At 40.0% G+C, this 144,179-nt stretch overlaps 1 protein-coding gene across 2 annotated transcripts; it reads left to right on the top strand.

Annotated features, from left to right (window-relative positions):
- Window positions 1-25,344: 25,344 nt before the first annotated feature.
- Window positions 25,345-140,145, top strand: LOC100913544 (transcription elongation regulator 1-like protein). Of its 2 annotated transcripts, none has more exons than XM_031957042.1 (9): window positions 25,345-25,503; window positions 55,133-55,224; window positions 58,829-58,914; window positions 86,845-86,999; window positions 99,465-99,534; window positions 123,980-124,127; window positions 133,891-133,980; window positions 137,730-137,848; window positions 139,210-140,145. In XM_031957042.1, exons 1-9 carry the CDS (start codon window positions 25,392-25,394, stop codon window positions 139,364-139,366), a joined length of 1,029 nt encoding a protein of 342 aa, XP_031812902.1. In that variant the 5' UTR covers window positions 25,345-25,391; the 3' UTR covers window positions 139,367-140,145. The 2 variants fall into 2 exon arrangements, with proteins under 2 accessions (XP_031812902.1, XP_031812903.1); XM_031957043.1 differs by lacking the exon at window positions 25,345-25,503 and adding an exon at window positions 36,539-36,797.
- The last annotated feature ends 4,034 nt before the right edge of the window (window positions 140,146-144,179 follow it).

The raw sequence follows: 144,179 nt of genomic DNA, 5'->3' as shown, positions 1-144,179 counted from the left end.
AACCATCTCAGTAGTGGCTGGGATTTCTTTCAGTATCTTAAAAAATGATATATGGGTAGTATTAAAAAGCAACTGATGACCAGGCTCAACTGGTAGTTGAGTGAATGAAAAAGTCAAGGAATAAGAAATGAAAGGAATGACAGAATGAGAGAGTAGGAGAAGTTAAAAAAAAAAAAAAAGCTTTGCTTTGGTTCCTTGTTGAGTCTGTGTTAAGAGATGCTTTGGGTGCTTCCAGTCTTGTGCCTGTAAACTTTGAGGAAGAAAATTATATATGAATGATCCTTTTCTTTTCCAGCAACAGAAGAAAACCACAACTTTTTACAGAGAAATAATAAAATTCTGAAAAGATTTTTATTTATTTCTATGGTCTTCTGTTTTATGGTTGCTCATATAATCCTTTCAAGGAAATAAAATCTGATGGCTTGTAGGCAGTACAATGCCTCTTGTTAGTGGAATGCTTGGATAGGTCTGACTTCATTATCATGGATTGTAAAATAATGGGGCCAGGAAATTTATTTGGGCCAACTATGAGTTTCTTTCCATGATACTTTACACAACCCCAGCATCTCAGAGCTTGAAGGAAATTAGGAAAATATCCACTTGAACCCATAATTGCAAGCAGATCACTTTGACATCATACTCATTCAGCCTTTGTTTCAAAAACTCAAGAGGAGAGAAAATGGTAGCCATAAGAGTTAGCCCCTGGTCCCTTTGGAAAGTTTCATTTGTCAGTAAGGTAGTCTGGATAGTAAATTTCTACCTGTCCATCTGTTGCTTCTACCCATTATTTCTATAGCTGTTCTCTGGGCAACACATAGAACAAGGTTAATTCTTCTGCTCTGTAATAATTCTGCAAGTCCTTCAAGACAGATTTTGCAATCCCCCCTGCCCCAAGTTTCACGTCTTCTCTTTTCCAAGATCAACACTCTTATCCTTCTACCAAATCTTACATTCTAAATCACAGGAAGTTGGAAAGGATCTCAGTTTCCATTTAGTACACAGCTCATATAGCTCTAGGGGAAACCAATTTCCTCCAGAGACAACCTTGATCACTTGGCAACATTTGTCATTTTTAGAAAAAAATATTTTGATATCCAAGTATGTCCTTTATTCTTTATTTGGCTTTATTCTCCTCCCTTCTTCTATGGCCAAGTAGTACAATTTCTATGACAGCCCCTCAAATAATTGAAGAAAGTTATGTCTCCCTTGAGTCAAGTTTTTTTTTTTTTTTTCCCCTCAAATTGAAAATGACCATAATATGAGGTTTCCACCATTTTTGTTCTCCTCCTCTGGATGTTTTCTACATTATCAATGCTAATTAATCACTAAATAAGTAACTATATACAAAACACCTTCTCTGTTCCAAGTTGTGTTACTAGATTTTAGGTATAGTAAACAGTGGAAATAAAACAGTCCCTTGCATCAAGGAGTTTACATACTATCAGAGAAGACCAGATGTTCATGAATAATTTTGTACAGAAAATATAGAATTTAAATCAAACTTATTCAGAGTTGCAGGCACTAGCAGCTGAGGGAATCAGGGAAAGCTTTACATAAAAGTTGGTACTTGAACTGAAGCTTAAAGAAAATAGGGGGTTATAAAACGAGATAAGAAAAGAATGGATTTCATAACTGAAAAATAACCTTTACAAAAATGTGCATAGAGATGGGAAATTGAATATCAGGTAACCCAGTATAGACAGCATGTGGAATGTATTTAAAAGGGTATATATTCTACATCTTGAATTCATCATTGACATCCTTGGTTCTCTGGAGTGAGGGATGGTCATTGAATTGATCATTTATTAAATTTTTCAAAGTTATCTCTTTTTACAATATTGTTATTATATAAATTTTCCCCTGGTTCTGATGACTTCCTCATGTATCAGTTTATGTAAGTCTTCCATGAGCTCTCTGATTCCAACTTTTTCATTATTTCTTTCATTATAATAGTATTCTTTTAGATTTATACATCAGATTTTATTCTATCATTTTTCCAATCAGGGGATACTTCTTTAGTTTACAATTCTCTGTGATTACTAAAAGATCTTCCACAAATATATCTATATATCATCACTATTCCAATTTCTATTTCTAGCTGCCTATTTTTTTCCCTCTTTGATCTCTCTGGGGTATAGGCTTAGCAATGATATTTCTGAGTCAAAGGTATATACAAGTTTATTGAGTTTAGGAGGTTTGAATAGCTCCTATGAATTTCACTGGAAAGATCCATCTCCATTTGAACTTCTTATCAATTTCAGGAAGGGGAAAATACAAGTATAGTTCTTCTCAATTTGCAGATGAGGAAAATAAACTTTTGAGAGATTCATTGACATAGGAGGTATAGCAGGGTTGGAGCTTGAACAAACTGGTGCTTTTCACTGTATCCCACTGACTATATTACACACATTTATATATGCTGCACTCAATGTTCTAGCAAGACTCTCTTTCCTGAATTTTCTGCACTCATAAATTTTCTTTACTTGGCATACTGACAGAGGAGCCCTTTGGTACCTAAATTTCCCTTGTTGAAAGAAATGTCTAATGAAGATTAAGTCTTGTCCATGTTAGGGATTAAGGGTTTTTCAGTCTGATTGAAGTTCTAGGGATTTCTTCCAGACTTCCAAGTATGAACACTTGCTGTATCAATAACTAGCTGAACTTGGAAAAGTGCTACTAAACTTCAGTTTCCTACAGAACCTGTTTACTCTTGAAGTGCTTAAATTTATTTTTATGTATTTCATCTATACTTGTTTTTAAATGTTGATCCTAGTATTTACTCCAAAATTTTCATTCTGTATGATTTCCTTGGTCCTAATTCCCATTACTTCATGAAGTCTTCTCTTATAAGAAACTCAATAGAAAAGATGATTACTAAAAAGCTCCAAATTTGAATGACTAGAATGATGGAAATGAACTCTATTATACAGGGAAGTTAGGAAGAAAGAATATATGAATTCATTTTGAAAAAGCTTATTTTCATTGAAAAGAAGTTAAAATCTACTGGTCATCCTGCCATCTAGGGGAGGGGGTGGGGGGGTAAGAGGTGAAAAATTGGAACAAGAGGTTTGGCAATTGTTAATGCTGTAAAGTTACCCATGTATATATATCCTGTAAATAAAAGGCTATTAAATAAAAAAAAATAAATAAAAAGAAAAGAAGTTAAATTAGCATGGATCATACCGTCAATGGGACAGATCAGAGTGTCTACATTTTCTCATAAGTGTAACTTGTATTTTTAATTGACTTAAAATTTGGGGAGAAAGAGGAGGGGGGTAGGGAAGGATGGACAGATGGAGGGAGGAAGGAAGAAGGACAAGGAAAACTGCTGTAACAAGAGTGCAAAGTCAAGAAATAAGAAAAATTTTCAGTCACCATATTGAAAATATTTGTCACATTTTACATGGAATCCATCTTCTTTCTATCAAGTTGAGGGTAGGATACTTTCCCTACAGACTAAAGATCAAAGTGATCTTTAAAAAGATCAGAATTTTACCTGTTTCATGGCTATCTGTGTCAAAAACATTATTATTTTATCATTTGTTCTAGTCTTGCTCATTTCACTTTCCAACAGTTCATTCAGGTTTTTTCAGGTTGTTTTTTTTTTTTTTTTTTTTTTTGGTTTGTTTCTCTGAAACTGTGTATCATTTCTTACAGCCTACTAATATTCCATAACATTCTTGTAATCTTAATCTCTTTCATTACTCCCCAATTGAGGGGCACTTCTTAATTTCCTTTTTTTTTTTGCCATAAAACAAAACAAAGCAACAAGATTAGTACCTTCACTTCCAGTTTCTCCATGTCTGGATTCAACTCTCCTTGTCTCAGCTTCTTTATGTGTGGTCTTGCCCTACTTCTCACATAAAAATGCTTAGAAATAACATGTTGGAAGGAAAAAGGTAAAAACTGTTCTAAATACTGATTGGGGAGAAACGTACTCTTTGCCCTTGTATCCCTACTCTGAATTTTAAAAGTTCTCAAATCAGTTTAATAAGTATTTATTTAGTATTTACTACTTGCCACACACTGTGCTAGACCCTAAAAAGAGATTAAAACCCTTACACAAGTAAATCCCAACCCCAGTGGATCATGAGCTTCCTGAGTAAGATTATTTCACTTGGGCTTTTACATTCTTCCCTAGTAATTTTTTGCATGATGCAAAATCTATATAAAGCACCTAATAAATACTTAGTGGTTAATCAATTGATTGTTTGTTCAGTTTGATTTAGTGGTAAATTTAAGCTAATCAGACTCTCTCCGTCTTCCCAATTAAATAAACAATACACATCAATACTGATTGAAGGAAATGAAGGGTCATGACAGCTGTTTTCATGTATTTAAATGGTTGGGATTTGTAAGATTGTTTAAACTTGGCCTGCCTTGACCTTGAGGGAAGAACTGGAAACAGTGAAAGTTACAAAGGAAATATTTTAGTTTAATAGAAGAAAAAGCATCTGAACAATTAAAAATGTCCTTAGATGGGGAAATCTGTCTCTGAAGCTCTTGAAGAAAAGACTATTTGAACATTTTTCCCATATGACATAGAGTCAGATAGTATAGTTAATAGAATGCTGCCCTTGACCCAGGATGCTCTTTGTTCATATTCCACTGCAGATAAGAGCTTTATGAAGGGTGGGAACAGGGGCAAATCGTAAAACTGAACTGAATACCAATTTTCTTTTTTGTAATGTGGGGATAATAATGCCTGCAATACCTATTTCATAGGGTTACCATGAGGCTCTTATATCTATCTATCCATCTATCTATCTATTTATTACAAATAGATAGATTATATATTATATAGACATAGATAGATTGATAAATAAAGCTAATATATACCCATTATTGTTAATTGGAAAGGGGACTCATCATCAGATAAGAGTTGAATTAGATCCTCTCTGAAGTCTTTTTTGACTGAAGTTCACCGATCCAGTTTAATTTTATGAATAGTAAGGGTCTCTTTTGTCTATTTGCCTTTCACAGTTCTTGATGGCCTTAATCAGAAAAGAACAATTCAAATAGTTCTTGTCAAAGAAAAAAGATCTCACCACTCCACCCATTCAGAAACCTTGGTATTCTGACTTTCATTTTTTTTTTCCAAATAAAAGTTGGGTATGTTAACAAACCTTTACAGCATTAGATATAAATGCCAAGTGAACTCATTGCATGGGATGAAATCTCTGAGAATAAGTCAAACTTTCCATCAATTTCATGGATGAGGCCATGTGTGTTCCTAGAGCATAATATTCGCTCTCTCCAACACTTTTTAGTTTTATGGCCATTTTTTGACATTAGGAGAAATTGAATACCTGTTTAGCTTCAGCAATTCCACATTTTTGTAATAAGCGATGCTGGCAATAGGCCTGGTGCTTGTAAATCATGCTTCAAGAGGAGACAGTCACTTTGCTTCTTAATTGGATATGCTTCCTGAGAGAGGTTCTCCAGAGATGAGATCAGTCGGCTCAAATTAAAATTGGCTTCTATTGGTTTAAGATAACTCATTTTCAAGTAGGAAGGGAAACAGAACCAGATTTGATAGGGCGAGATGAAAAAAAAAAAGAACTTTTCAGAGGAAGAGAAGGGCTATTCAGCTGCAAGTCAGGGGCAGGAGAAGGAGCCCTGGTGTCTCATTCATGATTAGCCACTTGTTTGAAATATGAAAGTTGTGCTTGTGCTCTGGGCTTTTATTTCTCTATCTGAAAAAAGAAGAGTTGGGGTTTCATAATACTAGAGGGTGCTTGTCTTAGATCTGGTAGCAAGTGGGAAGAAAGAGGATGTTGGATTTCATTCATTCTTTCTTCCTTTCTTTCATTCATTCATTTATTGTAGTAATACTTTTTCCTTTCATAGCTATCAAATTCATTTTTGTAAGATTTTGAGTTTTAAATGTTTTTCCTTCCCAAACTCCCTCACCAAGACAGCAAGCAACCTGATATTGGAGGTCCATGCATAATCTTTTAAACATACTTCTACATTAGTCATGTTGTGGAAAACATCAGAACAAAAGGAAAAAAAGTATAAGAAAGGAAAAAAAAGTGAAAAATAGTCTACTTTGATCTGTTTTCAGACTCCATAGATTTTTCTCTGAATGCCGACAGCATTTTCCATCATGAGTGTTTTGGAATTGTCTTGGATCACTTGTATTGCTGAGAATATCGAAGTCTGCCATAGTTGGTCATCTGACAAGGTTGCTATTACTGTATATAATATTTTCCTGGTTCTGCCCTCTTTCCTCGGCATCTGTTCATATAAGTCTTTCTAACTTTTTCTGAAATCTGCTTTCTCGTTATTTCATATAACAATACTGTAATATTCCATTCCATTCATATGTGATATACATTTACATACATCCATATACCCTATACCTGTTCAGCCATTTCCCAGTTCATGGCATTCCCTTAATTGAGGAAGTGATATTTTATGAGACATTTTTCAAGAGTAGAGAGCTTCAGTTTTGTGCAGACATCAGCATCTATAGTCCATAGAACCATGATTCCATATGTTAGCTTTAAATGGGAAGGCGGCTTACAGAAACTAGGCTTCAGCATCTTACTTTTGGTGGACATACCAAGGAGGGCATAAAAGTTAATGACTTAATGAACTCATCTGCCTCCTTCAAGTTCACTTTTTCCAGGGGCTAAAGCTCTGTGATCTAGTAGCCAAGCTATATGACCGTAGAGAAAACCTGATTTATGGTATAGAAGAACTGTGCTCAAACTCTTCCTCCAACCATGGGGGAATCCTTGGAAACACACTCAAACTCTCTGACTTTCATCTCATTACCAATATAGACATCAATGTTCATTTGTTTTTGTTGCTATTGTGACTGGATATTAACTGGCTGGTATGAGAGGAAAAAGAACACTCTGAGACTCAGTTCCCTCATCTATAGAATGTCGGTAATTATTTATTGCTGTTATTGTTTTGGTAATTGTTAGACAATCGTTAGCTATTTTATCTTAGTCAACACATAACACTTTGAGTCCCTGTGCCCTAGAAAAAAGAGGTAATGGGAACTTCTCCCTATGAAAGTTGTTATGATGATGAAAGGAGATCTTACCTGTAGGATCCTGTTCCCTGTAACTTTACCTGTAAAGTTCTTTGCAAACTGTAAAGAATGCTATGGTTTTCTGCTACCTTGACTGAAATTTGGTTATATTCCACTGAAGGCTCTAGAGTTCCACTGGGAACTTTGCAAGAAGTCACTCAGGCATTACTGCAAATAATTATATTTAACAAAATTTTCACCTCAAGTTTAATATTTAGCAAAATTTGAATAGACTTCTGCTGTGTACGGGAGCACGTATTGAGCCCTGGGAGAGAAGCAGGTGCTAAGAATGTCATGAGTCAGGGCAGGTTTCCCAGTGAGATCCGTTGTGATTGGGGGAGCCTTCAGGTAAGAGGAAAGCTGGATTAATTTTTCTTTTTTGAAATTCACGCATAAAGTTCTCCATGCCATAGTAAGATCTCTGCTTGCTTGTTTTCATTCTGACTCCTTTTTACCCCGATCCGGGCCACTGCCCAACATGAGCACAGGTGGGAGGTTGGGGGACTTTGCTGATATGTAGCATCTTTATTGCTCTAGGTCTAAAGACTTTTTCAACCTCTTTCAACAGCTTAGTAATTGGCTTTTTCAAAATAAGTTGTTTCATTATTTTAAGTCACAAGATGAATACAGTTAATAGAGAGATAGAGTCAGATAAAATTTTCTTTATAAATGCTAACAGCAAAAAATATCAAAGTTTTATTGATTTATGTGATTTACTGGAAATAGCTCCTTGTGTATGTCTGCCTTTAGGCCTAATGAGGAAACTAAAATGAAGATAATCAAGAGATTCCAATGATGTTTTCTTGGTAAAATATAAGAAAATCTGGATTATTGTTTTGAAATTAATGACTCAGCTGAGTTATCTTGGACAAGTCACATGCCCTCTCCAGGTTTTGATCTGCTCATTGATAAAATAAGGGGAATGGATATGATGCTCTCCAGGATCCTTTTTATTCAAGCCATCTCTGATTTAACTCAATCGAATCATTATTAGTTAAGCACCCATGGGATGCCAAGTCCTCAGTGTTGTAAGCTGATCAGGAGATGGTCTTTGAAAATGGCAACATATAAGGCAGAAAAGAAATATTGGGACCAGAACAGGCACTCTAAGGCCCATATCTTTGAATTCTATTTTGTAGCAAATATAACGGCATCGATAGCCTTTATTGAAAGGGAGCAAAGGCACAAACTGATGATGATGATAATGATGTGATAGTGAAGATGCAATGGATTAATTTTAAGTAGGATACCCCCCCCACTGCATATCCCCCAAAGTCAAGAGGTCAATCTGAGAATAATGGATTGGGGAAGGCCATACCAAAGGCAATCTGATCAGCTCCCATCATGGTGCTGGAAAGCTCACTTAAGTATAACATGTATTTGATAAATACAGCTCCAAAGATAATTCTAATTGAAACAAAAATGTTGGAGATATATGCATAGGTATATGAGTGCTGTGTCAAGAACCATTTATGGTAGGATCCTTATATCCCTGGGCTTCCAACAGAGTCTCCTTTGCCATTAAGCTTGAGGAACGGTCCATACTTTCCAACAGAGAGTGAGCAGTGTGCTCTTTCATAGAACTCTCAGAAGCCAACAGCTATTGAGGCAGTGACAGGTTGGTGATATTAGAACCATCACTCACTTAACAACCAGTTTTAGTGTATTTACTTCATAGCCCAGGGAGTTTTTAAAGGTTTCTAAGTGCAATCTTGAAATGTTATAGGTACTCAAAGCAAAAGCATTAAAGAGAAAACCCTTAAATGTGTGTAATTGTGGTTTTCCTCATGGTTCTTGTGTTTATTGGTGGAACAACTAGATTATGTCGGTACCTTGGATTTTTATATTTGTAGCCTCATCTCACATGATGCTCATACTGGAGACCTTTTTAAGAGAATATGTAAACATTGTAGTATAATAACAGTAATAACTATAAATATTATTTACATAATGTTTTACATAGTATAGCCTTCTTTACAATATCTCATTTTATTTTTGCAATTCTAAGGTGATGTGATTATATCAATGAATAGATGAAGAAACTGAGGTAGGCAGCAGTTAAGTGACATGCCCAAGGGTACAAGGCTAATAAATATCTTGAGTCCAGAGGGACATCTAACTCCTACTGTCACCCTCTGGGCTCCAGGCCTCCAGGAAGGAACACGATGAATACATTTACATGGTGGTGGACATTGTCAGGCAGAATGGCCTTCTGTAATTAGGCTGCTCCTTTCAGTTTGTCTCCGAATTGAATTTCTGCATGTGAGATTGAAAATATCTTGAAAACAGGCAACATTTGACTGGAACTAGATGAGACATGAAGAGTCTTCCTTTTGTTCCAAACTCTCCATTCTCTCTGGATGCTGTCTTTTCAAAAGCTTGGCTCTTTTGTGTCATGATGCCCCACTTGGAACTAGTTTACTCAAGAGTGAGGGGGCCTGATGAATGGGAGCTGGAACCAAGGCCAAAAGTCCCCAAAGGGAGGGCTCAGGAGGACACACCTTTCATGGACATATGGCTCTGTCCCAGACAGGCTGTCTTCAACAGGTCTCGACTTTGCCTCCTTAACTATTGTGTTTCTGGATTCAAACCAATCAGTTCCTCCTTACCCAGTCCACACATCCAAACCATCACCAGCAGCACATTCACTGCCAAGGCTGTTCATGGCCTTTTTCAAGGCTCCATGTCCTAAAGACTGGTATTTTCTGCTTCATTTCACTATCTTTTAGTGATGCTTTTTTGATCTGAAGAGATTTTGCCTAAATTAAGATTAAAAATTAATTATCTTTGTTCTTTCATAAAGAATGAGGCATATTATGAATTGTGTATGTGTGTATGTATATATGTATATATGATAGATATAAATCTGTATCTATATTTAGATCTATATAAACTTTTAGTCTTTGTCACAAAGTGTTTCACAATTATCTCATTTGATTCCCTTCTAAATCTTCAGGATTTAGGGGGGACTTGTAACCTCTAAAATCTCCATATCCCTGACATGACACAGAGGTGACAACAGCTCTTCTGAATATGTTGCCAGGATTGGAAAAGTCAGAACGCCTTAGAGTGTGAACCCCTAAACAGGCCAAATGTCTGTGATCTGAGGGGTGTCTGAGCTCAAGAATACCAACACCCACACGTATGATTAGCCACCAGTCTCCCTTTGGTCCTAGCAAGGCAAGGGCTAAAGCATTGGCAGAATGAAATTCAGTTTTGTAAGAGACCCAGAGGGATAAAATTACAGGTCCTTGAAGCTTTTTCCATTTACTTACATTTTTCTCACTAACTTTATTGTGTACTATTGAGTGGGCACATTTTATGACTTGTATAGAATTATTAGGGGAAATTAGCATGCATCCAAGCTTAGATTTTAAAGTAAATCTTAAAGAAATGAAAAAAGAAAAAAGGTGAAAAGAAAGAGAATGGAGAGTGGATAAATAGAAAAGGGGAGGCAGAAAAACAGAGAATTGAGAGAGTATAAGGGGGAGGGAAGAGGGAGAACAAATATTATTTTTTATGAACTTTTAAAAAATCTAAGCTGTATATCCATCCCCAGAGAAGAAAGTTAGGGAATCTGAATACAGATAGAAGCATATATTAAAAATTCTTTATTATTTACTGGGTTTTTATTTTAGTCTGTGTTTTCTTTTCCAACGTGACTAATATGGAAAATATGTTTTGCATGATTACACTTGTATGACCTATATCAAATTGCTTGTCTTCTCAGTGAGGGGAGTGCGTAGGTTGGGAGAGAATTTGGAACTCAATTTTTAAAATGAATATTGAAAATTGTTTTAACATGTAATTGGAGAAAAAATAAAATACTAAATAAGAAAAACCATCTAAGCTATAACCACTGGAAATGGTGGCATTGCATCCGAATTTTTTTTGTTGGATGCTGTGGATGCCATGGAGTAATGAGGTCCATTTCAAATGAGTGTAGCATGGTGCCCATTAAGAAGGAAGTTTTGTTGATTTGGCTAAATTTTAATCAGTTTCATAAAACTAGTCCCCTCAGCCCAGCTTCTATCTATTTTCTGTGAGTATATTCCTGAATTGGTTGCTGGGAGTCCAAAGAACGCTCTGCCATAGAACTGTGACTGGATCTTAGCATGTTCTCCCACTCCTTTGCAGCCCATGTACCTATGTTGCCGTGATCTCAGGTCTCCGACGTGATAGATCTTGCCTGGTCCCGAAATATTTTCTATTCTAAGTTTAGCTCTGAAACCCCCAACATTCCCTATGTTGAATTGATCATTAATTTGTATAATTATGAAATGGGGCAGCTATACCCAATTCGTTAGGGATGGAAAAGATCATGATGACAGTGGAGAGAAAGATAATGATTATAATTTTAAAAGGCACAGAAGGTGTAGGGGAGAATGGACACAGAGAATAGGGAGACAAGTGGGTAAATATGGGAGGGGATGAGGAATAGGCTGGTGAAGGCAGACAGAGTATGAGGAAGAGGCACTTCTGCAGACACGGGAGCCCACACGAGCAGAGCCAGCTACTGGTCAGTCTGCTAAGTAGAGCAGTGGGCATGCAAGGTGGCCGGCAGCAATGACAAGGCTCACATTTTATCCCCTCTGTGACTCAGCACGTGGCTCAGCTCAGCTCCTACCCTCCCACCTGATGGACCCTCCTGACTGGACATCCCAACCTAGAGCACGGAGTGACATTTTAGTTGTCTCCCTTTGCCCAAAGGTTCTTAATGCCAGTTCTCAACTCAGGCTCTCTACAAGGCATGAAACCAGAGAATTGCAACCTTAGAACTGGAAGCAATCTTAGAAATGTTTTCATATTGAGGATATTGAGGCAAGAGAAATGAAGGATTTTCCTAGGGGAATACTTGCAATAAGAGGAATGTTCAGATTTGAACCCAGAGCATCTGGCTCTTGAGCCAATGCTTTCCCCTCACTAAACCACACCGCTCCCACTTCTATTTAATTATTAAGAGCTAGACAGGCAAAGTGTCTTGGTGCTGGGGTTTCCAATATGGACAGGAAAGCATTCCCATCTCTCTGGGCCTTTGTGGTCTAATACTGAGTGGGAGACACAACCAGTGTCTGAATCAGGGTCCCGGGCCAAAGGGACACCCAGACCACAGACAGGGCTGGAAAAAGGAGGGGAGAGAATTTTCAGGTAAGCCCTGAGTGCCAATGAGGTAGGGAAGGGGAAATGTAGGAGACAAAGTGACATCCAGGAAGATGCAGCCAACGGGAATGGGGAACCAATCAGGAAGCTTCAATAAGGCTCTGAGAGCCATGCAAGGACAACTGTCTGGACTTGAGAGTCTCCCATTTCATCCGAGGAGAGAGTGGTCCTTGCATGAGAACATCCACAGCAGAGACTTGGCAGAAGACGAACTCCAAAGTGCAGGACCAAGAATCCAGCAGCTGGAGCAAAGTCTTGCAAAGACAAAGAAAACAGGACGATTAGGGGGATGGCTGGTAAGAACTTCACATTCTAAGGTGGAGACATCATGTCAATCCAAGCTGATGAAAGAAGAAGGAAGGAGAGCTTGGGGTGATGGCTCTGGAAGCAGGAAGGAAGCACTCTACAGGAGCTTCTTGTATCCTTTGGGGAACTCCTGCCCTGCTTTAGCAACTTGGACTGAATGAAATTTTCACTTAAAGACTGAAGCTTTTTAGTACCCTCAGGTAATTCTCCAAAAGGACATAACTTGTCACTTTAATTGACAATAATTTTTGACCAATGACCATTAAAATTACCCACAGGTAGGGTACATCCTGTAATTACATGTTCTTCTAATAATTATCCAAATTGCTGGAGGTTATATTACAAAAATATGAGTAATTGATAAAGCTTTTTTTTTTAAAGAATGACTAGTTACTATGCTTTAAATGAAACATTTGAAATTATAAGCTGGCTGTTAAAAATATGTTATTGATTTGTTAGCTTTGTTAAATCTTGAACAAGGTAACTTGTTCCCTAAATTTATTCATGTGAGGCCTTTTTCTTTCTAAAATTAATAGATTGCAGGGTATGGCTCTTCTCTTTTCAATTCAGATAAAGCAGTGACATGGCCAAAGAAGAGTTGTTTCTGGTGTTTGCAAAAATATATCACAAAGCTTTGAAATCACCACCCGCACCCTTTGGGAGGGAAGGTCTCCCACTTCACTGTGTTCTGTGGGCTCTGCTTATACAACCTGCTATTTTCTCTCACAAACCTTAGCTTTCAGGAAATTAAACGTATCAACAAGGAGCCTAAAACTTGATCAGCATTCTCAGCAGAGGAATAATTGCCCCAATTAGTTCCTGACACTGCAACCTCCTTTTTTTCCCTTTAAAAGGTCTAGGTGCTGTGATTAATTGAGCCTAGGGTTAGGACTGACAAGATCACCTCTTTCACATGGGCGCCATGACAGGAGGTCCATTTCTGTGGAAGAATCCAGGGAGGGGATGGTCATCCCAGGTCAGACTGGTGCTGGCCTGCTGCCCAACCAGCCGCTGTATTCTTTCGCAGGTTATCCCACCGGGCAGCGCCAACGGCAGGCAAAGTGCAAAGAGTTTTTGTTTCTGTTTGCTTGTTTTCTGTTATGCACTTAGACTAATTAGCTCAAACTCAGTAAGTTTTAGAGAGTTTTGTGACGCTCAGACTTGGCCAAAATTACTTTGTGAGCAACTGAGCTATATTTGAACCTAGGATTTCATGTCAGATTCAACACTTCTCTCCTATTGTGAGAAGATGAAGAATTTCACACTAAATCAATAATAAAATGTGTCCAGTGATTTCTGAGGAACTAGAATATCCCCAGCCTGGGATGTTTCTTTATACACAAAAATACCGGGATCTTGGGAAGGTGACAATCACTTACCAGGACCACAAAGGCAGGGAGTGTCAGGGGCCATTGGAGCATCCCCTTTTCTCGGGTTTGGATTGGGGGCCAGCTCTCCTTTCACTCATCTATCCTTCAGCAGACACAGGAAACACTAAAATCTTCTTCCCAATTGGTGGCCAGGGATCTAGGTTGAGTTCAAATGTGGGCTCCTTTACAGGCTGTCTTATTAGCCTTCTCCTTTCCATTTACATGAGTGATCAAAGAATATGAACCCAGAAGGATTTTCAATAACTCTATGAGAGGATGATCCAAATTACTAAGAAGGAAGGGAATGGGAAGGATAGAATAAGCATTTCTTAAGTGCCTACTATGCGCCAAACTTTATGCTGAGTGTTTTTAAAAGATATTTCTTATATCAATATTTCTTATGATTTTTACAATATCCTAAGGAAGTGGCTGGTGTTGTTATGTCCATTTTGCACGTGTGGAGACTGAAGTGAACAAAGGTTAATCTACCAAGAGTCCACAAATAGAAGCATCTAAGACCTTCCTGCCTCTGGCCTGGGGGCCGGGGCCCCATTTGCCCCTCAGAGAACAAGAATACGAAAATAAGGGCAAGAGAAAAGCTAATCGACCCTGAGGCTTATTCTCAAACCACGAACCTGGCAAAGGCGGCAGCTGCAAATGGCTGATGCTGGGAAGGCTGTGGAAAGACATGCATGAGGTGCATGGAGTTTCACATTGGCACAATCACTTTGGAATGAGCTAGAGCAACTGAAGTGCTCCTGGGAGAGGATCCAGATTCCCCTCCTGGGTATAGGCTACCAAGGGAGCCAATGATCAAGAAGAGAAAGATAGATGATATGTCGGTAGATAAAATAGCTGCAGCAGGGGAAGATCCCTCTCTGTCTCTGTAGCTCTCGGTCTCTGTCTTTCTATGTGTTTTTCTCTGTGTCTCTCTGTGCATTTCTCTCTCTTCCTCTCTGTGTGTCTCTCTGTCTCTTTGTGTCTCTCTCCATCTCTCTCTCTGTCTCTTTGTGTCTGTGTCTCTGTATACACACACACACACATATAAATAAATATATACATATAAAATGTAGATAATCAATGGATAAGAATTATGTAAAATTTATATACTTTTTGATGTAGCAAAAACTCAAAGTAAGTTAGAAACTCTCTGAGTGAGAAATGACTAAATGAGTCACGCGCCAGGTAATGAAACATCACTGGGACAGGAGAAATGACAGAGTGGGAGGACAGAGAAGCCGGGGAAAACATATACAAGTGAATTGGTTGTCAAGTCAGATAAGGGGAGACATAGAAACCCCTGATCCAACAACTGCGAGCATGCAAACGGAAAGAAGAACTCAACAATAAAAATTGACCATTGTGAAATTAGAAAGGAGACAATGGCTATTCCCAAAAAGAGATCTGAGCAAATCCCTTCCTGACTTCTTTGAAGAGAATGGAAACTGTGGAGGCACCGGGAAGGGTGGATTATGTTTATAACAACAAATTTTTCCCAGAGAACCATCTTTTAGCAATGATCTAGGTCCCCCACTTCTCGCCTCTTCCCTGCAAGGACTTCCTGCACTCGCCCTGGATCTTGACCATTTATCCTTCCCCCCTTTCCAGCCTCCCTTCCCGGGGAGTTCTGATTCTCCAACTGCTGCCCTCATGGGAGGGGACTTTAACATACTTATTGAGACCCTCTAAAATACCCTAATTTCCCTAGTTACAAAGTCTGCTTACTTCCCATGACCTATTTCTCCACCCCACCAGAACTATACAATACAATTCTATAAACATTAATCAAGGGCCTACTACATAACAGATAATGTGCTAAATAATGGGGATACAAATAAGAAAAAGAAAAAGTCTCTGTTCTTGAGAAGCTTGTAATGTCCAAAAGAAAGTTGTAAAGGGAGGGAGTCCACCAGTGAGGACCCAGAGAGGGAAATAGTGTTCAATGAACCTGAAGCAACAGAATATGGAATTACTCAGAAGGCTGTAAGTTTTCTATAGACATATTTTACCCTGCAGTTCTCCAATCAAAAAGGAGAGTTAAGTGAGGATGAATAAGAAAACATCAAGTCTCTCAAACCTGAAATAATCTGCATGAAAGTTCATGTCTTGCCATCACTCCCAAGTGTTTAATGATCATGTTCATGTTCTCTAAAATTCCTTTGTTGATCCTGACTTTGCTCTCATTTTCACGATGCTAAAGATAGCTGGAGAAACTCGTGGAACTATCAAGACCTAGGTCACTAATGTTTATACTCTATAATATCAAAGGGCTAACACAGCAGCAAAGCAATTGTTTTAAACTCTCTAATTGACTTAGTCCTCCATTCACCACAGCAACTTGTTCTAATTTTTTTCTTCCCTCATCCAATCCCCTATACCTACTTCTATCCCTAAGCTCAGCATCTTGGCTCATTTTCCATTAAAAAAATTAAAATTTAACCCTACTGACTTCCAAAATCAGAAAAGATTAGGTATATTCAAGCCATACACTCCTTTAATATATCCTTCCTTTAATTTCCCCTCTACCCTTCTTCTTTTCCCTTAACATTTCTCTATTGAATGAAATGTAGTATTGTAAGAAGGATGTGTGCACATATTCTTCCTACTTTTGACCACGTTGCTTCTTCCCTACACCCATGCTTTTATTTTACAGATGTCTACTTTTGCACCCTAATTATGTGCAATAGTTTTTGCTAAACCCGTTCCCCCCAATGTATTTATCTTTTCCATTCTTTCCATTCTTCCCTTATGATAAGTAAAACATAACAGAAAGTTCCCAGGCTTTGTCTAACTTTTCTTCCTCTATGTCCGCTGATGATATGATTCAAAGGAGCTATCTGTGGCTCCTCCCATATTAGGATGGAAGCAATTTATCCTTGTTTAGACCTATATCATTATTCATTCACATTTACCTTTTTATATTTTTCTTTACTTCTGTGTTGGAACTTCAAAGTTCCTCCACAGCTCAGTTCTTTTCCTCAGGAATGTTTAGAAGCCCCTTATTTCATTAAACATTTGTTTCCCCCATGACATATATTCATTTTTGCAGAGTTAACAACCAAAAATAATTTCCTCAGAAAACTGAGATCACTTTTAATGTTCTCTGCTCCTTTTTAGTGAGAGCTGCCAAACTTTACGTGAATCTAACTGTAGCTCTTCAGTACTGGGATTCTTCTGGATGTTTTTCTTTGACCTGGAGATTCTAGATTTTTCCTGTAATGTTTATAAGAGCTTTCATTTTGGGATATTTTCTGGAGAATCCAGTGGATTCTTTTTCATTTCATTTTGCCCTCTGGTTCTAAGAGACCTAGATAGTTATTTTTAAGACAATTGTCTAAATTTTTTTTAATTTCTTTCTTTTCAATCTACTTTTCAAATAAATTTACTTTTGTCCCAGGACATCTATTATATAATTCTGGTCTCCAGATTCTCTTTCAACAAGACCTTTGTTTCAATGGAATCATTCTATACTTCATGGAGTCATTGGCTTCCTTTTTAGTCCATTTAAACTTTCAGAGAGTTTGTTATCTAGGAAAAAATTTGTGTTTCTTATGCCAAAATGTTAATTCCTTTCCCATTTTTTAAAATTCCACAAAGCTCATTTCAGTTCTATTTGATTTTTTTTAAATCTGACTCTTAAAAATATTCTTCCTTTTTTTCTTCCATGAATTCTAATTGACTTTGTATTCATTCTGCTCTCCCCACCACACACACCCTAACTGATGCTCTGCTTCTACAGAAATCATCTTCTTCTTCTGTGTTTAAGTCTTAAGCATCTCTACTACTACAATGCTTCTCTATAGTTCACTTCCCTTTTTTTTGTCTGATCATTCTTCAAGCCAACTTTGGCTTTCTTGCTATGACTGAATTTTCAGAATTTTGGGTGGCGATATTTGGACTGATCCTTTTGCTCCTTTCTTGAAGCACTGAGCATTTTATTATTTCATGCTCTCGGAGGCAGACTTTCAGTACTCCCAGAGTGATCTGATCCAGGCCAGGTCAGATTGCTATCCCCTTGTTCTGAACTCTACAATTCCAGACATAAATTTGGGGTCTGAGGAAGAGTAGACCACTGCTGGAATCAGAGTCCATCAGTCAACTGGAAATCTCTGTTGAATCAGGCTATGCTTTAGACTGAGATTTCTGGCTTAGTTATCTCGTTGCAGGTTAGACCATTTCCTAGAATCACTCTGCTCTTAGAGATGGGACTACACTATTGCTGTAGACTTCTGAACTTCTTTTTTTCTTAAATGGCTCATGTTCTCCTCATCTGGGATCTCCACCATCATGTACAGGTCCTATTCCACATCTGCCTCCTAGAACTCAGTAATAGTCAGAGGTCTCCATTAGATCCCATTGAATTCTGGTCTCCAGGTTCTTTGTCTGCCAACAAGACCTGTGTTTCACTTGAATCATTATGAATGTACAAGACAATGTGTCTCAAGATTTGAACCTCTTGTATGAAATCAAATTAATCCATGTGAATTTCCATGATCATTCAAGGAAGATAGCTCAGGGGAGAGATTATAGAACAAGTAGACAAGGGGGATTATAATTTTGTAAAAGAAAGGACAAATGAAGTATCTTATAAAAAAGAAAATAAGTGCTTAAGCTGCAATCAGAGCTCTTAATGCTAAGTAGCTGTCAGAGGGGTAAGAGCGGGAAGATTACAAATTATTTAGCCCCATTCGTTCATTTTACATTTGGAGATACTGAAACTAAGAGAATCTCAATGATCAGCCCAGGGTCCTGCAGATGACTCCTGAGTGGAATTTTGAGATCAGATCCCTGGTGGTAAATATGACATTCGTTTTAATCTTCCTTGCTACTTCAACTCATCGATGCCCCATTTAGAAGGAATAGAAAGAATCCAACAAAAAAGTCTTCTTATTAGACTCAGATAAAAGGTCTATTCTCTCCATCCTTCTCTCCATAATCAGATGCTCTCTTTGGTACTCAGAGGATTTTCTTTTAATTTTTGATTTCTTAAAAGAGAAAAATACATTAAACTGCACTCAAAGATGGAAGAAATGTCTTTCATGTAACTTGCAAATGAACTTATCTGACTTAGATAAAACCAAAGAGCAGAATAACCCGGCTTTCAGTTTCTCTGCCTCCTCCCCATGATTCAGAACATGCTGTCCCTAGTTCTGAAATACCCATTCCTTTACCTTTGTGGGAGGCTGTATATCATACTTCTCCTTCCTAATTACCCCTCATGTAATTGGTCAACGTTTATAAAGTGCTTACTATGTGCCATGAATTGTACTAAATTCTAGAGATAAATAGAAAGGCAGTATTCTAGGAATAAAGAGATCAGGGCCTGACCCATGGTGTTACCTCATAAATGGAAAAAAAAAGGATGCATAAGACAGCTATGGTGATATGAAGGGAGAAATAAAGAAATAACAAGACTTGATGGACTGGATAGTCTTTTACTTTGTACTTAAATCCAAAATCCAATAGGTGATAATGTAGTCTGGTATCCCAAGGAAAGTACTGTTTGTTCATTTGGATTTAATTAATTTTTGTTGCATTTTAAATTCTGAACCATCCCCCTTTCTCCTTCACCCCTTTCACTATAAAAGACTTTTTTTTTTTAAATCAAGGGTATATAAGGATCAATAGATCCTTAGGGATCAGATTTGCCTTAAATTAATTTGTATCATATGTATCTATTTGTATCATATGACAAGAACAGCTTGCTTCCTGAAAATAAAGATAATGCCCCACAGATTTCCAGATTTAAATAAAAAAAAGACAAAACTTTCCATTAATTTCATCTTTCAGGAAGAGAATCCTCCTATTCATTTTATTAGATTTAAATAGGAAAATGAATCCATTAAATAAGGGCTGCCTTTCCCTATGGAGATTTCCTTTGCTAACACAAAAGATAAAAGTGTGGGTGTGCATGAGTCATGATATTAGCTGTCAATTAATAGGAAGAGGTACTCAGGGGATTTTTTTTCCTCCTCTAAGTCAATCCTTCCTTTTTCTTATAAAGCTACATCTAGTTAAGGCTAATGTAGCTGCTTCCCTGGGTGCTCGCTTCTCTCTATTCCAATGTCCATAATCCTCAGTACCTGGACTATTCTAATACCCCTCAAAGTGGGCTGGCTTCCTCAAGTTTCCCCCTCTCCAATCCATCAGCCAGACAGCTTAGTTGGGAACAGCAACAATTTCAATTTTCTTTTCTCTATACAAAATGCTCCTCACATAATTATTCCCTGATAAGACACTGGGGAGGGTGTTCTCCCATTTAAAAAAATAGGCAAACTGGCATTTGGAGTGGTCCAGTAACTTACCCAGAGGCACACAGCTCATCAGTGTCACAGTAAGGACTTTGGCTAGCTAGGTGTGTAGTGGATAGAGTTCTGGGCGAGGAGTTTGGAGGACCAGGGTTCCAATCCAGCCCAAGATGCTTCCTAGCTGTATAATCTTGTGCAAATTGCATCATCTCTGACTGTGTCCATTTCCTCATTTACAAAGTTAAGTTCTAAACTATAGCTTGTCCAGTTGTTGTGAGAATCAACAAGATGTTGTGCAATGCTTAGCGGAATCCCTCTGGGTCTTTGCCTCATAGTCTGTGCATTTCTTTCTCGCTCTCTGTGATCTAATAAACTCCCTTTGATTCAACCGACATATCTATGCTGCTGGCTCCCAGATCAACATATATAGTGGCCATTTGTCCTAGAGCCTTAACATTTATACCTGGAAGTTCCTCAACAGGTCCAAAAAAGCCCCCAAAACTGCTTTCCCTTTCTACTCAATCCTAACTTCTCTGTTTCTGTTGATAGGACCAACATCCTTTTAGTCATCAGTTTTCAACCTTGGTATCTTTTCCCATGATTCTCTCTCCCTTAGCCCATCTCCTTGACACAATAGCAACAATAACTATGATAACTAGCATTAATATATTTCTTTAACACATACAAATCACTTTACATAAGCTATCTCCTCTCATTTCCAAATTAACCGTGTGAGGTAAGTGCTATTATTATTCACATTTAGGAAGATTAAGTAGCTTGCTCAGGATCACATAGTTAGTGACTGAGACTGGATTTGAACTGAGCCCAAGTTCAGGATATATCTAATTGGCCACTAGCCACAAGCTACACATCCCTTCACTTCTACTAAAAGAAGTATTAAAGAAATACCCCTGTGGGAGAGTGGTTTACAATGTGACAAACTCACAGGAGACATTTATCATTGCCATAAAGGATGCCATTTGTTATGTGAAACGGCTCATGAGTACAATCGGATATGACTAAGCAAGAGTGAATCATATGAGATTAAGCAAGATGCTTGTAGAAAATCTGAGGGAAGGGAGGAAGGAAGGAAAGACAGGGTCTAGGGATTAAAGGGAAGAATTAGGAAGGAGTTGGAGAAGGTAAAAGAGGGGACTGGTAGAGAACAAATTTGCATTTTCTTCAACATTTCCTTCAACATTTGAACTCACATATGGCTAACAACATGGTTAAGTCTTTCTTATGAAATGTTAATCAAACCAATCTGAGGAGCTGACTTTGTGACAATGGAAACAGGATGGATGGATTAAAGTTCTGATAATGAATTACTACTGCATATCACTACCCCACCCACATTTCTCCTGTGAAGTCCCTTTCCTCCACTCACTTAGCTTCCAGGATATCCCACCACCTTAAGACTCTTCACTTGGAAAATTAGTCTACTTATGAGTACCCTTACCTCATGGTCCATTCTCCATTCAGTGATTTCCTAAATGACAGGTTTGATTATGTCACTCCCCTATTCAATAAACTCTAGAGATTCCCTATCACTTTGAGAAACAAGTACAAAATGCTGTTGGACATCAAAGCCCCTTAAAATTTGCCATCTCACATCTTTCCAGTCTCCTAACTCCTGGCACATATTGAACCAGTGACATTGGCCTCCTAACTGTTCCACAAATAAGACTCTCCATTTCTTGACTCCCAATGTTCTCTTTGGCTATCACAAAGACTTGGAAAGCTCTGCCTCCTCCACTCAGACTACTGACTTTCCTGGCTTCTTTTAAGTTCCAACTAAAATCCTGTTTTCTACAACAGTAAATCTTCCCCAACCCCTCTTAATTCTAGCACCTTGTTGTTGTTGTCATGTCCAACTCTTCATGACCCCATTTGGTGTTTTCTTGGCAAAGATCCTTGAGGAGTTTCCTTCTCTAGTTTATTTTACAGATGAAGAAACTGAGGCAAACCACATTAAATGACTTGCCCGAGTTCATGTAGTTAGTAACTGCCTTCAACTGGATTTCACCTGTGACTTCCTGATCCAGGGCTCTATCCACTGTGCCATCTAGCAATTCTGGCACCTTCCTTTTGTTAATTAGTGGGGGTGTGAGGGCTGCTCTCTAATCCAGTCTCAGACAATTGACTGTGTGAGTCAATTAACCCAACTGCCAGGGGCAGGGGATGGGAGGACCAGCATGTCTCTCGGGAGGGATTGCCAACCTTCTTTCAGAACTGCTCACCTCCTTTGGTATCTGCTTGGCACTCAACTCTCACTTGTGGCTCCAAGAAGCTGTGGCATTCACATCCACATAGCAGTAAACCATCTTGGACTAAATCAGCTTGAAGCTAACCAGTGGTGGACAATAACTAAATAAACCCGTCAATGAGTTGGAGGAGTTGTCCACTCCAACTATGAGAAGACAACCCCAGGAGGAACAAGTAGATGAGAACAGTTTGTTCCAATGGCCATGAAAGTGGATGTAGCCAGCCCTGTGTAGTGCTTAGAGCTTGGTCGGACATCAAAGCCATCAAAACCATCCCTTCCATCCCAGGCCATTGACAGACATCTTGACCTTTGTCTTGCCACTGGACTTTGATGACTCTGGAGTAGAGAGTGAGGTGGACAACTTCGCTCAGCAACTTGTCTCATTTCAATCCAATTTTTGCATGAGTCAAGATGGGATGTTATTTATCCTCTTTGAAAGTGAAGGACAAACAATGACTTCCTCTCTATCCTATACATAGATTGTTTGTATTTGTATAGAAAATAGAATATATTTAGAATACATTAGAATAGAATAGAATATATTTATATAGAGAATGTTTCCTTGCTTGTTTTCTCCCCCATTAGATTGTAAGCTCTTTGAGGGCAGGTACTATCTTTTGCCATTATTTATATCACTAGCTCTTAGCAGTGCATATAATACCTGGAACACAGTAGGTAATTGATTCATGTTAATTGATTGATTAATAAATGCTCATTGATTTAAGCTAAGCTGTCAGAAGATTAATGAAGTAAATTCTCAAGGGCCTCCAGATTGACTGCAGGGGAGTAGGATAAGTAGAAGACAGCATAGTAAGTTTTAAGGTCTTTGCATTTCCCTGAGTGGAAGAGCTGTCTACATTGAAGAAGTCCAGGCCCTTGGAAGGAAGGAAGGGATGAACCCCACTCTGAAGCAGTAAGTCTTCTTTGCTTCCACTGCTGATATGAGTCTGAAAAAATGAAGTTCACAATGGTCCATTGCCCTCTTCACAAAATTACCCTGTAAATGTTGTATATGTATGTTGTGCATAATATATTTGTATATTTTCATGTTGGGTCCCTCAGGAGAACCCAAGCTCCTTAAGGGCTGTGCTGTTTTTTCTTATAATCTCCATATCTCCACTACCTGGCAAAGATCCAGCCATACAATATTGTATTAATATGCTTATTGATGAAAGGATTAAACAAATACATGTGATTGAAAAGTTGTTTGTTCAGTTGTTCAAGGCTCTCTCATGTGAGTGGAGGCAAGTTTCCTTTCCCTATATAGAGAGCAGCCCTTCCACAGACGAGCAGAAGTCATCTCAGGGTGGTGGCCAGATCACATGCAGCTCACTGTGTATCGGCCTTTTCTGGAGAGGTTCTGGGAAAACACACGATTGGAGTCAAAAAGACCTGAGTTTAGATCCTTCCTCCAACACTTGCTAGCTTCTCTCAGCCTCAGTTTCTTCATTTGTGAAATGGGAGTAATTATCTCACTTACCATGTGGTGAGTCTCCAATAAGAAACCACGTGGAGTGCTTTGAGAACTTTATAATTCTCTGTAAATGTGAGCCATTATTATGTGTGGGAGTCCGGGATGGGAGCAGCGGTGGGTGTTTGTGCTGGATGAGTAGAAGTCCTCTGAGCCCAGGCCCAGCTGCCTGACTCTAAGGAGAGGCCCCAAAGTTAAAAACAAAACGCATGGCCAGGTTGGCTTTGGGCACGGATGTGGCAGATGAAGGCAGATGACCTTGAGATGGGCCCGAGCCGGACACTGCCTGTCTCCTTTCTCCTGAGCCGCTCTTGGAGGCTGTGGCCACCGGTACTGACCCCATCGTTCTCCCACGTTTTGTTTCTAGCCCGGTTAGCCCCAGCCCCGTGTCAGAAGTCTCGCTCACATATTTTGAGATTTATTCAGTTATTTATTACTTTTGAAGGAAGATCATAAAGATTCTGGGAACTGCTTCTAGCACTTGTGTCCTACCATCCTCCCTGCATTTCATCAGCAGGAGAAAATCCCCCTTAATCTCTTGTTAATATAATTAGTTTAATCATCCAGTTTCAAATGCATAATCCCATTACAGTAAAATGGGCCTGTTCCTCTTAGCTCCTTAAAGCCTTTTCTTGGTGTTACCCTGTGGGACCTGTGGCTGAGACCCTATGGAGGAGCAGCTTAGTTTCCAAGGACAGTTTTCAAGCATCTGGGTTTCTTAATCCTGCCAGCAGAGCCAATGAGGCAGAGATGGGGGTCTCAGGGCCCGAAGCCTGATGCCTTTGTCCTTCCTGGAGACAGCGTTAGGCAGCAGGAGAGGGAGAAAATTTAGAGGGTCCACGGTGGAGAGAGAGAGACAGAGAGACAGAGAGAGACAGAAAAAGAGAGAGAGAGAGAGAGAGAAATGAGAGTGACAGAAAGTGAGAGACACAGACACACAGAAAGAAAATTAATAGATTTGTTCACACCCATGGAGGATTATACCTTTTTTCTAGACAAGAGAACAAGAGAGTTTGAAATTCAGCATGAAGGATTTTTGAGCTTTACTGGGAGGGAATGTTGGAATATAAAGGGCACAAAGGCAGGTGTATATACTGTTGTATATGTGTGTGTGTGTGTGTGTGTGTGTGCACAAACGTGTGTATCTGTTCACAAGTTCTGTGGGACCTCTCCTGGGTCTATGGTAGGGAAAAATGAGAAAGTCCAAGGTTCCTTGGAGTGGAGATGATGCTGAATTGTTATTTCAACTTGACATTAAATGAGAGAGAACCTTAGAGGGAAGTGATATTTGGGGTGTGGCAAGAAGGGCCACTTGTAGGATGTGGGATATGAGCTGAGACTGAGGAAGTCCAGGAAAATCAGGAGGTGAAGGAAGCAGGTCTAGATGGTGCATCCTGTTCAGTCTCTGAGACCCTAATGCTGTGCTTGAGTGAGCACAGCCTTGGGCACTCACATGGAGTCCCTATTCTCTGGGTGCTGAAAACCTTTACCGTGTTGTTTCTCTACAGGATCCTCATCTCAGATGGAGGGCCACCTCATGCCTCTGCTACCTGCTCAGGTCACAAGAGTCACTGCTGTGTCTACACCTGCGGTGACATTCATGACTGCCAATCTAATGGAACAGACGTCACCAGGTAGGTGGACATGCCTTATATTTTTAATTCTTTGTAACACAAAAAGAGCTGTTCTAAATATTTTTAAGATAATACGTCCTTTTCCCTTTTCTTTCATTTCTTTGGGATGTACACCTATTAGTGCCATTGCTTTGTCAAATGATATGCTCAATTTTATAGTCTTTTAGTCATGTTTCCAAATTGTTCTTCAGAAAGATTGAACTAGTTCACAACTCTACTTTTCCACATTTCTCTCCATTTGTCTTTTTTTTTAAGCAATCTAATAGGTTGTGCATTTCTCTAATAAGTAGTTATTTAGAAGATTTTTATGTGACTACTGGCAGCTTTGAGTTCTTCTGAGAACTACCTGTTTATATCCTTTGATTATTTATCAACTGGGAAATGGCTTTTATTCTATAAATTATGCTCAGTTCATTATATATTTGAAAAATGAAGCTTTTATCAAAGAAATTTGGTTTTTTTTTTGTCTTCTTTTAATCTAATGTTGTATTAGTTTCATGGAATCAAAATTATCTACTTTACATGCTATAATTCTCTCCCTTCCTCTCTTAATCTCTCTCCCCTTCTCTCTCCTTCGCTCCATTTCCCTTTATCTCTTGTTAGGTCATTAATAGATCTGACAGGTAAATTTTCTGTGTTCCCCTAACTCACTTATGGTGGTACCCTTTATGTCTAATTCTTCCATTTTTGAACTCACTTTGATTTATGGTATGTGATGTTTCTGCAAAAATGCTTTACAATTTTTTATCAGCTTTTGTCAAATATTGAATTTTTGACCCAAAAGCTTAGCTCTTTGAGTTCATTAAACACTGAATTAGTGTGATCATGTAGTACTGTGAATTGTATATCTATTCTATTCCACTGATTTACCACTTTATTTTTAAGTCAGTATCAAATTGGTCCGATGATTACCACTTTTAATATAGTTTGAAATCTAGAACTGCTAGACAGCTTTCCTCAACATTTTTTCCCAATAACTGTCTTGAAATTCTTGACATTTTCTTCTTCCAGGTGCATTTGGTTACTGTTCTATTCTATATATCTATCTATATCTATCTTTATCTATCTATATGCTATACTATTACTATTCTAACTCTAAAAATAGGTCTTCAGCAGTTTGATCATAGATGATTTCTAAAGTCTTCAAGATCCATCCCCCTCCAAGGAATCCTCTGACACAATCCCCTGGCATCAGCCCTAGACAAAAATAGGTCTTGGTTTTCCTTGTCCTACTTTCCACCTTCTTTATATAGTCTCCTTAAACACTTTCATATTTAAATTGTTGTTCGGTCATGTTCCAGTCATACTCAACTCTTTGGGACTCCATCTGGGGTTATGTTGGCAAAGATACTGGAAGACTTTGCCATTTCCTTCCTCCAGCTCACTTTATAGAATAGGAAAATTGCACAAAGAGTCAGACACTTAGTGTCTGAGGCCAAATCTGAACTCAGGACAATGAGTCTTTCTGACTGTAAGCCTGGCATTCGATTCATTGAGTCACCTATTAGTCCCTATTTATAAAGTCACAATCCATTTTTATGCTAATCCCAGAGGAAGTACTTCCTAGAGGACAGTAATACTATTTAAAATAAATATTGATACTAATTTTAAGGTAGGAGAAAAGATTAAATGAGAAAGCTGTGTATACAAGTGAAATAAATCTCATTTGACTTATTTAGAAGTTAGTAACTCTCGTCAAAAATACATAGGCAGCCAGAGTAAAATAACAGCCATCAACAAAAACTATAATTTTTTATGAAAATTTAAGTAACAGAAATGAAGAAAGTCAAGAGAAAAACTCAAATTGTTGATCAAAAATCTGTTCTTGATTCCATGTAGAGAGATTCAGAAGTCAAAAATGACATTAGTCTAGAATAGTGTTGGCTGACCTTAGTTCTCAAAGAGGATAATGACCTTGGAGATGGTTTGGTGACATGAAAGTGATTGGATTATAGTGAGGGGAAGCTGTGTGAGGTCCTCACTTTCTTCTCTTCCCTTGGCTTTTTTAAACTAAGGTCTTCAACAGGCCTCAGTTTGACCGAGATAACACCCTTTCAGTGATTTAGATGAGAGAAAAAATGAGGCAGAGAATGGTTTCTTTTACCTAGTCAAATATGTGTGTGTGTGTGTGTGTGTGTTTAATAGAGATATAAATATAAATCTGGGAGTGGAAAATCCTCAAGGGTTTCTGGTCAAAATAAAAACAATTGCTATTTATATTCACTCTGAGCAAATCAGGGACCAAACAATGAAACTTCCCTGGACTATCTTCTATAATAGTCAAAAGTGAAAGGAATGAGATCACCGAACAGCTCTGATATGAGAGACACTAAAACAAATACTATTGTGAGTGTTCAACAAAGTTACTTGAAGATTATAATCTCCACAGATAACAGCATCAGCACTACATTTGGCTTCCAATACCATATTCCAGAAACTGTGTAGGGAGTAGAGGTAGACTCAAGGAAACAGTTTAGAAAAAAAACAACAAGTAGCAATAATAGGAGTTGGTCTAAATCACATGTAGACAAAGGAATAATTTTGTTGGAGGTGACATATCATAAGATAAGAGTCAGATTTATAGTGACCTCAGTTGTATCTTGACACAGCAAAAACAAGACAAGGTTTCCTTACATTTAAAATGAAGACTTTCAAATAATTGAGTCGTGAGGACCTTCCAAGCTTAATTGTGATAGAATGGGTTCTTTGCATGATCTGGTCCTAACCCTTGTATGAGCATCCCCACTATAGCTTACCTGACAAGTGATCACATATGTTTTTTGGAAATGCTCAAGGGAGAAGAATTCTTTACTTCATCAGGAAGGAGGAAGATCCTTTTGGATTCTTTTAATTTTTAGAAGGGTCCTCTTTATAATCAACCTATATCACTTTATTGTAACACCACAGAAATGCAGTGGACACCAACACAGAGGCATCTAGTGTGCTCTGTGTGTGTATGGGTGAGGGGGTGTCATGGGAAATTCTTATGGCAACACATCTGTCAAATGGTCATCTATTCTCTTCCCATCTTCCATCTCTATTGGGAAGTAAGGAGGTCACAATTTAAAATCCAGGACATTGTACTTTGGAAAAGTTATCCTTTTAAATTGTTTTTACCCTTTTTCTCACTTTTTACTGACAATTTTTATTTCCATTTTTTTGTTTTCAATATACAAAACCCTACTTCAATACTCTTTATTATGTTCTTTTAAAGTTAAATAGAAAAAAAAATTATGATATAAATTTTACCTTCTAAGAATCTTTTCTATAATGTGCCTCAAACTGATCACAAGGCTCCAAATGAGAACCTTTGCTCAAGACAGAAAGCTGTAGCACTATCACCATCTTTGACCTGGCCACAGTGCTTACCTTAGTAAGCCTTAGAAGATCAGGTTCACCTGGATCTTATCTTATTACAATATCTCTTTAAATGATTTCACTTCATCATCAGAAAAAAAATCTGCTGATTGACTCCAGCTGCCCCATTCTAAGCTTGATGTAGTGGATTGAACCCTATTACATTCACCCCTTTTTTGAGGTATTGCCTATAAAAGTGCATTTGAATCTTGACTTTGGTATCCATTAGATGAATTCTTTTTCCTGGCTTTTTGTAATTAAAAAAAAAAAAACAGAAACAGAAAACAAATAGGACATACTCCTTATGTCTTTATCCAAATGATTGATAAAAAGATTATACAACACATTAGCAATCTCTGATCTCTGGAACACTGCACTAGAGACCTGTTTCTACAATCAGCATAAAATGTTGCTGAGTATAATTTGGAATCAGCCAGTCAAATGATTCTGAAATTAATTGTTCATATAACTAAACAATATGTCTCTATGTCATCCATAAGAATAATATGAGACATTTATAAATGATTAAAAGAACCGAGTCTAAAGATGTTTGCAAACAGGGAAAATCCAAATGATTAGGAAAGATGCTTTTAAGCAAATCCTGTTACATCTAAGAGGCAATCAAATGTTTTACAGTAACAACAACAGAATTAGCTTTTTAATGGTTTTCTGATTATAAATCTCTTATGAGCATAAAATGAGATGTATATTGACAAAACATTAGCTGTGGTCAAGGACAATGTCCAGCACAGAAACAAAATGGAAAAGGCTTCTCCCATAGATACAAGAACATGGGACTAAGGTTCACATTCATTTTCTGCATATTTTCATGAAAGATCAAGTGGTGCTTTGAAAGTCAAGTGTCCAGAAAAGAATCATGTTAGTTTTTTTTTTTTTTTTCTTATTTTTTAAGAAGGCGGTAGGCAAGGATATTATCAGTATTGCTGGCAGGAATACCCAGATAAATCACAGACTCAGTTTTTTTTAGCATGTCAGTAGTGTCTTCTCCTCTCCTCTCCTCCCTTCTCCTCCCTTCTTTTTCTTTCTTTCTTCCCATTAAAGCAATGATGTTTTAGGAAAGACATGCTGTCCACTTCCATTTAACATCTTTAGGACATCACCCCTGAATTTCATGCTAGTCAAGCAGATAATGAGCTAGTTTTTTTAGGATTCTGTTTTTAATCCACTGTTTTTGCTTCCATTATATGAGAGAGTTCGTGCCATTCACATTCACAGTTATGATTACCAGCTTTGTGTTTCCCTCCATCCTATTTTCTCCCCTGTATATACTTTTGTTCTCTCTTTCCACCCTATCCTTAGTCAGTTTTTACCTTTCCCACCCACTACCTTATCTTCTATCACACCTCCCCCTTCTCTTAGTAGTGTTTTTTAAATCCACTCCACCCATTACTTTATCTTCTATCACCCCTTCCCCCTTCTCTTACACCTTTCTTTTGGAATTTCTGCTTCCCCTTTTATCTACTCCCTCCCTTTTCTTTTCTCTTTCTCCTCTTCTTTACAGGGTTAGATAAATTTCTATACTCAACTGAATGATGAAGGTATTCCTTCTTAGAGCCACAGCTGAGAGATCAAGCTTCAGCCAATGCTCATCTTAGAGCATTTTCCCCTTAATTGTAATAGATCTTTTGTACCTCTTTGTGTGAACTAATTGTCCCCTTATGTCCTTTCTTCTTTTTCCACCCCTTAATGTCTTTTTCTTTTATGTCATCATATCAGAGTCCATTCACAACCACACCCTCAGTCCATGTGATGCCCCCCTCTATCTGCCCCCGCTACAATTCTCAAGAGTTACAGGAAATGTTTCCTAATCAAGGATTGTAAACAGTTTAATCTTTAAATAATATGTATGTATATATATATTTTTTTCCCCATTTATCTTTCTATGCTTCCCTTGAGTCTTGTTTAGTCTCTTTTTAGTTCTGTTTTTTCCAATAGAAATGACTGTAAATTTCTTACTCCATTAAAGCTCCATTGCCTCACCTGAAAGATAATGCTGAATTTCTCTGGGTAATTAATTCTTGATTGTAACCCCAGGTGCTTTGCCTTCCAGAATATGGTATTCCAGGCCCTCCAGTCCTTTATTGTAGAAACTGGCAGATCCTGGGTAGTCATGACTGTTGCTCCTTGTTATTTAAATTGTTTTTGTCTGGCAGCTTGTGGTATTTTTTCCTTGAGATTGTAGTTCTAGAGTTTTACAGTGTTCCTTGGGGTTTTTCTTGTGGGATCTCTTTCAGTAGGTGATTGATGAATTCTTTTGATGAGCATTTCCCCCTCTGTTTCTAGAATATTAGTTTTTCCTTAATAACTCTTGGAAAGTGGTATCCTGGCTCTTTTTTTGGTCATGGCCTTCATGTAAGCCAATAATTTTTAAATTGAGTCTTCTTGATCTATTTTTCATGTTGGCTGTTTTTTCCAATGAGGTGGTTCATTTTTCTTTCCATTGTTCATTCGTTTTAGTTTGGCTCATTCTTGCTCTCTCACAGTCATTATCTTCTATTTGCCCTATTCTAGTTTCTTCAGTTAGCTTTTGTATCTCTTTTTTCCAATTGGTTAATTCTACTTTTTAAGTTGTTTTCTTCAAACAATTTTTTTTCCTTCATCAAGCTGTTGACTCTAGTGCATACCTATCGTTTTCTTTCTCATTTTTTCTTCCATCTCTCGTTTGCCTTTTTGAAATCTTTTATGATCATTTCTAGGAAGCTTCTTTGGGCTTGAGACTGATTTATATCATTCTTTGAGATTTCTTTTGTGGACATTTTTCCTCTTCTGCATTTGTGTTTTGCTCTGCCCTGTCATTATAGTAGCTTTCTATGGTTCTATGGTCAAGTTTCTTTTCAGTTTCTTGTTCATTTTTTTTTTTTTTTTGGTTATTTCCTCTTTTATTTACATTTAAGATGGAGCTCTGCTCCTGGGGTAAAGGTGGCACTGCCCCAACTTTCCTGGGCAGTTTTGAGCCTTGGCTTTGAGCACAGGAGCCCCTTATGTTTGCATGGGGTAGCTTTGCCTGCTCTTTTAGGAAATAGTCTGGTTTTCCAGAGTTTGCTTTCTGAGCTGGAACTGGAAGCTGCTCTACTGATTTGCTCTTCTACTAAGCTAGGACTAAGGGTCTTGGTTGCTGATTTGCTGTGAGACCCCTTCACTGATTTTTCCAGAACCTATCTTAACTAGGTTGAACATCCTTTTCACCCCAACGAGACTGACCTTTCTTGAAGTTTTTCCAGCATATCTTGAGCTGCAGAGGGGTTTCATTCCATCAGACTTTGTTCATAGTCTTGGTTTCACATGGTTTTCTAGGGAAGCTCAAGCAGCTTCCTGGCTTCACTCTTCTATCTTGGATCTACCCTCAAAAATCAAGAACTGCCTTAAGCACTTTATAAATATGCACTATCATCATCATCATCATCATCGTTGTTGTTGTAATCATTATAATCATCAGTATTGTATTTGTCATTTGTATAATTATATAATTATTAATCCTTTCATTTAGATTGTCAGTTTTTTTGAAATTTATTTGGACAAAATAACTTTAATTTCATGTTGATTGGTTGAGTATTTGCCCTCTTCATTTTTCAAACTGAAAATTTGAGTTTTTGCTTGCCTTTTAAAAAAAAAATCAAAATAATTAGTGGTGTATTGAGCTTATTGTTTCTTTTTCCCCCTTAAAAATCATCTTCTACTTTTATTTCTTAATGTACTTTTATTACTCTCTTCTTTGATTTTCAGGATTCTAATTTTCATGTTTAATTGGAAACTTAAAATTTATTCCTTTTTTAAAACAATTATTTATTATGAAATGGAACCTTTAATTTGGGAGAAATGTTCCATTCTTTCAAATTTGTTTTCCCTGTCCTCCCACTCAATCAAAATATAGCAGGGACAGAAGTTATTTCTGCCTCATGTGGTCTTTTCTCAGAGCCTTTGGTCTCTGGATAGAGTTGCCTGGCTCCTATAAAACCTACTCTAGTTCCCTTCCTGATTCTTGCATTCATCAGTGACTTTACTTGCCAATATAGTCTTGTGATCTTGGACAGTCTATGAGGGGGGGAAGCCTAAGCCAAGTCACAGGGCCATTGAAATCAATGGGATATGTCTCCTCATGCTTTGACAGGAGCCACCCTGAACTCATAATGTCTGAATCCCGTTCATAGGCCCCATTTGAAAGAAAGTATCTTACCAAGAACTCCACTGACTCACTGATGACTGCAGGAAAGATTTTTTTTTTTTACATTCTTGCAAAAATGGGTGTCTAGGTAAGTAGAAACCTAAATGTAATCTTTTTTCTCTTTAATGTATTCCCATACTTCATTTGTTGAACTGTCCTTTCATTTCTTTATGTAAGAATTTAGAGATATAAATTATCTGCTTAGTATTACTTTAGTTGCATCCCACATATTTTGGTTTGTTGTCTCATTAATGTCATTATCTTTCTTTCTGTGATTTTTTTTGGACCCATTCATCCTTTATCATTAGATTTTTTGAGTTTCCTATTAATTTTAACCTGCATGTCAAAGACTCTTTATTGGATGTAATTTTTATTGCATTATGAGCTAAAGAGGGTGTGATTTTTTTTTTAATTGTTCCTTTTCTGCATTTGTGTGTGAGATTTTTATACACTAATACAATCTACTTTTTGTGAAGGTACCATATACTGCTGAAATATAAAAAACTTTTTTCTATCTCAATTCATTATCCTGCAGAGGTCTCTCATATCTGACTTTTCTAAAATTCTATTCATTTCCTTCACTTTTTTCTTGTTCATTTTATAATTATGTTTATCTTTGTCTTGTTCACTTTATTGTTAGGTTTATCTTTGGCTGAGGATCTTCGCTAGATTTATTAATTTGATATTTCCTCTTATAATTCATTTAAACTTTCCTTCAAGAATATGGAATCTATGCTATTTAATTCTTATGAGTCCATTATCGCTATTAAGTCATTATCTAAGGAACCTTTTAGCAAAATGTTATTTTCGAATTATGTCTTTTAATTATAGCTTTTTGTGTGTGTGTGAGGCAAATGGGGTTAAACAATTTGCCCAAGGTCACACAGTAAGTTATCACACTAAATCTGAGGACAAGTCCTTCTGAATTAAGGTTCCTTGCTGTACCATCTAGCTGCCTTCTCCCCGTCTTTGTAACTTCAGCTGAAATATAAGGAATTCTTCTCTAGTCCCTTATTTTAATGTCAGCAGTATTTTTAATGTTCATTTAATTCTGTGTGTCTTTCTTTTTTAAGTGTTATCTCATAAAAGAAACAATAGTAACACATTGAATTCTGGTTCCTAATCCATTCTGTTATCCTTTTCCATTTTGTACATTATTTCATCCCATTCACATTTATTATTGCTAACTACGGTTCTCCCCTCCTAATTTTCTTCTATTTATCCCTCTATTTTTACCCTTTACCTTCCTCGACTTTCTGTTTTGTTCCTGAGTATTAACCACTCCTACCATCTGTTAATGGACTTTCCCTCTTATCCTCATTTTTCTTAGTTTCTTTCCCAGCTTCCCTATTGACAGGATGAATTTCTATAGTCAAATGTACACCCATGTTTATCCTTCTTTCCTTGTACTAATTCAGATGATAGTAAGGATCAAGCATTCTCCCTTTCCTCTCAATCACAAAAACATCTGCTCGTGTAGCTCCTTTTTGTGAGATATTTTTCCTTCCTTCCTCTCCCTTCCCTATTCTCTCAGGAGATCCTTTTTTTCCTCACCATTTCACTCCTCTTTTGAAATAACCCTGACATAATAGAAGCAACCCATATCTTTGGTCTAGGTAGACTCCTTTTAAGTACGAGAATAATGATAAAGTTCTTTGTTTTTTATTTTCTTAGTGAGATTCCTCAGAAGACAGAGGAGTTCTCTGGCACTGGGCCAGGGTGGAAGGGACATGCTCAGGGCCCCTTCTCTGTGTGGTGCTGACCCATGAGGCCATTGTGAATCCAGCCAGGGATCACACTAATCCGGGCCAGTCCTCATCCTGAAGGCCTTGCCATGGCTCAGACAGGGGCAGCCCACCTCAGAGTGAAGATCTTTTGGCTTACACTGTACTGGCCATTGTCCATTTGGATCAGGGTAAGCAGCAAATGCAGTGGCCACTAAGGGAGTCAGCCCAGGTACAAGATCAAACAAATGGTCCTTCCAGGGACAGCCATCCCGAGACAGCTCTTAGCATTTTCCCACTCGGATCCACCTGGAACCGTTTTGCCAGGGCTTCTTCCACAAGGATGGAGGGAGGTAGCCAGATGTGTTCATAGAAATCCAGTCTCTGTAAAACTCCTCTGGTACCAACTCCGGAGCACGATGAAAACCAGCCTCTGTGTCCTGACGTGGCTGGTTCTGCACGGGCATTAGACAGGCAGCCCGAGCATTCAAGGTGGCGGTCGGTGCACTGGGAGATTCCGCTCTCCAGGGCATCTTCTTCCTCCACAACACATTCATGCATCTTGCCTTAGAGAGTACCCGCATTTGGGTCTCCAGTAACTGGTGCCTCCTCAGCAGAAGGTGCCCTTGCGGGTCCTGACGAAGGTCCAGGCCAGTGCCACGGGCTCAGGGCCAGGCCATTTGGTGGATAGGGTGGGTTTGAGAAGCTGGCAATGGCGTGCTGCGTCTGCCGCTGCGCCGGGCTCTGATGCTGTGACCGCCGCCAGGGCCGCTCCTGCGCCGCCATACTCATCGTGTCTCTGTTTCTGTGTCTGGGCTCTGGGCGGAGAACACCAAGGCAGCCCATTGTGACCTTTTCCTTGACTTACTTACTAAGAATATTTTTGATAATTTTTTACTTTGCTGAGCAGGGGGTATTGAGACGTCTCAGCGGCACCGCGGCTTCCCTCCGATACCCGCCCCCCGCTTTCAGTCCTGGACATCATGGGAAACCCGCACGTGCGCATTTTCTCAATGACTCATCGCCCGCGCGTCTCTCGTGTTAGTCCCCCAAAGAGCCTTTGCATTTGCGTCTCGTTATGACCATACGAGTTATTAATAACGACATTAGCTTTGACCATATTCGTCGCCGACCTTCACAGCGCATGCGCCACGCCCGGGCAGCCCGGGGAGCACTCACGGTGATCCCGTGCGGACCCCGCAGGCGCAGGGAAGTTGGGGCCATTAGCGCCCCACTTTATAGCTGACCAAGCGGCGGTGGCGGAGACGGAGGGATCTGAGGGAGCCGCACTCGCACTCGGGCCCTCCTGACTCTGGGCCTGGTACCCCCTTCACAGGGAGCCTTATTGCAGAGACGTGGAATTTCTAGAATTAGATATTTAATTCTGGCAGAGACCCAGGACCAGCTCTACTAATTACATCACCCTGAGGGCAGCATCTGCGGGAAGTAGCTGGCCCAGGGTCACGTGGGTGGCCCGGAGGGGGGGAAGGTCCGAGCCACCTGAGGCAGCAGGAACCCCCACCCCCCACCTCGCCCCCCATTTCTGTGGCCGGGCCTTCCCCGCTTTCCCTTGTTTTATCCCCGGAAGTCACGGTTCTGGTTCTGCTCTCAAAGGGCCCATCTGTGTATAGCTAAAACACAGCCACGGTTTCCTGAGGCTTCTTCTCTGGTTAAACCTCCCAGGAGTCTCCTGCACAACAGCCTGGCCGGTGGGGGAAGGGTAACTCCCGCCCGCCTCGGGACTCACTAACCTGCCAGTCTTCCCCAAAGCGGCAAGTAGATGCAAACGGAAGTTTCCATGGCCCAAGGTTGAGCCCGGGCTCGTCTTCCCTGTGATATCAGACTTTGGATTCCTGCCAACCTCACAAAAGGCCGCCAACATTCCCAGTTCTTTGATCACGTGACCCTCTGGCCCCTCCTCCCCTCCCTGCTTTGAGCTGCTGACATGCTCTGCCCAGGTACAATTGGCTGGGTGGCTTTGCACCCACTTCCGCGATGGGCGGGGCCTCTGAGACGGGGAGGCCAGACGGGTAAGGAGCGCAGCGGGGCGGCCCCCCTGAGGGCGTCTGGGAGCGGCGGCCGGGGGAAGGCGGAGCTCCCAGGGAGGCCCTTCCGCGGCTTCTCCTTGTCTGCAGGCCGGGCAGTGGGGAGGCCCCAGAGGAGAGGGAAGCCAAGGGCGGGGCGGGGCCTGCGGGGACTTCCGAAACCGGGGAGGGAGGAGACGCGAGTCTCCCATCCAACAATCGGCGCCAGGTGTGTCTGGCCCGGCCGCAAAGGGAGATTAAGGCAGGAGGCGGCCCAGGAAGGTTAGCTGGTTATTGCCTCCCACCGCGGTCCGCACTGTTTGGGGCCTGAAGCCCGAGGAAGAGGCCCCGGGTCTCAGAACCAGCCGCAAGGGGCCGGGGAGTGAGACCCGAGTTCAAATCCTCCCCCTCCCCCCGGCGTGTCACCCCGGGCACGTCGCCGAAGCTCTCCCTGCCCCCGCGCCTCCGCTGGGGGGCGACACCGACGTGTTCCTCAGGGTGGGGGCAGGGAGGTGTTTCGGAGCGCCCCGGCTCCTTTCCCTCCCACTCACGAAAGCAGGAAACAGATGCCGCTCCAAGCCCTTGTTCCTGAGCAAACTAAAACCCAGCGGCGGGTTCCGGGCTTTTGTACGTGAACTTTTGTAATGAGACAGAGACAGAGAGAGACACAGAGATAGAGAGAGACAGAGACAGAGAGAGACACAGAGATAGAGAGAGACAGAGACAGAGAGAGACACAGAGATAGAGAGAGACAGAGAGACAGTGACCGAGAGACAAAGGGAAAGAATGAGAAAGGGTGAAAAACAATGTTGGAAGCTCAATTGAGAAAGAATGTTCCACCCCCATGGAGCCTTGCTGTGCAGAAAGGGGGGAGGGGCAGGAGGAGGAGAAGGAAAAGGATGGAAGGGGAGGAAAAAGGCTCAGGGAGGAAAAGCGATTCTCGTTCTTCTTTTGGCCACGCTGGTTCTTTGCCACTTGCCGAGCTCCATCTTCTGTCCCTCGGTGGCTGTTGCTTTTACTGTATCGAAGCTTCCTTGTGTGGTTTACTCGATGCCGCCTCCCCTCACTGGGTGTTTACGGGCTTTTCCTCACTCCCCATTTCCCACTTAACAGTCTGTCCTCCGCACCTATTACAGCGGGTTTGCTGCTGCCCCGCCTCTGGGCGCCCCTTTCCACTTCTTCGCTGCCTCCCGTACTTGGCTGTGCGTGGAGTGCTACTTTTAATCGGTGACTGGCTCATCGCTCGTTGGTCTGTGCGAAGCACGAGCAGTTAAGAAGCACTGGCTGTTCGTAGCAGCCTGATTTGCCAGTGATCTGGAGACGTTTTATCTCCCATAGAGACCAAGGTGGGTTTGGGCCCCAGTACGGCTGCCTGGAATTCCCTGACTGAATGGAGGCCACGAGGCAGTGTCCTGGCTCACGTTTTTATCGGATACTCGTGGAGAAAGGACCTGCTGATGCCCCCGAACGTGTGCGATGGATTCCTGGCCGTTCCCAGGGGCATTTTAGAGAAGCCTCACGCGGATGTACCTGGCAGGATAAGCCAACTGGAAGCTGCCAGTAGGGTGAGAAGAGAAATAGTTCAGTTCTCAGTTATTGCCTAAATGCTTCCTGGGGCTCAGTTTTCCTCCAGAAAAGGTCGCTTCTAAATCCTCCCAGAGAGGGATTCATGAATCATCTGGCGGAGGCCGTCTTGCCTTCATCTGCCATGAGGAACTGAAGAAGTGACCCCACCGACCAGCCAGATTAGGCAGTGCTCCTTCCCAGGCCCATAAATAGCCACTTTATTTTCGCCGTTGTGTTGTGATAATTGCTTTCCATCTGCAATGATCGTGGTAAGTGTTATTATCATCATCAGGTTCAAGTTGGTAAGTCATGCTCACTCCGCTTGTTTCCTTTGTCACTTCAGGGATGAGTCACACTGTTTAGTGCCCTCATTTGCACAGAAGGAAAACAACTTGACTGTTTTTCGTGGCCATCACTGCATTCTTTAAGAAGGTGCTTCGGGATCATGGGAGAGAGAGATGACAGGACGCCGCCATTAAGAGCTGGAAGGAGCCTCCAAGAGGGCGAGAACAATTAAAATCTAATTTGGGCGACTCTCGAATGCTCATTCTCCGTGAACATGCCGCGTGACAGCCTCTCGGAGAGGATGATGTGGCGAGTGGGAACGCTGCAGAGTGTTCGAATGCTGCAGCCCCTGGCCCAGGAGCCCTTGGGCAGGCTCAGCCCTGGGGGATCCTTCGGGCAGGAAATGGCCCCTTGCCTTTACATAAAGTGGGATATTACACCACCCAAGGAAGGAGGCAGAGGCTGCTAGCATGGAGCTCAGCTTCCTCCTCCAACCTGAGGCCTGATGCTTTGCTACCTCCCCGCGTGTACCCTTCCTTGTCTCAGTGTCCTGGTTATTGTCTAAATGCTACTTGAGTTTGGGGAGCCCTCCTTTTTAAACAAAGTTTGTCCTTCCTCTCCAGTCACTACCTGTCCACTAGTGTCCTAGGTAGTGCACTACCTGTACTTCAAGCAGCCTCAGGTGAGTCACCTGTTCATTTCCCTCATTTCCATCCATCCATGGAGGATCCTTGACTTGGAGCATGCGTGTTTCTTCATTGGCTTTCAACGTTCTTCTTGATGAAGGTTAATCCAAGGGAAAACTCTACAGCAGTTCCCACCTGGCCCCATACGGAAAGTAGCAGGCTAGTTTCCCTCCCGGCCAAAAAGGTTTTCGCAGACAGCCTTCCTGGGCATTCCCCAAAGGTTGGGGTAGCATTTTTACGAGGACCGATTCTGTGGGCATTTGGCTGCTCATCCTGAGTGTCACTGTTTGGAACCAGGTAAATAACCATTGGCTTCCTCCCTGGGAAGGATCAATTCTGCCTCTCGTCCTTCAGCTCCATCGGTTCTCAGAGGGAGGGCAGAAATGGGGCAATGAGGAACAGCTCATCTTTTGGAAATTGAAGGTATCTGCGTCTGACTCATTCCCCTTCCCTGTATTCTGCTTCATTCCCCACTTGGGCTCTTTCAGCTGAATTATGGAAGCAGACACACGTTAGTCATTATAGCTCTTCTTCCTATGATAATCACTTTGCTGTTTCTATTCGGGCTTGAAGAGAACTTTCCCACAAGAGGTCAAAAGATGCCAATATTTTTTCTCCACCTTACAAATGAAGAAACTGAGGCTCAGAAAAGCGATGTGACCTGGCTATCTTTGTAGAACCACTGGTGCAGTGGGCCACTCCATCTTTGTGATCTCTGGAATACTGATATTCATGTGTACTCTATTCCCCCAAAGTTTGTTTTGTATATAAATAAAAATGAATGGGGAATGGAATAAGCATTTACATAGTGTCTACTATGTGCCAGGCATTGTGGGAAGGGCTTTACAAGCAATACTTCTTTTTATCTTCACAATAACCCTCTGAAATAGGTGCTCTCTTTTCATTTGATGAGTTGGAGAAACTGAGGCAAACACAGGGAAATACTTGGCCAGGTTCATGCATAAAGTACTGAGGATGGCTTTGAACAAAGAGCTTCCTGACTCTAGACCCAGTGCTGACTCCTAAGTGCAGTATGAGTCATATGAAAAACATCTAAAGAAATCCAGGCATTTTGCTCTCACCTTTGGACCCCAGATTGCCAACTGGAAGTGGACCCAGTGCTGGGTCATCAAGGAAGGGGATGTTTCCCAATAAAATGTTTTTAATTGGACCTGGTTCCAGGATCAATAGACTCCTACTGGAGGCGAACAAAATGGAGTGTTTGGCCTCTGTCCCAGGTTCTGAAGAAGAGGCTGGGAATACTGGAGTTTCTGTCCCCACCTCCTGTGATGCTGACTTAAAAGGAATCTTTCAGAAGAGCATGATACATTGTGGGTCAGAGATTAAGTTCACAACTGATTGTATGGTTTAATTACGGTCATGGTGAAACCTTTTTTCTTCAACTGCATCTTCCTCTTTCAAAAGAAAGGCTTCGATTGGATGCTTTCTAAGCAGTAGATAGAGCACCAGGCAAGGAGTCAGGAAAGTCTGAGTTCAAATCTGGCTTTTAGACACTTCTTAGCTGAGTGATCCTGGGAAAGTCATTTCACCTCAGTTTCTTCATTTGTAAAATGAGCTAGAGAAGGAAGTGGCAAATCACCCCAAGCTCTTTGCCAAGAAAATCCCAAATGGGGTCGCAGAGAGTCAGACACAACTGAAAAATGACTCAAAAGGAACAAAATCTCTTATTTCACTTAAGTTGTTTTGTATTCTCCTCAGTGTAGTAATTTCCCCTACGTTGTATAGCGGATAAGGAGCTGAGCTTGGCGTTAGGAGGACCTGAATGGAAATCTATGCTCATATCCTCACTATATGGACCTGTGTGGTTTAACCTCTGGCAATATCAGCAGCACCTAACCCCCAAGATTTCTTGTCTGGGTTGGAGCACATGGTCATGAACTCCTTTTAACTCGAATATTCTGTCATTCTACACTTGGTAAAGGACTTGATTTTGTGTTGTTATTGTTGTTTCTGAGCTTCTTTGGTCTCCTTATTTTGGTGAGTCTTATATTGGTAAGCTTCTCTAAGAAACTAATTAAAGTTTTCTAAGAAAAGCTGAAAGAATGTTTTTAAAAATAATCTCCCATTTTGCTTAATTAAGTCAGAATTAGAGCTTTTATAATTGCACGTCATGTCTTTTTATGTTCCTTCTTTCTCTGAATTTAATGTAACATTTGAACTTTTATTTGAATGCAGACAGGGAGCTGATTTGCACAAGAAAAAACTTTATGTAATGGATATTACTCTACTGCCTCGTAACATTGCCAAGTCTAGCATCTATACCTGGAGAGCCAGGCCTTTGAATTTTGTTCCAGTCATCTCCACTGTTTTTTGTTTGTTTGTTTTTTGTTTTGTTTGTTTTTTGATGTGTTTCATTTTTATTTGCTTGTTTGTTTTTTAATCTCCTTTCTTCACTGATTCTTTCGCTCCCAATATTAGAGACAACCAGGAATTGCCCTTCATCCCACTGTCCAAACACTTCACCTTCTTCAACTGAACTATAATCTTGTTAAATCAGCTGCTCCTTCCATTGCTCCAAATTGCAACCTATCTAGCCTCCCATCATCATATAAATTCTAGTTCATGCCCTCCTATATAGAGCTTTAATAAGTAAGCAAATAAGTAAACAAACTAATGATGACATCACTATAGCACTTTTCAAGCATCATCTCTTTGATTCTTACAACTCTTTAAAATAAATCTTATTATTATTCCCATTTTGCAGATGAGTGAGTTGAAGCAAACTGAGGCTATTGACTTGTCTAAGGTCTATCAGAGTAAGGATGTGAGGCAGATTTGAACATGGGTTGTCCCGAGTCCAGTACTCTACCTACTGTACTACCCATAAATAACATAATCTCACAGGCTTGAGGCCTTCCTCTAGGGGTCTTTCAATATGTTGGGAGAACCAGTTCAATGGTAGGTTTGATCAAATGAAAGAAGAGGAAGAGTTTGGTTGTTTGTTGTATGCGAGGCTATCGGGTTCTTCAATCTTGCTCATCCCACATCCAGTCTATTTTTCTTTGGAAATTTCCAATTCCTTCCATTTATGCTCACAGACACTTTGCTCTTAGAGTGATGATATATGTATGGGAGGTTTTTTAATTTCTCATTTCTGAGTCACATATCCCAACATGTGTTTTTTTTAACTCACTTTTTCTCATACTGAACTTTGCCTAATATTGCAATAACTATTTATTTCACATTAAGATTCTTGGGGATATGATAGAAAAACTCTCCAAACTTCTTCCTCTTCCTCTTCAAGAAAATGTCTAAATCTCCATTTTTCTCTATAATTCTCTATAACTGCTTTATGTGCCTAATTTTCTGTATACTGAGAATATCAGTAAATGCATGGCTCATTTCTTCTCATAATATACAGAAGGATCAGGCTACTCATTGCATAACAGTCTTGCGTTGAGCACCAATATTTAATCTCTCTATCTTTATATGTGTGTATATACACACTTATATATGAACATATGTACATACATGTAGGTCTATGCACATGTTCTATAGATAGAGAGTGAACTCAATGTCTCAAACACATGAGAAGAAATCTGAACTTAGACTCCTACCATGTAGGAGTATGTTCTCTTCTTCTCTAAGAGATGATGGTTTTTTTCTGGGAGCAGGTTTCTTGGGGAGCTTCTGGAGGCAGCCTTAGTTTCAGTTTCAAGTAATATTCACCTCAAATGCAGCCAGGAGTTAAAATCCAATCTTTTATTGTCTCTTCCAAAATAGCCCAGTTCGCTTTCTTTGGTTCCGAGAGTGCTCATTGCTAGTCTTTTGTCTCTGCCAGCTTCTGCCTCTAGCTCAACTCCGACTCCTGGCTTCTCAATCTCCTCAACTAACTGACTTCTGGCTTTCAATCTCTTCAACTGAATCTTCACTGACATGTACCTCTCAATATCTCCAACTCGCCCTCACTGAGACTGAGAGCTTCTTATACAGGATCTCTTAAAGGTGTGAACCCAAAAGTTGACTCCTCCTTCAAGAGAGTGGGATTGTGGGAAGTGTGAACTCTCATGCTGAATCCTGAAATCTCCCAACTTGTGAACTCTAATGCGTGAGCTAATGTGTGAACTCTCTTAAAGGTGTGAGCTCTAATGTGTGAACCAATTACCTAAGCATTCTTTCTATCAATTCCATTGAGTTAGCACTAGGATTCTAACACTACAACCTCTTTCTTGCTCGGTTTCCTCTCCTATAATAGGGGATATATAGAACCTACTTCCCAGCATTATTGAAGATAAAATATAGTATTTATAAAGTATATTGCATGCTTTAAAGCATTAGATAAATTATATATACACAAATATTTCAGATATAAACATAGATGTATACACATGCATATCTCATTACCTGGATGACCTTAACTTGAACAGACACTCAGCTCCATTCACGATCGCCCTTCTACCCCAAGTTGTCTTTCTTCTTGACATAGATGTGGTGAGCTATAGTCTTTTACTACCTCTGGGCCACTATAAAATCATCATTATCATCAGTTGTCTTAAATCAAGTAATCTACTCTGTGCTACTTTTCTCCCCAGACTCTTGAGCTTTTTTAGAGAGTTTCTTCCATGACTGTGCTCTCCTCCCCATTTCTGAATCTCCTCTCCTCCAAAAGCCTTTCTTTTTCCTACTTAGTGCTAGTGCTCCCCCCCATTCATGATCTCCTATTTATTCTGGCTAGGTCTTGCTTGTATACAGTTGTTTTCATGCTTTCTTTTTCCACACAACTGTAAGATCTGAGAGCAAGAACTGATTTTTTTTTTTTTTTTTTGCAACTGCCACACTTGGTACAGTGCCTGACACATAATATAAATCTGTAAGAAATATTTATTGACTGGATGACTGTGGTGCTGAAAATGCATCTTGTTGCCCAAGACTTATCCTGCTACTCCTCCATTGAAAATTTTTCAATGCCTCCCTCTTACCATCTTGAGAATGGTGACACATAGGCCATCATTAGGGCGATTTCTAAATATGGCTTTGGAAGGAGAAATATAGGGAAAGGAATAGGAGCGAGAGAGAGGTGGGGGCCAGGTAGAGTCCGCTGGACTTGGCCAATCAGAGTTAAAAGAGATTAATAAAGAAAATGAATGTGAACTCCTTAGCATGAATAGACTCCAGCTTAGCTTTCTGGATATATGCCATAATTCTCTCCTTTCCATACCATATCCAGGCAATTATGTATTTTTTTTTTTGAGAGTGATATAACACTTTCTGGACCTTTGCCCATTTGTTTCCTTTACTCAGAATGTTCCCCCTCTGTCTTTTATGATGTAGTTCTGCTCATCCTTCAGGTTCAGTTCATTCCGCCACTCTCTAGGAAGCCACCCCTGCTCTCCTCTTCCTGCAGAAACGATCTCTTCTTCCTCTCCACACTAATAACATGCAGGTTTAACCTCCTTTACGCATTTGGAAATTGTATGTGTCATTTTCTATATGTTTGCACGTCATCCCTCCTCCACTAGACTGTCATCCCAGTGGGGCCAGACCTCATGCTTCACTTATTCCAGCTTTTTTTAGTACCTTACTCCCGCTGAGCAAGGCAGTGAAAGTGTGGGACGTGAAGAACAGTGGGTGGTCAATGATGGGGGAGGGAAGCAGCAGAGGGTCTGCATCACGCTTTCCCCTGCCTGTCTTCTCATGAGTCTCTGGCCATTTGTCTTAGCTACTTCCTGCTGCTTCCGGCTTCTGACTCATGCCTACATAGCAGGTAAACATTTGGGACTGGGGAATGAAAGCCAGATCTGAGCTGGAGGTCAGGATTTGAGAATTCTCCACGTTAAAAAAAAATGATTATCAAAGTCTGGAAGCAGATGGGATAATAATCATAATAATGATGAAAATAATAATGCAAGTGCTCAAAGCTGGCACGTCTCTAGCACTTGCAGGTGCACAAAGTGTTCCTCATCATTGTCCTTTTTCAAATCACCAAGCAGGTATTGAGACTTAGGAAACAACCTATTTCCAGAGCTGCTGTCCAGAAAGCAGGCTGTGTCCTGAGCTTGTCATAACAACAATCTATTGCATCCACCATCTGCTAAAATCACATAATTATTGAATTGCTTTGACCAGCACATGGTATCCTCTGAGCTCAGACAAGTTCTGGACATGAAGTCCTGCGAGGAATCAAACTTGTTACATTTTTTGCTCTTGCCTCTCATTGTCATGGCTACCGCTCATTGCACAAATATTAATATAAGTATTAGGATCTCTCTATATTACTTTTGAGTCCCCCGACGGAGTGGGGTCCTGGCACATGTGTTCTTGCTCACAAGCCCTTTCCCTCAATTTGAAATTAAACTTTTATTTGATAATTGGCTCTCCTGCTCCTAGCTTGCTCAGCTTGGCTCTGGCTATCCACAGGTTAGAGGCTAATTTGGTCCAGATGACAGAAAAGAATATCGGCTCCTTGAGGGCAGAGGCAGATCGAGGACTTGACTACTTCTTAATTAGCTACATTAGCCTGTTGAAGTGGTGGCAGAGTGCTATTTGCTTGTTTATTGAATTTGGCTACCAACTTTGTGATAAAAGTAAACATATGCTGTTTTATGTCTTTGAATGATGGGCAATTTTGACAAATTTGGAATAGAACTGGTGCTAAATATGTTTATTTGTTTCTTTTTTCCATTTGGCTGACTTCCAAAGAAAGGATATAAAGAAGCTAGAAATGTAAATTAGAAAAAAAAGTCACAAAAAAGGGCGGAAGGCAATCCAGTCAAAAAAATCTGGGCACTATTTGGACAAGGAATCTGGAATTAATTTTTCTATGCCATTCTTTTATTCAGTCAGTAACGATTCATTATGTGCTTAACTATATTCTAGAGATAGAAGTGTGAACAAAAAGATAGTTCCTGCCCTCGAGGACTTGACCATCTATTGGGGGAAGGCAATATACTCACAAGTGGGACAGAGAAAGGGGGCTTGAGGAAGAAGGTACCTAGCAGGGGACATGATGAAGTCTGGCTTGAGATGTGCAAGCGGGTAGAAAGAAAACACGGAAATGTAAGGTCAGCCTTAGCTCTCAGATTGCCGACAGCCAAGGATGAAGAATGAAGCATGAGTTTCTCCTCTTCCCGGCAGGATGTCAGCTCCTTGAAGTTGGAGTCTGCTTTCCCTTTTGTCTTTGCATTCTTGGTGCCTGATGATCATCTGTATTAATACTTGTTTCTTGGATCGAATTGGGTGAGTTACGTAGTTGTCCTAATCTAGTATAGGGAGAATCATTTCCTAGCTCCAGAATTCTCAAAGGGATTTATCATAGTTCCTTTTCTAATGGGCGTGGGTGAACATAATGGACCATGTATTCAAGTACTACTTTACAAAAGCTGCGGGAGTTCTCCTTCAATGGATGTTTCTTCTATCGACCCTCTGTAAGTGCTGAAAGTGTAACATTAAATCGTGCTGAAAGTGTAACATTAAATCGAAGGTCCACGAAGGCATTTCTGCAGGGAGCAGAGAGAAGCCAGGCTCCTTCATAGTTTTCTGGTGATCCAGCTTACAGGCATAATATTGAGGCAAACAGAAGGAGACATAGCTGGTCTATTCATCAGCTTGTATCTCTTACACACGATACCTCCGCTAGCATTTGCCCAAGTGCTGGACAGCAATTGGCCCTCATTGTACTCTCTGATGAACACTCAAAGCGCTCTTTGTGGCAGGTGTCGACTTCAGAAGAGTCTGTCCTATCGTGTCTGGATTTATAATCAAGTCAGAGGTTGGGAAGGGAAGAAGGAGAATGTTCTTTGAATGCCCCGTCTTGCAGAAAAGGACAGTCTTCTCCCAGTTGTGGAGAATCAATCCAGGTCGTCTGCAGCCTGAAGAGCAGAACGAGGGTGCCAAGATGGAGTCTGGCCCACTTAAACTTGGAATAGTGTCTGTCAGATACTCAGGCTCCGGGGTGGGGGGCTTGAGAAGCCAGACTTTGCTTCAGACTCATAGGAGCCATCTGTAGTCATATGATGGATATTTATCAGAATTCTGCCTCAGAGGAGCCATGGAAACATAGAAGGTGAAAGGAGCCTTTTATCTTTTTCCTGCTATCTACTCCCAAAGTTCAGAACCCTTGGGCATTTTGCCAGTTTCTGTAGACATCAATTCTTCGCTCCCACTTTGTTTCCTTTTATGCAAATGTCAAGAAAGATATTGGTTCAGAACCTGTTTCTGCCACATGATAGCTGTGTGATCCAGAAAATGGCTCTGATACGATCTCTCTGTGCCTCAGTTTCTCATGTGAACAATGAGTATCCTAATAACAAGAAGGCTGTGGAGCTCAAAAGCCATAAAAGATCTCAAAACTTTGAGGACCTTCATATGTTCTGTATATCTAAATGGTCTCCAAAGCTCCTTTCAGTTCTAGAACATGGGACTACATATGTTACTTACTTTGTCCTGAATAATTAAGAGAATCAATGCAGTTATGTAAGGGCACAAGGAATGGGAAACATGGAAATGGAGGAGAACTATGGATCCCGATCATTCTTATATTGCTCAAAAGAAAACTCTCTTTGTAAGGAATTGCCATGTGGATGGAAGTATTTAATGTGGGAATTTTATACTTGAATGACAAGTTTAAAATTGATCAATCTTTTTTATTGTTATTTTTAAAAGAAATTTTCTTTTGTTTTTCCTGTCCCTTCTACTTTGTTTCTTACATTTTTCCCCAGTTGTTCATTTCAATTTTGTCTGTGTCTCTGTGACTCCATTAAGGGTTTTTGTAGCAAAGACACCGTATGAATTGCCATTTCATTCTCCAGCTCATTTTATAGATAAGGAACTGAAACAGACAGGGTTACATGACCTGTCCAGCGTCACACAGCCAGGAAATGTCTCAGGCATGCTTCTTCCTGACCCCAGGTCCAGAGCCCTGGGCACTATGGTGCCCCTACCCACTGTGCCACGTCACTGCCCCTTTACATTCTCTGATTCCTATAAATATAAGCATTAAGTCCACCCTTAAAGTAACCGTCCCCTGTCCTCTCCTGTCCTCCCCTCCCATATCAAAGTGTATCACGGTCCCCAGCCTGAACTGTTGACATTGCTCTAAAGGTAGCTTTCCTTCACTTTATCTCTGAATGAATCCCGTCTGGCCGTAGTGTTTTGTAGGCATAAAATAAATACTTGTGGACTAACTGACGAGTCTATTTTCTTGAGCAAGCTTTCAGCTCCCCAATCAAATTTCCGGGTGACCTTTCCACTGTTTTCTAGTTCTCTGGGTGTGATCATGAGGCAGATGGGCAGGGAGCCATCTGGAGGCCCTTCCCATTGGGTCGCTGGGATTGATCAATCGATAAATCTCACAGAGAACATATTAGAGTCCTGTCGGCTCGTAGTGGGGAGCATTTTATGTACCAGGCTCGCTCGGCTCAGTCCTTTTGCATTGACAGCTCCCAAGTTGTTGATTTTTCACTTTCATAAAATATTCCTCATTTCTCCTCCAGGGATTCTTTTATGATAACATTATCTGAGCTTGAAGGCGAAGCAAAGAGATTATAAGCAAGGCAAGGGCTAGGAGGGGTTGGAAGCAGCAATACCCATCCTGTGACACAGCTTGGAACAGAAAAGACCCAGGCTATTTTGGTTTTCCATACACCTCAGCAATGGCTGTGCAATCCATGGGCCTTAATAAAGAGTGTCTATTAATGAAACATTTCAGGGGATGCCATAGACTTTTGCCATCCCCAGGAGCAATTCACAGAGAGTGGGGGGATGTGTTTGTATCTATGTAGGGGAGGATGTGAGTATAAGTGCATATTTATGTCAGCAGGTCAGTTTACATAGATAGGAGTTTTATGTTCTGTTTTATGATTATAATGAGGGCAGCTAAATCTTTTAAGGGACAGAGTGCTGAAGCCAGTGTCAATGAAACCTGGGTTCAAATCTAGCCTCAGGTATTTCTAAGCTGTGTGATCTTGGGCAAGTTATTCAATATATCAGCTTAGTTTCCTTGAATGAAGAAAAGTAGATAATCATGGCGCCCGCCTCCAGGGTGGTTGTTGGGATCAAAGGAGATGATGATATTTGGGAAGTGCAATGCCCACCATGCACTGTTGTTTGGTCATATTTCAGTCGAATATGACCCACGTAGGTTTTCAGAAAACCCACCTAGGTTTTCTTGGCAGAGATACTGGAGGGTTTTGCCGGTTTCTTCCCCAGGTCATTTTACAGATGAGGAAACTGAGGCGATTGGAACAACTAATCAATATCTAAGACCAAATCTGAACTCAGGAAACTGTCTTCCTAGTTCTTGTCTTGTAATTGGGGCTTAATAATGGCTAATTCTCTTATTCATTGTTATAGGAGACTATATCCATATTAATGGAAAGGAGCAATTAGTCTATAATTTATTGCAGAGAGCTATCAGGTAACTGATATACATGTACAATATATACAATCAGATTGGCGATGCATTGGTCTTCAGTCACACAGAAGCATGCATTATCTTGAACTCAGGTCTTCCTAACTCCATGGCCAGCTTCACACTCATTATTCTAGGTGATTTTTTTTGTGGATACCTATAGAATATAGATATTTTTTAAAAAATTAAATATTTAAAATTACATTCAAGATAAAGGAAAAATAGAAAAAACACAAAAAAGAAATTAAAAACAAAATATTGTCATGTGCCCAGCAGAACATCAGAGAGCATTCAAAATATAGAAAAAAATCCATTTCAGAAAAAATATATCATAATAGAAGACATTATATTCATGATTATCTTTTCTTTGCATCTTGTGGATTATTATTCTATTCTCTGCTCTGAACTTTTTACTTTATACTTTCATCTTTTTCTTCTTTCATCCTTCTCATCTCCTCCATGCAGGCTACAATTAAACACCAGTACATACACACACACACATACACACACACACACACACACACACACAAATCAACTCCTGAATCTCATTATACTGTTTGTGTCTCTTATTTCCTATTCTGGCTAACTCTTCTACTTTATTTCTGCTCCTTAACTTGCCTTGTCCTCCCTCTACCCATGTCTCTCTTTTTTATATTCTCCTCCCACCCTTTTCTTCCCTCTTTACCCCATTTTCATTAATGTACATACCTTATCTCACTCCAATTAATCTAAATGCCCTTCTGTACCCCATATTATTCTAGGCTACCCTTTCCATTCTTTATGCCTTTCCCATTAATCTACATATTTTGTCTCACTATCATAAAGCTACAAACCTTACTATATCACCACCTTATCCTATTCCCTCCCTCATTATTATTATTTTTTTTTTTTTAGATTTTGGAGGGTGCTGTACTCTTTATAGTATGTGTGTGGTCACAGCTTTCAGGTAGTCCAATTATTCTTAAGTTTTCTCTTCTTGATCTGTTCTCCAGATCTGTTTATTTTTTTAAAAGATGTTCCACATTCTCTTCCTTTTTTTTTCATTCTTTATATTTTGTTTTGTTATTTCTCAATCTCTTATAGCTTCTCTGAATTTCCTTGTTCAATTCTAATTTTCAAAGAATTATTTTCTTCTTTAAGACTCAATCTCCTTTTCCAGTTAGTTAGCTTTCTTTTTTTACAATCTTCTTGTTTTTCTTGGATGGTTCTTAAGTTTAAAAAAATTCCTATTAAGTATTTTGTTTTAATTTTAAGGGTTTTTTAAGTTCTTAAAGTCTTTTATTTGAGTTCTTCTATAAATTTTTTCTGTGCAGATAGCCATTTAGCATTTCTCTTTGGGGAAGAGAAGATTCTTTAACTCCCCAATTTCACTGTTCTCTTCTGAAGATGACCCCTGATTTTTCCTAATCCCGAAGTAAGTTTCTATGGTTGGTTTTTTTTTTTTTTTATTAATGAGGATTATTAGTGTAAGCATCTCTAATCTGGGGGGTAGGGACAGGGATAGTGCATCTGGCTTCACTTTAGCTCTCTCCTCTGACCAGGAACCCCAAACTCAGATCTATCCCCCTTCTGAGAGTGCAGCTTTCTTGACCTGCTGCTTTTGCATTTATCCAGTATGCTGGTTCCTTCTGCTCAGGGCCACATCTCAGTAGCACAAATGGGTCTGAAGTTCCTATTCAGCAAAAGTTCCCTCGGTCTTCCCAGACCCAGACCCTCAATCCTCTTGCTTTCCAGAAAGTGAAAGTTCCGGAATCCAAGCAGAATCCAGTCACCTTGAGGAGGAATATCTGGAGAACTTGCTTATACATAGGAAATGTTGCTTTCTTTTGATTCCACACTAGAGCAACAATCAGGATGAAAGCAGATATCTTTGGACTATTATAGAATTTGGTCATATACAAAAGATGCATCTTGTTAAAGAGGAGATTGATGCTGCTTTCTGATATACAAAGTTTTCTGCTTTATTTTTAATTAAATTGTGATCTTTATATCTTCTAGTCATTTGTGATGGTCACAATGTGCTCTTCCCTAGAATAGCTTCTGTGCAAGCCTCCTTATCACATGTGTTTCAGAGATTTATTTAATTCTATCCAAGACTTTGTAGATAGGGAGGAACCGGCATTTATATCGCTAGTTATCAATGCTTTCTTTTATTGCCTTATTTAGGGAGAAGTTCTAGTTACTGCGATTTCCTTTTCTCATTGTTTGGGGTCCTCAGATCTTTCAGCCATTTCAGAGATTGATACCCTAAGTCTTCACTAAATATTGTGTGTCCCCGGTGGCCAGGGATGCCAATGTTTGCATGTGGCCAGGTTCCATTTTTCTTCTCATTAGTTTACTGTCATGTTAGTTCTACTTCCTTATATGACCCCTGATATTCCAGATTAAACAATTCCATTGTTATTGAAAATATACAAACATCATGTCCACCCCAGAGTTAAAAATAGTTCTTGTTATATCTGGGGAAAAAAAGGATTCATTGCATAGACCATTGACAAAACTCATTCTCTCCCAAAATGGCCCATCATACTTTTGGGAACCTCTAATAATTTTGAATTAATTTTGTTTTTTTCTCCATCCATCTTAATTTCTACTTATAATGCCTATGATTGCTTCTAATGGTGTACTTTAAGATCAAATTGAATGTCTGATATTCTTTCCATGTCATAACTTTTCAGGTATCAAGACTTCCATTATAATTTTCCCAAATCTATCTCTCCCAAACCTACCCAGGTCCTTCTAGTAATCCTCTTCTAGTTATTCTCCAGATTATTAATGCCCTTCCTAAAGTGCCATGCTTAATTGCATGCTACATTCTACATGTCACCTGATCAGAACTTAGGACAGTGCACTTATTGTTTCTTTATTTCTTTAAGTTACACTTAACATAGCCTCAAATTCTATTAGAATGCTTGGTTACCCTATAGCACACTTGATAGTTAGTGAGCTTGTAGTCTGCTAAAACTCCACATTTTTATCAGGTAAATTTTTGGTTAACTTAGCCCCACCAATCTTTTACTTATGGTGAATTTTGGAAGTTCTATAAAATGTTATTTTGGTTCCTATAAAATCACTTGATTCATTTAATCATCTAGGGTGTCAGATATTAAACTGTCCTTAGTATGTTTTTACTTACTTGGATCATTTGTCTAGGTTTATATAATCGTATTTTTTACTCCATTGTTTCTTATTGACTTATGAAGCAGTACAACTCATGGCTCTCTATGATCAATCCTCCTCTATGATTTTTGGAAACAGTTTAAGAAGCAATATTGCTTTTTTTTTTCTGTTAAACTCTTTGATTGCCATGGAAAATGGAACACTTCAAGTTTTTGACAGTTTGTAGACATTTTTGGTCTTATGATGATTGATTGATTTATATCACTTAAACTGTCTCAGGCAGTGGATGTAATCAAGGTTGATATCTGTTCTTCCATCCCTTTTCCATTTCCAATGTCAGCATTTTTTTTTTAATATGTCAGTGCTGATATATTCTTATTTTGGGAAACAGGAGTCTCTCTTGGTATTGGTTTTGATTCTTTCTTTAACTAGTCATTATCTTTACTATGCAGAGACAAATGATTGAAATATGTCTTCCCATGAGGATAGCAAATAATTTCACGTCTTAAAATATAATCACTTGTGTGCGTATATGAATGAATAAATGAATTAAATTATAAATTTATAGAATTGTGTTAATTGAATAAGAGAAAACAAATAGACTATTTACAATTGATAATGTTTTAAACTCAATGCTAAGTGCCAGGAATGGATGTGCAAAAGTGGGATAGGCTCTACCCCCAAGAGAAAGCTATAGAGACAGAACAGTGTTTAGGGGAAGGGGGCATTTTCTTGTGTTTGGTGAATGGAGCCATTGGACAATTATTTTCTGACTATTTCAGAAGCTATGATGGTAGTCTTGATCATTATGGCCAGAGCAGGAGATAAAAAGTAGATGTTTGGCAGGGGACAGGGGAAGTAGCAAGATAGTGCAAGGGTACAATTGGGTTAGGAATGAAGTTAGGTGTGTATGTGGGCTAGATGATGTAGACTGGATGAATTTGCATGAACTCACTGGTCCATATCTACTACTTAGCTCTGACTCCTCCTCCTCCTGAATCTGTTATGAAAGGAAGTTGCCATGCTTTATATAAGCATTAATTTTTGTCTAGTGCATGGCCTTTTCCTCTCTCTTTTAGGGGCCTGAGCCACAATTTCTACTACAGTTCCCACTCTCTCCTAAGCCTATTTTTTTTTATTGAATGCACCGAATTTTTCATTTTATATTCTTCATAGAATTTCCTTCCCTTCTTATTCTCTATAATTGGTATCAGTGTAGCCACTGCCTGCAGACTGCTTGACAATGCGTGCAGTTGAAGATGACCAAGTTTTTGAGGAAATCTTCTTTCTTGTTTTAAACATAGAAGATGTTCCTTCAAGTCTTACTTCTCCCAAGCTAGTATCTGTGCTTTTTCCCCATCTGACTGGGATTCCTTTTTGCCTTCTGGCTTTATGGAATGAATAGACAGCATGACTACAATTCATCACCTTCAGGGAACCCTTCTCTCATTAGCACCGGCCCAGGGTCTGAAATTTAAGTATGCACTGGCTTGTTCCTCTTTTATGAGTTAATGCTGTGTTGGCGCCTCACTAGCACCGTGCAGGTGGAGTCCCTAGAAAAGAACATTTTCATTTTCATGAATCCTCTCTAAGGCTTTTGCTATGAATACAGATCTTACATTTCCACTAAATTGCAGAAGCTAAAAATTTTCTCCTGTAACGTAAAAAATATTTTTTTCTGATGCACAACTATGATTTTGTCTTTAAAACATGTATGCAATAGGTTTATAACACATCAAAATTATAAGGAATCTCTTCATGTTTGAAATAAGGAAACTGAAGCCTTGAAAGGTTAAGTAATATAAGGTCCTTGCTCTTTCTATCATGCTATGCTCATTCTTATCAAAGGAAATAAAACCAATAGTGACCTGAAAATTTGATGTTGCTGCTTCTTAAGTGGGTAACATTCAACATTTATTACAAAATCCAAATTTTAAAAGGAGCTTTTGTATCACATCTGAGTGGAGCAGGTCGACATATCATTTATTAAGTACTTACTGTGTGCCAGAATGGAATTAAGACAAATCCGTGTTTTAATTAGGAAAAATAGATCTAAGGAAGCGCTTGGAAGATAGGAAGAAAAAACACTGAGTTTGGAGGTGCTTGCCTGAAGTAAAGTGCAAGTAAGTTGAGGGAAAGGATCGCTTCTCAGATCCTCAGGGTTGTTCCCTGCTTTAGAGGGAAGAGTGGGAATAATGACCTGAATGAAGACAGCATGGTTTGTTTTGGGGGACCTTGAGTTAATACAAAGAAAATTCATCCAATCATTCAAACACTTCATAGCCCTTTGTAATGTCATTGTTGTCCATTTACAGATAAAGGCAAAGAGCCTGGAAGATCCTCTTGTCCCCCAACACTGATATTACACACAGAGAGACAGCTTCAAGCTCAAGACCGCGAGGAGAAGGTTTGTTTATCAATTCATGAGTTTGAACTTCTTTATTTATTTGAGAATGTTGAATTCCTTCAATGTCGAACCAGCAACTTTCATCTATTTCAAGTTTCCTTCTTTGATTTTTGGCAAAATAAATGAACAAACAAACAAATAGATAAAATGACGAATGATCAAATAAATAATAACAACAGCAACCCAAAAATATTTGCACAAAATCTCTCCTTTTCAGAGCAAGGATTCTGGGAGTTATTATTAATATAATTATTATTTATTATAATTATTAATATAATTTTAATAATATTAAATATAATAAGGGGGAAAGAACAGGGATGGGTCATCTCCACCAAAATATTGAGAATAAGAATCAGATACAGTGGACAATCAAAGAATCTCACAAGTTCCACTTGATTTCTGTGCAACAGAAGCTGGAAAAAGCAGCTACTTGGCATTTAGTACCCACACCCTCCATCCCACAGGTACATGGAAGAACAAACATGATTGGATGCAAGTTTCACATATAGACCTTAGTGCCTAGGAAGAAGATTTCAAAATCACATAGTTTAGGTGCCTATCTTTTCCATTTGACCTCTAGACAAGATTCTTTCCTAGTAGCTAATAATGCTTCCATTTATTTAACATTTACTATCTGCCAGGCACTGTGCTAAGCAATTTACCATTATTATCACTTTGATTTTACAGAGGAGTAGGTGCTATTATTATCCCTATTTTACAGATGAGGAAACTGAGACAAACAGATTAAATGATTTGTTCAGAGTCACACAATGGTTGAGTCTGGATTTTAATTCAGGTCTTCCTGATTTCAAGGCTAGCTGCCTTCTACAAGTCACTTGAAGAATGGATCACCCTCCCTTTGAGGGCACCATTCCACTTTAACGCAGCTCTAATTATTAAAAAGATTTACCTGTAGACACACATATGTCCCCAGTAGTCTTTAATGAGTGTTGCTCTCATTACATTTTCCTGGGGAAGAAGCTGCTTCTTGGGAGCCAGGGAGCAGTATACAAACTCTGTGTGGATGTAGCCCCTTGGGAAGCATTGAGGAAGCTCTGAGCACAAGACTGGGCCTTTCTTAAAAGGCCGGTCTCACAAGTATGTGGACAACCAGTTGGCCATTTTGGCCACTGCCAAGGAGAGAAAAAGGGGAAGGGGAGGGAGAAAAGAAAGAAGAGGGGAAAGCAGTCCATGCCTTTTCCTCTTGGTGATTGCTCAGCTGATTAATCCTTTTGCAAATGGAGGATCTTAGAATTGCATTTGCATTTTATTTACAAATATTTTACAAGAGAGTAGAATCTTCCCTTCTCTTCAAGGGAAAAAAAAAAGCTCTATCCCCTCTGTGCAATCCAAAAGAAGTGTTTTCATCATCATATTTGAAACACAGAAGATACTGTATCTTTTATCTGTCACTTCTCTTCCTAGTTGTTTCTAATAAGATGTCATTTTTCCCTAAAAATATTCACATGATTTTTTGGTATGTTTTCCCTTTTCAGTCCATTTCCTGAATATTTCTATTCTCACTTGTATTCATAAATATTCTCCATTTAACATCATATGTGCCCATAATTACTACTTCTAAATCGTTAATGTTGATGTTAAAGGACAGACATTGATCACAAACATCATAGCAAATTACCTCTTTTTTCTCTTTCTCTCCAATGGGTGATTTCTCTAGAAGCATTGAATAAACATCTATACCCACATCCCATGTTAATTAAAGCAAATAACCTTTCTCCTGCTTTTAATAAATAATTTCTTGTTCATTGTATCTGGAAGATGTTTATTACTTCATAATGAAGCGTTATTTTGATAGCAAGTTTAACCACTTTTATTACCAATATGTCCAAAACACATAAAATCCCAGGCAGCCAAAATGCCAAGCCAAGTGGTGCCTCCTGCCTGTCTTAAAAAATCACCGAATCCTCTCTCTGCCATTTGCACAATTTGTACCCTCTTGCGAGACGCATGATCGATGGATAAAGGAAATAAGCATTTTTAAAAGGAGCACCTCTATTTTGTGGCAGGCTCTGAGCTAAATGCTAGCACAAATAGCATCCCATGTAGCATGTCTGATCCTCATGACAATTCTGGGAAGTAAGATGCTGGTGAATCCCCATTTTATGGTTAAGGAAACTAAGGCAGAAAAAAGTTAGGTGATGGGTCCAGGATTCCACAGCTAGTGAGAGCTTGAGACTGGTTTTGTGCTCAAGTTTTCCTGCTTCTAGGCCTGCTGCTCCATTCACAGTGTCACCAGCTGCTTCCCTTAGAACCTCATTGACCTTTGAATATTTTATAAAATAAAATTTTCTTCATAGATGATTTTAGATTCCTCCATTTTAAGATTAGAATAAAATATGTCCATATTTTAATCTCTTTGTTGTTTTTGCTTTGATTCCTATTTTATGTTCCCTTTAGGAACTTTGATTTATTTAAGTCTAAGAGGAAAATTTAAATACATTTTTCTTTAAAATCTAAAAATCTTGAATCACCCATAGGATAGAAAGGCATTCATTTTATCATATCTAGAAAGTTCAATATATTTTAAAATGAAATGGGGCTTAGGTATGTTCCCTGGGCTTAGGTATCATTTATAAAACATTTTAATGAAAAACTGTCTCTATGACTAAAGGGGATTTCTAGGTAGATGGCAATACCAGATTATTTACTATTTACATTTATACTAAGTCAAAGACTCCTTTACATTTTATCCAAGACCTTGATCTTCTACTGCTTGCCCCTTGATAATGACAGTCTTTTAAGGCAGATTTGAACTGAAATGAAGAGATCTATAAGGGATAACTTGTTTTAATCTGTTTATGGTTCCTTTCAGAGCCAAGACAGGGTGGGATGCAGCCCATTTTCATGACCTTCCTTTGGTATTTCCCATTTCTTATGCTTGCCATGTTGTAGAGATTTCCCGGAAATCAACCTTCTTCTCAGGATTCTCCTGAAGGGCTGACAGGAGGGAGGTGGATGTTGGCAATGCACTTGTCTTGATGGAGTCCATCCCTACTGAGATTTTGGGTTCGGTCTGTTTTTCTGTTTGGCTTTTTTATGCCTTTGATCAGTTTGCTTTTGAAGCGGCAACTGCACTTTGTTTTTATCATGGAGGTAACTTCAGGGTCATCTCACCATTCTTTGCCCACTTATGTTATGGAAGCCTGGCTGCTTCAAGGCTGAGTGTTTAGTGCCAACTTCATTTCCTGGGCCACTAAACTCCATATCCTTTGGAGGCTGAATTCCAAGTTCCTTTCTGTTCTGAAAGCATTAAGACATCCCCAGAGAATTCCAGGCTTGCAATGGCTTTCTCCATTTCCAGAGAGACATTCCCAGCGTTGCACTGCCAATCCAGATAATTCCTGCCAATGACTTAAAAAATAAGTTTGCCTGGAATATTTACAAGGTGTTGTTCCCCGGATGGTTGTGGCGTCCTTGACGAGTTGTGCTTTCTGATTTGCTGTGACTGGGCTGAGAACCATGATTTCATAGATGCTACTTTAGCCTGTTTTATGAGAGCATGGCATTGTTCTTCAGGCATAACATCACCTGTGTTTGTGCTAATTTCTCCTCTTTACCAATATCCTTCTTTTTCTGTGTAAAGGACCCTGCTCTACTAATGCATGGAGATGAGAGCTCACCTAGAGGCAATAAACCTGTGGCATCCACGCCCGTCCCAGGATCACCTTGGTAAGCATGTTCTACAATCCACAAACACATGAATTGTCCCATTTCTCAGCGGTGTTTTTTCCTCCTAGAGAAGGGAATTTCAAGAGTGCCCCCATGATTTTAAAGAAACCTTAGAAAGCTCCAGAATACCGAATTCTACAGTTTTCTGATAAATAACAGAAAAGGAAAACCAGTTTGTTGTTGTAATCCTATTCTGGCCTCATAGAGCTGAGGATTCTTCTTCCAATCTGGAGTTTGTCCAAGACATGCAATGGAAGGCCATTGCATAATGGAGATAAAAAGTGGGCTCATCAGTCCTTGAAAGGAAACGGTAATCCCGTGGAGATTGCAGAAGATTTACTGGGTGGATATTAATTAAAGGATAACCAATTAAATATTTCGCATGATCCTAGGGGAATTTCAGAATGTTAGTTATGGTGTTCTCTGAGCACCTTCCTTTGGGGAGCCACATTCTCTGTATTTTAATGATGCCTTTTATAATGTGCAGTTCTGAGTCAGTTAGAAAAAAAAGATTATTATGGAAAATTTAACTTGAAAGCCTAAAGATTAGAGCCCAGCAACACCTGGAAGAGTGTCAAATTTAGCGAGCAAAGACTGTAATCACTAGCATCAGGTTAATACGTTGTCTAAGCAAAGAGACTCGCCAAAGAGCTTTTTCCTATCTCTAGTCAATGTATATTATAACTGGCCCCATTTATGGGTGCCAAGTCTGGGGGAGATTTTGAGTCTTTGGAAGGCGTGCTGAGCATGAATCTGACCATCATAAAAAGAAGGCTCTCGTCATATGGGAAGTGGAAGTGAGAGGTAATGTAAAGGGCCAGGAAATGTGGGTTTCTTGACACATTGTGATTTGTCAGGGGGGGGTAGCAATTTCCCCTCTCACTTACTCTGTCTTCCAAAGAGAGAGATTTTAACTCATTCCAGGAAAAAAAAAATTCAACAGCCTCCTTCCAAGCATGTTTTCCAAACGTGGGCCACTGAGATGCTTGACTGGCAATCTGGCCTGATGATGAGAAGTCATTAAAAATTCAGTAGCTACGAGTTTCAGTTAAGAATCTGAAGCAAAATCCTACTGATTCGCACATTGTAGGAGAAAACCACCACAGCAGAATAACTAAAAATTCACAAATCTTTCTGACAGCCTCAGTAGGAACTTGGTCCTGGGAAGCTTAGCAAGAATATCATCCATCAGTGTCTGCTCTCAGGAAGCTCAGAACTGGGTTATCCCACAGTCAGAATGGACTGGCAGCCCACCTCCCTCTTCTCTCCCTTCCTCTGCCTGCTTCTTGTGCTCTTGAGATCGTCCTCAGTCCCTGCCCTCACAACCCCTGGGAGGCCAGGTTCCCTTAGGGAAGCTTTCTCCTGGTCTTGCCTGAATCCATGTTTCCACATCACTCCTTGCCCATTTATTTGTGAGGCACTTAGTGTAGTGCTTTAGCTCAAAGGAGGCAATGTAAATGCTTGTTCCTTCCCCCTCCCCGACATGGCTAGTGTGTGTATGTAGTGCTTCGAGGTTTGCCAAGCACTTCATTTTCTGTTATCTTATTTGATCCTTACAGTAATACTATTAAGCAGGTGCTATGTTGAGTCTCCTTAATAGATAAGTAAACTAAGCCTGGTAGTGGATAAGTGAATTGCCCAGGATCACAGTCATTAGTATCTGAGGCAGGATTAAAGTCAAATCCTGCTAACTGCACCCACAACATTCTAGCCTCCTTGTCCCTGGTACCTGCTACCATCCTGCTGGCCTTCCAGTCAGCATCTGCATCCCCTTCTCACCACAAGGTAGAATTCTGCCCCTGGATGTCAGGGAACATATAAAGGACATTTACCATTGATTGTTTGAAATCTGATCTCTTTGTTACTTTTCAGACACCACTGTGCCATGGCACCACATGTGCCACTTTCCCTTCCTCCTTTCTCCTCTGCTCCCTTTATATTTTGTCTTTGCCAATGGCAAAGGAAGTTCTTCAGTGACAGAGACTGTCTTGGCTGTTAAAATTTTTTATATCATCTATCTGTCTTTATATCCCTTTCAATGGTTTGTTTATTAAAACTTTCTATCATCTATCTACTAATTATCCCAACACATACATAAACTAGATTCTGCTTTACAGAACATCAGACAAGTTTATGTACAATTTTTATTTGTACTTTGGTAGGGGGAAAGAGAGAAGGAGGTAGACAAGGAGGGAGGGATGGAGAGGGAGAGAGATGGAGAAAGGAAGAGAGACAGAGACAGAGACATAGAGAGACAGAGCAGAAACAAAGGAAGAGAGAGAAAGAGAGAGAGAATAGATTACTCCAAAGGAAGTTCACATTAGTTAATCCTAATTATTAGAAAATGTGTTTCCTTGAACCCTGATATTGAACACAAATTTTCCTTTCTATACTCCCAATCATTGCCCCTCAGTCAAAAATACAATTGTCCCTCTGTAATAATATGACAAACTTTCAGATCCTTAAAGGAAGAAATTGAGTCCTCTTTAAGTCTCATCTTCTTCAGGCTAAATATCTTCAGTCAAGGCCTGAGAAGAAGGCCTAAGGATCACTCCTTAGAGAAGGCGTTGTCGTCTTACTAATTTATCAATTTCTTACCTAAAAGGTGTTATCCCAGATAAACACAATTCTCTGGAAAAGACCTGGCCAGGAGAATTGTACCATTAGCTTGCTGGTCCTGGCCACTCCAGTTGAGTTCATACAGAGCATATCCACTTTCTTGACTTCCAAGTCATAGGAACCATGATATGATGAACATCATGCTTGCAGTTCACTAAAATTCCTAAAGGAATTTCATATAAACTCCTGTGCTTCGCTTCTGGCGGTGGTGAGATTGATTCCTTGAACCCAAATGTTAAACTTGACATTTACCTCTTTAAACTTCATCTTTAGTGGATTAAAATCTTCTAACCTGCTGACACCATTTTAGATCTTGACTATGATATCTAATGTGCGAGATGGAGTTCCTAGGTTTATGTCGTCTACCACTTGGAGAATTATGACATCTGTTTTCCAAGTCAGTGATAAAAATGATAAACAGCATAGTTCTCAACACTCATCCTCCAAGTATTCACCCCAAGGAAGCCCTCACAGACTGAAATTGATCTGGAGCCACTAATGGTCCTTCCTTGGTTCTGAAAATGTAATCACTTTCAAGTCCATTTAATGCTGCTCTCATCTAGTTCACAGCCTTCCAACTTTGTGACAAGGATAATGCCAGATATTGATTCTAATCTGAGTAATCTACACCCATGCCATTTAACTGTTCTTTCTCTTGATTTGCCATTTTGAACAGAAAATAAGGTGATTCTGGCATAAAATGATACTGATAAGGCCATGATGATTATTGGTGACCATGGCTTCCATTTATAGATTCCCACCAAATATTAAGAAATTCTTTGCTTCTCAAGAATTGCATTCAAGGCCCAATTCTCTTCCCTTTTTCTGAAAAGGTGGTCAGTGTTTGCAGTTGGTACATTCAGTTCTGTAATAATTTCCCAATTTTCCCATAGTCTTTAAGATTTCTTTTATAACAGCTCAAAGTTTCCTTTGGAACCCAAGGATGAAACTGATTGGACCAAGAGTGACTTTTTAACTTGAGAACATGTAGATGTCCTTTCCCTTTCACTTATCTATCATGAATATCATCTGTCTGATTTAGAATTATTTGTTCTCTGTCCTCTTAATCCATAAGTTATCCTCTTTAGAGAAAGAAAGAGATAGGAAGAAAGAAAGGGAAAAAGAAAGAAAGAAAGAAGAAAAAGAAAGGAAAAATAAAACAACGTTGCTCTTTCTTTATCACAGTTAGTATAGGGTCACTGGGCAATGATCCTTTCTGAGCATTCCTTCTTCTCCAGTACAGTGGAAGGAAGGAGAGAGGAAGGGAGGGAGGGAATTTACAATGGCCCTCGTCATCTTCTTTGTCAGAATTAACTTATTCTGTTCATGTATGCGCACATGTGTGTGTGTGTGTGTGTGTGTGTGTGTTTAGTAGCAGCTTTACATGGCCAGAAAATTTTTTACCACCACTTTCTCCTCCTCTTTGTTCTCCTCTTTCTCCTCCTCTTCTTCTTCTTTCTCCTCCTCTTCTTCTTCTTTCTCCTCCTCTTCTTCCTCTTTCTCCTCCTCTTTCTCCTTTTCTTCCTTCTACTCCTCCTCTTCCTTCTCCTCTTCTTTCTCATCCCTCTCCTCCTCTTCTTTCTCTTCCTCTTCCTCTTTTTCTTCCTCTTCCTCCTCTTATTATTATTATTCCTTCTTCTTCCCCCTCCTCCTCCTTTTCTACTTGCCTTAATAAAATTTGATCTGGTCAGTGGGCTACCTTTATAGTCTACTTTATCTTTTAGATAACCACTGCCCCTTTCATCTTGATTAGGATGATTTCTCTCAGGTCTTTTTAATGACTATCCCTGGAGAGCTCTTGGGCATGCATTTGTAGGCCATGCTTTCTCTGAATCTGTGAAATCTTCTTGTTAAAAATCTAGACTTGATTCCATGTTCTCCTCCACATCACAAAACCATCTGGAGGGAAGTATCCTTCTCTCCAAGAGTCACACTATTTTCCATATGAGTTTTCTTGTGAGTAGTGGCCACAATCAGAAGAGAATTTTCACTTGCTGGTTTCTTTTCTTTTGTTCCTTTCTTTTTTCTCCCTCTTCCTTCCTTTCAGAACATCTTTTTTGTTTTAACATAAAGAACTCATTCAAACAAAGATGCAGACAAACCAAGTCACTGAGAATATTCTCCCTGTTTCCACTTGGTTTGACCCATGATAACAGAAAGGAAGAACGAGCCCTTTGACATGAAAGCTTCTTGAGACAGGGGCTGTCAGTCATTGTGGTCATCACTCTTCCTCTGCACCTAACACATTGCCTCCTTGTAAGAGTCGTTTATTATGTAATTGATGAACTGAATCATATTGCAATTGTTAACAGAATTTCTAGGTTTCTTTTAAAGCATCACTTTGTGCCTTCCCATCCCCACTGCCCTGCAGAAATGTACCTACCCAGAGAAAATGATTGCATTTTGATAGAAGGCTACAGGTAGTTAAGTGAGAAGTAAATTCTAAAAAGAAAAGCCATGCACAATACATGGCTCTCCATTTCAGAGTAGAGAGATGGTGTAGGGAAGGGGGGGCCCAGACTAGTATTTCCCTGGCAAAAGAGAAGATGAGAGGTAGAGGCAGCCCAGGTTCAGAGTCTGCTTTATTTAAAGCTTCGCTCTGTGTGCAGTAGTCCATGACGTGGGAGGAAACGAACAAGATTCCTGTAAGATTCGGGGTGGGCTTTTGCTCTGTGCTGGGAGGGATAGCCCAGCCTTTGCATCCACGTTTGCCTTCTCAGGGTAGCAAGGGTTCTTTGCCATTTCTAATTACCCTGGGCCCACGACGCCTTCCTGACCATCCTTCTCACACCGTTGACGTCTCTCTGCTTCACGGAACATCTGTTCTGCCCGAGCTCTGCCACTTACAGTTTCCCTTCCCCTGAAGTAGTGGGAAAGTGGTCCCTGGGAGCCGAGGTCCGCAGGTCCTGGGCAAAGCGGCAGAGCCCTCAGAAACCCGAACCTGACGGGCCATCATTTTAATTACAGCTTCGCCTGTTGTTGTATTGTCCTCTTGGAAAGCAACATTACACGCCGTGTGATGTGACATTTTCATTAATCTTGGCATCATACATATGGAAACCTGAGTAATAACTCACTTCGCTGACATTACAATCTGCTGCCATAAAAAAAATCCGGCTGCCATAGGGAGCTATGAATTTTTCACTCAATTAACTTAAATCATTCCACAGTTCTCCATTTGAGTGTGCAATGATTATTATTCAGCCTTTACTCCGAGTCAACTGTGCACAAAGAAGGCTGAGGAGCCAAGAGAAAATGGTGGTGTCGGAGCAGAGCAGTAGCCACATTTCCTCAGCCATTTATAATCTATATGATCAATCTGGCTTGAAGTTCATGGGGCGATAATAGCTGACATTTTCATGTCAACTGATGAGTATATAGTCTCAAGACACATTTCAGGCCAGCTGTTTTTCCCACCTACTCTTCCTACATATTTATGTAACGAGACCAGAAGACCGACATGAGGAAGACGCTTCGTCTGCTTTTACTACAAATACCTCATTCCTTTTACAAAGGAGGTAACTGAGGGCCACTGATTGGGCTTCTGGGAATCAGTCAATAATACCCTAAGCCAAGGTCATAAACTGAAAAGCATTTCTCACTAACACCAATAGCCGCTATTTTCTCTTCTAGTTCTTCATCCCTTAAAAGACACTAAAAGGTTTTTGTTTGTTTGTTTGTTTTCTTTCGGGAAGAGATGGGGGAAAATCTACAAAATAGAAGAGGATATTTAGAGAGTCAACATATTTTCAGTGTCAAAGGGACAGGTTTTTGGGGTTAGGAACAAACAAACTTTCAGGAGAAATAAATAAATGAATGTGAAACTTCAATCAGTAGGTTGAGGTCAAGGTTAGCCAATATAATTTGGATGGCCTAAACCTCTGGTCTTAAGAACTATCTAATTCTTGAGAATACTAGAAATAAGAACTATCCTATCAGAATTATGATGAGATATTGTCTTTAAGGCATTGTTAACATGAATGAATAATTTGTTTTTCTAATTGAGACCTTATTCTTTATTTTTCATTACTAGTAGCATGTAGATTCTCTTGGGTTTGAAGACATTGCTATAGTGTCTCATTATTTATTATGCAGCTCAGTGAGAGCTGGCGGGTTGTCAATCAGACCTCAGGTATCAATTGGCTTGACATCTTGCCAATCCAGACTCCCCAAATGAGGTGGAATGGAAAGATGGTAGCCATACCTGGAGATTTCTGTACTGGTCACCATTTAATCAATTTGACTGTTAATGAGTTAATCAATGAATCCATAAACATTTATTAAGTGCTACATTTGCATAAATATTATATTTTTTTGTAGAATAGTCAATAGATCAGTGCCACTGGATTGAATACTTGAAGGAATGGGGAAGAAATTCTTCCATTTTGCCAGAGTGCATTATTGTGAAACTTGGCCTTTAAGCACATTGTTATAGTTCAATTGTTTTACCATTTTCTGACTCTTTGCAATTCATTTTGGGCTTTTCTTGGAAAAAAATACTGAAATGGTTCATCATTTCTTTTATACATCTCATTTTACACAGGCAAACAGAGTTAAGGGACTTACCCAGGAGTTACACAGCTAGTAAATGCCTGAGGCTAAATTTGAACTCATGAAGATGAGTTTTCCTGATCCTAATTGTAGTGTTCCATCCAGTGGGCCACCTGGTTTCTGGATATAAACTATACTATTCTTATATAGGCTGTAAATTAATTTTTTATCCAGAACTGGATAAGTTTGAAAAAAAACAAATTTTATTTTATGCATTTTTAAAATTTATTTTAATACACATTGCTTTATGAATGATATTAGAAGAGAAAAATCAGATGAAAAGGGAAAAACCATGGGAGAGGAAAAAAACAGAAAAAAGAAGTGAACATAGCATGTGTTGATTTACATTTATTCTCCTTAGTTCTTTTTCTGGTTGCAGATGGCATTTTCTGTCCAAAGTCTATTGGGATTGCTTTGAATCGCTGAACTGCTGAGAAGAACCCAGCCTTTCATAGTTGATCCTCATACATTCTTGCTGTTATTGTGTACAATATATTCCTTTTTCTGCTTGTTTTACTCAGCATCTTTCTAAAATCAGCATGTTCATCATTTTTTATATGACAGTAATATTACATTATCTTCATGTATCACAACTTATTCAGCCATTCCCCAATTGATGGGCATCTACTCATTTTCTGATTCTTTGTTGCCACAAAAAAACTGCTATAAACATTTTTGCACACGTGAGTCCTTTTCCCTTCTTAATGATTCCTTGGGATACAGACCTAATAATGGCACTGCTGGGTGAAAGAGTATACACAGTTTTAGCCCTTTGGGTATAATTCCAGATTGCTCTCCAGAATGATTGGATCATTTCACAACTCCGCCAACAATGCATCAGTGTCCCAGCTTTCCCACATTCCCTTCAGCATTTATTTTTATCCTTTCCTATCAACTTAGTCAATTTGAGAGGTGTAAAGTGGTACCTCAGAATTGTCTTAATTTGCATTTCCCTAATCAATAGTGATTTAGAGTATTTTTTCATATGACTATGTATGACCTTAATTTTGTCCATTCATATCCTTTGACCATTTATCAATTGGGGAATGACTTGTATTCCTGTAAATTTGTCACAGTTCTTTATATATTGTAGAAATCAGATCTTTATCAGAAACACTAACTGTAAAGATTTTTTTCCCATTATTTCCCATTATTTGTGCAAAACCTTTTTAATTTAATGTAGTCAAACTTGTACATTTTGCTTTCATAATATTCTTTACCTCTTCTTTGCTATAAATTCCATCCTTCTGCAAAGATCTGATAGGTAAATTATCCTTTGCTCTCCAAATTTCTTTATGATATCATCTTTTATGCCCAAATCATGTACCCATTTTGACCTTATTTTATTATGGGTTGTGAGATAGGGTTCTCTGCTGAGTTTCTGACATATTATTTTCCAGTTTTTTCCAGTTTTTTTTTTTTAAACCAAATAGTGAGTTCTTATTCCTGAAGATAGAGTTTGGGTGGTTATCAAGTACTATAGATCTTGATTATTGTATCATGTGTATTTAATCTATTTTACTGATCCACCACTCTATTTCTTAGCTGGTACCAAATATTTTTGATGACTGTTGCTTTGTCGGTAATATATAGAAATGCTCATGATTTGTTTGGGTTTATTTTTTATCCTGAAACTGATAAAGCTGTGAATTTTTTCTAGTTGATTTTTGGATGATTTTTTGGCATTCTTTAAGTATATCATCATATTATCTGCCAGGTGATAGTTTTATTTTCTCATTGCCTATTTTAATACCTTTAATTCATTTTTCTTTTTATATTGCTAAAGCCAACATTTCTGGTACAATGTATAATGGTGGTGATAATGGGTAGTCTTTTTTCAGCCCTGATCTTATTGGGAATGCATCCAGCTTCTCTTCATTACAAATAATGTTTGCTTTAGGTTTTAGATAGATACTGCTTATTATTTTAAGGAAATTTCTCTTTATCCCTATGCTTTTTAGTGTTTTTAATAGGAATAGGTGCTGTACTTTGTCAAAAGTTTTTTTGCATGTATTGACTTTATAACTTGATTTCTGTTGGTTCTATTATTGATATGGTTGTTTATGGTAATAGTTTTCCTGATATTGAACCAGCCCTGTATTCTTGATATAAATCCCACTTGGTCATAGTGTATTATCCTGCTTATAGGTTGTTGTAATCTTTTTGGTAACATTTTATTTAAAATTTTTGCATCAACATTCATTAGGGAGATTGGTCTGTAATTTTATTTCTGTTTTGGCTCCTCCTCGTTTAGGTTTAAGGAGGAAGGAATCAGAATTAGGAATCAGAAGAAATTTGGCAGGACTCCTTCTTTACCAATTTTTTCCAAATAGTTTACATAATATTGGAATTAATTGTTCTTTAAATGTTTGGTAGAATTCACTTTTGAATCCATCTGACCCTGGAGATTTTTTCTTAGGGAGTTCACTAATGGCTTTTTCAATGTATTTCTTCTAAAATGGAACTGTTTGAGTAATTTTTCCCTCTTCTGTTAAACTGGGCAATTTATATTTTTTGTAAATATTCTACCATTTCAGTTAGATTGTCAGATTGGTTGCCATACAGTTGGGCAAAATAGCTCTAATTATTACTTTAATTTCTTTTTCATTGGTGGTGAGGTCACCCCTATCATTTTTGATGCTGGTGATTTTTTTTTTTCCTTTTTCTGATCAGATTCACCAAAGGTTTATCTATTTTGTTAGATTTTTTTAAAAAACAATTCTTAATTTTATGAATTAATTCAGTAGTTTTCTTAGTTTCAGTTTTATTAATCTCTCCTTTGTGTTTCAGAATTTCTAATTTGGTATTTAATTGGGGGTTTTAGTTTTGTTCTTTTTCTAGCTTTTTTAGTTTCATGCTTAATTCATTGATCTCCTTTTTCTCTATTTTATTCATGTAGCTATTTAAAGATATAAAATTTCCCCTAACAACTGCTTAGGGTGTTTCCCATAGGTTTTCATATGTTGTTTCATTATTGTCATTCTCTTGGATGAAATTATGGATTGTTTCTGTGATTTGTTGTTTGACCCACTCATTTTTTAGAATTAGATTATTTAATTTCCAGTTGGTTTTTATTCTATCTTTCCCAAGCCTTTTATTGAATATAATTTTTATTGCATTGTAGTCTGAAAAGGAAACATTTCTTATGTCTGCTTTTCTGCATTTGACTGTAAGGTTTTTGTGCCCTAATAGATTGTGAATTTTTGTGATGGTGCCATGTACTGCCAAGAAAAAGATGTATTCCTTTCTGTCCCTATTCAAGTTTTCCCAGAGGTCTTTCATATCAAGATTTTCTAGGATTCTATTAACCTCTATAATTTCTTTCTTGTTTATTTTGTGGTTAGATTTTTGTGATTCTGAGAGGACAAGGTTGAGATCCTCCATTTGTCTAATTTTGGTATCTGTTTCTTTCTATAACTGGCTTAAAATCTTTTCTAGGAATTTGGCTACTCTACAACCTGTTATATATACATTTAGTGTGGTTATTAATTCATTCTTTATAGTATCCTTTGTCTAAGATGAACTTTCCTTTTTTATCTTTTTTAATTAGACTATTTTTACTTTTGCTTTATCTGAGATCAGAATAGCTACCCCTGCTTTTTAAAAATTCATCTGAAGCATAATCAATTCTGTTCCAGTCTTTTATCTTTACTCTGTATGTATTGCTCTGTGTCAAATGTGTTTCTTGTAAACAACATATTGTAGAATTCTGTTTTTTAATGCACTATATTTGCTTCCATTTTATGGGAGAATTCATTCCATTCACATTCCCATTTATAATTATCAGTTCTGTAGTTCCATATACTACCCTGCATACACTTTTGTTCTGTCTTTCCATCCTGTCTTTAGTAGTGGTTTTTTTTAACCTATCTCACCCACTCCTTTATCTCTCACTACCCCTCCCTATTCTTTTAGTATTGTGTTTTAACCCACCCCACCCACTATCTTATCTTCTATCACCCCTCCCCCTTTACCCTTTTCTCTCATGTTTCTGCCCTCTTTTCTATCCTGTTTCTCCCTTTTCTTTCTTTTTTCTTCTAATTCTTTATAGGGTTAGATAAATTTCTATATCCAATTGAATGATTAAGTTATTCCTTCTTAGAGCCCAAACTGATGAGATCAAGCTTCAAATAATGTTCATCCCCCTCCTTTCTATCCCTCAATTGTAATAGGTCTTTTGCATCTCTTCATGTGAACTAATTGTTCCATTATACCTCCCCTTTCCTCCTTTTTCAGTACAGATTTTTTTCCACCCCTTAATGTCTTTTTCTTTGAAATCATCACATCAGAGTCATATTCTCCATCCATGTGGTGCTTCCCTCTGTCTGCCCCAGTAATAGATACAGTTCTCAAGAGTTACAAATATCGTTTTCCCATCTATGAATGTAAACAGTTTAACCTTTAAATAATATATATTTTCCTCTGTTTACCTTTCTATGGTTCCCTTGAGCCCTGTGTTTGAAGATCAGATTTTCTTTTCAGTTCTGTTTTTTGTTTTTCAGTAGAAATGATTGAAAGTCTCTTACTTCATTTAAGATCCATCTCCTCCCCTGAAAGATGATGTTCAGTCTCACTGGCTAGTTAATTCTTGGTTGTAACTGCAGGTCCTTTGCCTTCCAGAATATGGTATTCCAGGCCCTCCAATCCTTTTGATGCAGTTAGTGGCAGTGCAGAGAGCTGAGGCGTGAGAATCCCCTTCTGGTCAGCACAGGTTCAACATGAAAGAATCCACAAACCTGAAATATTAGTGGCAAAAGGAAGTTTTATTGGCACCAAGAAGTCAGGCCTGGCAGAGATAAAGGTCCTAGCAGAGAAATAAACAGGTGTTAACACTGAGAAGAGGGTGTCTCTTCACAGTGGGCAGGGGTCCTGGTGGGCAGCTGTGCCATTACCTCTGCAAAGAAATGAGTTTAAAATTGCCCTTTAATAGGAAATCTGAGACTGAAGTTTCAACTGAATGAGATTACTGCCCCCAGCTTCGATTTCCAGTAGAATGAGACCACTTAAGTTCAAGCTAAGTAGGAGTGGTCCTGGACTAATTTTCAGCTCAACAGTATAACTAGTCCCACCGAGATAATAGAATGAGTTATCTTGATCCCCCGAGGTGGGCTTCTCCCAGAAGAGAGTGTCTTGTTTCCCCATGGCTTCCCCGCCAAAGTTAGAGGACAGTTTCAGGGTTCCCCCCTCACTTTATTGTAGAAGCTGCCAAATCCTGGGTAGTCCTGTGAGGGATATGAGGACCCAAAATGACTACTCAGATCACTCAGTAGAAAGCAGAAAAGTTGTTTATTAAAACCTCTGGAGGATGACCTGTCCCATCAGGAGATAAGAAAGAGAAAGCTAGCAGTAGGAGGGCTAAAGAAGTAGTAAAGATACACAACTTTTATATAAGAGATTACATCACAAGTAAGAGAGCATTGAGAAGGGAAAGGGAAGCCATCTAATTGGTTGTTGCTCTTCAGAGAGATTGGAATGGAAGGTTTATGTTTCCCCGAAATCACCTGAGTTCTAGGAAACAGAAAATCAGGCCTTCAAGCTTAATCAAGCACATAATGATCAAGCTAATAGACTAAATATCGATAAATGTCAAATACTGATAAATGCCATCAGCTCAAGTTAAGTAAATATGTTTCTAGCTGGCCAAGGCTCAAGTAAATATGGGCCTGCACATATTATACAGGTCAGAGGGGAAACACAGAAATAATGAAAATAAAATACAGAAAAAGAATTCATACGTTCCTGTAAGTTCTTCACCTTATCTCTATTCCACATAATCTTGACTGTTGCTTCTTTTTATTTCAATTGCTTTTGTCTGGCAGCTTGTGGTATTTTTTTTTGTTGTTGTTGAGCTTGTAATTCTGAAGTTTTTTATAACAGTGATCCTTTGGAGTTTTCCTTGTGAGATTTCTTTCCAAAGGTAATCAATGGATTCTTTCAATGAGTATTTCCCCCTCTATTTCTAGAATATCAGGAAAATTTTCCTTATCAATCTCTTGAAAAGACTAGACTACCCAGGTTATTATTATTTTTTTTTTATCATGGTCTTTAGGTAGACCAATAATTTTAAAATTATCTCTCCTGGATGTATTTTCCTGGTCGGCTGTTTTTCCAATGACATATTTCACATTTTCTTCCATTTTTTCATTTGTTTTAGATTGTTTGACTGATTCTTGCTCTCTCACAGAGTCATTAGCTTCCATTTGTAGTGTTCTAGTTTTTAATGTGATTTTCAGTTACTTTTTCATCTCTTTTTCCATTTGTTTAATTCTACTTTTTAAGGAGTTGTTTTCTTCAGGAAAATTTTCCCTTCCTTTCCCAAATGGTTGACTCTGTCCTGCATACTGAGGAGTTGCTGAAGAGTTAACTCTCATTGGATTTTCCAGAGTCTATCTTTGATGGCCTGAACACCCTTTATATCCCAGTGAAACTGACCTTTCTTGTGGTTTTTCCAGTCCATCTTGAGCTGGAGAATGGTATAAAAGTAGCAATACCAGGGCTTGACATGTGATTTGATATAAGGAGAGTAGGAGAGAGAGCAGTCATGGATGCCACTTGGGTTGTAAGCCTGGAAGACTAGGAGAAATAAGGCAGTTATGATGAAGGAAAAGTTTAGGGGAAAAGATATTCATTTTGTGGTAAGCTGATTTTAAGATGCTTACAGAACACCAGATTATCATTGTTGCTGTTGTTGTTTTGTTTCATCAGGTGTACACATTTTATTCCTACTCTGATATTCCCAGTAGAATGTTACCTCCTTCTGACAGGATCTTTCCTAAGCTTTGCTGAAGCATGTTTGCATGGGATTTGCATAAGGAACAAATCTCTGGTGCTTTCCTGGTCACAGCTAGATGTGTGCTGGTTTCCATGCTTTTTAGCATGATTTTTTCAGCATTGTTGTTGGAAGTCTTCAATGAGGATGAAAATGGCATCAAGATCAACTAATGACACTGATGGTAACATTTTAATCGCCAGAATTAGCTCAATATTAGAGAGGCTCAATAAGAATGCACAGGTGAGAGAAAGCATGAAGTCTACAGAGCTATGGGCTGACCTCACCGCTGTACGCCTTTGAAACATGGACAGTCTGCCAGGGCCATGCCACAAAACTGAACCGTTTTGATTTGAATTGTCTTGGGAAGGTTCTGAAGATATCCTGGCAAGGTCCTGGACACTAAGGTCCTTTCTTGAGTTTATTGGATAAGCATTCAAACTCCGTTGCTGAGACTGCAGCTCCAAGTGGGCTGGACACTTTGTTCCAATCCCAAACATACTTTTGCCTAAGACTATTTTATGAAGATTCACACATGGCAAGTGCTCAGGCAGAGATTAGAAGAAGAGATGTAAGGACACTCTGGAGACCTTTCTGAGGAACTTTGGAGTTGGTGGTGAGACACGGGAGATGCTGACGGCGGACTGCCCACCATGGGGTACCAACATTAAAAAGGTTCCGCACTTTGTGCTTGAAGCAGACTTGCAGTGGCTCATGAGGAATGTGAGATGCTCGGCTTTAGAGACACATCGGCTCCAAAGGCACCTGAGCCACTTGTGCAAGCTTATTTTGGCCTGATCAGTCAGACTCTCCGTATGTTGACTTCAAAATAACGATGTCATTTTGGTTCTCTTTGATTATGAAGAGCAGCAGCCAACCAACCTAAGCTCCATTTTATAGATAATTGAGAATTCCCTGATTAGTTTGTTTCTGTTATCCCACTCTAAAGCCATCAGACTTTAGTGAAAAAAGGTTGGGATTTGGCTGAATAATCCTCCAACCTACTGGGCAATAGGTTTTCAAGTAGAAATCTTCTAGTGTTGAATAGATTGGGATGTACATGAGGGTTTGTAGTTATCTGTGAAAAAAAAAATTGTATTGCTTCTCATTGCCCAAAGTTGGCATGTAATTTTGTTACAGAGTGAAAGCAAGTTCATTTTCCATTATTTTTAATTATGTCTGACTACATATGAGTATTATAACTGTTAATTGCTCGGGGAGGTTAGCCAATTTGTCATTCTTTTAAACTATTAATATTGCACCAAATATTTAAGACATACATACTCAACAGAGGGAACAACAACAACAACAAAGATTGAGTAAACATAGAAAGGTCTAATATTTCATCTCTTTCCTGATGTGACTAGAAATTTTTCGGGCAGTTTATTTGTGTGCTTCATTTTTTCTCTCAGACTTTATGACAGTTTTGGACAAGACTTGAAAGGTCACCTCATCCAGCCAGTTCAATTGCAATTACAGTTCTTAATTTTTCAATTCTAATGGTATCACCTTTGAGTACTATTGAATAAATGGCAGCTGATAATAGAGCACTGGGCTTGGAGTCAGGAAGACAAGTTCAAATCTGACTTCAGACATTTAGTAGCTCTGTGACACTGAGCAAGTAACTAGATCTCTTTTGGCTTCAGTTTCCCAAACTGAAAAAATAAGAATGACAGCAGTACCTATATCCTAGGGTTGTTAGGAAGATAAAATGAGCTATTTATGAAAAATCTTTAACATGATACCTGGTGCATAATGCAAAGGCTTTATAAATATTTGCTCTCTTCCATTTCCCTTTTCCTTTCCCTTTACATCATGATCTAGGTCAAATGACTTGAGAGGAGGAAATCCATAATATCATAGAATTCCAGAGATATGGTACATAGTAAATGTCATCTAATCCAATTCTCTGATTTTTCAAATGTGGAAACTGAGGACCAAAGAGGTTAAATGATGTCATAAAGATGGTAGGATGTAGTTAATCTGGAATATTTTCTCAAGGAGAAAATTTACAATACTTATTAAGGTTGAGTAGTCAAGCTTAAGGGACTTGGGATTAGCTTGAAAAAGAGAAATTTGGTGGTAATGGAGGGGATGGCCAGGGAGTGAGGAAAGCTTCACAACTTGGTTCAAATACTTAAAGGACTTTCTTTTGAGAGAGCATTTACCCCTAATGGTAAGAAACTTGAAAAGAAGGAAAAAAAGTCAGAAAGAAGAGTTTGATCTCAGGAAGAACACTGTGATATGTAGATTCCATGTTACCATTCCTTTACATTAACAAAAGGCCTTCCTACTTGTTAATATGCATTCATTATTTATTAGAGAACAAACATTTATTAAGTACCTACTGTATGCCAGGCACTGCGTTAAGAATTTTACAAATTGTATCGTCGTTGATCCCATTACATGTGACATTTTCAATGCTGATGCTTTTGGATAGTTCTAGGGGTTGATGATAAATAGGAATGACATTTAAGAAAGAGATGCTACACCTGGCACATGCTCTGGGAGAACTTGGAAAGGATGAAAGAAAACAGAATTGCTTTTTTTCTACATGTAGATGCTAATCAGTGGGAATTAAAAAGAAAATCAGAGAGCAATTCTTTTATCAGTGTGAATATGCAGATTTAATCCAACCTAAAGATTTGAGACTTAAATTACTTGGTTAGTTTTAGGTGTTGGAAATAATCTGCTAATTATGTAGAACATTCTCCCCAGTGGATAATTAAACATCACTATGCCAGTAAGGAGTGTGTGCCATGGCATGGGAAAATTCAATGTCAAACTATCTTTATTTTGCCACTTGATGAGGTTTCATCAGGTCACTGTCACCCCAGTTCATGACTAACAGCTCTCTGGAAGTGCTACTTAAGACTGGAATACTCATGGCTGGAATGGGATCATATATGTTTTGACAGGATGCTCATTTTTAGGTGATAAACACCTAGTTTAAAAATAGTCTCCTGGATTCCTTAAAAGGAATGGGGATAATAGGATTCACTCTCAGTGATCTCCACTGAGAACTTAAGAAATTCATGTACACAATGAGAGAATGGTATTGTCGCATTGCCTAATATGCAATATCTCTTCGAGGTCTTATAGGTTATAAGAGAATCATGAAGTCTCATTGAATTTACTCATCAATCATCAGTGCTCCAAATGTTTCATATTTTGTGGAATTTACAGAGACCCTCGAGATCCATTTCAAGAATCCCATCCTCCCAAGACTCTTTTTTGTAATAAAAATTGGAATACCTTGGAAAACACATTTCTACTCATTTCTCTTATACACTCAATTTCTATATAAAGTTATGCCTGAATCAATAGTATAGCTATCCTTACCCATCTATCCACCCAAATAACATACACGATTCAGTATTTTCCATGTTCAGAAACTACACAAGCGGTAATAGTCAGTGTGACTGCATGACACCGTGATCCAATTTCTAGGGCAAAATGAACAGTTAGACTCCTTTGAGGATTCCAGTCCATGTGTAATTATTAAGCACTGATAGAGTCAGGCCATGTTATACAAAGGAAGGCAAAAGTGTACCTGCTGTGAAGGTCCTCCTATTCTAAAAGGTGAGACAAGATGAAAACACTGATGTCCTACAAATTATATGCAGAATAGATGGAAGGTAATTTCTCTTGCCGATAATCCTCTAACACACAAACAAAAGTTGGTCACATAGTCTATTTTTGAATACTTCTAGTGAAGGAAAACCTCTTCCTCCCAAGAAAGACTTGTCAGCTTTGGTGCAGCACAGTCATTGTTGGCCAGCGTGACAAAACAAGATAACTTATGCCCATTGGACCTGATTTTGGACCTAGAAGTCTGTTCTGGGCTCAGCCTTCCAAGAGCTTGACAGCTGTCCTATCCTTCTTTCCTGAACTTCTTTTCTCTGAACAGGCACTGCTGTTATGTTATCATTGGAAGGAGGAAGTCTTGGAAATAGTTGGGCTTCCAGAAACCCTCTATGTATGGTACTTTCCTCTTGATTTTTCTTCCCTTTGAACGTATTTGATAGCACACTATTTTCCCTTAGTTTCATTGAGTGAGTCTCCTATGGCATAGATTAGAAGCCCATCTCTCCTTATGTTCTCTCCTCTTACTACTTGTTTCAATAGTTACTCTTTCAATTAGATGGGCTCTGAAATTCAGTAATTCAGCTGCTAAAGATTCCCTTCTTATTACATCAGGCAATTTTGGATCATACCCAAATGCAAAGCATCATATTCTCCATCAGTTCATTGTGGAGTCCAACTCCTTGCCTGCTCAAAATACATATATTCAAAGCCAAAATCATCGGGCTCCCATCCACTTGCCTTGTGGCCCTGGGCAATAAGTATGTTCCATCAGCTTCCTTTCTATCATACTCAGGGATGAGGGGATAGGAGATGGGGATCTATTTTGAATTTTTGAGCAAATCCCAGAAGATAATTGGTAGCATACTGACATTTACTATACATACATACATAAATGCATATGTACTTATGTGTATATACATATATATATATATATATATATATATATATATAAATTTTAAAACTTATTTTACTTTTAATTTATGTAGTAAAATGAAATTTTTGTTATATGGTATAGTCAGAATAAAGATGATTGCACATAAAACTGCAAATGTACAATTTGCTACTACTTTTAAATAGTTTCTATATGTTTATATTATTCCGAGTATAATTATATATATTTAGTACTATATTTTAACATTATTGGTTCATCCATTCACGGATTCAACAAGACTTTAGCAGTGTCTACTATGCGTAAAGGTATACATAATTACTTGTATTTTCATGATATATAGATTATAGAGCCCATTGTTCATCCCTCATTCTTAGCAAATTCATTGAATTACATTGAGGAGGCTGATGCTGGGTTAAGACCTCATGAGCCTTCTGATCCATCTGAGTGTATGGAGAAGCGCTGGGTACCCTGACATGTTCTGGGGGAATGTGGCCATTGGTCCTAAGGAGTTGGAAAGCTCTGCCAGGCTGAGCCAGAGTGTTAGTCTGTGACTTAAGCAATCCTAGTCTCTTGCCTATGATGAGAAAACTAAATGAGTCATTATTTTGGCTAAAGGAGCTTCTGGGAAATATCTGCAAGTCCACATAAATCAGCAGAGAAGTCCCCAGGCTCTTTCGGAGCAGCACAGAAGTGGTCAGAGAGATGGGGAAGATGGAAGCCCCTGGCTTCTGTTACAAAGACCCTATGCAAAGGCAGAGAAAGTCCAGACTGGCTGAGGGGCAGTCACTGTGCCTGGCCAGCCATGAGCTACCATTTGGGAAGTCAATGTAAAATAAAATGAAAGGCTCTTTAGGAGTCTGTCACAGTTTATACAATAAAAATATCTCTCCTTGATGAGAGTGAGTGAATTAAAATAATGAAATAGTGCTTTAATCATTCAAAAGACCTTTTCCCCATTTCTGGGGATTCTTGTTCTGATGAAGATGCTGCTTTCAGCCCCATCCTCCTTGTCTCTGTTTTCAGAGGAATCACACTTCCTTTTACCCTATGCAAAACTTTTCTGGAGCTGTGCTATTCTAAACTAAAGTGGTTAGAACTCTGAAGTGAGAGGCTGTTGTGTGACTGGTACTCAAAGACATCCCAACTGGGTAACCCCCACTCCGGCATTGGTATAGTCTGAGTCTGGCCTTGAAGAGCCTGGACCTTGGCCCAGTCACAAGGGACTATCAGCAGAGCTCTGGACTTCCCTGAATCAGGCACCAGGTGATTGTTCTTCTGCTTATGAAGATGTCCATCTCGAGGACACACATGGTCCATGGTTTAGAGCACTAGTTTCATCAGTCTGGATTCCTACCCATCCGATGGGGCTGTCAACCTCCCTTTTGCCCACTTAGATATTTTGTGAATCTGCTGAATTGACAGAGAAGTAGATGAGGATCAAGAACCAGAAAGTAAAAATTATGACTGTCTATAACTGTAGAGAAAGCAAAAATATATTCTTTTGAATGTGTATCAAAAGGATATGTTCAGTTAGTTTCTTATTATACAGCTGGCTGTTTCTAGTGGATACTAGCCATGAAGAAGATCCCAGAGTTCTCTGGAGGATCACTCTTCATTTCTGCAGCCAGTGAGACTGAACTTGAATTCCATGAGCTTCCCTGGTTTCCAAAGAACCAATGGTGCGGTTCTGTTTCCTTGTTAAAATGTTCCCTGTGTTCCTTTGTCATCCCAGTCTTTCTCTTGTAATCATCTCAACCAATCTCTTGGTAGTATCCTTGTTCCTTATGCTTGAGATCCCCTATCCTGGCAATCAATGTACAAACTTTTGGAATGACTTTAATACTTTCAAGTTGGTTTATCTTAATCTTTCCAGGTTCCTGGATGTCATTGGTTATACATCTGCATCAGGACCATGAGGACTTGAGAATGAAGTGTGGTGTCTAAAGCACTTATTGATACTAGACTTATCTGGGGATCAGGCAAGAAGGAGCTGATTCAGTAGGTTACTAAGCTCCCCTGAGAACTTTGTAAAATCTTGCCTTTTTATTCTACTGTTATGAATGCACACATGCACTATTTCTGTAGGTTCAAATATCACATTTAAAATGTATTGTCTTTGTCCCCTACAGTGAACCTCACTTCACTTCTCTCAGCCTCAGTTTGCTTATCTGGGAAGGGACGGGTTGGACAATGTGGGCTCTGAGGTCTCTCCCATGTCTAGATCTAGGACCTTATGACTCCGTATCAATAGAGCTGGACCCTGTCCAATGTGAGCACTTCTCCAGTAGTGTAGATTGCCACTCACCCAGGCCTTCTCACACATGCAAAATAACCCATGTTTTCCTCAAAATCTTGTTTATTAAATTTACCCAAAGTGCCCGTCTCTTTCTTCTTGGCCTTTTAATATTCCATAGCTATCAGGGCAGCTCTTTAGCTGTCAATCTTATATCTCTTACGCTCTCAGTATGAACAGTCTTCCTTCTATTAAAGGCATAAATTTATTGGATGATACATATATTCATCCCTCATTCTTGCATCTATGTCATTGTTGGAGCTGACATATGACCCCCGCTAACCCATCAATTTGATGCTTCAGAGTGGGCTGTGTTCTGTATTTGCGGAACCTCCAGAATATTGGCACTAAAAAGCAGGTCGACTGTTGATGAATTTGGAACAACTTCCCATAGAATCTCCTTTCCTTCTTCCATTACAAACTTCCCAATAGCCTCTTCCATTGAATTTCCTGTAATCTTATCCTTTTCCCCTTATTACAAGCTCCTGTCTCTTCATGGAGCAGCTAAGTGATGTTGTGGATTGAGATTGAGAGGCAAACCTGGAATCAGGAAAACCCAAGTTCAAATCTGGCCTCAGGCCCTTGCTAGCTGTGTAACCCTGGACAAGTCCCTTCATCTTGTTTGCCTCAGTTTCCTCATCTGTGAAATGAGCTGGAGTAGGGAATGGCCCATCCCTCCAGCATCTCCACCAAGAAAGCCCCAAATGATGTCAGAGCTGGACATGACAGAAAGGGTCCAAGGACATCGCCCTACCTCATTGGAGGGCTCCTTTCTAAGGTCAGCTGCTCCTGCCTGACAGCTGGGACTTTGAGAGCAGAAGATCCTGGGGAGAGAGAAGGTGAGTTTAACTAAAGCTAAGAACAAAACCCAAAACCATGGAATTAGGAAGCAGTTCATTGGAACCAAAGCCATGGCCAGCCAACCTCTGAATTCTCCATAGATGCACATTCATTTTCTCTCCATGAGTTCCAGGCTATTTCCTGGGTCATGGACTTCCTGGGCCACAGCCCAGCTGCCAGACCATGGTGGGAGGATGACATCTGCCTTGGTCTCTGACATGCATTCATTTAGTCTTAGACGCCACAGAATGGGTGAACTTCAAAGAGTCAGTCCTTCCCTTACAAGATCTGTCTAGCTCAGACTCCATCAGAGAGGTTAAAAATATAATGTGCATTAAACAAATTAAAAGCAGAGCTCACCTACATCATTGTATTTTTTTTAAAGAAATGTATATTCATTTCAGCAGCAAAATTGTCAAAAGGTTAATTGGGAGGGTAGTTGAGCTTCCCCAACCTGTGTAATGTATTCCAAAGCCCAGTGGGAGGGATTTGGGGATTAGCCTATGCCTTGGGCTGGCTTTACCAATACTCCTTCCTTCTCAAGCCTGATTAAGAACTGACAGTCTATCTGTTTTTTCTATATGCACTCAGAATTGTAGCCAGCTTTTCTAGTCGGAGAGTTCTTTGGTTTTCCTGATGGTGTCTTCAAGGCTTTTCATCTGAATTTTCCTCTGTGCTGATAAAACAGAGATAAGTACCCCAAGTTCTCATTGAGGGCAGTTATTGCTGTAACCTCCTTGCTGAGTACTTCAAAACTTAGATCATCCTTTTCACCTAAGATACTGATTGTAGATTGAGCTTTTTTTTTTAACTACTGGGACTTAAGATGGATACTAACAATTCCTAAGGATCTGTTGCATCCAAAATCTTTAACTTGAAATTTTAAAATAAGAGATACAGAGACAGAGAGAGATGGGAGAGCAGGAAGAGAAGATGAAGGAAGGGAGGGAAATAGAGAGCACAAATAACATGGAGTCATTGGTATGGAAAGGAAGGGGCAGGCCAAAAGCAAAATCCTGGGGGGAGCTGTGACTTTTCCAATGTCTTGAGATTAGTCCATGGCCGAGAATCAGATCCCAAGTGTCTGGACCTCTCATTGAAACTCTCTGCCCCCTTAATGTGGAAAGACATGGGAAAATCTGTAATATCACCACAGGTTATCAAGCAGGCAAGGTTGTGCCAGAGATCCCCAGTCTGGGTGAGTGATGTGGATTCAGTAATAGATATTTATTTACCCATTCTTTAAGTTATTGCAAATTTCTCGGGTTGCAAAACAGAGGAGCCCTATGTGGAAATAAGTGGTGTGTTGTATGAGTGCCTACCTAGCCTTATAAATAAGAGCTGTCCCCCATTTCTTCCTCCCACCCCAGACAGAATATAGATAAAAAACAATAGTCACGGGATTTGGTCAAAAATGAAAACCCATGGGTTGACTCAGCTACTCATGACTTGTGCAAGCATGGAGTAGTCACTTGATCAGGCTGGACTTCTGGGTATTGGAACAAGGTGACTGCTTTGGGCTCTAAATCACATGTGCTCAATCAACACGGTCTTCTTGTCTTTACCCTGACAAGTCCATGGTTTGTCATGTCTTTACGTGATGTGACATGATCTGCCCTGGGCTTGTGCATCCCATCCATCTAAGAGAGAAGCTCACCCCACATTGTAGAAAGCCTGGAGTACCAAAAGAGTTGCTCAGATACTGAGCATACCGCGACAAAGTGAAAATGTACCAATATGAAAATTACTGCAGAAACATTAAAAATGTATCATTCTGGCTGAAAGAAGCTTCCTGGTTCTCCGTGGCTTTTTGCAAGCCCAGCTAAATCCCACGGAGGGCTGCTGAGGAACGTCGATCTCTCCAACAGTGGGTTGCCGCTTCCTTCCCTATTTATTTGGTGAGCAGAATTAGAAGCTGATTCAAGGAGAGAAAAAAATATCCCCAGATTTCTGGCCCACGTCTTCTTATTCTGACGCCAATCTATCTGACCACTGAGAGGGGGCAATAATCCCTGTTGAACAGCATCCTGGGACAAAATTCAAATCTTATAGTTTGGACGCTAGCTTTCAGAGCCTCCCATTCAGAAGCCCAGGACACGTGTCCCCAGCAGGATTTCTTAGCAATACGAGATGTGGAATCCAATGAAATATCTTCACTTTGTTCCTAGAGAATTCAGCTGCTGATATTGGGAAACATTCCTTCACCAATGCCTGAATCTGAAAAGGAAATAACTGAGCTCTTATTGTACATTTTATGTTCTCTTCTAGCCCTGGCTTCCACCACTGGGGTTCAGGTAGTAGCTGAATTGTGCATAATTTACAACCTGGTATAATTACCTTCAGCTATGTGATGCCTTTGCCATATTCAACATCTGTGGCCAAGGTCTCCATTGGATAGCCAGAGTACTTAAATATCCTGCATCCTGGACTGGTGTGAACCCAGTCGCTTTCCCTGATATTAAATTAAACCAAATCACTTGGGAGCTCACTGCTTCTGCAGCCCATTGGTCTTAGCCCTGGTGTTTCAGTTGTCCTTAGGCTCAGGAGAGATATCAGCAGGTGCAGAATTTATAGAGAGAGCTTAGTCTCTGACTTGAGAAATTCTCCAACTCGGAGTGTCTGATCTTGTGATCTTTGAGTAAGAGGTAGGTGGAATAATAAGGCTTGCTGAGAACTGTTGGCAGTTGGGGAGATTTTCTCAAAGTGCCCAAGCTTGAGCATACACTGATCTATCATGGCCAAGGACAGGCTACTCATTTTCACTGAAAACCTGCTCATTCTCTCTCAGTATGGTTTGATTTATTTCTTGGGAAGCCATGTTTTGCTTGACAAAGGTCCAAAAACCTGGATCTCTAGATATCTTGGTCACAGGGACGACTTTTTGTGTAAGAAGATGAAGTGGCTGCTTTCCAGAAAGAGCAGTGATCTTGTAGCTTTTCCTCTCCAGAATGGGTTGGGTGGGACTGGACTGAATTGGACTGGGCTGGACTATACTATGTCCCATCTCTCCCTGATGGTCTGCTCCTTAGTTATTGGACATGGGTTGGGATTTAGGGAAGGAGCTTTGGATGTCAGAACAGAGATTTCTCTCAAAGAGAGAAGTGTCTCTAGAGAACTAAACTCACAACTTTGGATCCATTTGCTCCATGGTAGAGATCAATAAGTGATGGACTCCTAGCCCATAGACACACATTAGGGATTTCAAAAACTTTGCGGATCATCCATAACTCAGGTTGTGTACAGAGCTTCCTAACGAAGGTCTGATCACAACCAGCAGGTCTGAGAAGCTTTGCAGCAAAAGTCTCTGGAGGGGAAGGGAGGAAGAAAAAGGCAGATTCCACACCTGGGATTAGCAACTGCAGCAGAGACCTCTCTGTATTAGCCAACTTGCCCATCAGTCACTAATCCCATGCCCATTAGCCAGTTTTCCCATTTATCCCCTCACTAACTAATCCTTATACCATTAACCATTGCAGATGTTTACTCCTACACCCATTCACCACTGCACCCATTAATCTTAAACCAAGTCAGTTTCTATAACCCATTATGCCCATTCACCTCCATGTCCATTAAACTCTCTGTCAATTCACCCATTTACCAATTAATTAGTTTGTCACTAAACATTGTATCCATATGCTCCTGTACTCATTTACTATTGAAACTGTGATCATTGAAGCCTTTATAACTACATCTACTAAACACTGTTCCCAGTTGCTCCTGTGCCCATTTTCCATCCTAATTATTAGCCAGCATATTTACTGGCCATATCGATTCTTGTTTCTAATCATCCCTGTGCCCATTAATCCTCTGCTAATTAAATAGTGTGCTCATTACCAATGAATCCATTTGCCACCACATCCCTTCACAATTTCATGGATTAATAATGGAAATTATTTACTTCTACACCCATTAGACACCGTGGCCATTCTCTCTTGTGCTCCTTTGATATTGTACCTTATTATTCATCCTACCTATGAGTCACGCTACCCATTAGTCCCTGTGACTATTAGCCACAATCTTTATCCAGCATGCACAATGCAGAAAGTCATCATTAATTATAATCAGCATGAAGGTTGACCTGAAGTTGGTGCTTTCATCAACCCCATCCACTTTTCTCTCATTCTCCTTTTCCTAAGATGCTACCATATTGTTTTGAATGAGAAATCTGCAATTTATTTCTTTAGCCATGTAAATCATAGAGAAGTTTGAGCACTCAAGAGTACTTCCACTACAGCCCTCAAGATTTCTTTTAAAATTAACCCTTTGGAAACTTCATTTGTTCCTGGTGTGCTGACATGTTTTATCTTGCTAACAAGAGATGACTTTAGATTATCTTGTCCAAGGAGAACAAAATCCTTTGATATCTAGATGAGTTTTTGAGAAGTCCTGATCTGAATTGGAAAAATGAAGAGATTCGGTAGCTGTTGAGTAAATTGGTTTTATATTAGACTAATTATTTTTTTATCTGAAGCAATGTATCCGAGTCCCCACTTCCCTCAAATTCTGTATCATTAGGATAGTCTTGTACGCGTCGTATTACTGAATGAATCCTTGAAATCAATTTGGGCTATGCTCATGAGTGTAGATTGCAGAGAGGATTCAATTTATTTGGCATGAATCTACCATTCTGATCCCTTTTATCAATACTGCTTGACTTCAGCTACATAAGTCTAGCCAAATGCAGCCATTTCCCAAGTATGAGTAAAAGCAGAGGAAGATTTCTACATGTGATCATTGAAAATGTTCTAACAGATGACTTAGCTTAATCATTTCATTTTATGGTGAAGAAATTGAAACCTAAGAGGAGAGGTGATTTCCCTAAAGTTACAGAGGTAGTTCATACCAAGGAAAGCACTAAGAACACCACTTTCCTGATCCTCACATTATGGTTCTTTTGGCTTTGTTGTCTGCTTTTACAGATTAGTTTCCAAAGAAAAAGGATTTTTAAAATTTAGCTTTTAAGATTTTTAATCAGTTCACGATTATTAAAAATCCATGTTTAAAAATAGTTATTAAATTAATTTGTATTCCCCTTTCTAAAATGGGCAAGAATTATCAAATACAGAATTCCTAATTAAAAGAACACAGCTGATTTTGACCCAGCAGTGCCATTACTAGATCTGTATCCCAAAGAAATCATAAAAGAGGGAATAGGATCCACATGTGCAAAAAATGTTTGTAGCAGTCCTTTTGGTGGTGGTAAGGAATTAGAAAATGACTAAATACTCAACCATTGAGGAATGGCTGAATAAGTTATGATATATGAAAGTAATGAAATATTTTTCTTTAAAAAGTGATGAACAGCCTTATTTTAGAAAGGCCTGGAAAGATTTAACCTGATGCTATGGAGACCGAATGGAGATCAACATATTCTATTTTAATCCCTTTTTTTTTTTCTCATGGATTTTTCTTTTTGTTCTGATTTTTCTTCTACAGTATGATTCATATGAAAACATATTAAAATGAGTTTACATTAAATTTAAAAATGGATTTTTTTTATAACTGGGAAAAATAAAAATAACATAAAAATTTTAAAAATAAATTAAAAATAAGAAAAAAACAGGAGTGAATTTTGTTTTTGCTGAAATAGAACATTTCAATTTCAGTACACTTCTATTATTCTAGTTAATTTTCTACTTACATATATGTCTTCATCATACAAATTATAGGATCTTTCTAAACCCAGTCCTAGAAATTTTGAAAAGATTGAGTTGGGGATAGAAGTATTTTTGGGTACCTTAGAAGTTTGACTTTTGTTTGTGTGATTTTTTTATTTAATTATACATATGTGACCTGTCATATACACACACACACAAACACACACACACACACACACATACACATGCACACATATACAGAGAGAGAGTTTTGTTTATTGGATTGTTTGTTTTTAATCAAGGATCAATTATATTTATATTTATAGTATCCTTATTATAAAGAGTTCTTGTCTTTGGGGGAAAAAAAAAACATTGGAAAAGAAAAACAAAAATCTAGAAAGCAGAATCTAAATTCTACTCAAGATATTGAAAGATGACTTCTTAAAGAAATCTGTGTCTTTACTATAGAATTCTGTCTTAAAGTGACATAATCCTGAAACATAATGAGTCTCCTCAAATTGTTGATAATATACAGATATTTAGATTAGTTCCTGGTATATCCCTGACACTAATATATCATATATAATATGGCTCAGGAGTATAAGAATGATGAGGAAAATTTTGCCAAGTAGCTCAATTGTAATTCTATTTGAATGTTGTTGATGCCTGTGAATATATATATATATATATATATATATATATATATATATATATACACACTAATGGTTTTGCTTCTAAATATATTTGAATTGGACTAAGACAAGTTTGTTAATTAAACCAGGTGTGTAGTCTGGACTGGTGATGACCGAGTTTTCTTCTTCAATCCAACGATGCACCTCTCCGTATGGGAGAAACCAATGGATTTAAAGAACCGAGGAGATCTCAACCGGATCATCGAGGATCCACCACATAAGCGCAAGCTGGACGCTTCAGCAAGTAACTAATAGCTGTGATTATTTTCATCTTTTCTTATAAGAAAGTTTCTTGTAATTAAATATTCCTATTATTGAACCTGGAAACCAAAAAATATTTTCTGGGCGATATTGGCATTTGAGTCATGTGAATATATACATATATATACATACATATATATACTTATATATGTATGTATGTATATATTTTGCGATTTTACCTATGTGGCAAATTATGGTATTCTGTGCAGAGATATCTGTACTCAAGCCCTTTTACAGTCAGCATACTTCCTTTATTTTTAGAACTGAACTAACTAATAAATGGTTGGTTTGTCAAGCAAAATGAATTTTTGTTTCATCTGTGTAGCAGAAGAAAGGTATCCAAGTTTTTCCCAGTAAAAATTTACTTTTTTTCCACTCAGAATATTTCTAGTCATTATTATGATTTATTGTTTTATTTTTTAGTTGAAATCTTAGTGAGTAAAGAACAAATCGATCTGGCACAATGCAAGATGTTTATTACTCTCTAGGCTCTTGCCTTCTGTTTGGTTTTGCTTTTTGGAGGAATGGGGAAGATTGGGTGGGGATGGTTTGATCTAAATAGGAAAAATTCCTGGTGAGTAAACTTCCTTTATCAGATAATTAATTGATTAATAATTTAGTGCCCCCAAAACTTGTTTGGTGATCCCTGGGTTAAGTGATGGTTTAAAAAAAAAAAAAAAAACCCAAAACAAAAAAAATCAAAACAGACTACAGACTACAGTCTTGGACTCTTGGGCTACTCCCTACCCATTGTTCCATAGAGCTTCTTATTCACTCAGCTAATTAAATCTGCTTAATTATGATGAGTTGTTGTCATTGCCCTTGTTATTGTGTCTTTGTGTTTAATCAACTGGTTAATTGCATTAAGATGCCCACAGGCATAGAGGCAGCCAGTGTTCTTTAGTCTCTGTGGTAGAGATCTGGAAAAGTGTACAGATGAGTTTGGTAGAGAGGATCTGTAGCATGAGTAGCACAAAAGCCACACTATGGAAAGAGTTCATTTTGTCTCAGTTCTAATAAATGTTGGTTTCACTCTGTGGTGGGAAATCCTTGCTAAGGGCGTAAAATGCCTGTTGTAACTCTGCCTACAAAAGAGATCTTGCAGAACATTTGCACTCGGTCCAAAGTGTAGTTCCAGTTAGTTACTGAACTAGAAGATGGGACATAATAAATGTGATCCAGCCCCTGAACATGAAAAATTAATGAAAGATTTTATTTGATCACTTTTTAATTTCTCTAATCTGTCTTGTGAACTGAAGATTACAGCTAATGAAAGTTTATCCATGACAAAGAAAAACTAGTGAAAGAAGATTTTATTTGATCACTTTTTATGTCTACAATCTGTCTTGTGAACAGAAGATCACAGCTAATGAAACTTTTATCCATGACAAAGGTATTTGTTTTTAGGGCGAATCAACTGAAAAGTTTCATCTTTTTCTATTCCCTCTGCCTTCTTTCCTTTTTCCTCCTTTTTCTGCTAGTTCTCCTTCTCTGCTTCTACTTAGACTCTGAGCAATGACTTCTTTTTTCCATTTCATTTCATCCTAATTGCTTCATACTACCAATGAGCCCTGGTTTCCTTTTCTTGAAATGAAAGAGTTGGGAGATGACTGTCCACTGACTTTCCAGTTCTGAATCCCTGAGCCTTTGATTCAGAGAATGAAAATGGAATCCACTTGAAATGAGCACAAAGAGAACAGAAAAGAAAGGATGTTTAAGTGAGGAAGATGACCCAGAGAGAAAAAGAGTAAGCATGTGTCTCGGAGTGACAGCAAAAAGTTACAGGAGAACTTGACAAGGATTAATGTACACATGCTTGGGGAAAAGCAAAAAGATTTCTGCTTTGCTGGCATTTTGCTATTTTTTTTCCTCCCTGAAAAAAGTTTCATTTCAGCTCATAAAACTTCTTATGTTGGAAATGAGAAGAGCAATTCCTCCGTATAAAGAACGAAGGCTGCACTTGTCCCATATTTCCCCATGATGATCATGGTACCCATGCTGAAGAGCTGGGTCCAAAATGACTTTGTTGGCAAGGTTCCAGGCAAGGACTTTACCATTTCCTTAGTGTCCATTGATGGGCTTAATTATCTAAGAGGTTTATATGTAGACAAGCGTACCTATCTTCAGGCTGGAGGGAGCCCCAGGTGTGGCAGTGCTATAGGGGCTGAAGAAAGAGCTGGGAGGAGACCAGTGTCTCTCATATTAGCACAAATAATCATGATAGGAGTAGACATGGGGAAACCAATACAGTGTTGGAGCCTTGATAAAGGCATCGCACGGTGACTTGACTCGTTTCATTTAAATCATTGACCCTAGACCAGTGATGTGGCAAGAATGAAGTCTCAGCAAGAAACTTGGGCACTCCCCGGGGTTGGTGTTTCTGCTGGAGTGAGCACTTTTATGTAATTACTTCAGTTCCCTCCTTGCCTTTGCCCAATGCCACCCTTATCTTAAATGTGCAGAGTGTGGCATCTGTGATCTATAAAATGTGTGAGACATTTGGGAAACGGAAAGCAAAAAGCTGCCAAGGCTATGGTTAGCTCTGAGCTCTCCATCCCTGGGGCAGCACTGAGAGCAATGGTCACTGGCTACAGTGAGGTCCAATGAGGTTCAGTATTAGAGGGAAAGGGAATTCCCTGAGGGACTTTAAAGGAAAAGAGGAACCTTTAGAGGGATAGATTTTTCTTTGGAAAGATGGCTATTTTATCATAATTTCTTAGGGACTTGTGCTCCAGGTAGCAAGTGAGGTCTCCGATGCTTCACTTCCTAGATGGTTGGTGCGGTTGGGGGACCTCACCTGATCTTTTTCTCCCTATTATTGTCCAGTGTCTTTTTTTGCCCTTTATGGCTAAGCGCCTCTTGAGAAGACCACCCACAAGGAGGGTTTCCACTGCTTCCTATACTCTCATCTTAACCCTTAAAAATCCAATTTCCAACCTCCTCATTTCATCAAAACTGTTCTCTCCAAAGTTGCCCATGGCCCCTTAGTTGCTAAATCCAATGGCCCTTTCCTCAATCTTCATTCTCTGTTGTCACTCTTGATCACTCTCTCCTTGATATTCTCTTTTCTCTGACTGTCTCCTGGCTCTCCTCCTTCCTCTCTGAATACTCCTCTGTCTCCTTGTTAGATTCTTTTCCAAAGTGTCCCCTCTATTTCCTATATCGCCTGTTTCCATAGGCCTCAGACATAGTTCTGTTTTAGGCCTCTTCTCTTCTGCCCCAGAATTATTAATGGGGATCTCATTAGCTCCCAAGGATTTAATTACCAATTCTCTGCTGATGATTCTCAAATATACTTTTCCTATTCAAATCTCTCAGCTGACCTTCAGTCTTGCATTTCCAGCTCCATTTAAGGTATCTTGCACTAGATGTCCAGTAAACAAATTAAACTCAATATACCCAAAAGAAGAATAATTTCGCTTCCTCAACCTCTCAATCCTAACTTTCCTAGTGCTATAGCAAGCATTCTCCTAGTCCCTCACAATATCAGTTAGGGAATTGAAGGAAAAGGGGCCAGAGGCTTAGAAGAAGGTGATTGGATTCATGTAATATAAATAGTTCAGCACCCATTTGGACTAAGCAGAGATTGATCATGTAGGTAAAGTGTGATGAGTCTGGAGGTCATGGCTGAGACCAGGTGGTACTAGACTGTCATGAATTTCTGGAGAAAGAGGATAGAATATTTTGACTAAAGTAAACAAAACCTTTGTTCCATCCTTCCTGCTTCCATCCATGCATCACCCCATGCCCACAAGCTATGGATTTATAATTGGACATAGATTCCTTCCAGGTAGAGCTCCTTTTGAACCCTGGCACCTGCCCTAGCTGATCTGCTGGCCTCTCCTCTATGACCTGTAGCACACATTATGAAGCAGCGCTTCCATTTCCTATGATGCATCTAACCTGAAAATTTACTTACCAACATCTCACACAATAAACCTCTTTGTTCTCAGGTGCATCTCTGATGGATTTGATTAGTTTCATCCATCCCGGAAGAACTCAAAGCCTGTATTGCCTTCCTCCTATGTGATTATTTTTCCTCTTCCTTCAAAAATGTGACTTACTCTCTTATCTCAAAATATTAGGAAGAGTGAATTATTGTCTATAAGAGTGTTCTCCTGAGCAGGGACTTACAAAGGACCAAAGAGGCTTGAGTTATCACCTGATTTTGAGGCTAGATCAATTTAAGAAAAGTTAGAGATGAAAATAAAATTACCCACAAGAAGCAAATAGAGATGTGATGTACATATAGCTCTAAAACTTAGTTGTGACCCTGAAATATATATATATATATATATATATATATATATATATATATGTATGTATGTATATATATAAACAACCAATTTTTATTGCCCAGCTTTCTGATTGTTAATCTACCAAGTTCAACAAGGTTAGTCCCCTAGCTTTAGCACAAAATTCTGCTCAATCCTCCATGTCTTTCTTTTCTCTCTTTTTTTTTTCTTCTTCAAAAGAGAAAGACCTTCATGCAGGGAGCTGATTCTCATACTAAGTAAGGAAAGGGTAAGAAAGTATCTAGCAGCCTTTGATGAATATTCTTCATGTGCTCCAAAATATTCTGTCCCTTTGTTTTGAGGAAAGAGCTATTTGTGTTTGTTGAAACCTGGAGAAAGCCCCCAGAGTTATACAAAATTGAAGTCATGAATCAATTCCTGGGAAAATTCTAAAATGGAAAATTAAAGCAATGATTTGTGAATATGTAAATAGGAAGCAATCCAGCCAAAATGGGCTCTGATCTATTACTGGCTCATAATGAGTACATGCAACAGGCATCTTCTTTCACTGAATTTGGACATCTTCCTCCTTACCCCATCTCCCACGTGATAATCTTTTCTCTTTCTGCCTCAGAATCCCTACCTTCTTTCAAGCAGCGTCTTCTATATGAAGTCGTTCCTTTTCCCCACAGATACAATACCACCCTACTCACAGCACTTTGAATTGAAGTACTCCGATATTATTTGTACTTGTTATTTTTCTATTAATTCCATATATACTTAGATCTGTCGATTGTGTGCCCACCCACTTCTCCCCATTAGAATGGATCTCTTGTAGGGATTGTTTCATTTTTTTTCCCACATTGCCTGACGCAGAGAAGATGTTTAAAAAATCTTTTTTTATAATTATTTTCTTATCTCTATTTCACTTAGCATCAGTTCATATAGATCTTTCCATACTTCTCAATATTCCTCACATATGTATTTCTTTAGCATAATAACATTCTATTCCAGTAATATCACAATTTGTTTAAAAATATATTTTAAAAGAAAGGGAAGGGGAAGAAAAAAGAGAAGGAAATTATCAATTATTAAGTGTTTGCTGCATGCCAGGCATTGTGCTAAGCATTTAAGATCCCCAGTCCAATAACTTGGGATGGAGGTACTTTTATATTTCCATTTAACAGTTGAGGAAATTGAGGCAGGCAGAGATTAAATGACTTGGCCAGAGACACAAAAATAATAACTGTCAGAAGCCAGATTTGAATTAAAGTCTTCTGACTTAAGAAACCACCTACCAGTTAATTGATTGACCAGTCATTGATGAAATCTTTCTAGGTATCATTTCAATCAATCACCAGGGATTTATTAAGTGCCTATTATATGCCAGGTTCTGGGGACAGAAGAGCAGAGAATAAAACAAGCCTTAAATGCATTAAATTTATATTCTAGAGAGACAACATGTGGGGCAGAACACAGGCTTGTGAGTGTGTATGTTTATAGCATAAATACAGAATTTATGAATGGTTGGACAGAACCATTAGCATAATAGATGACCGGAAGGCTGCAGATATTGCTTACCAAAAATCCAACAACTTTGCATAAACTGTCTGATACTACTTTTGTGGGAAAGACAAGAGAGTAGAGAATTAGACATTAACACAATTAGATGGAATTCAAGCTGCTCAGATGACTGAACTCAAAGTATAATTGATAACAAGTAGATTTACACATAACAAGAAATCTCTAGGTCTCCAGGAGGGGATATATACACACATAAATACATATATATATATATTTGTATATAGACATTATATATGTGTGTATGTGTATATATATACATATATATGTATATATATATATATATATATATATATATATATATATATATAATCAGTGACTTGTGTGATGGTAGAAATGATCTGGACACCAGATTTGCAGATGCTTCAAAGCAAAGAGGGATGAATGACAATCAGAATCCCAAAGGACCTTCACAGGCTGGAGCATGAACATGAATCTGATATCATGAAATTCAATAGCACACATGTTAAATCTTTATTTGTATTAAAAAAAAAGTTAGTTATATAATTTCTAAGACAGAAAAACAATAATTGTTTTGAACAAAGGCCTGGATTTTCAATAGACTACAAGCTCTATGAGTCAGCTTTGTAATATGGCTACCAAAAAATATCTGACACAAGATAAGACTGCAGAGACAGAATCAAGATGGTGGAGTAGAGGCAGGGCCTTACCTGAGCTCTTCCCTTTTCCCCTCGAAGTACCTTTAAGAAATAACTCTAAACAAATTTTAGCTGGAAGATCCCACAAAAAGGCAGAATGAGACAATTTCCCAGCCCAACCCAACTTAGAAGATTGTTAGAAAAGGTTTGTCACTCCAGGGAGAGAGTGGGGTGCAGTTCAGTGCTGTCCATGCCAGCAGAGGCCAGGGGCCATAAACCAGGAACAGACCTTGGGGTGACTGAATCAGTGGCAGTTGTAGTGGCTTGCAGACCTATCAGCCCAAAGATGGTTAGGGGATCGGACACTATGTCAGAAGGAGTTTTGCAAGGGTTTCTTTGCTAATACCAGGGGCAAGACTCTTGTATTGTCTACACGTGGATCTGGGTCAGACTCCTGGGTCTCAGTCCCAGCACCAGGAGCAGAACTTGCAACTGGGTGGGAGTAGGGACCCTGGTCACAGTTTCAGAGTTGAAAAGAGTATTTGTGGTCACTCACAGATCATTTCGCAGTACAGCAGAGTTGTAAACACTCTTCTCCTTGGATCATTCCACTTTGGAGGAATCATAAACACACAGGTCACCAGAATTACCTCTGGAAACAGTTGCAAAAAAATTTGAAGCTTGGGACAGGCCCCCCTCCACAGCACCCCACTTTGGCACAGAGTTAAATGTCAAGAAATTAGCTGGGAAATGACCAGACAGAAAAACAATGTAATCATAGAAAATCTGATCATGTGGTGACAAGGAGATTAAAACACACACTGAGAAGAAGGCAACAAAGGCAAAATTTCTGCATCCAAAGCCTAAATGAAAAATATCACTTGATTTCAGACATCCTCAAAAAAGGTTATAAATAAAAAGGACAAGAAAAATTAGGAAGAAAAATCAGAATGATGCAAGAAAATCAGGAAAAAAGAGTCAACATCCTGGTAAAAGCAGCACAACCCCCTCCCCCAATACTGGAAAAACTATTTTAAAAAGAGAATAGACCAAATGGTAAAAGAGGCCCCAAAATCCAATGAATAGAGGAATGCTTCAAAAAACGAAATTTATCGAATAGGAAAGGAGGGTCAAAAGCTTGTTGAAGAAAATGATTCCTTAAAAGTTAAAATTGAGCAAGTAGAAGCTAATGACTATGAGACATCAAGAGACAATCAAAGAAAACCTAAAAAAAAATTTAGATAGAAGAAAACGTGAAATGTCATTAGAAGAACGACTGTCCTGGAAAATGGATCTAGGAGAGAGAATTTAAGGGATTATTGGACTAATTGAAAGTCATGATTAAAAAAATAGCAACTAGACAGAATATTTCAAGATATTATAAAAGAAAACTTCCCCTGATTTTTAAAAACCAGAGGATAAAAAAGAAATTGTAATAATCTACTGATCACCTCCTGAAAGAGATCCCAAAATGAAAACTCATAAGAATATTATAGCCAAATTCCAGCTCACCCACATGGAGAAAATATTGCAAGCAGCAAAAAAGAAATAATACAAATATTGTGAAGCACTCCTGTTGAAAAGATCAGAGATGAATAGAAGTTTGACTTTCAAATACAAGATGAAAAAGAAGCATAAAAAAGTAAACAGGAAGAGGAAATCACAATGGATTCAATAAGGTTACATTGCTTATATTTCTATATGGGAAAATTATATATTTAGTAGTCCTAATGACTTTCTCATTATTACAACATTATATATGTAATTGGAAAAAATAAAATACTATTAAGTCGAGAATGGAGAGGGTGAAAGTAGAGAGAAAGTAAGATAAATGAGGAGAAAATAGGATGGAGGGAAATACATAGTTGGTACTTATTACTGTGAAAAAATATTACAGTGAGTTTCTTTGATAAAGATGTCATTTCTGAAACGTATAGAAAATGGAGTCAAATTTATAGAAATAAGAGCTTTTCCTCAATTGATAAATGGTCAAAAGATTGAAGAGGCAGTTTTCAGACAAAGTAATTAAAACTCTATGCAATCATATTAAAATACTCTAACTCAATATTGATGAGAGATATCCAAATTGAAACAACTCTGAATTTCTGGCTCACAACTGTCAGGTTGGCTAATGTAACAGAACAGAAAAATTGCAAAGATTGGAGGGGATGTTGTCAAATTTCCTGCTTTCTCAATGATGGGGTTAGGGAGAGAATTTTGAATCCAAATTTGGAGGGAAAAATGCTAAAATTGTTTTTACATGTAATATTTTTTATTTTTTCCTTTAATTTATTTAATATTTTCCCCAGTTAACATTCAAACCAATTTTTTTTAGATTTGTTTCTTTTTTAGATTTTTAAGTTCTCTCTCTTGTTCCCACCCATTATTTAAAAAAACACATATAAAGTTATAAAAAAAAAATAGTTCCATAAAAGTCAGGTTGTAAAAGAAGACAGATCTCCCACCCTAATGAAAATAAAAACCTTCAATAAAAATTGTTAAAAAGACAGAGGGAAAGAGAGAATGCTTCAATCTGTATTCAGACACAATCAGTTTCTTCTCTGGGTACGGAGAAGATTTTTCATAATAAGTCGTTCTGAGTAGTTGTAGATGATTGTACCACTGAGAATAGCAAAGTCATTTACATCTGCTCATATCAGAACATTACGATTACTATTTCACTTTGTTCAGAGAGGACTTTCCAGGTTTTTTTTTCCCTGAGAACATCCTGCTCATCGTTTCCCAAAGAATGATAACATTCTATCACAAACACATAGCACAATGTATTGAGCCATTCCCCAATTGATGGGCATCCATTCAGTTTCCATTTTTTTTTTTTTTTGCCCTGAGAAGAGAATGCCTATGAATATTTTATGTTCATACAGGTGATTTCCTTTTTTTTTTTAATTCTCTTTTGGTATTCATGCCTAATGAATGAATTATGCCTTTTAGATATAATTTGGGAAAAAGCAATTTTAAAGAATTATTTTAAAAATGGGGCTGCCTTAAGATGAGTGTGATGTGAAAATCCCTTTAACTTTTTTTTCCCTCATCAGAACTTCACATGAGGTTTTTGGTTAGTTTTGACAGCACAATTTAAGGGAGCTTAAAGAGTAGGGTCCCCTGGATGGGAGGGCTTTAAATTTATGCCATGTAAGAATCCCTTGAAGCAAATAGGAATGCTCAAACTGGACCAAAGACGGACACCCATCCTGTTCTTTAAAAAAGAATGAGACAGTTGCCTTTAAGCATCTGAAATGTTGTTATCCTCCAAGGAGTGGTTCTGAGTACCCCAGATGAGAGGGCTAAGAGGAAGAAATGAGCATGACAAAGAAACTGAATCTAGGGAGATCTCTCTCCAAATGAGAGCTGGGCTCCATGGGATTGGCCACCTCCCAGAGTACTGAGGGCTTTTAGGACTGAGTGAATCCTGCTGGCTGTGCTATTCATCCTATGGATTGTACTAGAGGGCACAGAGGTTTCTTCAAATGCTCCTCTTCTATGATTCTGTGGTTCCGGAATATGTCCCTGGGTCCGGATTCAAGCCCTTTCTAGCTTGATGGGACCCTCTAAAGTTTCTGTGGTGTTGCTTTAGTCTTTGGGACCCAGGGTTCTTTTGTCCCCCAGTTTATGAGTACCAGTCAGCTTTACTGCCCAGCGGCAGTCTCTGCCAAGTAATGGGCCCTTATGGAAAGAGAGATTGTGGAGGAACATTGTCCAAACCTGCTTAGGACATAAATAATCGAAGCCAGTGTGTAGAAGTGTTGAGTAATCGTGTCTTCACACACCAGGTATGTATCATTTGGCATTGACCGCCATTAATCTGAAAAATGGACTCTGACTCTGTCCAGATTATCTCTGATGATACCGTTAAGCGCGTCCATGATGATGACCTCTCATCTGTCTCCCTTTCTTAGCGAAGGGCTCTGTGCTCGGGATCGGGGGAGAGAGGAGCTGGCTGAAAGGGAGTGGCCCCGTTTATTGAGATTCTCGGCAAGCCTGGATGGGGAGTTGTCAAGTTCTATCCAAGATAAAGGTGTGAAGGGCTTCGGCGTGGCAGAAATCAATGCCTTTTCCATAAACTCCACATTCATTATGGAGAGAGGTCTCATGTTCAAGCTTCCTCCGGGAGATCAGACGAGACAAATGAGAGACACAATGACCCGTGTTTGGGCTGCGGGTTGGAAGGTGATTTAGCAAGTGCTGCGATGCCCACATCATTTCCCCTCTGCCCCTCATGTGACATATTTAATGAGAAAGCACCTTTCCAGCTACACTGAGAGGAGAGAGCGGGCAAACGGAAGAGCATCCTTATGTCAGTGAACTCGTCGGATTCATCCAGCCTGTCAGGAAAGAAATAGCGGCACGCTAGAATCCCTCCACTTGGCCTTCTTTCTCCCACTGGGAGACGAATACCAAACCCAAAAGCCCTCTCTCCCTCCCTTTCCCTAAGCCTCATTAAACATTTACGGCCCCCACCTCTTCAGCATTGAAGGAAAGGGCTATATTTTCTGTGCTGATTTTACTTTGTGAAGGAAACACATTTTTGGAGGAACAAGTGCACTATTACACAGCAGCAGCAAGCAATCTATTTTTCCATTCTCAGGGCTGGGAAAATGGACTAGAGGAAAGAGACTGGAAAATGAATTGGATGTTGCCCCTTAGGGCACTGGCAGAGAAGAGGAAGTGAGAGAGGATCCGAGGTTTGTTCTCAGAAGAAACATTAGTCCTGCCACACTCGGCTCTCTCTGCCGGCCAGCTAGGCCAGCCAGGCCAGCCTTCGGTCCTGATCAAAGCATGGGATGTGCCCTCCATGGCAGGGAAATTATGGCCAATCCTGGCTCCAGAGACTTGATTCTGCAATGAAGAAGGAGAAAAGCTCCTGGTGCTTCCTGCCAGCCCCTGTAAATGACTTCACAGGGAGAGTTAGGAGGAGCTGGATAAAATCAGGGCTAGTAATCAGACAATCAGGCTCCTATTGTACGGAGGAGAGAGACAGATAGAGACAAACAGAGACAGGTAGAGACAGACAGAGAGACAGACAGAAAGAAGCAGAAACAAATAGACACCCAGAGACAGGCAGAGACCCAAACAGAGACACACAAACACACACAGAGAGAGACAGACAGACAGAAACAGGCAGAGAGAGACAGACACACACACACACACATACACAGAGACAGAGACAGACAAAAAGAGGCAGAGACAAATAGACACCCAGAGACAGGCAGAGAGACAAATAGACAGAAACACAGAGAGGCAGAGAGAGAGACAGACAGAGACAAGCAGAGAGAGACACACACGTATTCAGAGACAGAGAAACAGATAGAAAGAGGCAGAGACAAATAGACACAGAGACAGGCAAAGAGAAAGACAAATAGAGAGACAGACACACCAAGAGTGGCAAAGATAGAGACAGACAGACCCACACAGAGAGACAGAGAGAAACAGACAGAGTCAGAGACAGAGAAACATATACACAAAGAGACAGAGATAGACAGAGATAGAAACACAGAGAGACGCAGAGATAGACAGACACAGAGAGACAGAGACAGATACTCACTGAGAGAGAGAGAGAGCCGTACAGAGAAGAAGAGACAAACAGAGAAAAGCAGAGAGAAACAAAAAAACAGTAAGACAGAGAAACAAAATGATAAGAGATAAAGATGAAAAAGGAAAGAAAGAAACAGACATACAATGCACAGTTGTATTGATCATGATCATTAAGAAGCTTTATTTCCTATGTTTTGCAGGACTGTTCATGTATGATCTATAACAGATTGATTACTTTCTCACGGGGGGGAAAGGAAGGAAAGGAGATAATCTGCAACTAATTTTTTTCCTAAACTAATGTTAAAAGTTGTTTTTACATGTAATTCGGGGGAAACAAAATATTAATTTAAAAAAGAAATAAAGAAAATATATTTCCTTGTAGCTTTATATCTTAACTTTTAAATTATTGTATGCTGCTTATTATCAAGAACTTCAGAGGGTAGTTGGCAAATAATGAATATTTCACCTCATATTTTTTAGCAGACAAAAGTGATGGATCTGAGGCAGAAGACGAAAGTGAAGACCAAAACATGAAAACAAAGAGAAACAAGTAAGTAATGACAAGAATGATAATTGGGCTAGACCTGCCATTATGAAATGTGTTAAGTATCAGCCTCTATTGCAATGAAGACCTTCTTAGGTAGAATTTGGATTTAAGAAGAAAAGGAAAGCCTTTTGGGGCTCTGCTGCCGCATGATAATATGGAGGTAATTGTGAATTCTCAGCATCTGTACTAGCTTAGCAATAGTTCTGGCAGGACCTGCCAACCCAGAAGAACTTTGAATACAAGCCTAATGATGTCCTATATGTCTCCTTTTATTGTTTTGATTTGTTTTGATTTTTGGTAGCAATGTACATTATTTTATCTACTTCCCATTACCCTCTTTTGATAAAAAAAAAAAACAAAACAAAACTCGTGTAATAAATATGCAAAATCAAGAAAAATGCAGCAGAACCTCACATTGGCCAGGTTGGAAAACGTATGTCTTATTCTTCATCTTGAGTCCATCTCCTCTCTGTTAGGTCTAGCTAACATCTGAGAGCGTCACCAGGTAGGCAACAGGATGATGATGATGATGATGATGATGATGATTATTATTATAGTTTTTGACTACTAAAGATGTTGACGAAGGTAGGGAACTGGGCTATACCAGAGTAACCTGCGGTGATATCCTGTTTTCCTACCACATGCACATTTTTGGAAAGAGCAAATAGTGTTTATTTAAATAGAGCTGTGGCAGCCATTAATAGGATGCACTGGGCACCTTTGGGTCACATTTGTGGCAATGTAGGGAGGCCTTCAACAGTCACCTTTGGCTCAAAATGGCAATGATCTGATTTGGGGCAGCTAGGTGGTGCAGTGGATAGAGCACCAGCCCTAAAGTCAGGAGGACTTGAGTTCAAATCCGATCTCAGACACTTAACCTTTCCTGACTGGGTGACCTTGGGCAAGTCGCTTAACCCCAATTGTCTCAGAAAAAAAAAAATTAAAGATCTATTCAAGGAGTTTTTGTTTATCTTGGTTATATTTATAGATATTTACCATGTTAGAAATAAAAGCTAATCTTTGAATTTTGTAGACCCTCTGAAAAGGTTTCCGAGACTTCCACACTTTGAGAACCAGTGAAATCTCTAAGTGAAATCTCGAATCTTTTCACGTACACATTCACTTATTTTTCCCACCTAAATGCGACCCCTGACCACAAAGCATCCCTTTTATTATATTACAGTCAACTCAACTGAAATGAGGAAAAATGTTTGGTTTTGGATTCTGTGACCCAACAATTTGGATGCTCCTCTCAAAATATAAAGTAAAGATAAGTTTATTTATCAACATGATTCAGGGCCAAAGATACTTTCCCCCATGAGTTTCTTTTGGAAAAGAAATATGTCCCAATGACAAGCTTTCAAATGATTAAAATACTTTAAAAATACTCAGTTGGGGCCATCTGGCCATTTTTATTATTTTCTGGGAGTGGAATTTTCTTCATAATCCGGGATCTCATGTCTTGCCTCAGAACAGCAAGTTGATGAATTGCTCTATTTTCTGTTTTTTACTTAATGCCATGTTCTTTCCCACCAGGGTCTTATGTATGTGCCTTGTTATGGTTCAGAAGTCTTTAAAAATATGCCCTCTCTTTTAAGAACTGGAACTACATTGCCAAGAGTTTCATTTAATTATTTTAAGGATTAGGGGTGGAAGGGTTTGGTGCCAACCTGTGATATTGGAATAGGGAGCTCTTGCTAAGGAAATGCCTTCGTCCAACTGTAGGTAAATAAGTCAGCTCTAACTTATAACCTTGGTGTTCCCCTGAGCTCTTTAAGATGAAGTGACTTGGTCAAGATCTCATAGGTAACATGTATCAGAGATAAGTCTTGTGCCCAAATCCTGACTTTAAGGCTGGCTTTCTATGACTTCACGATCCTGCCCAAATTGTTTCAAAAATTAAAAAAAAAATCTCAACAACATCAAAACCATAATACATATATATGTATAATACAATATATGTATATAATAATATACATAACAAAATATAATAAATATATATGTAAAATGCCCCAAATTATGTTTTACATTTGCCATCTTCATTTGAGTGACTGTATTTGACAGTAGACATATCCATAGGTTTCTTAAGTAAATGCTGTGAGACTCTTTAGCACCAAAGGGGAGAAATAACTTTGCTATGTTCTCAATATTAATCAGTTCTAAGACTTGGAAAATATGGACAATCACATCTTAATGACTTCTTGGTAGTTGATACAGATTTACTGTAATGGAAGGGACCATTTAAAATGTCTGTTGGGAACATTGACTATTACAACATTTTATGAACTGTGAATACTTAACTGCGCATTTTGCATGAAATTTAGCAGCCTTCATGTAATTAATAACTTTGAAAATAGGTACAGTGCAAAGTAGAATACAAATGATGGAACGACGATTGGACAACACAAAATATGAATCTCTGACAGTGTCATTCTGCTGAGTGCTGGAGAATTTAAAAAAAGAAAGAAAGAAAAAAAGATAGAAAAAAATTAGTTTCTGCCTGCAAGGAGCTCTCCAGCTAAAGTAGGAGACACCAAGCAAACAAATATGTAAAACGAGCTGCATAAAGGATAGGGGATGTGATGGGCCGAAGTGCGTTGAAAACAGAGTTCATTAGAAGTTGGACTTGGTCACTTGTGCTTTAACAAAACACTTTTCTTTTCTCACCCTCAGTTTCCTTTTCTTTCTTTTTTTTGTGGGTCCTGACTAGGGAACTTGTACATTTCCTTTCACTACAAACTTCTGATCCTACAATCAGATTGACTAGATGATACAGAATCCCATTATCCCACTTACTGATGTCTTGGCATTTGGTTGCCATCAGGACCCGGAGTATCAGTTTCTCCTCTTGTTCAGAAAGTCAAAGATTCCTAGAAGATGAGGAAAACTTAAATCCCAATGAAGCAACTATTCTGAGCCTTTAAGGAAGATCTAGTTCCTATAGCATTTCCAAGGATACTTCCATCACTGTACATTTTCTCTGGTTTGTGTCATTTTCAACACAAGCTGTTATCCTTTAGAATTCTGAACAGAATCATGTTGGGTGTGGGGTTTTTATTACTGTTATATAATGAACCTTATTTTTAACTTCTCATCCTGGATGATTTATTGACCATGAATTTACATGAATCTTAGAAAATAGGCCTTTCTGCCTAACACACTGGACCCTTGCCTGTGCTCCTTTTAATATTTCATGGATACCAACAGATGATTTGAGTTGTCCATCTGTTATCCTTTCCTGTTTTCTTTTTAATATAATTTTCTTTTTTCATTACAAGCCCAAGATACATGAACCTCTCACTAATCTGAGAACAGATACATGATTTTATAGGAAATATGGGCATCTGTTATATACATTTAATAAAGTTATTAATATTATATTAATAAAAAATAAAATTTAGTAAAGTAAATTACATTTAACATGAGAGTAACAAAAATGTTTCCATTTATCTGCATCCCCTTCTGAACTTCTTTCAGTTCTTATATGCATCTTATTGTTACCCTTATCCTTGATAAACAGTCTAATATTTTCTGGCTATACATCCTTTACAATGCCCTATGTACCATATTGACTTCTACATTATAATTAGTTAATAAACTATAACTTAACTACCCTCACTACTCACCTTTTTTCTCAGAGTGTGAGGTATTTTTGATTCACAATAATATATTTCTGGGAAGACTTTGCTTGTGTTTTTTCAGTGATAAGCTGCTTAGTATCAATGAACATATCGATCGATTTCCCAAACATGATCCAGCATGTTCTCTTTCTTTTATTCACTCTCAGCAACATTTTCTCTCTTCTACACTTATACAAGATAAAGATTCTGATGAGCACATTATTGTCTGGCAATACCTCTGGATGTTATGAACTGAACAATATTCTTTTTAAGGAACTTGGCAATTTGCTAGAATGGCCAGTCTCTTTTGTTTGACTATGGCTATTTTTAAGAAATGTCTACAGTTTTCCAAGGCTAATAACGCACTATTATTCGCAAACAGAAATATGTAATGTCTCATTATAGATAGACATTTCTCTTCTGCTTGGATATTATTTTTTTTGATAATAATGACTAGCATTGTATAGAACTTTAAGGTTGAAACATTACATATATTATTTCATTTAGTCCTCACAACAATGAGACGGAGGGCATTGTTACTATTATTATCATTTTGTAGATGGGGAAAGTGAGATTCTGAGATTAGGCCACAGTCACATAAGCCATCAAGTAGTTGAGGCAGGATATGACCTTGTATTCAGGTCCAAATCCATCGTGGTTTTACTCTGCCACCTCCTTGATCCTGCAGGACATACTCCATGACAATGGTAAAATACTCTTTTTGAATATTAGTGTCCTTGCTATATTTATAGATGGGTTGGTGTGTATTTTTAGAAAATCTTTGTGTAATACAAAGGATCCCTTTTTCTAGACATCTCTCTCTAAAGGGGAGAAATTCTAATTCAACAGAATGGAATCAAAGATGTTCAAAAGGAGTGAGTGATAGAAATATCTCCCCCTAAAAATGGAAAAGGTCATTGAAAAAATCTTCAAGATTATTTACACATAATTTTAATATGTGTGTGTATATGTATGTGTATATATATATATGTGTGTGTGTGTGTGTGTGTGTGTGTATATATATATATATATATATATATATATATATATAGTGCCTTTTGGTCCATATTTTGTACTATGGAGTCAAATTGGCATGTATGCATATGTGTGCAATGAATATATTGACCCATAAATTTTCTATATTTTTCATTCTATATTTGTTCTATATTATATGTTTTCTATATTATTTTCTATTTCTGTATTATTCATTCAGATCTGTAACTATGACAATATGATGCTGTCCAGAAAATACCCTGAGTAAACTTTATATTTTCTTTAGATTTATCCTTGAAATGACAGACATAGACCTTTCTCCTAAATAGCTTAGGGAGGTAAAAGTATATTCCTGTGCAACCAATATCTTCACATTTTTTAAACAGTATATGATATTTTCAAATTTTAATTTTGCTGTTGTTGTTTTCAACTTGGCAAAAAGCAATAAGTACAAATATTTTACCTATACAAAAAATTAACAAAAAAAGACTGCATAGGGAATTGAGTATCTCTCTCACATAGAGCTTATTTTAAAAATGTGTAAAAATCAATGTTATTGTCAAAATTATCTTGCTTGCATATTCCTCACTTTTACCATATCTCCTGTGCATTTTTTCCAATGGCTCTGTCCTTTTGTTAGAGAAAGATATTTCTATCATTCAGTCCTTTTGAACATCTTGTGACATTTGAATCAAACTCTGTTCTGTTGAATTAGAATTTCTCCCCTTTAGAGATATCTAGGAAATGGTCCTGAATTCCATTACAACAGTATGACCTATAGTATGAATAGTTTCTTTTTTCTGTTTGCTCAGGCTACTCTTCCTCATTTTCTCATGTTAACTTATAATTGAAGCTGGAGTTCTCCATGGCTATTCCTTCCATATACAAGTTTTGGGATATCACAAGCAGAATTTAACAAAGGGCAGACTAAAGCAATTCTCTGTGTGAGATGCCATTTAATAGTAAAGGCATTCAACCTACTAATAAAAAAATCTTATAATCTGCCTCCATTTTTGCTCCCCAAATAAACAAACAGATAAATCAGTAAAATCCAGAGTGAGGGTCCACTGTGGCTTTTCAGTCTCTGTGTCGTCTTCCTTCTGATTGGCCTAACAGTATGTCTTTTGGATCTCTGCTACCAAATGTAAGGCAACCGTGATTGGTGGACATCCTATTTATTGCTTTATTGTAGGGAATGGGGTGGGGCAGGAACAATCCTCATGAGAAAAGATGGATCTGCAGCTAAAGAAAGCGGGTCATATTTCAGATGTGGCTGATTATGTTCCCTCTCGCAATCAAGAGACAGTAGCTGTCCCAGAAGATCCAACTGCCTTGGGTAATCTTGACCAGAAAAAAATGAGCTATTTTAATCAGACTTTACTGACCCTTTTAGACCAGGTCGCTCCAAACTTTGGTAACAAAAAAGTAATGATACAAGTTATCCCCTGGGTAGTTCCTTCACTCAATCTGGCTTCTGTTTGTGGTCCTGACCATACTAATTAAGGAGCAGACATTTATAGCGATTACTTCAGACCTTTCAGGGGGTGCTGTATTGTGGGCGGATCTCAGGAAATGGATGGATTCACAGAGACAGCAGTTGTTAAAGTGAACAGTCCAATATTCATAATTCTCAGGCAGATCCTATGAAGCTAGTCAGCGTACAAGAACAGTCCTTTGGGAACCAATTGTTTATATTCATCTGAGAATGAGAGTAGCCAATGTTGGAAAATCTCCTCAGTGGAACTACAACCATTAAGGGAATAAAACCACCATAAGCCCCCATGTATATGTAAAACCATTCTCTTTCCCTAGAGTCTTCCCTAAGGAAAAATATCTGAAGATCCTTCTTCCCTAAACCCTTGCCTTGCCCATAATTATACAATGGAATGTTTCTTTGTGATCTAAAGGTCATGAAAAATAATCTGAATAATTCTATCTTTCTCTTAAAATATCTTTTCTGTATGATTCATTACTTTAAATGGTTATTTATTCCTCTACTACAATTCTTGGTTTAAGATGCAAAGTAAGACAATGAAAAAAAGAATACATTCAAAGGCCAGGAAACATATGTCTGAAGCATTATTGAAACTAAGACTACTCTCTTTATATTTACAATCTACCAACAATTAAAAAAAAAACCTGGGAGAGGGGAGAGTAGGTGAATCTGTACTATGGCTCTATAAGAGTGGGAACTCGGGGTGTTTGTTAGAAAGTGTTTCCTGGGCGAAACACAATTTCTCAACAAATGCTTGATTTATTTTCGCTATTTTAAGATACAAGGTTATGGCTGAAGGCACACGTGTACATTCTTGTACGACCACGTCATGGAGCAAGGACAAAGTGATCAATGGCTGATTTGTTATTCATGACAGGGAAGTAGAAACAAGAGGTGAGAGTGACAGAGAAGTGCTGGCTTGCACTCAGGGAGATCTGGGTTTGAGTCCTTCCTCTGCCCTTCAGATGTTCCGTGACCACATCCAGCCCATGGGGCTCCAATAAAAGGCAGAAAACAATACCTGCAGAACCTACAATGCAAAGTTGTTTTGTGGCTCAAATAGGGTAGAATATAAGCTCCCTGAGGGCAAGTCTAGCTCATGTTTGCTCTTATATGGGACCTAACATGGGACTTGGGAGATGTCATTCACATAAAGAATGGGTGTTCTTTGATAAAGAAAATGTGCGTAATGTATTTTGTATCCCTTAAAGTGCCACAGTAGATCTCAGTTATTGTTACTGAATGGCATTTCCCCACCACTCTTAAATGTTGGGATGATGGTCAAAGAAAGTCCCAACTGCAGAGGCAGCTGATTCTGACACTGGTCTCCCACCCATGAGTAATTGCCTCCCCAGTAAGATCTTATCTCATTCTTATTTATCATATTGTTCAGTGCTCATGACATGAGGACTTTGAATCTGTTTTTGAAACATATTCATGTTATGGGAATGCAAATCTGAGTGAATTCCAAGGCTTCTCTCTTACCCTTTGTTGACATTTAAAGTGATAAGTGGATATGAATGTTATTAATGATGAAGCAGATGACCTTATGTAACGTTGAATGTGAATTTGTTTGTACACATGTATGTGTGCATATAATCAACTGACACTAACCCAGCCCTAGATTAGATACAAATAGAAATATAGTGCTACTCATTTCTTTTTTTCTTTCTTTTCTATTCTTTTCTCTTTTTTCCCCTCATTTCTTTCCTTTCCTTTCTGTATCTACGATTTTAACTATGTAAGGAAGTCTAATGAAGAAATCCCCTCTAGGGTTGCAGAATTCACTCCTGCTCTACAATTTATAGTTATTGGTCACCAAGGAGTTAAATGACTTGCCAGGGTCTTACTGCCAGCAGTGTCAGAGGTGGACCTTGGGTCCAGGTCCTCATCACTCTAAGCCAATTCTCTGATTTCCAGCCATTGTACTACAGCACGGCAATATACAGACAGACAGGGAAGCATTTCTACATGAACATATTTGTTTGTGCATCTAATTAGCCAGCTATATTCCATTATTTCTCTGGTAGAATCATGAGCACTGCTGCTGGGGATACTTCCAAAAGTGTCTGTGTAAGATTCAGGGGAGCTTCTATTATGGCGTGATTAGCTCCAGTATGTTTGTATTCACTTTAGATTATATTGACTGTATGCTAGTGTTGGGTCTGTGATTCCCCATGGCTGCCAGAAGCTAGTTAGTCTTTCTCTGGGTAGCAGAATGTAGTTCTCCTCCGGTCTTGGAGCAAACCAGCCCCCATCCCCTGTCCCTGAAGTTCTGGCTTTGGGCTTGTGCCCCACTGCCTCCTAAGGAAAGCCCGATGTTTGGTGAAGGTGTCTTTCTGTGAGCACCTTGGCTGCTTGCTTTTCTCTAGGGGTTCATTCCTGGTGACCAGCTTTAGGTTTCTGAGAGTGCATCCAGCTTAATATCCCTAGGAAAGCCATTTCTGCTTTAAACACACAGCTTCTGGTGATTTCCTTTAAGTTTCTAGTCCTGAGAAGAGCCAGTGCTCATAACCAAGGGGATTCCACATGCCCTCAGAACCCAATCTTTAAATTTGGAGCAAAAACTCTACTACCTAATGGTTGGTGAGGGACTGAGGGATCACAGGATTCTCTAGCATGGGTATCGATCTGGGACATATAAAGACAAGAGAATTCCAATAAAAAGAAAGATTCACATTGGGCCTGGAATTGGAGAACCTGAATTTTATGCTTGATTCTCAGTCACTTCACTAATTTGTGACTCGAACCAATTCATTTCCTCTAGGTTGATTTCAGGTTCTTTGAGATTTGTGGGTAAATTTTGCTGAGAGAGAGAGAAGGAGGCATACAGACACAGATACACACAAACACACACACACACACAGAAACAAAGAGACAGAGAGACAGAAACAGAGAGAGACAGAGACAGACTGACAGGAAAAGAGAAGAGAAACAAACAGAAACAGAGAGACAGACAGAGAGACAGTGACAGGAAGAGAGAAGAGAGACAGAGACAGAAACAGTGGCTATGTGGTGATGTGATAGACTGCCCGGCTTAGAATTAGGAAGTACTGAGTTCAAATCCAGCCTCAGACACTTACTGACTGTAAAACAATCACTTAAACTGTATGAACAAGTCACTTAAATGTTTGCCTATTTACACACATACATGCACACACATTTCTAAGTAAATATTTTATATATTTCTAAATATATGTATATATAATATACATACACATATGTGTATGTATATGTATATTTCTCCATTTCAAAATATATCCCTTCTCTCCTTCTACCTAAAATCCCATGTCTTTTTTTGTCAAAGAATGATTTTTCCCCAACACTCTTGGAAATGTTGTAACAGGCAATTCATCACTTTCTGCAAACCCGGGGGCCTCAAGATCTGGTTAAGGACAATAAAGCTCACTTGTACCATAGAAGGCTGAATGTGGGGACTGTCCTACAGTCTTGGGTCCCCAGGTGTTGGAGTAGGCCATCATTAGGGGATGGTGGTTGTAATTTTGCCTTCCACTTGTCAACTCATTGTGACTCCAAACACAATTGAACATGCATTTGGTTTGGATTTTGTCCAGACCAGCGATTTCATTGTTGTAAGAGACTCCTGAAGAGGAAACTCCATCTGTCAGTGCCAGTCAGCAGCTGTTCAGCAACTTTCTCATCGGAGAGCATTGTCTAAGACATTGAGTCTCCCAGGCAGACTGTCTTTGAGATGGGATTTCACTCAGGTCTTCCTCAATCTAAACCACATAGCCACTGTTTCTGTCTCTGTCTCTCTTCTCTCTTCCTGTCACTGTCTCTCTGTCTGTCTCTCTGTTTCTGTTTGTTTCTCTTCTCTTTTCCTGTCAGTCTGTCTCTGTCTCTCTCTGTTTCTGTCTCTCTGTCTCTTTGTTTCTGTGTGTGTGTGTGTTTGTGTGTATCTGTGTCTGTATGCCTCCCTCTCTCTCTCTCAGCAAAATTTACCCACAAATCTCAAATCATCTACTTTCCCGAGCTCCCTACCTCCCCCATCCCTCTCTTCCCTCCTCCCTCCCTTTCCTCTTTTCCCTTTCCCTCTCATGGTCACATACTTTTGTCCCTACCTCTGTTTCCCCTTTCTCTCCTTTCTGTTTGTACTGGATGGATCTCAGAGAAATCTGGAGCTGTGCTTTGGAGAATCCAAATATCAAGTGGATAAAAGGAGTATCTTAGGTGCTGTACAGACGGTATTAGTCCTTATTAGTGTCCCCTCCAGGTTAAGAGTCCCTTGGCACAAAGTGACTTTTGCCCATCCAGTGTTTACATGATCATTTGGGGGTCTTTTCCCAGTTTTCTTTTCAAGCTTTGGAATCTGTTTTCTTAGTGAGATTTTAGCTTGGCAGGCCTTCTAATTTACTGATTTCTCTCTCCATCTTTCCCTTGGCATATCTGCCAGCAGCAGCTAACATTTCTCCAGATTCCGTTTTCCCAAATCCCTTGGCTGGTAGCTGCAGTGCTGAGAAGCCCCCCGACCCCTGGCTCCCTCCCCTCCGTGCTGGAGCTAAGGCACTGTTACTTACACCGCAGTTATCATTTCAGGATCTGCCAAATTCCCTCGGGATCAAAATGCACTTTCTTAAATAGAGCCAGATCTCTATGCCAGGAGTGTGTGTGTGTGTGTGTGTGTGTGTGTGTGTGAAGTAAGCTTCTCCTTATCTCTCTGAACCTCAAAACGCCACACTGGGGCTCTAACTTAGAAACCGGGTCAGCTTTCCAAGGGATGATGTCAACTTGGTTTGCTTGATATATTTTCTTCTTTAGAAGTCTGGCCAAAATGAAAGGCCATTTCCACCACTCTAATGAGCTCGAAAATGATCGGATACCAATTACTCAAGCAACAAGCTTCCCTTATCCGCTACCTCCATGTTATGTGAGGGAAGATTCTAAAATAAAGCTCAAACAGCCTCTGCAACCAAAGGTTCTCCATTCCCAGAAAGACCCTCTATGTGCCCTGTCAGTTCATCTGCTCCCTAAATGTCTTGTGGTGGAATAAGGAGCAAACTCCTGGAGACTGAACAATGATGCCAGAAGGATTTATGAAGGATGGGGGTGAGGGGGAGAAGCTGCTGCCTTTTGGAGACAAGGAGAGCAGAGTTACAGGAAGGAGAAGAGGACGGTCATGTGTGAGGGATGGAAAGAACTGGGATGTTTACACAAGTGTGTGCAAAAAAGGGAGGAGTTACAACAAGTACAGAAGAATGGTTGGGGCCACACTAGGAAGGGAGGAAAAGGTCAATCAGAGGCATTTATAAGCCAGGGACAGGGACTGGGCCCATGCAGCTTCCGGAGGAGCAAACACACTTTACCAGGCAAGTGGGTCTCTCCATGTTGTAGTTTCCATCACGGAACATTGAGAGGACAAGTGACTGATCCTCATGTAGGAGGCAGCTCAGTGGGTACAGTGCTAAACCTAGAATCAGGAACATCACTCTCACAGCATTATTGTGAGAATAAAATGAGATAATATTTCTCTGAGAGAGAGACAGAGACATAGAGAAACACAGACCAACAGAGAGAGACAGACGAGGCAGAGACAGAGAAATAGACAAAGATATAGGGACAGATACAGAGAGATAGAGACCAACAGAGAAACAGAGACAAATAGAGAGATGGAGACAGAGAAAGAGAAACAGAGACAGAGACAAAGAGAGACAAGGCAGAAGCAGAGAGGGACACAGAGAGGAAGAAACTCAAGAACAAAGAGTGGAAAAGTAGATGCCTCGCCATCACTAGCTGGATTGGCAGAAAAGGGAGAAAAGAAGGAACAGGTGCACATCAAGGAGAGGAGCACCTAAAAACTGAATGCAGCTAAGCCCCGGAGGATGGACACTTGCTGTGTGAGACAGGTGAGCAGAGACCGGGTGAGCCCAAATTTTAGGATTTAGGAGTCATTGTCAGAAGTAACACTGAGGATTCATATTTTATATAAATGCTGGGATTTTCACAATTTATTTACTGTAATTAAAGGGAGATGGGGAGACCAAAGCCTTTTGAGGGACAAAAGAAACTGCACCTGAAGGCTAAAGTAGGATGGTTTATTCTTTGGACATAATTGTTCCTCATGTTAGTTGCTTGATTCTGTTTTGTAGTGTTCATTCCCATTGCCCTTTAGCTGTCATTTCTTTCTCTTCACACTTTGCTGCTAGATGGAAGACCTAGAGATCTGAGGTTTTCAAGTCCCCCAACCCCACAGCATCCATTTCCAAAGTGCCGTGGCATTTGTGCTGCTCAAAGAATTAAGCAATAAAATAGAAACCGATGTAAATCTACAGCAAGTACCACAGGATGGCAGCTACTAGAATTCAAGGCTCAGTGTGGAGAAGGGCCCTCAGGACATACTCTAAAACCCGCTATTCCAGCTCCTCTCTTTAGATTGTTCTTCAGATTTCTGTGTCTTGGTGCTAAAATACGTCAGGGTTTTGTGGATACAAAAAGCAATTTTACGTGAAGTGTCTTTTATGAGGAAGCCCCACTTTGTCAGCCGTGCCGTGATGCTTCTGATGCCTTGCGGTGGCCGGAACACATGCGGATCCTCTCATATTGGCCATGGGACGCAATGGTGTTTTCTATTGTGACTCGGATGTTTCCATGTCGTCTTTGTGACTTCAGACCCTAAAGTGACTCGGGACAAAGAGGCTTTGTCATCAATGTATAAAGAACAGCTTTGCGATCTCGGGCACGGCTGACAACATGGGGCTTCCTCATAAAAGATTCTGGAGTATGTTTACAAAGGCAGGCCCATGTTCTAAGAATCTACAGACATTTTTTTTCCATTCCTGAAGAATTGAATATTATGTCGGGGGGTGATGATCAACACTTAGTGTCTTGCAAAAAGGGAACTTGGGCTCTATTCATTGATGAAACCAAAAAACTTCCAGGGGATCCTACAGAGGAGTATGGGACAGCCTACACAAGACCGAAAATGTTAATCCAACCCAAGCTGACAAAGCATAAAGGGAGCTGCAAAGGGAATTAGCTGTTTCCAGTGAAGTGATCCACTCTCAGAGCCTGACTAAATGCATAGCCAGCAGAAAGCTGCAGTCTCTGCTCCTGGAGGAACATAAAGATGCTCCCCTCCCCCAACAACCCAAGAGGCAACATCTCTACTAGCACAAAGGACCATTTCAGATCCCCAGGATTTCTGAACTAACAGTGTTGCCAAAGCTTCTTGAGTCCCTGTCCTTCATTTCATAAAGTAAGAAACTATGGCTCAGAGATGGGAAGTTCCTTGGGTAAGGTCACACCAGTAGTTTGTAGTAACTTAAAGAGAAGTGGAGAGGACTCAAGCATTTATTAAGCACCTGCTATCTGGCAGGCACTCTGCTGAGCCCTTTATAGATAATTTCTCAGTTGACCTTTTTTGGTTAATTCACATAAATTCTCTGACTTCCCAAAAGATGTGAAACATGTTTGAGTGAAGAGAGTCTGCTCCTGGTCGAAGATACAGATTTAATGGAACCCGACAGGTCCCATGTGACTTTCATCCCAGGTTCATGTCCAGAGCAATGTCAATCACAGTAGAATATTGTGCTCACAAGATGAGGGCCAAGAATAATAGAAAATAAGACATGAAGCTCGTGCTATGACGCTGAAGGTAAACAGTAGAAAGAAACCCATAGTAAAGGACATGATCTCCCTGAGGAAGCCTGGAATAAAACCATTCATCACAATATAGGAGAGCTGTGACATTGTTCTTTAGAGACACCGTGGCCTTTGTGCTGTTGTAGAAAGTTGTAGTGGAAAAATCTCCATATAGAGATAGACCCATTGAGGTATTTCGCACAGATGATCAATGCCATGTGATGGGCAATATGGGGCATCCTTATTCTACGGATGCTCCTTGGGATGTTTCAGGATGGGCCAAGCCAGGGAGAGGCTGCATGGTGGGAAATCAGGAGGGCCACATCTTCTCTCAGATCATAAGTGAATTAGTCTTTAAAATCAGCCTATTGTGTGCTGGGTACTTTCAGGGGGAAGGAGGGAAAGGAGTGTGAGTAACATGGTTTTCAAATCTTGATAGTTTGAAATTCATGAATATGAATCAGTGATGGTGATGTCATTGTTTATTCCTCTCATTTTTATATTTGATAAAAGTAAGAAAGAACTAGATAGCAAGATGGATAGAGCAGTAACTAACTTTTATTATATGCCAGATTCTGTATGGTCCTAACCCTGAAGTAGCTTATATATTCTGGCATGAAATGGAAATGAAAAGAAAGATTGAAAAGGAGGTCAGATTGTAATGCAGGGAGTCTGGGGCTGAGATCACTTGGAGAGAGGATGACTGCCAGGGTACTGCCTTCAATGGAAGGTCAGGATTAACAATCCATTGGTGCAGAGACTGAGAGGTATACCCAGAGTCAAAGACTCAGCTGGGCTGGGAGGGAGACGGTCCACCCTGCTTCCATCTTTTGTATGTGGGGATCACTACACTATTTGGGCAGTGAATCTAGTGATTGAGTAGTGCAAGGGAATGAAAACATATGAAATGTTGGTAGAGCCATCTCTGTCACATGCAGATGGAACTCCCACTATAACAAAGCTAACAAGAGGCTGTTCATTCTCTTTTTGAAGATTTCCAAGGAAGGTTCTTCTTGTCCAAGTACAGAACATTTTTATATTTATCTTCTGGTCTTCCTTTTCTTTTCTGTATTTTTTTAATGTAAGTAATTTGGTGAATTTCCATGCATTTCCGTTAAGTCTCTGTGAGACCCAATTTTCTTCCTCAGTGTGATTGTTGTTCCTTTTGTGTCTTCAGAATTTCATTCTTGAGAATTGCCCATCTAGAACTTCCTATTTACTGAGACAGACAGATTGGACTTTGTGACAGCTCTGTTTTTTTCAATGGTATTTTCTTTTTTACAAATACATGTAAAGATAGTTTTCAATGTTCATTTTTGTAAGACTTTCTCTTCCAACTTTTTCTCACTCTTTTCCTTACCTCTCCCCTCCTCAATATAGCAAGTAATTTGATACAGGTTAAATATGTGCAATTCTTTTAAACACATTTCCATATATTTCGTGTTGTACTAAAACATTGGACCAAAAAGGAAATGAAAACATGAGGAAGGAAGAAAGAAGGAAGGAAGGAAGGAAGGAATGAAGGAAGGAAGGAAGGGAAGGAAAGAAAGAAAGAAAAGAAAGAAAGGAGGGAAGAAAGGAAGAAAAACAGAAAGAAAGAAAAAAAAGAAAGAAATAAAAAAGTGGAAATACTATGTTTCAATCCATATTCCGGGTCCATAGTTCTCTCTCTGAATGAAAATGGCTCTTTCTATTCAAAGTTTTTTGAAATTGTCTTGAATCACCACATTGCTGAGAAGAGTCAAGTCCATCACAGTTTATCATCATACATTCTTAGTATTACTGTGTATGATGTTCTCTTTATTTTGCTTGTTTCATGTAAGTCTTTGCAGGCTTCTCTGAAATTAGTCTGATCATCATTTCTTATAGAACAATAATTTATTCCATAACATTCATATACCAGAACTTATTCAGCCATTCTCCAACTAGTGGACATCCAGTCAGTTTCCGGTTCCTTGCTACTACAAAAAGAGCTGTTACAAACTTTTTTGCACATATGGGTTGTTCTTTTATAATTTCTTTGGGATATAGACTCAGTAGAAACACTGCTGGATCAAAGGGTATATCTGATAGATCTTTGGGCATAGTTCCAAACTTCTCTCTAGAAGAGTTGGATCACTTAAGATATTTTTGCAAAACTTTTATTACGGAATGAGTTGATAATCCCCAGCATTCTCCTCATCTAGTTTAGTAATCTTGTCCACAAATAAACTGATCTCAGACTGTGATGCCATTTTTGATGAGGTCATGCTGGCCTTTTGTTATCTGATTATTTTCCCCGATGGTCACCAAATTTCTACATGTTCCTCACACCTCCATACTCAACCCTATCTAGGAAAATCAAATCAACTAGACTGTAATTTGTATATTGTTCATTCTCTCTTTTTCTTTCTCTGTCTCTCTTTCAAAATTAGAACATTTGCCTTTCTCTAACTAGTGGCACTGCTCCCTGGGTACGTGATATATTGTCATTGGGTCGGGTGTCCAAATTGTATCCAACATTCTTTGACTCTGTGGGCCATTGCACACTATTATCTTTTATCCCCCTCTATCTATAGTAGTGTGTCCAAACCCATTATCACTGTTTTCATGACATTATCGACCCATCTTATCCTCTGATTTTTCCTGTTTCTTTTGTCTTCTGTCTTTCTCAACACCAGGGTCTTTCTTAATGAATATTCTCTACTCATTATGTGGCCAAAGTAGTTCTACTTTGATTTTAATATTTGATCTTCCAGTGAATAAACTGATTTTTTAAAAATATGGACTGATTTGATCTCCTTGCAGTCCAAAGGGCTCTTAAAAGTCTTCTCCAGCATCACAATTTGAAAGCATCAATTCTGGTGTACTCAGTTTTTCTCATAATCCAACTTACAGCCAGCCATACATTGTCACTCAAAAAAAAAGAACAAAAACATAGCTTTGGCTGTACAGACTTTTGTCAGCAGGGTGACATCTCTGTTTTTAGTATGCTATCCATCTTTGCCAGAGCTTTCCTTCCAAGGAGAAAGTGTCTTTTCATGTCATGGCTACAGTGACCTTCTGCAGTGATCTTTGAGCCCAAGAATATAAAATCTGAATCAGATTCCATTTTATTCTCCTACTTTTCCAGGAAGTAATGGAAGCAGTTTGCAAGATCTTGTGTGTTTTCCCCCTTGATGATTAGCTTTAATACAGCTTTTACATGTTCCTCTTTTACCCTCATCAAGAATTTATTTGACAAATATGGAAATATGTGTTGCATGATTGCACATGCGTAACTTGTATAAAATTGCTTATGATCTCAAGGGGGAAGGGAGAGGAAGGGAGAAAAATTAAAATTCAAAATTTAGAAAACATTTAAAATTATTTTTTGTGTAATTAGAAAAAATACATTATCAATGTCAAAAATTATTTGATTTTGGGCATACTGCCAAATCTTTTTTTTTCCTCAGAAGGAATTGTCTTTTTCTTCTCGAAAATGTTTCATCTCAGCCCGGCAACTTCAATTCACTTGATCCTGCAAAGTGCTCACTTTTTCTCTCTTCACACTCCTTACATATCGAATCTCTTGGCCAATTTTATTCTTTCATTTCTCATGCAAAGTTCTTTCTCCTGCTCAGAGAAAACTGAGGCACCGAACTAAACTTCCTTCTTTTTCCTTAATCAATGGTCCATCTACTCCAATCAAAGCTCCTATCCCTTTTGTGTTTTGAATTTTTCTCTTAATATCTCAATTTTTGCAATTGGGCTTAGCTTCTATCAGCTCATTCTGAGCCTCAGCGTCCCTGGCACTTGCTCTAGGCTGCCGTTTTTTTCTTATTCTCCTCTGGCTGGTTTTGCTTGTACCTTCTGTATTTTTAATGTAGGTTGTTGCTACGTTTGCTCTGTAGCCACATTAGTCTCCTCAAATGAGAGCCATTTTTCTTCCTCATTGGAAGTGTTTCCCTTTGTGTCTTCAGAATTGCCTCCCTGAGCCTCCCTCGTTCTCTCTCCACTCATTTCCCTGCGGTTTAGGTCCTAGCCATTCTTCCTCAGAAATGTTGTTTCTCAGCATCTAAGGACTGAGTGCAGATTTTCTCTTCTCTTTCACATGCTGTCTAGAGTGCAGAGGGACGTCCCTCCCCACACCAACAAAGCATCGATGGTCTCTGGTCTCTGATCCTAAGAGCAAGGAGGGCCTGGTCACCCTGGCCCGAAGTTCCCATCATCCTTATCCCTATCTCCCCCTTTTTCTAGGTGTGGAGAATTTGATGCAGAATATCATTTTGCTTTAGTTGCCATCTCAATTAACAAATGAAGCAACTAAGGCAGTGAGAGCATCCCTCATATATCCAAAGACACATGGATAGTCAAGTCATAAAGTCAGGAATCCAGGTCGGGCTTTTGGACTCCAGGCCCCTTGTTCTTTCCACTCTCCTGAATTCCTTAGGACTCAAAGCTGAAGGGACCTAGTTGTGTCCTACCAGCCCGTCTCCACTAGCCCTGGGAACAAGGGCCTTTCTTGAGGGTTCTCTGAACATGAGGATGTGTGAAACCTTTGATCTTGGACAAGGCCGGCATCCCCTGGCCCAGCTGGTCCCCGGGAGGTTCTGTCTGTGGTAGAGTCTTGTTGCAGGGACCTGGAACTCACCAGCTCTGAATACCCTAAGGATGCAGGGCTGGGGGAAGGAAGAAGATCCTGGAGGGGGCCTGGGCCGGCCCAAGAAGGAGGCCAGGGGGCCTCGTCCAGGTAGGGCTGTGTTTCCAGTGGAGGCCGTGCAACCTTGGGCTTCTGTGCCCAAGCTCAGGCTTGTTATAAACCTCAGGCAAGTGATTTATACTGTTTGGACCTTGGATTTCTTTATCGCCTCCACTTACACACACACACACACACACACACACACACACACACACACACATACACACACACACTCTCTCACACACACATACATCCCATATACACATCGACCAATGAGCTGCAGGTTCCTATATAAGGACACTCTTACATATCTGGAGCTTGCAGCCCAGGCCCTGTACATAAAAGCTCGATCATTCTCACTAAGCCACCTCCCCTTTCTTGGTTTTTCTTTAGCAGTCACTTATAGCAGAATGCACATAACACTAACCCAAAGCTATAGCCACTAAGTAAATTAAAGAAGTGGAAAAGAAGTTCCTTGTGGCATCCAAGGGAGCGAAAGGCTTTTGTTTACTCCTCAGAGGTCAGGGAGCTTCCCAGGGGCAGTGTTACAGGCACAGAAGTAGCCCAACCATTCCAAGTGGATGGACACAAACTTCCTAAGCAGGGCAGCCAAAGCCAGAGATTTTTATCGTGTCATAGGGGAGAGACACAGAGACACACAGATGGAGACATACACACAGAGAGACAGAAAAAGAGAGATACAGAGAGAGGAAGAAGAAAGAAGAAGAGGAAGAAGAACAAGAAGAAAAGGAAGAGGAAGAAAAGGACAAAAAAAGGAAGAAGCAGAAGAGGAAAAAGAAGAAAGAACAAGAAGAAGAAGAGGAAGAGGAAGAAGAGGACAAAAAAAGGAAGAAGAGGAGGAAGAGGAAGAAGAAAAGGAGGAGATGAAGGAAGGAAAAAAAAAGAGTTTTATTGAAATGCTCTTCCATGCATTCCCTGGTAGAGATTAGCTCCCAAATCCCTGCCCTCTCAGTGGGAGAAGAGGCTGGAGAGCAGAGACTGGTGCTCGCAGAGGGCCTCCTGCTCCATGGGGAGTCATAAGTAGAAGGAGCCTTTCCCCCAGGACCCAGGACTTTTCAGCTGAAACTCTCAGCCCTTTCTTTGCTCCAGGCCTTTTCCTTTTCCCCAGTTCTAATTGAACTAATATTAGCAATTTAGATGCTGCCCAATCCTCTGCAAGGAGTGTTTTGTTGAATAAGCTATAAAAGGGAATCATTGGTGAACTTTTCAAATGTTCCCATTAGTCTCTCCATCCCACATTGCCACAATGCATGGCTTTGTTCCACACTTTTTGGTAATAAATTTTCATTTAGTTAAAAATAGAAGTCTTCATTATACCCGTTGGAACATGACGTCAGCAGGACTGTACCTGCAGCGTTTCTTTTCAAGATTTCTTGTGAGAGGCAGAGCGTGTGGGCCAGCCTCCTGAAAGGGCTGAGGGCAGAACAGGAGGTTCTCCTGCTCCGATCCAGCCTCTGCTTCCTCCCACCTGGCGTGGTTCCCAAGACGGGTCCATGTGACAATGCAGGTGAGTGACTCAGGCAGGACCCGCTTGGGGCCCTGGGTGATTTATAGGATCCCAGGAGACCCGAGTCCTCTTGACAGCCCCCATGACTAGGGCAGACTGTTTTCCTGTCTCTGGGCCTTCATTTCCTTTCTTTGAGCCTTAATTTTCTTGAACAAAAGGACGTTGGAAGAAGCCTTTGGCTTCCTTCTTTCTTTGCAGAGGTGCAGGGAGGAGAGAATGGAAACACCTCATAGACCATCAGGATTCACTGATGCACTGATGGATTTGTTTCATAAATCACTTTTTTTCTGTGTGTGTTACTGTGTGACATGTAAGTTTCCTCTGCGTTAGGACTCTCTGGGAAGAGTGAAAATGCATATTTAATTTATGATACAAATACCATCATACATATATGTGCCCCACAAAGATTATGTGTATGTGTGTTCACTAAGGGCCCTAAAGTTTTCTTTCTTTTTGTTTTTTCCCAAGGCAAAAGCAGAAAGGAATTTTATTACAATCTCATGAGAAAGAGCATCTCCCTCCCCACGAGCAGTTAAGCAAGGAGAGGCAAGGCCCAGTTAACAGACAAGAATTATATAGGGGCCTGAGATAACACTCCCTATAGGCTGGAGCTTTACTCTGATTAGCCAGGACAGACAATCTCATATTCTAAGTCATAGATGAGGAAAAAACTTTCAACCCAACCACATCTTTAGGATTACTAAATTACCTTAAATGGAAGTTTCAGTGACAAAATGGCCCCAACTTATTCTCTCTTTTTTTATTATTTATTTTTTAATAGCCTTTTATTTACAAGATATTTGCACGGGTAATTTTACAGCATTGACAATTGCCAAACCTCTTGTTCCAATTTTTCCCCTCTTTCCTCCCACCCCTCCACCAGATGGCAGGATGACCAGTAGATGTTAAATATATAAAAATATAAATTAGATACACAATAAGTATACATGACCAAACCGTTATTTTGCTGTACAAAAAGAATCAGACTCTGAAATATTGTACAATTAGCTTGTGAAGGAAATCCAAAATGCAGGCGGGCAAAAATATAGGGATTGGGAATTCAATGTAATAGTTTTCAGTCATCTCCCAGAGTTCTTTCTCTGGGCGTAGCTGGTTCAGTTCATTACTGCTCCATTGGAACTGATTTAGTTGACCTCATTGCTGAGGATGGCCAGGTCCATCAGAACTGGTCATCATATAGTATTGTTGTTGAAGTATAGAATGATCTCCTGGTCCTGCTCATTTCACTCAGCATCAGTTCGTGTAAGTCTCTCCAGGCCTCTCTGTATTCATCCTGCTGGTCATTTCTTACAGAACAATAATAAGACCTAAAGTTTTCAAAGCAACAAAGAAAAGATCCAGAGTCCAACGGAGGCTGAATATAAAGCAGATTTTTTTAGGGAGTGGGGGGCGGATTCCAACAAATAAAGTTGGTCAATGGCATAGGCTGACTAATAAAGGCCCAGGTTCCCCATCCCATCCCCCTTTCCATCCCCATCCCCACCCTACCCCCAACCCATCACAGACCTTTAAGAGCAGTCTGGGGGACCACTCACTAGCTGCAGGATAGGAGTGGTCCAGAGTGGCAGGGTTCATAGAGTAGGACGCCTGGATTCCCCAAGACCCTCAATTCCTTCTCCTGACACATATGAGCTTCTGACCTCTTAGCTTTTGGGAACCCCCAGTCTCACCTAGAAATTGAGGGGGATGGGCAGAAGGCTTTGCAGCTTTGGTTGCTTGGGAGGTACCGGTTGGGCCACCTGGTCCCGCTGGCTCTTGAATGCAATGATTGCAGTGGGGATTTCAAACTGTTGGCTTCTACGGGAGCCCTTTCAGAGACCGGGTGTCCCATCGCCACGTCGGCAGAGCCCTGCCCAGGCTGCCAGCCTTGCTCACACACTCCCACCATTTTGAGAGTCATTCCGAAATAAGATGCTGTAAAAAGCTGAGCCAGGGAAACTCATTGCTTCTTGTATCAATCCCCTCTTCTCCTTGTTCCCATATTTCAAGAATTCCTAAAATTCAATAGAAACAAACTTCACTGAAGCCTCCAAGTCTCTCTGTTATCACATGGTGGTCACTTCAATCCCTTTTTATGAATCAATTGAATCTACTAACAAATTAAAAATAGCTTTTTGTCTTCCCCTCTTAGTGGTTATTATAACTGAATAATGGAATGCAAATTCATTTTTAATAGTTTCTTTAAAAATAGGCAGCTTTACTTTTAGAGAGCATAGCATTAAAAATAAAGCAGGAGGGCAAGTTCATGGCTGATGGCCTAATGTATGAGGACAATTACAAAGGGATGTCAGAGGAACACGGCTGCCCCGGAGCCATAGGCATAGAGCCGGGGACTTCTCCCTTCTCAGCAGGACAGCCCCACACAGAGCCCGCTCCAAGAAAGCTGCTGACTGACTCTCAGCCCGAGCCAGGCTCTTCCGGGAATGGGCAAACATCTGTATCGACAACAACGATGGCAGGGTTTGACTCTTCTGCCCATGTATAGACCTCAGGGACAGGGAACTCTGCAGACAGTCGTTCTGGGACTCCGTATGGCTCCACCGAGGCATGACCATCTCTGGGGAGGAAAGGATGTTAAGGTCTTTTCCAGACTTCTCTCTTGAGAGTTAATATTGTGCATGGCAGTTCCCATCTTACAGCTTTCTCTCATCTGTTAAATCATGCAACATGACAGACTCCAGGAGGAGCGGCTGCTTGCGAAACCCTGGCTTTGTTTTCTCTCAAGGAAGCAAGTGCCTTGGTCTTCCCTGGGCAATTAGATTCATTCAGGAGAAAGGGAAACATCATTCTTCTTGAAGTGTATTTAAGAGAAACCCGAGTCCTTGAATGAAAACTTAGTGTTGACTTCTGAGCTTTCGATTCCAAACCAAGGAGCAGGAAAGGGAAAATCCCAGATATCTCCCTTTTCCTTCCATCCACTTGGCAAATATGATTGAGCTCAGGGAGCCATATATTAGGACCACTCCTGTGCCTTGATATCATAACTGGCCAATGTTTTCAGTAAATTAATTCAAAAACAGTGACTTTATCACACATTGGGAAGATTCCCATTTCTTCTAGAAGTTTAAAAATAGTCAACTTGGAACATAGTTTAAGTATAATGCATTTGGAATGATAATAAAATACTATGGGGAGAGAGGGTCCATGGAGCTTGGAGAAAGGGGCAAAAAGTGTCCTGAGCCAGGTCTTCAAGGAAGCCATAAACTCCAAAAAATAGAACTGATGAAGACCTGGAGGATGGGTAGTACAGAAACATGGAGGTGGGGGATGGGTCATGCTGCCATTGTGCTGGAATCATTGGATGATAGGGGCAAGAAGGAGAGGACCATGTAAGAAGACTTGAAAGCTGAAATGTGCCTACTTATAAAGAGTTTTATTTTCTTTCTTTTTTATTAAAGCATAACGCCATATGCATGGATAATTCTGCAACACTAGCCCTTGCAAAACCTTGTGTTCCAGTTTCCCCCCCTTCTCCCACTCCTTCTCCTAGATGGCAAGTAGTCCAATAAATGTTAAACATGGTAGAAATATATGTTAAATCCAATATACGCATACTTATTCATGTAATTATCTTGCTGTACAAGAAAAATCAAATCAAACTAGAAAAAATTATAACAAAAACAAAATGCAAGCAAACAGCAACAAAAAGAGTGAGGATGCTTTGGGGTGATGCAGACTCAGTCTCCCCAATCCTTCCTCTGGGTGCAGGTGGCTCTTTTCATAACAAGATCATTGGAACTGGTCTCAATCCTCTCATTGTTGAAGAGAGCCACGGCCATCAGAATTGATCCTTGTACAATATTGCTGTTGCCGTGTACAATGATCTCCTGCTTCTGTTCATTATAAAGAACCAGAGAAGTTTATATTTAATCCTTGTGACATAGGGGACCCCTGGCCCTTGTACAGTACTCCGCCCATACTAATCACCACCACAGTGAGACCTGGCCATTAAGAAAATCCCTTTGGCAGTTGAGCAGGTGATGGATTGGAGTGGGGAGATACTTGAGTCATGGATTCCAATTATGAAGCTGATGAATTGGTTTAGATGAGAAATAAGTTTCTGAAGAAGGAAAATAACTGTGTGCATGTAGAGGAGGGGATTCTGATGAGCCATGTTTGAGAAAGAATCAACAATATTTGTCAACTGAGTGTGAGTGTGAGTGAAAAGTAAAGAAGCCAAGACAGTTGTGATCATGGGTGATTGGCAGGATGGTGGGAGCCTTGAAAAGCAGAGGGAAATAAGACAGAAGGAGTTGTGGGAGATGTGGGCACACAGCAAAAGTCTTGATTAGGGGAATGGTGAGGCCCTGGAGATTGTGGCCACCTTTCTGTGGAGCTGATGAAGAATTATCTTACTTACCCAACTAATCACAGAGAATTGTGCTCACTTAAAATCAAGTACAGTTAGTCTTCCAAGAAGTCATACATTTTACGGGGCTTTTATAATAGATCACTCCCTTCGCCCATGTAAAGTCAGTGATTTCCTTCTTGAATCTGGGCAATTCAACTGTGTGTTTCCTATGTCTTTAAAGACTTGAAGGTCCTCAGAGCATTGAGTTGGAGAAGATGGAAAGGGAAGATCAAGCCCAGAACACTCCTCCACCCCTTCCTCCAAATCAGATCCTGCTTCCATTGGAAGAGCGAGCCACCCACTTCCGAGACATGCTTCTGGAAAGAGGGGTAAGTGAATTCTGCCTCAGTGGGATGCTAACACATGAAATGTCTCTCCAGGAAGCTTCTAATGGAATACTTCCTTTTGAGCCTGGAATTGTTTTTGTTTGTTTGTTTGTTTGTTTTACCATTTTCAGGAAGCATGTATTCATTAAGTGCCTTGCAGGTGACACTAAAGAGCAGGCAGAGTACTGGACCCCAATACAGAGAGGCCTGGGTGCAAGTCCTGCCTCTGACACTCAAGATATGACCATTCCCTGCTCTTCAGTGACCTTTAAATATTAGAATTGCAGAGAAGGGTTTCACCTTCTTCTACTGACCCAGGGGAAGAACTGAGAGCAGTGAACAAGTCCACAGAGACCAATTTAAGCATTAGGTCAGGCAAAGTCCTGCCAGTCAGAGTGATGCCCCAAGTGGACATCTCATAGGGACGTGTCCGTGCCTACCTGTGAAGGTCAAGTTAGCACCTGGATGTCTTAGCCGGAGTCAGGATAAGCAAAAGCCCTTGGTCTTTAGGGGAAGAAGTGAAGGGAATGGACGCAGGATCTCCACACCCTTCCTTCTCCTCCTCTATTGCCAAAGTGGCTCTGACTTGTCTCACTCCACCCCCTAATCCCTCCCACAATTCTCTGTATATGCCAAAAGAGCAAACGAGCACAGAATGGTGGGAAGGGCCATTTTCGCAGCATTTGCTAACAGAGTATTGTCCAATTGGTAATTAGCTTTAAGTGCTCGATTGTCTGACCCCAGTGCATCAACTCAGAGTTTCAGCCTTTTACACCCACCCCCACTGAGGACCTCAAAACCAAGACTAATCATCCATTGGTCAGACTGAGCTTGACCTACATGGTCTCTGGAGACCCTTTAGCCCTGAAATTGTATCCCTGTAATGCCTCCTTTACCACAATTTTCACATCTTCAAAATAGTGATGATAGTTACAAGATTGTGGACAGGATCACCCTGCTTGGTGCTGGATGCACAATAATGATAAAGCGGACCTTTGTATTATTGATTTCTGTTATTTATGGTGTGAATGAGAGAAATGTTACAGACTCACATATCTGAATGATACAGTGAAGAAAGAGAAGGGGACCAAGAGGGCGTACTGACAATATGCAACAAGAGACAAAGAGAAGGGGAGAATGGCTCGGCAGGGTTGGGAGATGACCCCCGTGGAGAGGGATACCTGAAATTTTTTCAATTATTGTGGGATTGAAGAGTTGGGGAAATTGGCCAATCAGTAGGATGGGAGAGGGCGGGAGCTTGAGCCCCAAACAGCCATCAAGTCATTTTGGGTTTATCCTGCATAGTTTGCTCACTTCCGGCATGTAAATTGGGTGCTGCTGTGGTGGGGGAGCTAGAACACACATTTTGTTAGTTAGAAAGTAGGCAACAAAAAAAGGAGTGGCCCCAAATCCCCATCAGAAATTAAGGTATTTGAGCAGCTTCCTAATCAGAGGACAAGGGTCATTTTGAGGATCCAGAGAGGACACATGGGATTGGGGAGTCAGAGTGCAAGAAGGGTGGCACAATGGCCAAGAAATGTGGCATTGATCCACATTCTGCCATTACTAGTTGTGCGACCTGGACACGTCTCCTCTTCAAGCTGTAATTTTCCATCTTTAAAATAAAGGGAACGAACAAGAGAATTTTTGAGGAGTTTCTAATTCTAGCAACCTATAAATCTGGGAGTACGTGCACACATGTGCATATACACACATCCATGTGTGATTGTACATATGTGTCTAAATGAGTGTCTATGCACATATTTGTATACATACGCATATGCATAAATATCCCCCTCTCTTCTGGCTTGTAAGAGAGCTTAACTATCTGTGTGGATACATGGATTGCCAACCTTTTGCTATGTCCAAGGTCCCTAAACATTCTGGCCAGAATTCCCAAAGACAATGAGCCTGTTAATAAGCAGAAGGTCGGTTTAGACGTGCCGTACTGCGAGAAAATATCAGGACCGTTTTTTTCACCTTTGTGCCTTGAATCTGAGCACAGGGCTTTTCAACTGGGTGTTGAATTGGGTTTTATCTTTTATTTTCCCTGGGAATTTGTAGAGATGAAGACAATAATTTAAACAGAACGAGGTAGTGGTTTGCCCTTTGCCAAATTTAGAACTATATTTTCAGTTTAGAGCAAGAAGACAAAAGTCATCTTTTCCTCAAATGTGTTTTTCCAATGCCTCTGATTTCCTAAGTTGCCTTTTGGGTACAAAAAGCAGTCCAGACTCTTTTCCTGCCCAGCTGGATTTCTTCTCCAAAATGAAAAGGGACACAGAAGGTGATCATGGAAACGTGCATGCAGCATGAATTATAATGAACACTTTAAATAGCTCAGAGAAATATAGCAACCTCTACCCTGTAGCATGTGGACTAGTGCACCACAGACTCTCCCTATGGCCTCCCTCCCGAGACTGGTCAAGATGGGGTGTTGAGGAAAGAAAAGAATAACTGGGGGCAACAAGGTGACTGCAGAAGGCAAAGTGGGGAGGGGGCTCCTCTCAAGACACTCCACATAAAAAATTGACAGGGATATTTCTTGCCATAATGCTGAGTGGAGTGAATAGGTTTGTGTGTTTGTACATGTACGGTACATATGAATATCCTTTTATCCCATAGACAATGGGGAGAAACTGGAGGATTCTGAGTAGGGGAGGGATGTCCTTGGGATTTTATTTCAGAAGCAGAGTGCAGGATGGATTGCAGAGGGAATTGGCTAGATTTAGAGAAACCTTTTAGTAACTTATGTGAAAGTAGATGCAGGTGTGCAAAAAGTAGATGGAGTGAAAGTGGAGATGGAGGGATATTTTGTGAGGTAGATTTAACCAACGAGATGTAGCAACTGATTAGATAAAGGGGTATTTTAGAGAGAGAAAGTCAACAATACCCAAGGGGGATCAAATCCATCGAATAAGCTTACTGAAAGAAAAATGAACTCTAGCTCCCGCTTCCAGTATTGGAAACCTTCCACAAGTAAGATCCAATTTAATTTTCTAAACTTAGTCTCTTCTACTCCTCCCCCCACACCCCTCCCAATACTCTACACTTGAGCCAAAATGGATTCTTCTCTTCATCTGTTTCTTGTCTTCCCATGTTTTTGCTCACTATGTCTCCCCAAAAGCCTTCCTTCCCTTGATCCCTACATTTTGTTTCTGCTAATGTCCCCACTTGAATGTTCCCTCTGTGCAAAAGCTTCCTTGATCTTCCAAGGTAGAAATAGCTTTTCATTTTTCCTTATATCTGCCTCTCTCCAGATTGCTTCTATATCTCCTAGCTCAGTGCTCTGGGATCAAACCAAACCAATTCTAATCCCTGTGCAATAAGACATCTTGGTGAGAAAAAAAAATGACCCAAAGACTTAGATTTTTCAGAATTAATAACCCCCATTTCCTCAACCAATTTTCACTTTTATTTTTCCTTTACTACAATGCATGGGCATATTTTTTTAAGTCATTCTCTTCCGGCAGCTTCAGAGAATAACATTTTGACATGTGTCTTATTTCGATTTCCAGGGCTCTGCTTAAAAATTTTTTGATTAGTGAATTCATCATCATCATCATCTCATAAAAAATTGAGCAAGAAAATACGATCAATCAAAATAACTCCTGTCACATAGAACCTTCAGATGTACATGCATTTTGTTTATGTGAGCCCCCAAGCAATGCTTTGAAGAAAGGAAGAAAAGAAGGAAGGAGTCCATGTAGACATAACACAGATGTACACATGTAGTCAGACACGTTTGTGTATATGTTTATGTGGGGTTTTAGCACAATTACAAGAGCATAAATATTGAGCTCAAACTGACTTTAGAGATGAATTAACCAAAATTTGACATGTTTAAATGAGGAAACTGGGGACTAGAGTAATTCATTGACCTGCCCAAGGCCACTTGAGTATTGAGGACCAAAGTTGAGTTTCTAGTAATATCCACTTACTCTAAGGCTAGCCCTCTTTCCTCTGGTCCGCAATGGCTTTCAAATTATAGTATAATAACAAGACATACATGTAGGAGAAGTAGTAGGATCATTTTGAGAGGAACTTTAAGGCATTGTAGAATCACAAAATCTTTGAAGAGAGATTGATCATACAGTCAAACCACCAAGAGACATTAGGTTCCCCATTACAAACCTCATAGTTGGCTGGCTGGGTACTCCAGCTGGAGAAGAACCCAGACTATTCTAAGGTAGCCCATTTCACAACTGAATAGCTCTAATCAATTCAGTTTTATAAAGATTTATGAAACGCCTCCTTTGTGCCAGGCAGTGTGCTAAGCACCGAGAATACAAATAAGAAAATGAAAAAAAGTTCACGCCCTTGAGGAAGTTCAAATCTAATGGGGGAAGAAAATACATAAGAGGAAGCTGAAGGTGGGTGGGGCAGAGATATCCCTGGAGATGAAACCAGACCGAGCCAGTGAGGGAAGATGGAAAGTTCCCTGGAAAGTTATGCATCCTCTATACAGGAAGCCTTTGGGGGGGGTGGTGTTTAATGCTCCGCCCTCCAGCCCTCTAATCAGAGGGGAGAGGCAACTGAGGATGAGATGCGGAGGTTGGGAATCAAAAACTTAGTCTAGATGATGATGAGATTTCAGGTAATCAGCTTCTCGGCTCCCCCAAGTAAGGCATGATGCTCATGTCCTTGAAACACAGGAGAGTCACTGATGGAAAAGAGGTAATCATTTGAAACTGTTTTTCACTTTCTGAATCTACATTTGCCGTTTTAAAAAAAACTTTCTTCCCTCTGATCCGATTCTTCCCTCTGAGACTCGGTAGGATAAGCTTAATTATCTTTCCCATGATGGTCATGGAAGGGTCTGCAAGCAGCTGTCACTCACCCCCAAAGTCATCTCTCTCAATACTGAACAACCCCAATTCTTTTGGATGACCCCTGAATTCAACATGCACCACTTTCAGTGTCCCTACCAACATCATCTTATTGGTAAAACTATCAAAAATATCATAAGTTATTATTCAAGGCATTCCTAAAAAGGTTTAATATCTTTGACCCCAACTCAGATTCCTTGTCACTTAATAGGAGGCCAACTTCTAAGATGATAGAGAATTATTCATCATTTCCTTTAGAGAGGACAGTGGTCATCCAGCTAGTTACAAATCTACTTCTTTGTGCCATTCTCTAGAGCTTATGTCTATATGTTTTCCATAGGTTTTTGAGATCAATACCTCTTTTCTAGGTGGTCTCTCTAATAATATACTTATCAGGAATTAAACTCAAACTCACTGGCTGATTCTTTGTAGACTCGGGCCATATGTTCTTCTCCAAGCACATCATACCTCTTGTGTTTTCCAAGAGAAATTTCAGAGAATAACATTTTGACATGTGTCTTATTCCAATTCCTAGGGCTCTGCTTAATAACTTTTTGATTAGTGAATTCATCATCATCATCATCATCTCATAAAAAAAATTGAGAAGAGCAGGAAAATAAGATTAATCAAAATAGTTCGTATCAGATAGTACCTTCTTCAGATTTACATGCATTTTGTTTATGTGAGCCCCCAAACAATGCTTTGAAGGAAGGGATGAAGGTCACTTTGAGTGACTCAAAAGTCACTGAAAGCAGCTTGATAGTCCCATTGACCAGTTCCCTTATTCCTGAGGGCTCTCATTCAGTGGTTTAATGTCTGTGCATCTTTTCCCTCCATTAAGCATCTATGTTCTCAGCTCATTGTTAAACACAGAGTAGGTACAAATTGAATAATTAATGATTCACTGATACAGCAAAGACATAATGCCTTGTATGCTGAAAAACCCAGCTCTTTCCTGAGAATTCATCTGTGGAGAAACGAAGCTATTGTTTATTTGTTTTTTCTTCCATTGTTTTCCCTGTGTAAACAACGTAATAGAACATGTTTTATAATCCAATCCAATTGAATTCGATCGCATTTTCCCCCTTCAGTTCCCAAAGCACAGAATTTTGCCCTTGCTTTGAAAATCAGTCAGTGTAGATAGCCTCTCACTTTAAATCATGGTGCTTTTATTGATGATTGGATTGGAATGCATGAGTTTATCAATCAATTTTAACCAAGTGTGCATTCGTGATGGAACAGATAGTGCCGAGCGGTGGAATTCTAAATTTCAGAATACATCCCGGTAAGCCGGTAAGCCGTTCCTGACTGACTTATTCACCTGAGGCCGTGACCCATCTCCTGTAAGACATAATAGCGTTATTAACATTTGAGCAAATGTAAGTGAAATTTCATTTAACTTTATTAATGCCTAAGTTCTCTGGCTCTTTTCTGTTGGAAACTAACCCCAAATACCAATAGAGTATTATATTAATGTAAATTTGGTATTAGCTCTGCTTGAAAGACCTGCCTATCTGTCATATTGAAAAGAGCCAGCTGGCTCAATTTCTATCATTTCTTGAATGTGGCTGCGATTCCTTGGTTGGGAGATTTTTGCTAATGAGGATCCTGATACTTTCCAGTCTCATTTGAGTTGGGTTTGTGCTGCCATTCCAACAGAAGAATGAATACAAATAACTTGGAAATGCAGATTACTGCTCCCATCCATCCTCCCCACCAACAGTCTGTTATCTGATCATATTCACCTGCTTAGAAGATGAATGAAAGCTCCGGGGAATTGTTAGATGTTAAGATGGAAGCACGTTCTCTGAAGCTGAAAATCATCAAAAATCGAAGTCCCCAAAATGTCTCCAAGGTTTAGGTGGTGAAGAACAGTTTGTACCGAAAGAGAGGAGACACACTTTTTATGTCTTTTTGATGGGGCCACGAAAAGAAATGTGTCTGTATGGCCAACATCAGTCACTCAGGGAGGACAGTATCCATTCATCGCAGCTGATTTTCATGGGGCGACATGATGTGACCCAGTAAAGGTCATCCTTTTCTTCATGAACTGGGGTATTACATAAATGTCGAACGTTCCTTTAAGGGTATTTCTGAGGGCCTAGATATTGCATTCTTTTTAACTTTTCTTTCAATTAACATCTATTTATATTTTCTCTACTTTATCTCCCTCTGAGAAAAGAAAAACACCATCCTATAATAAATATGCATAAACAAAACCAAAATCGGGGGAAGTCCTGACTCTGTCTTATGCTGCGTATTTGATCTACCACCTCTTTGTCAGAAAAAGGGAGCCTTTTCCATCACCTTGGAAATCACTTATTATATTGATCAGAGTCTTGATTTTGTTTTGTTTTTAACTTTTAAGAGTTTTATGTCAGCATGTTCACATTATGAATTGTTATCTCCTTCTCAATTCACTCCATATGAGTTGATAGAAAATTTTCCAGATTTCTCGGAAATCACTATTTTGTCATTTCTCGTGGCACAATAGGATTCCATCCAATTCTTCTGCCATACTTAGTTCAGCTATTCCCCAATTTATGTTATGGGAGGGCAGAGGGGAGATTCTATAGCTTTCCACTTGACACGGTTCCAGTTCACTTCCCTCTTTATCAACTGCCACTCATCGATAAATCACTTGGATGAATAGTATTCCAGCTTAATTTAGCTAATTCCCATTAGCTGTTATGCACCTATCTACTTAGAATAAATAATGAAAACAGAAGTTCATACATTTCCCAGCAACACCCAGAGCTATCTTCTCCCTCCTACCGACTTCATTTTGGGGAGACTGAGCTCAGAGTTAAAGCTGTTAACACAAAACATTCGCCACACCCAGTTCCCTTCCCAGTGAGTCTGAGCTAATGGGCAGTCGCTCCTTCACTCAGCTGAACGACCTTGGCTGCGGGGGCTTGGGTATTCCTTGGCGCTGGGATCACAGACTGGACACAGTCCTTGGCATGGGCTCCAGGGCTTCTGAAGGCTCCTCCAGGATCCTTCAAAGCTTAGAAGGATTCAGCCGGGAGTCTCCCGACTCCCGACTCTAACCCTAAATGCCTCCCGCCTCCCGACTCTAACCCTAACCCTAACCCTAAATGCCCGACTCTAACCCTAACCCTAAATGCCTCCCAACCTTAAAAGCACCCTCTTCACCTCCAACAATGGCTGAGTCACCATCTCAGGGCTTCTTGTCAACCATAAGAATAGGCTTCTGACACTGGTTCCTTCTTCCTACCTGGAGGATCATAGCAGGTATTAACTTCCTAAGTCATGTTCATCAAGGTATTATCCCCATTTTACAGATGAGGAAGCTGAGGATGACTTGCTTGGAGATCCATAGCCAGTCTGTGTCTAAGGCAGGATTCAGATTCAGGACTTCCTGCCTCCAAGACCGTCCGTGATTCCTTTAGGACTCCATCTTGGACGTCAGCATGGCCCTCTCTATGTTTGGACACGTCTCCAGTTGTGTCACTTAATGTTAATTCTGTGTCCACAGCTTGTGACACTAATGATGGCGCAAAAGGCTGAGGAAACATCACATTCTCACTTGATCCTCACAGCCAGCTGAGGAGGTAGTTGCTGTCCATTATCCCCATTTTATAGATGAAAACTGAGGCTGCAAGTGGTTCAGTGACATGCTCAGGAGCACACAGTCAGTCAGTGTCAGAGAGAAGATTTAAAGTGTGGTCTTCCTTGATCCATGTCCACTCTGGGGACACGCTGACCAGACCTGGCTGACCCAATCCAGCCAAATAAGGCTAATAACAACAGCACCTGCCTGGGAGGCCATGCTGAGGATGCAATGACCTACTAGCAGAGAGCCGGGCGCACAGTAGGTGGTCTCCATGCCCATTTCCTTGCCTGAAGAGCAGATCCTGGTGGCAGGAGGCCTTTCAGGGGATCTGCTCCTGGTGTTGGGTGGCCCCCATCTTCTTTCTAAACCCAGCCCAGGAGACTGGGCCAGTGATGGTCTTCCCAGTTATTGACACACTTATTCTTTCTAAATGATCTTCTGGAACCTTTTGCCTACTTTGCATTTTGTGACCTCTCTATGTGCAATATCTCCTTTTTCTCAGACTGGATATTCCTCTTTTTACATTTTTAAAAAGTTTTTTCTTTATTAAAGCTTTTTATTTTCAAAACATATGCAAGGATAATTTTTCAACATTGATTTTTGCAAACCTTATGCTCCAATTTCCTTCCCCCCATTCCCCCAATTTCTTCCTCGATGGCAATTATCCAAATTATGTTAAACATGGTAGAAATATATGTTAAATCTAATATATGCAGACATATTTACACAGTTATCTTGTGTGCAGTATCTCTCCTGAAGAATATAAATGACTAAAGGGAAAGCCTGGTTTCCATATTGTTTCCGTAGCTCTGGCAATACCCACAATGTCTGCCACGTGAAAAATGCTTCTAAGTTCTCCTCAAGTCGTTTCACATGGTTAATGTTCTAATAAAGACGTTCTCATCAGGATTCTCCCTCTAATCTGGCAAAGGAGCAAATTCCCACTTCACTCTAATTCTCGAAGTACCCCGAGAGCCTTCTGGAAGACTCACCAAAGAGGTGGGACCTGGAGCTCTTCCCCAAAAAGATTTAATTATTTCAAGATTCCAAGTTTTCAGTTCATCATTATAAGCAAATAGAACTTAGCTCAAGCCACTAGAACCATCGCGGTGACCCATATTCAGCACAGAACGTGCGGATATTTCTCTCAGTGAAGAGCATTATGGTGACTGGCCCAATTTAAATGTTTGTAATCCTCCTGATACTTTCTTTGTAATTTTGGTCATCTCTGACCAAACCTTGTTTGTATGTAGTCCTATATTACTGGGCCTTTTTCTTCTACTGCTATTGGACACTACTGAGTAATTCCCCTATACCTGCATCTGTAGATACCGATAATGCCTCTGATATTTCTCATCAGGTGTCAGCATTTTCCACCTGGGAAAAGGAACTACACAAAATCGTATTTGACCCCCGCTACCTGCTCCTTAATTCTGAGGAGCGCAAGCAGGTGAGTTTTTGTCTGTGGGTTGACAGAAATTACGGATGTGTGAATACTACAGGTCCATCATTCCCTCATGGGGAGTGCCGGTGTCTGTGTCCTTGTGGCCAGCGCTGGGTTTGACCAACCCTTTTGATATCTGCAAATGGGAATCCCTGCTGTAGCCCTTCCCATCGGGAAGCAGCAAGGCAAATGGCAGGAGGGACTCCCTGAAGTCCTGTCACCATGAAAAGGTGTTTCAGGCATGGGAATTTCTCACATGCAACTAAAAATTCTGCAGAAGCTCCTCTGGGTGATTCTCTGAGATTATCTCCTATATCCTAAGTGAAGTTTTCATGTTTGGCCAATATTCTTTCAAAAGATTGTAGATAAACAGTATGAGGGCCAGAAAAATCACAGGCAAATCATGGGAAATAAATCTTGTGAGGAAAGATTAATGAATTAAAATCATATATTCAGTTCCTAGTCTATGGTAGCCACTATTCCAAGTGCTGTTGATAGCAATACAAGCAAACATGACAGGCTTTCACGTCAACAAATTTTTATTCCAACAAGGGAAAACTAAAAGAGAAGGGGATGGGGTTACTTCAGGAGGGGGTAGGACAAGATCAATTGAAAGTTCAAATGTTGGGATTGGAGTCTGAGGTTTAATTATAGGAGAAGGTTAGGGATGAGAGGGCAGGTAGCATGGTTTGCAAATGGCTGGGAAGAGAGACAGACATAGGTGAGAGAGACAGACAGAAAAAAAAAGAAGAGAGACAGAGAGAGACAGAGAGAGAGAGAGAGAGAGAGAGAGAGAAGACATTTGTATATTTAAGTAAAATTGGAAAGGTTTTTTTTAGGTTATTAAAAATTGAATATTTTAGGCCCATCAAGACCAACATCCCTACTTTGTTATCATATCAAAATATCCTTCCCCTAACCTGTCCCAGGAAGAGACATTCAATTGTAGTTCTAAAGTGCTCACCTTGACTACAAATGAGAACCATTGTGGAGGGTCTCTATGTCTTAATATTGAATTTCTACTGGGGCCAATGTTGGGGTAGGATGAGGGGGAGGGGGCATAAGTCTAATAAAGGCAGAAAATGGAATGTTGCTTTTCCAAGGTATATGATAAAATACTAAAATTTGGAAAATTTACCAATGCCTGCAACATATGACCTCATAGTCTTTATAGTTAATGGGACGTGAAAGCCATGATTATTCATTCTCTATATATATATACATTTAATGACTATATTTGTACATGTATTATATATATGGATGTACACGTACACATAGACACCTTACATATCTCAACAGTATTTGCTGAGCACTTTACTAGTGAATGGTAGACGTGCACAGTTTTGAGAAGACATTAGCCCTTCATTCATCAGGCTTAGTGTAGTGTAGGTAAAATAATATCCTCACAGAGAAGTAGTAAACTTGATATGATGCATTAATTGCATCAATTAAAAGTGAAACAAAATGATTTCTGAGATAAACGGCATTAAGAACCTCAGAAGAGCAGGTTTTCTTCCAAGAGGAAGTAGAGGCTAAAGCTTTAGCGGGTAGGGATTCAGTGGGCAAAGGAAGGGAGCAAGGAACTCCTAAGAATAGGGACTTGTTTGTGGAGGCAAGAGATGGCAGGCAGTTATCCGGCAGGAGGGATGATTCCACTTTGCCAACATGTAACACATGCGAAGGGAACTAATCTGGAGAAGTCTGAGAAGGCTGAATTGTGTTACATCCTGGAGAGCTTGGATTCATACAGTTCACTTACTCAGGCAGCAAATGGGAACCACTAAGGAGCAACAACCTCATCTCTGTTGACTGGCAAATGCCTATCAGGGATCATCAGATCAGCCCCCTTGGGCATCTCTCCTAATCATTGCTCAATTTGGAGGCACCTTATTGAAAGCTGGTAGTGTTTAAAATAAAGCAAGACACACACACAGAAACGTAAAACCATCCATCAAATGAAAGCAAGAACATGGCTTCTTAGTTTAATGCTCCAACAGATCCAAATTGCATAAAAAATATGCAATAAACAGTCAAAGAAGCTGTATATGTGGATTCAATCTCTTGCTTATGATCTGTATGACCTTGGACAAGGTGCTCCTTGTTCTGAACTTGTTTCCATTTCCTTTATGCAATATATAGACCTGATAACTTCTAAGGTCCTTTCAGGTTCTAGACAACATAATCCATATAATTCTGTGTGGAATAGTTCTTCTCTTATTTATAGTCATTAATTTATTATTTATTGATGGACGTTAGCTGTAATCTTCTTGGTTCATCTAATTTATTAAAGTGTTCATTGGCTGCTTGACAGGATGGTGAAAGGGAATTACATTTTGGTGGATTCATTCATTAATGGACAGAATTTTGGTTTTTTTCATCTCCCTCAACCATGTAATTTTGAGATTTGTCATTCTTTGAAAAGAATCTGCTCAGATTAACAGATCTGATGAGTTAGTTTTTAAAATCCCCAGAAAAGAAGTGTCTTGAGTGGGCTGAAATTGCTTATGGAAAATCTAAACTTTATTTCCATGAGAAGCATCATCTAGATAAACAAACACAACAATAAACAACAAAAATGAACAGAAAGGAAAAGATAATCGTAGAAATTTGAAACAGATCATTATTATGCAAATCATTAAAATTTTTAAAGTAAAATATACTGATATGAAACAATAGTCAAGAAGTAATCACAAGCATTTATTAATTGCCTTTAAATAGAGCTGCTCCTTCTGGGGGGAAAAAAGCTTACAACACACAACCTCTCATCTAATTGATTGGAGAACTAATTAATCAATTAGTGTTGATGCATTGGTGACTTTCTTGATCAACCCCATTATGTTGCATTGGATTTTTAAGGTTATTTGTGCTATTGCCCACTTTTCTGTCATTTTCTGAACCATGAGAACCAGAGGGGCCAAAAGCACATGCTTGGGACACCAGAAACATCTGTATAACTTCCATCATCCTTAAAGGGCACATCCAGACTCAGGATCCGAGGGATCATTTGACTCTACAACCTGAAATGTGAGGAATCAGTTAGAGTTGATTGGTTTTCTTGTTCATGTTACTGTCACTTGGCAGAAGGAAATGCCAGTTGGGTTTGTCAAACTGTTCAATTAGGGCCTTTTCTTCTATAGCAAAGGAGTGGGAGGTTTTAAATACTGTAATTGAGTTGTGGTGCTACAGAAAGAACCGAATACATTTACAAGACAAAGTATTCCTAAATCTTAGAAGTATATGTTGAATTCTAAGATTAAAAAGGCTGTGATATGGAAATTCGTTTTTTTCTGAGTGAAAAAGTAGCTTTTTGCTTATAAGAAAATCAATTTCTATGGAAGATATACTACATTTCTCTTCAGAAGAACCAGATTCAAATAATGACTCTGTATTCACTAACTGGACCACCTTGGCCAGACACTGTTTCTGTCTGACCCTTGGAGACTTCATTCACTTGATGAGGGAATCAGACTCATTTATTTCAAATATCCAGCTCCCAGTTTCTAGATACAAACTGTGATTCTACATAATGGAAGTATTCTCAGCTTCTTTCAGTGTGTATGTTGGAAAGTCCCTTTCAGAGTCAGAACTAGTTATATCCTTCCACACAAATGAACTTTAAGACCACAAACGTGGCAAAAATCAGATACTTGGTCAAACCCATGTTATTTATAGGGTGTCCCAAGTACTTTGGATTGAACTCTAAAACTAGACATTTTTGCTAATGACTTTTCTCCTTTTAATGATGTTTTTAAAAGATATTCGAACAGTTTGTCAAAACCAGAATAAAAGAAGAATACAAGGAAAAGAAAAGTAAGTTATTGCTGGCCAAAGAGGAATTCCGAAAACTCTTGGAGGAGTCCAAGCTGTCACCCAGGTAAGCAACAAGCCCTGTTCTCTGCCTTGGCTGGGGGTGGAGGTGGCCAGGGGGAGGAATAGGAGGCAGCTGCTCTGGATATCACAGCCATGCCAGACTCTTTCATGGAGACCGAGTCTGGGTTTCTTCCCGTTTGTTTTATTTTTGAAGTCTGCCTCTGTGCCTTGCACACAATGAGTGACTAATAAGGAATAAATTGAGTTTTGGGGTTCTTGTTAATGGATTAAGAAGAATGGTTCTTCCATTCCCAATCTGTCATGTACAAACTGCTCAGTTCCCTCCTTCCTTGTACTTGTGTGTTCCTTGGGCTCATCAGGGGAGGAAGAAGCACTTAAACTTTTACTAATCAAATATTTATTAGTTAAAATAGCGAGTACAAGTGACTTTAATGGCATTCCAACAACTCCATAAGGGAGGCAGTAGCATATGGTGAGAATTCAGTTACACTCAGACTGGTATCATGTGCCTGCTCTGCTCCAAAAGAGGGCACACAGACCAAACAAGAGGAATAAATGAAGGGGTAAACGCTCTCATTTTTGAAAGAGAAGATGGGAAATGAGCATTAGTCCACATTAGACTAGATGTCTTCCATACCCCTCCAGCTCTGAGACTAGAGGAGACCTACCTGTTCTGAGTCCCCAAAGATGATTGGGATGATGATGTTTGTTATTGCTTTCTTTATCATGGACCAGAACTTCCAAAACCATTATAATGAAAGGTTCCCATCCCTTTGCATTGCCTTGGCTCCTTTCTGTGAGGACATGAATTCTGGCCATCTAGTAGAGGCCCCTCCTGGATTTAAAGATGACTTGGATAATCCAGTTAGTAAAAGAATAATCAGCAAAAAGCTCACAATCATCTAAAAGAGGGGTTCTTTGCCTTTTGGGGGGACAGGGTATCAGGGATCTTTTTGGTAGTCAGACTAGTGATTTTGAGAGTCATGTTTTTTTAAATGCAGAAGAAAAAAGCATAAGATTACAAAGGAAACCAAGCATAGTGAAATATAGTTAAAATAATATTGGAAGGAAAACAACAACAACAAATTAATAGGCCCCAAGGCAAGAATCCATGCTCTGGAACAAAAGATTCCCTGGTGCTTTCTTCCCATTTGCCAAAGGGAGTAGACATTAGTGGTATCATTAGCCCCACTTGAAAAACAGCAAATCGGAGGCTCAGAGAACCAACGGATTTGTCCATGTTACCGGGGGAACCGGCATCCAAAACAGGACCCAGGTTCAGAATCCCATACTTCAAGCCGTGTATTTTTCTGCAGTGTAACTTGCTCTCTAGGAAACCCACAGTTCTCTTGTTAGTTACTGAAAAAACTAAATTACTTTGCAATTTGTTTTTAAATTTTTCAGAACAACGTTCAAAGAATTTGCTGAGAAATATGGCCGAGATCAAAGGTTCCGACTTGTTCAGAAGAAGAAGGACCAAGAACATTTTTTCAACCAGTTCATAATGCTCCTTAAAAAGAGAGACAAAGAAAACAGACTCAGACTTCGCAAGATGAGATAAGAGTCTGCAGGAAGGAGCCGCAGGAGCCTCCTGGGGAGCCCGGGGGAGAACGAGCGAGTCCTGGAGCAGAACCCACCCTCGTGGAGGAAACCTTTGAGCCCCCATCCTGCCAGGGTCCTCCTGTCCGAGGGGGACGGCCGGATCTCAAAGGATCGCTGTTTCATATTGAAGCTCTCTTTTGTACAACATTCAGTGTCTGATGTATTTCTAATTGCCATGATATGTCAATCCCTTAATTGTTTTAATTATGCAAATATCTTGTAATATACACAGATTATAAATCCAATGCAGATTTGTAATTGAGCAGAAACAGATGCCATCTCTGCCATTCTCCAGGCTCTCTTAACCTGACTTTGAGGAGTGCGTCGCATCCATTTACATTCTAGGGAAGGGCTGGCCGTGCTCTCGGCCTCCGTGACTCCCGTGTTCATAGGTCGATGTCTCATTTTCTGAGTAGTCGTCTCGGCGTGTTAGTTGTAAGTCACAGTGATGAGCGTGCCGGTCTTGACATGTGCACCTTGGAGGACGATGGCAGTTTACAGGTGATGGCCGTCCCATTATTCTGAAAGGTGCTTTCAAGCCCAGAGAGGGAATCGCTACCACCCTTTGGATTTCTTGTTTAAGATAATTTTAAAATGAGTTATTTTGTAAAAAAAAAAAAAAAAAAATCATCATGTGAATATTTCAGTTATTTTTATTGTATGCCCAGAGTTTGCATGAGATTTTTCTCATCATCTTTGTATAAATAAATATTTTAACTTTTTTTTAATTAATAAATATTTTAAACCAGACTCATCCCCCCACCCGTGTTCTCCAGCACCAGCTCGTGCACTCTTGGAGTCTCCACAAACAGACTTTTTTTCCCCCTTTTCTCAAAACTTAAATGAAAATTATGTTATTTGCACAGAGGAATAGAATAATCCTCCACATCCCAGAAGAAACCTTACTTAGCTTTAATCTGAATTTCAAACTATGAATCTGACTTAATTGTGATTTTAAATACTAAGCCATTGCTGGTTCCATTTTGGGATTTCAGCTTCTGTCTCTTGAAATTAAGCTATGGGATTTTCCCCAGCCCTCCCTCTCCCCCCAATTGGGAGGCTTAAGAAAAATGAACTGAAGACAGACCAGAACTCCAGTGGAATCTTCCTTCCCACTGCTCCCAGTTAGAGGCACAGGGCCAAGAGCATCTCGGCTGCCGGGTCCCCGTGTGTGTTTCTGCCCCCTAACTAGGAATCGCTCAGTAAAGGTACACGCGCCCCCCGACTTTGTCACTTCTCTCCCATTTTACTGTCACTTCAAGAAAAACTAGGCTTGTGGAGAGTCAGAATAACGCGGCAGGCAGAAGTGGGAAGACGGTAATACAAGATCCCAAAGACAGGGAAGCACAGGGAGAGAGCGGTTGGTTTGAGTAAACGGGAGCTCCATGTAACTCAGCTGCGTCAGCCTAGAAAGGCTAATGGGGTCCTGGGCTTCCCAAGAGAGGCCAGAGCTCTTCATGGAGGAGGCTGAGCCCCCGGGGGGCCTCCCCAGCAGGGGGATGTTGGAAGCCGCCACCTGAGGAGAAAGGTGAGGGGGGGCGTCCAGGGAAGGGTCACGGGTCAGTTGGAGACTTGGAAAGTCTCCATTTGGGGAGGGTGGATGGGGGTCTTTAAAGTCTGGGGAGGTTCTCATGTGGAGGAAGAAATGCACATTTTGGGTTTTCCCCATCCATGTCCTCAGATCATTCTCTCTACAGGTTGGTGAAGGGAAGGTAACATTTCTCAGTACAATTTAATTCAAAGGAGTCATTTTGAGCCCCTGCAGGGAGTAAAGCTTTCTGTTCTGCCCTAGAGAGACAGATCCTGCTTCTGAGGAGCTTAAAATATGGGGAGGGGGTAAGGAGAAATGGGGAATAACTGGCACCAAGAGGTGTGGCCCAGGAGTCCAAAGCCGCACAGGCAAGCCCACCCCAAATCTGAGGAGGGAGTTTGCTTTCCGGGGTCCAGCAGGCGGGGGCGGCTTCCTTGGGACACGGGATGGAGAAGGACTCTGGTAGCCAGATCCAGGGTTGAGGTCAGAGCCGGGGATTGGGGTCACCTGAGTCCCAGGAGAGCAAGGGAAGGATGTGGCTCAGCAATGGGGGAAGGGGGCAACCAGTCTGAAAATGGAGAACGGGACATTATGGATGGCTTTGCAAACTACCACTAGGCGTTTATACTCAATAAATGGACCGGTTTCTGAATTGAGGAGTGGGTGCTTATGTGGGGAGCGGGGGGGGGGGGGGGGGGGCCATAGTCTCGGTGAGGAGATGAGGCCGGGCTTGCTGGGGGCTGAGGGGGCTCTGGCTGACAGAGGGGGGAGGGCCGGGTGCTCCTCTTTCTCCACAGACTGAGCGCTCACAAAGTACCCACAGGCTGGGCACGAGGGGGATGCTCAGTAGGAGCCATGGCAGGTACGGAAGCTACGTCTGGGACCAAAGCATTTTGGAATAGCCCGGGAGGCAGGGAGGGCCGCCTTCAGGCACTGCCCGCCACCCATCCGGTACCTTTGGGGGCACACGAGTTGTACACCTGAGTCAGGACCTGAGAGCTGCTCCCGGGCTCCCTCCATTGCTCTCCTCTCCCCCTTTTCCACTGGGAACCTTTCCTCAGGCCAGGGGCCTCCTCCCTGTTCTCCCTCCAGTCACTGTCTGGACACAAGTGGAGTCCACTTGGTAAGTGGGATGTTGTGTCCTGTCTTTGTGTAATGAAAGTCCCCAATACGCTCTTCTTCTAATCCAGATTTAGACCCCGCCTCCCACCCGTGGCCCTTTCTGGGCTCAGATCCTTCCACAAAGGCACGTCTAAGGTGGCCATGGCGACTGTGGAAGTGACTGACTCGGGCTCCGGGAGGCGTTTTGTCACATGGCACCGAGTAAGCTTGGGCCGGTGGGAGTGGGGGGTGGGGGCTGCCTCCGCTCGGGGCTGCGAGGGCCGTTAGCCATGTTTGTGCTGCTCCCTGGGCTCCGGGACAGGGAAGATGCTCTATTTGTGTTGGTCTTGGGATTTTCTCTTTCTGTGGGAGCTTGTTTTGTGGAATTACTGCCCCCCCTCAGCTCTCTGGAGTCAAACCTGCTCCAAAGCTTCTAATTTGGGGGGAGAATTGAGGGAATGAAAGAGCTTCCTATTGAGACACTTCAAAAATCCACAAGAACCTGCATGAAGGCTCTGCGGCCTTGAGACACTTTCCCGAGCTGCTCAGCATCCTCTGAACAGGAAGTAGCACTGGGAGCCCCCATTAAGGAAAGAGGAGCCAGGGGCAGGGACCTCCCTGCCAGGCCGAGCTGACCCCTCTGTTCCCTCCGAGGCCACCTCATCCTTGCCAAAGCCCGGCTCTCTGCTGAATCTGCCTCCACTGACCCCTCCACAGGCTTGCACAGAAGGGCCAGTCCCCCCTCCCTGGGCTTTTACATCTAAATCCGTGTTCCCACTTCACAGAGGAGGACCCTGAAGCTGAGAGACTTCCCTGGTGTCATTGAGCTGGTCCCATTGGGGAGGAGGAGGGGGATGTGGCTGGGATCTGGGTCCCTTCTGGTACTTTGAAAGATGATAGATGGATGGAGCCCCCGGCCAGAAGCTCCTTCCAGCCCTGGCTCTGCCCTGGGCGTCCCTCCCTGAAGGGGGGCACTTTGAGGGGCTCCATTCCATGCGTGTTGTCTCCCTCTGCACACATCTGGGATTTGGGAGGAGCAAGGGCTGCCCATGGGGAGCACCTCCTCTAGTGTCATTACACTCAGACCCTGAGAGGGGCAGTTCTACAGTGGGTGAGGGGGAGCCCACAAGATGCTTTCCCCTCACACAGGGCCCAGCATAAAACAAAAGCAACTGAGTCCCGTCTGTGTATCTGGGACCCGTAAGTGCGTCCTGGGACCCCGTGAGCTGTTGCCATTTCCCCCACGGGCTCCTCTTCTCACAAGCCATGGGCAGAAGGCACTTCCTCAATCCCAAGACCTCCTTTCTGCCCTGAGAGAGCCTCAGCCTAAAAGGGGGGGGTTACCGAGGGGAATCCTCCCCTCCAAGAAGCTCAGAAACGGCTTCCTCTCCTTTCCCCACCAGAGTCGCACCAACTTGCCCAAGCAAGGGGCCCCGGCCGTCTCTTGTTGGCCAGGCTCTTCCCCTTTGGGGATTTCTCGTCAGAGGTGCGGCCATTTCCTTCTTCAGCTCATTATACATTCGAGGAAAACGAGCAAAATGGGTGACGTGTCTTGCCTGGGTCTTAGGCCAGACTTGAACTCAGAAATCCCAGGCCTGGTGCTCTGTCCACTGGGCCACCTGCTACCCCCTACCTTCTCCACAGAGAATGATGATCCCCAGGCCAGTTATCCCCCCCCTTACCTAATGGGAGCCCCTTCCTCAGAACGAGGAAGCCGCCCCCTTGCTTGGTTATTGCATAATGGGACAGGGCACCCAGCTCACACTGGGCCTCTTCTAATTGGGTTCTAAACACTGTTTTACATGGAAAAAATCAAGGGTAAAGTTGCTGCCCTTTTGTAGGGGAAGCAAAACCCAGCTTGCCCAGGCCTCCTGGGTGTCCCCACATTGGTTAGTGTTTGCAGGCCCCGGTGGCCTGGACTCGGGTACCTTGAAGGACCCTGGGAGCCCTGAGATCTGGTGATTCTGTGATTGCGCCACGGACGTCCCATCCACTCCCAGCAGGAACTAAGTCAGGTATCGCTTCCTCAGCCAGGGAGGATTCAAGACCTCCTCGTTCCCCATTCTGTAATTGTAACTCAAGACACTGCAATGGGAGCACCAGAGGCCTCAAGTAGCAGGCTCTGCTACGCAATGGCATT

Source organism: Sarcophilus harrisii, chromosome 2 (assembly GCF_902635505.1).
Source record: "Sarcophilus harrisii chromosome 2, mSarHar1.11, whole genome shotgun sequence".
NCBI classification, from domain to species: Eukaryota; Metazoa; Chordata; class Mammalia; order Dasyuromorphia; family Dasyuridae; genus Sarcophilus; species Sarcophilus harrisii.
This window is presented reverse-complemented; position numbering and strand designations above follow the sequence as displayed.

Excerpts from the sequence above, each read along its gene's own strand:
- LOC100913544 (XM_031957042.1), top strand. The coding sequence starts at position 25,392 with ATGGAGGGCCACCTCATGCCTCTGCTACCTGCTCAGGTCACAAGAGTC. Across the intron at positions 133,981-137,729 it reads ATTCTGAGGAGCGCAAGCAG|ATATTCGAACAGTTTGTCAA; the intron begins GTGAGTTTTTGT and ends TGTTTTTAAAAG. Across the intron at positions 137,849-139,209 it reads GAGTCCAAGCTGTCACCCAG|AACAACGTTCAAAGAATTTG; the intron begins GTAAGCAACAAG and ends TAAATTTTTCAG.